This window comes from Cynocephalus volans, chromosome 8 (assembly GCF_027409185.1).
Source record: "Cynocephalus volans isolate mCynVol1 chromosome 8, mCynVol1.pri, whole genome shotgun sequence".
NCBI classification, from domain to species: domain Eukaryota; kingdom Metazoa; phylum Chordata; class Mammalia; order Dermoptera; family Cynocephalidae; genus Cynocephalus; species Cynocephalus volans.
In genome coordinates, this window is record NC_084467.1 from 28,319,619 (window position 1) to 28,440,587 (window position 120,969).

At 44.0% G+C, this 120,969-nt stretch overlaps 3 protein-coding genes, 1 non-coding gene and 1 pseudogene across 5 annotated transcripts; 3 read left to right on the forward strand and 2 right to left on the reverse strand.

Moving 5' to 3' along the window:
- Positions 1-585: 585 nt before the first annotated feature.
- Positions 586-86,227, reverse strand: KIAA0319L (KIAA0319 like). Of its 2 annotated transcripts, none has more exons than XM_063104340.1 (21): positions 86,051-86,227; positions 83,257-83,426; positions 56,142-56,671; positions 36,724-36,970; positions 34,140-34,241; positions 31,120-31,217; positions 27,289-27,376; positions 25,888-25,980; positions 23,935-24,067; positions 20,677-20,905; positions 19,281-19,404; positions 18,538-18,670; positions 16,295-16,443; positions 15,072-15,223; positions 14,573-14,711; positions 12,925-13,084; positions 8,794-8,936; positions 7,837-7,959; positions 7,174-7,264; positions 6,020-6,111; positions 586-1,905 (listed from the first exon to the last, which is right to left on the reverse strand). In XM_063104340.1, the coding sequence occupies exons 2-21, from the start codon at positions 83,396-83,398 to the stop codon at positions 1,718-1,720; spliced, it is 3,156 nt and encodes a 1,051-aa protein (XP_062960410.1). In that variant the 5' UTR covers positions 83,399-83,426; positions 86,051-86,227; the 3' UTR covers positions 586-1,717. The 2 variants fall into 2 exon arrangements, with proteins under 2 accessions (XP_062960410.1, XP_062960411.1); XM_063104341.1 differs by lacking the exon at positions 86,051-86,227 and adding an exon at positions 83,716-83,789.
- Positions 29,682-29,787, reverse strand: LOC134385304 (U6 spliceosomal RNA). Its single transcript, XR_010024296.1, has one exon. It is a non-coding gene; the product is annotated as a U6 spliceosomal RNA (small nuclear RNA).
- LOC134382953 (ribosomal biogenesis factor-like) lies at positions 79,230-79,563 on the forward strand (annotated as a pseudogene).
- Positions 86,228-86,640: 413 nt separating the features above from the next.
- On the forward strand, positions 86,641-95,569 carry NCDN (neurochondrin). Its single transcript, XM_063104769.1, has 7 exons — positions 86,641-87,057; positions 87,915-88,055; positions 89,138-90,106; positions 91,162-91,403; positions 91,959-92,183; positions 92,599-92,741; positions 94,087-95,569. The coding sequence occupies exons 1-7, from the start codon at positions 87,025-87,027 to the stop codon at positions 94,521-94,523; spliced, it is 2,190 nt and encodes a 729-aa protein (XP_062960839.1). The 5' UTR covers positions 86,641-87,024; the 3' UTR covers positions 94,524-95,569.
- Positions 95,570-101,506: 5,937 nt separating this feature from the next.
- TFAP2E (transcription factor AP-2 epsilon) lies at positions 101,507-117,622 on the forward strand. The gene is made up of 7 exons (XM_063106697.1): positions 101,507-101,533; positions 101,846-102,328; positions 102,884-102,935; positions 112,565-112,787; positions 114,210-114,328; positions 114,920-115,061; positions 117,340-117,622. Exons 1-7 carry the CDS (start codon positions 101,507-101,509, stop codon positions 117,620-117,622), a joined length of 1,329 nt encoding a protein of 442 aa, XP_062962767.1.
- The last annotated feature ends 3,347 nt before the right edge of the window (positions 117,623-120,969 follow it).

Sequence of the window (120,969 nt, forward strand, 5' to 3'; positions counted from 1 at the left end):
GGAATCCAAGACTGTAGGCCAGCCCCCTTCTACTCCACATGCCCGACAAAGTGCTCCACTAACAACATACAGTGAATGCTGCTGAGGCCATGTGGCCAACCCTTACTGATCTTGATCCCCAAAGGGACGAGGAGTGGCCATAAATTCTGAAGGCCACACCCTGGATTTTAGTACACTCTGTCCCCCAGCTTGGCCACAGGGGGACATGAATCATTTTTGTGTTAACAAAAGGTATGGGAAGAAAGGACATAAACTCCTCTCCCTTAAAGCCAAAGGGCAGGGCTGGCCAGTTAGCTCAGTTGGTTAGAGCACGGTGCTGATGACACCAAGATCCAGGGTTCCATCTCTGCACGGGCCAGCCACCAAAAAAAACAGAAGCCAAAGGGCAGCAGTGGCAGTGGGGTCACAGAGGTAGTACACTGCACCCACCGGTAGCAGACAGGGTCCCAGTACCATTGGCCGTATGTGCTGATGCCAGGCCTGAGACTTCCCTGCCAGAGGCCATGACCTCACAGCGCTGTACAGGTGGCGGGCCTGTGGCCCACGTGAGAGATGCGGCATGAAGCAGCACAGCTGGCAGACAAGCACAGTTAAATAGCAGGTTTAATCATCTCACAACAGACAGTAGTGCAGTAGTAGAAACTGTAAGTTTCTTTTTAAAAAGTCATTCCCCCAAAGCTCCCATTCCTCAACACCTAGACCCCATGGCTGAGGAACCAGTGACAGGGCCAGAGGGATTCAGGAAGTCTCTGTTCCAAGGAGCTGAAAGTCAGTACACGTCAAGGTTGCCTTGTAAGCAGCCAAGAGCCCTATGAGGAGTTAATGCACACACGCTCACTCTCGCTCACATGTGCAAGGGACAGATGAGCGGCAGAGAGGGACCACAATGGGGCAGTCGCAAACACTCTCTGTCATGCCTCAACATTCTAGTCTGTTCATGGTCATCTCCTCTGGGAACAGAGTGGTGGCCTGAGCCCTGAAGCAGCAAGTCCTGGTCAGAGGAAGAGGAAGGGAGGCTGTCTGTGTCCAGCCTGGCTGCTCCGACAGCCCCAGCAGCCATCCCTGAAACAGCCAGCCCTCCCCTAATCTCAGGCCAGACAGGAGAGGGAGAAGGGAGGGGGGCTCCAGTGCTAAGGGGGGCCAGACATCGTTTCTGCACTACCTTCCCAGCATCCATGGCGAGGGGAGGGGAGGCCACTTCTTCTTGGCCTACCAAGAAGGCACACTCTACCCCAGAGAAGAGAACAAAGAACACGGCCACAGTCAGGCTCTTTGGAGCTAGGAGGCTGGTGGTGCTTCCTTCCATGCCCAGGTGTGTGTGCGGGGTTGGGGGAAAGCACAGCAGGCCTTGCCACACAGCACTCTGGGAGCAGCGACACTGTTAATAGGAGCCAGAGAGGAGGCCAGGAGTTGGCTGTGTCCACCCTTGGGGCAGGGGAGTGTGTGAAAAAGGAGGCCCTGAGGTGAGGGTACATATTTTGGGGGCCTACCAGACAGGGTTAAAGAAGAAACCTCTTCATTCACAGCTTCGTTCAGGGGTTCCTGGAGAATGATTGGATTCAAGTACCAGCAGTTCTGGTTGGGGTGTTGGGGTGGAGTTACCAGCGGATGCCGGGAGAGCAGCTGCCCGCAGACTTGGGAGGTAGGAGAACCAGCTTGGCATTGCTCTGGGCCCTGACACTGCCAACCCCTTATCCTGAGGAGACAGACCAGAGGGCTACAAGATCTCCTCCCGTGGGCTCCTGGCCTTGAGTGGGGTCTGCCCATTGGGCATGGAGCCATTCTGCCCATGCAGGAGCTTGCCCTTCTCTCGGTCTGGCCACGTGAAGATGGCGTCATCGCTGTCCAGCTCTGACTCGGAGTGCATTAGGCTGCTGCTCAGCATGGGGCCTTTCAGTTTGATGCCTGCAAGAAGACAAGGAGCCCAAGTGTCAGGAGACAAACGTTCCCAGGCTTGAACCACACTCTGTGCCCTCAACAAGGGGTGGGGAAGGTCATGGTCCCTCTCCAGGCTGGCAAGGGCAGCAGGGAAGGAGGCCTTCTTAGTCCTTCTCCCAGTCCTGGCTGGCTAGAACAGTCCACTGAGGGGAGTCACAGAGAGGGACAGACTGGAGAGCAGACTTGGGTATGTTCACTTATGAAAACCTGTCAAGCTGTACTTACGGTTTTCTGTACAGATTAGGTTGAACTACATAAAACTGCCACTGTTATAGGTCAAAGAAGTCAAACATCAGTAATTTCATATGGTTCAACCTAATATACTTCAATAGAAGGCTTTGAAAAAAATCAATAGACTAGTAAAACAAAAAACAAAACAAAACCCAAAACCACAGCTGCTGAAGGTAAACCTAGTCTCCTGAGGGCAGGCACCCCAGGCTCCACCTGGGGCCTTTGGTGTCCACGAGCTCCCTGCTCATACAGGCTGCTCTATCTCCACGGCCACTTCTGGCCCTGAGACTCACCTGGCTCCCAGCATGCACTGCCTGTTTAGGCTCACTTCCACACACATTGTCTTTCTCCGCCACATGCCCACTCAATCTACTCTTCCAAGCTAAATATCTTCAGTGCCACACATTATGCAAAATGGTCTTGAGTCCCATTCTCCTCAGCTCGCTAGTGACTCTGCCTTGGGTGGGACCTGCTAAGCCACAGAGCCCAGGACAAGAGCCAGTGCTGCTGGCCTTGTCAGCCCATGCCAATGCTAGCAGACTCTCTCAGCTAGACACTGGCCATGACAGAAAGGCCCTGCAGACCCTCACCTGGTCTCACACTCCTGGTTCTGGCTACCTAGATGCCACTGGTCCATCCTGTGGCTCTGGCTCCCCTTTCTCAGTCTGCCAGACTGAGATCAGGTCCCATCCAACCTCACCTCTTCAGCTCAGTGCTTCCTGGTGCTATCACCTGTTTCTCCTCTCCACCTTCCTCAGAAGAAGCATCTTAACTCCATGGCTCCCTTTCTCTCCTTTGTCCCCTACTCCCTCCTTCCTCCTCAGGAACCCCAGCTCTACAACAACCCCCCGTCTTCTGCATCTCTGCCTACAGATCTGCTCATGAATTCCCCACCTGAGGACACCCTTGCCCTCCAACCTCCATCCTGCCTCTCTTCCAGTTTTCACTGCTCAACTTCTAAAAGGGCCTTGTATAGGGCCTCCATCCGCTCACCACCTGTCTTTCTACATCACCTGCACTTCCCCTTCTGCCATCCCTCAGCACTCTACTCCAGCTCTTAGGTGACCAGTACCTTCCCCAGTGTCATTGTCAATTCTGAGTCTCTGGCCTCTGCAGCAGCAAACGCTGATGGCCACTCCCTAATGACTCCCCTCCTCCCGTCCCACACATTCTGCCCTAAGGGATGTGACCCACTTTCGTGCTGCTGATCCTCACCAGCAGGTAGAAGATTCCTATTTCTACACTTTCATTTCTGACTGTTCTGCTGAGTTCAATTTAATTCATCTTCTCTTACCCAAACAGTCATTGCACCAGATGTCCTGGTTCTGTCAACAGCGCTATCATTCTCTGTCTCCCGGGCTGGAAGTCAGCCTCAACCTTGCCTGTCCCTGTGTCCCACTGACACCACGCTGTTTGAACCATCACCATCTCTTCCAAGGAACAAAACTCTCCTTGCTGTCCTCCCTCCCTGTAATCTCTCCCCTTCAAGAGATTATATGCTGTCACCAGACTAATTTTCCTAAACCAGCACTTTTAAGATGTCACTTCTCATCACCATCAGGACAAAGGCTTAACTCCTTAGGTTAGGCAGATGTTCAAAACTTCCCACAATTTGGTTGTCTTCAGTCTTCCTGTCTCATTTCCTCAATTCCATTCGCAACTGTCCTAAACCAAACACTTGATCTTCTCCAACATTTCTTCTCCAGCCTTTCCCATCTTGGGGAATACCACCACCCAATCCACAGACGCTCGAGCAGAAGCCTGGGAACTGTGCTCCACCTCTGTCTCTCTCACACCCCTCAGCCAGCATCCCAGAAGCTCATCAAGTCTTTATCCACATGTGTCTGCAATCTAGCTGCCCCTCTTTATCCCACCATCTCTCTATCAAAAGGACATTCTATCTAATCTCCTTTCACCCATTCATGCCCCCTCCAATTCCCTCACATGCCAGCCACAGTTGTCTTTTTAATATGTATATTAAATAATATTGTTCATCCCCTTACCAAACTATCAGTGGCTCCCCACTGCCCTCAGAAGGAACCCACAGCAAAGTCCTTGCCTGCCCACCTGGCCTCAGGCCACTCACCCCTTGCTCCTGTCCAGCTGTCGCCTTCCTCCACTTCATCACACGCCCTCTGCTCCTTCCAGCAGCAGGGACTTCACCACCTTGTCCCTCTGTCTGGAATGCCATTTCCTGCAGTCTTCACCTGGCTAACTCCTACTCATCCTTCGGGTCTCAGCTTAAGTGTTATTCTTTACAAAGACCTTTTGTGATCACATTTTATGTATTTGTGAGTTTGTTTGTTTAATGTCCATCTGACACATGCTACACAAAAGCAGTCTGGATGTTTGGTTCACCACGATACAACCAGCATCAGCATGGGGCCTGGCCCGCAGTGGTCTCAGCCCACATTCAGAGCTGAGTAGGATACAGTCCTTGCCCTTGAGGACTGCACTGACTGGTAAGGGGACAGACAGATACATAACAAATTAGAATACATGTGGCAGAAAGACGAGCACAGCTTCAGGAGGTTAAGGGAGGGATGAGAAAGAACTTTCTGGACAGAGATATGAACTAGCAGAACATGTTCAAAAAAGGGAGGGATCAGCACGGAGGAAGATCCCAGAAAAGCAAACTGACATAAGCTTGCAAAGGCCATGTCTCTCAGACCAAAAGTTCTAGCTTTCTGTGCTAGGAATAGCAAGTCACTGAAGGACTTCAAGGAGTGGCAAAGCCTGGTTAGAGTAATATGACAAAGCCAGGATTGGCTGCTGTGTGCAGGGCTGATTGGGCGTGTTTTGTCTTCTAGGCCTTCATTCTTAGTGTTCCCAGGCAGAATGCTATGCCTCACTTCTCGGGTTTCCTGGGGCTCATTTCAAGCCCCACCCAACAGGATTTACTAATCGAGCTGCTTGGGTGCAGAGCCCAGACTGCCTGTGAGCGTGTACTCTCTTCTCATGTGTTCTTGTCCCTCACTAGGCTGTCATTCTCTGAGGGCAGAGCTGTGTCTTAGGACTCATTACACCCCCTAAAGCCTCTCCCTAATACAAAGCTTTAAGGATGAAAGGTGTTTAATAAATACCTCATATAAAAATAGTTATATTTGCAGAGTGTTTAGGAACATTTTTATATAACATCCAGCTCTCATGAACAGACGATACCTGTCCTGTGGCCTCCATGATGAGCAGAAACCTCACCAGGTGACTGAGGCCAGCCAAGGAAGGGAGGCCCCCTACCTGCCCTAACTCTCCCAGCGCCATCACTCAAAGCTACCTTAGTGTTTGTGCAGTAGGAAATTCTTCCAGTGGGAGGCACCTGGCAGATAAGCCCAAGGCACCTGGAGCCAGCAGGGAAGCTGCCCTCCTGTCTGCCTTGAGACAATGATGGAGGCTGTGGATTTGCCAAATAATGGAGAGGGGAAGATGGAAGAGGAAGGCTGGCCGAGAAGGAGGTAAGCTGGCAGGTAGGTGCTGGCTTTGATCTCATCTCTGCTTGCAAAGGGCATACTGGTCAGTAATAAGAGACCAACATCCCTGACCCTGACCACATGGGGAAGCTTGGAAAGCTGAACTCCAGGCAATAAACCTGAGGGGCATGAGAAGACGAAGGAAAGCTAGAGGCCTGGCCCCTCTGCAAAGTAAAAGGAGTACTGAGAAGTGAACCCTAGAGTCAGCTTGTCCAGGATGTAGCTCCTGATAGCTCAGGGCAAATTCCACCCTCAGTCTTCATCAGACACGGGAACAAAATATTTCTAGCATGAATGGCTGTTAGCACCACATTTAGGAGTGATGGTGGCTCTCACAGAGAGAGTGCACAGACCTAGAGGCCCCCAGCTCCCAGGCCCCCTACCTGCTCGGGAGGTTGGCTTCAGCTCCAGGCTTTCCTGATCTGTGGCATCCAGGATCTTGTACTTGCTTTTCCTCTTGGGTTTTCCTTTTTGCCTAAAAAACACGATCCTCTCCTTTATTCAGGAAAGAAGTTCTGTATGAGGCTCAGGAAGAGAGCCAGATGTGCATGCAGGGCCCTGTCTTGGGGGGCTGCCTAATGGGAGGAGTGTCTCTCCTCACTTCTCAGCCACGGAAGGTGGCACCTGTGATTTGTTCCTCACCGATTCTGGGAAAAGGCAAGGGAGTTATAACCATCTTATCATGGACCACCACTCCACAGCAGCAACGAATGAATAATTGGTTAAAAATGTAAAGAAAACAAAACCCTCTGCTTGAGGGGCATGGGAGGAGGGAAGCATTACACCACCACAGTTGTTAATGGTAGTTATCTTAGGTCGGTGGGAGCTTTAAAAAATTCCTTTAATTTTCTAAAGGTTTTATTGTAGGTTGAATCTCAGCTCTGTCACTTATTAACTGTATCCTCAAAGAAGTGATACAATTTTCCTGAGCCTAAGTTTCATTATCTGTAAGACAGGAAAATGTCCTGATGTGTATTAAAGAAGATATTACCTGCAAAATGTTAAGGCACAGAGTAAACACAGAAATCATACTTATTATTAATAACAAAAACATATCATAGATGTAACCATTTATTATAAGTGTAGATAGGAAGACTCAAATGAAAAACCAAGAGCATTTAATCATCACTAACCTAAGTCTACAATTGTGTGAACCCATGTATACAAGTGAATCCCAACTAGAAAGGAAGGCAGATTTAAGAACTCACGTGTTAAGTGGTGAGGCTGAGCTGTGGAGTATTAAAGTACATACACCTTAGACTCGTGATCCAGGCCACACCCCAGGCCCACCCACCTACCTCCTTACCTGCCCCAGCCATGTTCCGAGGTTCCAAATCACTGCAGTGACAGCCATTTGACTGCAGGAGTGTGCTCCTGCCCTCAGGAGCGTTTGAGAGAGAGAAGCCTTTCTGCAAACGCCATGGGTAGGCCAAACCACTCACTTTAAATGACTGGAGACCCAGCACAGTCCTTCCATGTGGAAGGTGCTAAATACAATGAGAAGCCCAAGTGAACTTCAAAGGAAAATCCATCTTACCTCTTACAACAACAGACCACAGTCCATGACAGGATTCCCAAGGCAACAACAATGACAAAGGTAGCAATGATAACATATAAGACGCTCCACTCTGCCAAGAAAATCAAAACAGTGAGGGCTGTGCAGAAAGAAGCTAGAGAACAGTACGGGCTACCCTGGCTCGGGCAGGAGGTGGCTTCACTCTGTAGACATGAATGCTCCAGGGCCCCCAGGGACCTCAGGTCCAGTGAGACCCTGGAGTTAAGGGCAGTTGAAGCTTTAAACCTTTTGAAACGTCCCTGCTTTCTGGTCCCTGCTCCAAGCAAGCCCTGAGACCCCGTAGTAGTGGGGCAGGCTGAAAAGAGCTATAAGAGAGGGAAACGAGGGCTTCCATTAGGCTGTAGCATACAGGCCCTCAAAAAACACAGGAAGCCCTGCAGCTGATCACATTTAGTTGCAGTTTGCAGTTGGTCTGATTCAAGCTTGGGTCTCCTTACACGACTGCTTTAGAGTTTTCCTCTAACTTGAGCAAGTGTGGAGGAAGGAAGTAAAAGTCCTCTGCAAACAGAAAATACACAAATCCTTGCCTGCTCATCTGCCTCAGAAACACCAACACCCACCCACTCAGTGCAGAGCCACATTCAGTGCCAAGCCACCTGGCACAGTGCCGCACAGGAAACTCACCACAGTTGCTGTCTCCATCCCTCAGCTGCACCTTGATGAAATTCTCCATCCAAAAAGGGTCACAGATACAACGTTTGGTGAATGAATCACAGTGGCCATGGTCAGAACAGTTCAACTGACACGCTGAAGGTGGCGGGAAAGGGAAAAAGTCAACAAGAGTCAGAGCCAGGGGGACAAGCAGCATGCAGCCCAGTGAGGGAACTAAGGCACCCCTGCTTAATGCTGTGCAGTGAAATGACCCAAGAGCTTTGACAGCTCGGGCACGTTGCCAAAATATCACTGTTGGATAAAACTGGTGCAGTTAGAAAGGCTGCTAGAAAGACAGTTCCAGTCTGTCCTCCCTTGTTGTTTCTCTATAGCAACAATTCTTAATCTTTTATGTGCCATACACCCCCTTCTCAGAATAATGTAACTGCAATAATAAAATATATACAGTATTAGTATTACAGAGGAAAGCAATTACATTGGACATGTTTTTGAAATATTTAAGAACACAGATTTTTGAAATAATATTATGTATGTGTCTTTATTAATACATTAAGTAACAAGATCTAGAAGTGGGTCTAACGGCCATTGTAATTTTGAAGGATGATGATTAAAAATGATATTTTGTCATGTAATGTGATACAAAATTACTTGTGATTTCTATTGCCTCAAAGTGACAGGTTCTGTTAATACTACCGAAGTTTGTTGCTCACCTTCATAATTGAAGGAGATAATGAACTTCAGTCAGGGATTAAGGAAATTAAAGATGTAATTTTTTCCCATTCAAGCTCACAGCCCCCCTGAATACTATTCCAGGTCCCCAGGTTAAGAAGCCCTGTGATGAATTGGGACTCTTTCAAGATAATGGGAATGCAGGAAAATGATTATGTCCATGTTCCCAGAGAAAAGGAGATACAGGCGAGCTGCAGGCACTGAGCAGGCTCTTGCTCCCAACTTCCCAGAATCACTCACTGACAGTACTGATTTCCAGGGCTCCAAAAATCAGAAAGTCTGCCTTTTGTTTCCGCAGCTCACTCTTGAGCATTGCTGCCACCTCATGGCCTTTGAAGATCTGGTGGGGAGGCTCGTTTTGAATAAAAAATACCATCTTGGTGCTGCAGAGACATGCAACAGTAGGAATGAGCTGAAGCTATCCATGACAACAACAGCAGTAGCTACCATTTGCTAAGTACATTCTGTTTGTGCCAGTCACTGTGCTGAGTGTTACATGTATTCTGTCACAGCAAGCCAGTGAGAAAGGTGTTATCAGTGTCATCTCCATTTTACAAAGGCCAACACTGGGGCTCAGAGGGGTTAAGTAACTTGCCCAAGGTCACACAGTTAATTATGACATAGCCAGATCCCAACCCTGTTACGTCTGACTCCAACGCCTATTCTTTTAAAAATGTCTTATGCTGCTGCCCCAGCTAACAAGAGGACCCATTCCAAACAGCTAACTGGAGGATGAGAAAACTAATAGGTATTAGATTAAGGCTACATCCCTGTGGTCAGCATTTTCACAGCAAGATGGTAGTGCTGCTGAGTTTGTGCCTGGGTTAGTTGCAAGACAAACCACAATGCTTCGTAGAATGTAAATTGTCAGACAGCATCAAAGATTATCCACAGGTCAAAACAGAGCCAAAATGCTTGTTACTATGACAGCAAAAAGACCCTACATGACAGTGTGGCTTATGTGAAATCCTATTACTCCATGTCCAGAATCTGTTTGCTTTCTGATTGTCAATTTCTGTCCAAGAAAGACCATGATTGAACTCACATTTGGAAAGCATATAATCTGTTCTCTGTGCCTGAGCCTTAACTTTTGGTAGCCTGCTTCTTGAGCTCCATATTAGTTTCATAAACTGAACTTTGCCAATCAGTGGGTCACACTGGGTTCACAGGTGTGCCCAAGATGTTGAATCCCTCAGCATGCAGGGTGGCTGGGAAGGACCTGAGTATCCCAGAGGCCCTGGACCAGCTGCTTCCAGTATAAGTAGCCTTGTCTATTTATCCCAAGGCACCATATAAATAGTATAATTTTCTATGTGTGGCATGACATAACAATTTGTGAGGGTTGGCCAGATAGCTTATTGGTTAGAGTGTGGTGTTGTAACACCAAGGTCAAGGGTTTGGATCCCCATACTGGCCAGCCACCAAAAAAAAAAAAATCTGTGTGGCACTATCATAGATTTCTAAAAGTTTGCTAGACAGTGAGGCTAACAAGGGCATTATAAAGTCCAGAATCAAGAAACAAATCTTTAACATAAAAGATTTGTGGTCTATTTCCTGTTATTTTCTCCCAGTTACCTAATCCATTCTTACAGTTTTAATTTCTATCTATATAACAATAACGCTCAGATTTTTTTCTCTTCTCCCCATGTTTCTCTTGAGAGACCAATCTATATCTGCAAATGCTTGTGAGAATATCCACCCCAGATCTTCCATAGACACCTCAAATCCAACATGTCTCAAAATAAACTCACAGTAATAACCATTAATTGAACATTATGTGTTAGGGATTATGCAAACATTATCTTATGTAATCCTCAATAACAATTAAAAAAATAGGTACTAGCATTTTCACAGGAGGTAAAACAGGTTCAGAGAGGTGAAGTAACTTGCTTACTGTCACAGAGCTAACACTAGTGGTGCAGGCTCAGAAGCCAGGTCTGTCTAGTGTAAGACCCATGCTTTTTCCCACTGCAATATACTATCTTCTTCCAATCACATGCCCCTCCAGAATTACTCAACTAAGTCAAAGCAGTCCAACCCAGAAACCCAGAAAAATCCAGATGCTTCTCTCTTCCTCATGCCTCTTATGCAGTGATAGCAAGTCTGACCAAACCTGCCAACAACACTCTTACCAGCACTCTTTGCTAACATCTTTCTGCTGCTTCTACCCAACCAATTCCCACCAACTTGGATCAATCCAAGCAGCCATTCGCCCTGTTTCTACTCCCAGGGTACTAAGCATAGCTTAGAATACAAAACAAAAAAACAGTCCCAATCATGGTATCTCTGATTCAGTAAACCCTTATTGTGTATCAAATTCACCTAAGGAGATTTTAAATTTTAGGTGTCCAGGCCCCACTCCAGACCACTGAATCATAACCTCAGGGGTTGAGGCTGGGTAACGAAGTTCAGAAAGGCTCCAGGTAGTGGTATTGTGCAGCTAGAGCAGGAACCATGCTCTCACCTCGTGACTCCAGCCTTGGCCGAGATCCAAGCATTGCTCAAAGCCAGCCTCCTTTCCTGGGGCTGCTCCCACCCTTTGCCACTTTCCTCAGGTTTTGCCCCTCACTCCTACCTCCTCGAAGTGGAGGGCCTCACGTCCAGGCTCACAGACAAAGCACAGGATGCTGGTACCGACACTTCAGATTTCATCCTCTTACCTCTAAATCTACCCAAAACAGCATATCTCCTTCCTCTCCTCCTGTCTCCAGAGAAAAGGATGCTCCTACTATACCCATGGCCAGTCCCCAAGACCTGCCCCCATTTATTACCTACCCACTCCCTTTTCCTCTGCACTTTACCCTCAGTCTATACAAATGTGCAAGTATTCTCTGCCTTTAAAAGGTGTTCTTTCAATCCTATCTCCCATATTATTTTCAGCACCAGCTTCTTCAAAGAGGTGTTATTCTTACCCTCTCTGCATCCTCAAACCATGAAATCTGTCATCTGCCTCCAACTTCCAATGCTTTCACTATAGTTCTGATGATCTACTAGTGATAAACCCAAAGGCCTCTTTTGTGTGCTCACACCTCTGTCCCTGTAGCGTCTAAATCCTCTGGCAGCCCCCACTGCCAGATCATCCCTTAACTTCCTGTAGACCACTCCCACCTGTTTTCCTCCCACCTCTCTCACTGCTGTTTCTTAGTTTCCTTTGCAACTTCTTGTTTCTCTGCCTCCTCCTTAAATATTGGAGTCCCACAGAGTTCTGTCCTCACCTCTCTTGACTCTTCTCCAGTGTGACTCATCCATAGTCATGGCTTTGACTTCTGCCTGTTTGTTGGTGACTCCCTATCTGTGGCTCTTCCTTCCACCCCAAGTTCCAGCCTAGACTTGCAACTATCTGATGGAACATCTCCCCACATAAACCATAAGACACCCCAAATTCAATAGTTGAAGCTGGTTTCTTTTGCCTCCCTAATCTCAATGAACGGCTGCACCATCTATCCAGGCATCCAAAACACCAGCCTCACCAGCAATGCCTCACTCACCTTCCTTCCCAAAGGGCCACATCCTGTTGATTTACTTCTGAATTTCTTTCAAATCTTTTCCTCTTCTGCTGCTGCCTGAATTCAGGTTTTATCACCTTTTTACTGGACAAATCCAGAAGCTTCCTGATTGGTCTCTCAGCCTTTGGTCTCTCCCTATTTTAGTCTAGCCTCCATACTACTTACCTCTATTTTTTTAAAAAAAAAATCTAACTATGGAATTTCCTTGCTTTAAAAACCAACCAAACAAAAACTTCACACCCATAAAACAAACTAACTTAGGTCCTCCTACCCAAACTATTAAAACTAAACTCCTTGGCTTGAATATAACTGTTCTCGGTCTCCACAGCCAGCTTGATCTACCACATTCTGGGGCCCATAACCTCTGCACCAAATGACTTCTGCAAGAAGAAACCCTGCACTTTCACCTGACAGGGCCACTGCTCATGTTGTTCCCCTGTTCTGAATGTCCTCCTCGTCCTCCTATGCAAGTTTTCCTGCTTTCGGAAAATCTTTGGATGTTTCTCTACCCCAGCCCTCCTGAAAGAATGAACTGCCCTGCCTCTGTGTTTCCACAATGTCACACTTTGTGTCAAATCCACCCTGCACTAATGTTACATGCTTTCTTGGTTATCTCCCCTATTAGGGTATGGCCTTCAAAGATAATGTACCTCCTCTGACCTTGTACCCCAGTGCCCTGCTGCAGTGCCCAGTGTGGAGCACATGACCTGTACTATAAGAGTTCATTACAGAAACAGACACTGTGAGTGGCTCCTAGTTAGAGCACCCACCCTTCCCTATCTATCCACACTATTTCTCAGCTCAGTCAAGAAGCCCAGGGGGCCCCTGGTCTTTCCTTTTCTCCCCCCATTCATCACCCAGCTACCTCTGCTCCGTGTACGGCTGAATCTTTTGCACAATGATGTCGGAATCCAGCACCCCCAGGAGGACCCCAATCTGGCGGATGAACATCCCCTTCAGCCTCTCAGTTAGCTGACTGACGTTGACATCCAAGATGATCTCCACCAGGTTGTTTTTCCTGGGATCTGGAAAGCATGTGGATCAGTCATGGCTTTAGAAGCAGGTGAGTTAACACAGACCTGCCACTGACTGTGCTTGGCAAAAAAGTAGTCAGAGCATTCAGACCTCCTTCAGATGGAAAGAAACAATACTGAATTCCTGATACAGCAATTTGGGGCTGGCTTGGAAAGTTTCCACAGCATGCCTGGTTTCTATACCAACCTGAGAATCCCCACACCTGTGCTAGGATAAGGCTGAAACAGTGAGGCAACAGAGGCTTAGTGAAGGGAGTGGGGAAGAGAGAAACACTTGAGTGTTTGTTTTAAAAGCCTCTGCCCAGTTGGCATTGCTGAGCTCTCCAGGCCAAGTGGGGGTATCAAGCAATCTTTCCTGACTCAGATCCAATTTCCAGTGACTTGCTGTACTTTGTCTACAACACTGAGAGGAAAAATGTCCATCTCAACAATCTTCTCAGTAATGGGAAAGCACCTGTCCCTACAGCTTTAAACACAGTAAACACAAAGAAGATCCAGGCAGCCAAGAAACATCAAAGCTGCACTATCATTTTACAATTGTGAGACTATTGTGCTTTCCTTTTGAATATGTCCTAAAAAATATTCTTCATTTGGAAGTTAAAGCTGATGTTCAGAATAACTTATTCACATACTTGGGTGCACCATTTGCCTGTTCTGATATATAATTTACATATTTAGTAGACTGTCTGTGATCTGACTTTAAACACAGAAGACACTTTATAGTGTCTCAGCTGTTGTCCTCCCTAGAGGCAGGACAAGGCCTAGAAGACCTCCCCAAATCCCTTCCCATCTAAGACATCCACGCATGAGCCTGGCCTAGACAATACAGAGTAGGTTTAAAGTTAATATCTTCTCAACAGAAGCTCAGGAATTTATAAAACTCTATCCCACCTCGATACTCAGTTCCTCCCTATTACCAAATTAGCCTCAAAGCAAAACAAAAACATGGCTTTATTTAAGAAATAAATTTTATTTCTGCAAATATGAAAAGTGTAAAGGACCCTACTTACTTTACCTTCCCTTCGTTGTCAGATAAAGCCTGAGGCTCAGCTTATAAAAATAAGTTGTTTTCTGCATCTGGGTGCAAAGGAGATGTCATGACTCAAGCTATTCCTCTGCTTAGATTCCCAAAGCACCCTGGGCCCTCTCTCATCAGTCACATGTAGAGGAGGAACTGCTGGACTAAGGACACAAAGGCCTGGCTCTGACACAACTGCTGTGTGACACTGAGCAAGCCCTGCCCTCTCTGAGTTTCAGTTTCTCCATCTGAGATAAGTAGGGAGAGGTCTATAATCCTGCGTGGGTAAGAGGGGTATTGTTGGAACAGATTTCTCAGCTTGGGGTTTTTTAGGTTTTTTTAAAAAGCTGGACATGCCATCTGGCTCTGTCATCCAGGCTGTGGGGGAAGGGGTCTCAGGATAGGGACCATGATTGGCTGATGCAGCAATTCCACTCTATCTCATCACTAAATGAACTCACCAGGTTTCACCTCCACAGTGGTCCGGTCTGTGTCACTCTCACCCTTTGCATCAGTCACTTTCAGGTGAAATGTGTAGGTTCCCTCGACCAGATTGGAAAGAAAGAGGATAGGATGATGGTCAGAATGATTTAACACCTCCTGTAGGATTAAACAACATGGCTCTGTTGGAGAACAAAATACCACTCCTTGGAGTCTGCTGCTGCTTCTGCCATAACTAAGCCCCTCTGGGCTGGACTGTTTCAACCTTGGCAGCTCCTGATCGTAATAGCATTGCAGCCTGTGGCTGCCAGGATCAGGGAGAGAAACCCATTCTGTGCCACACTAGCTTGCAGAATGACCCCAAGCAAGTCATTTAACCTCCCTAAATTTCAGAGAAGAATTCAGATTTGATACAAGGGGCCACTGGGTTAAATCAGATACTGGACTGTTTGATTCCTGATCCTCTCTCCATGTCACCATTTAAACCTTGTGCAGCTCTCCTGCTCCTGGCACACTTACCCCTGCTGCCGGACTCCCCTCATCTCGAGTCCAGAGGTAGCTGACTATTGCCTTGTCATCTGAGGACTTGGAGCCATCCAACTCTGCTGTGTTCATGGGCAAGGTAATCACCACATTCCCAGTTATCTTGGCTATAGGTGGTTTGTTAATTTCTAACCAAAGAGAAATCATTGAAATAATATGACATTTTTGGAAAAGAAAGAATGCTTCTTCGTGATGCTTATGGGGAAATTAAGCATCAAGAGCATCTTAAATGGATAACTGTCTTAAGTGCCTGTCCATGCCAGCAACCAACAGTACAGACATAAAGCCACCAGTGCTGGACATCTGAGGCGCCAGTCCTACCCAGAGAAATGTTCTCCTGACAACATACAACAGAGGGGACAAGCATGCTTTCCTCTTGTATTCTCACAGTAGCCTTCCCAAAAGGAATACTTTGGAGGTAAATGATGATAGAAAACAAAGGCCCAAAGTGGCTTAAAGCCTTGGAATATAGGTTTCATTCAGCTGATATCTCAAATTCTCCTTTAAAATATCTTGAAACATTATTCTTTGAATATCTTTTTTGGTTCCTTCCTTGGCCCTTAACAAGAGAAAAAGGAGAAAGACCTCTCTTATCCTGGCCCCACCTGAAGCTTTGTTTACTTGAACATATATTCAGTATTTACTCAGCTCAGTATACTATATCTGGAGGTCCCCTGCATATCTGATGGTTTGTCCCACTATCAGCTTATGGCCGGCCCTCTCCTAAGGCCCTCAATGGTCACTATGCCTGCAAACCAGGGCAAGGCCAATCAACTGCTTCCAGCTGGCCCCAGCCTGCAGGCTCACAGGGCAGGCACAGGCAGCTGCAGTGCGGCACAGTCATTCTAAAGTCTGACAGCAGGTGTCACTGTAGCTAGCGGGAGAGTCAGAAATCTCAGGCAGCACAGGGGCAAAATAAAAACGCAAAGAAAAAAACCTCTAATTCTTTCCCTATTCAGTTGTGAAAGTAAGAAAGAAAAGCTGGGTTGGGGGAGAAGGAGGGATGGAAGTTAAATTCACCTTACAGTCACTTTCACTTAAAGGTTGTTTTAGAAAAGCAAATAACAGCTGCCCTTACCCCAACCTTCTTCCCCACCTCTTGTCGTCTCTAGTCAATTTCTGCAGCCAAACAAGATATGATGGATTCCTCAGCTATCTAACCCAAAGAGGCTGCTACACAAACCAAGGCAGGGAGGTACCTTCTTTGACAATGACATTCACAGAGCTCTGGCTTTGTAAGTTCCTCTCATCTTTGACAGTCAAGGTGAACACATAGGTCCCCACTTGCAGCCCGGTCACAGTAACAATGCTGCTGTTAGCATTGTCGAGCTGCACGCCATCAGGTCCGCTGGATTAGGAGAGAAACCAGAGGGTAAAGTTGTACCCACCCTGACTCAGAAGGAGAAGATGATCACTGCCTCAGCTACAACATGAACTATTGTTTCCCAGATCTTGACAGGACATGTTTAAAAATATTCCATTTCGGGCCGGCCCGTGGCTTACTCGGGAGAGTGCAGTGCTGATAACACCAAGGCCACGGGTTCGGATCCCATATAGGGATGGCTGGTTCGCTCACTGACTGAGTGTGGTGCTGACAACACCAACCCAAGGGTTGAGATCCCCTTACTGGTCACCTTTAAAAAAAAAAAAAAATTCCATTTGGACAAAGTGTCATTTGGCCCCAAAATACAGGATACCTGCTGGTCAAAAAATCCATTCACCAGCTTTCAAACACATCTAGCCTTATCCTTTATATGAGCTTCTAGAACACTTGAACTCTTTACAGTTCCAGTTTGTAAAAGGAAGAAAGTTCTCTGAGCAGCTCTCTGATCAAAAGAATGACTTAAGAGTGATGTTTCTGAGGGCCGACCCTGTGGCGCACTCGGGAGAGTGTGGGGCTGGGAGCGCTGCTGCGCTCCCACCACGGGTTCGGCTCCTATATAGGGATGGCCGGTGCGCTCACTGGCTGAGCGCCATGTGGCCAGTCACAAAAAAAAAAAAAAGAGTGATGTTTCTGAAAAGCATTTCTAGTCCAGCAGTTGATTCAGCTCTTGCCAGCAAAGCAGCAAAATGCATTTCTTAATCACGTGATCAAATCCCTCCTGATGAAAAGTCAAGGAAAGGAAATGGGCCAAGGCTGCAGGGGAACTCTCAGAACAAAACCATTTTTTCTCAGCAGCTCTATAAGCAAAGCTCCCTCCAGCTCTTGGACAGAGGCCATCAAGGACCCAGGACACCTTGCATCTTTTCTGTTCCTGTTGTGGCCTCAGAGGGCAGCCTGAGCAGGGAAGTGAGCTCTGTGCCAACATCCAGGCACAAGGCTACACACAACCAGAGAGCCCTTCTGCTCAAGGATCAAAATGCTCCAGAGTTTGCCTTAAAATTGCAGGACAACCAGAGAAATCTACAGATGTCCTGATATTGCTTTGTTTTTCTTTTTAAAATTATAACCTCTGACCCTAGTGGCTCCTTCTGCAGCAGATTCTCCTCCAAGAAGTTATTGTAAGCATTATCTCTGATGTAAACTTACACTAATAAAACTCAGCTAAAAGGTTTATCAGCTGTATCTTCAATAAACAATTAAAATTAAAACACACTGGGCTGAGGAAGATTATGTTTTCCAAAAGACATAAACAAGAGCTGAGGGAAATAATTTCTAGAATCCAACTCAGCAATTTTAAGTCAAGTAGTTTCTTTAGTCAAATTAAATCCCCTTTCCACCCATCTCTAATACCATAGCAAAAAAACAAAAACCAAAAATCCCAGTCTGTCCTATGGTTGCTACCTTTGGAAACTGAGAATGCTTTTAACTCTTCCTTGGAAATCTTTTGCTTCCTGTGGGATTCTGCATATAATTTGAGTTCCATTTGTTATGGTTTAAAGGAGCTGAAAGAAACTGTGAGAACCAGGAATGGTTCAGTTAGGTAATTTCAGTTTAATTAGTATTATTTTGGTTACTGCCTTTGGCCTCTGGCTAACTTAATTGGTAAATGGTGTCTTCAAGAAAACAATAACAGAGTAATGCTTTCATTTTGTAGGAGAAATTTCAATTCCTCTTAATAGCTGCTCTGCCTCATCCCCCCCTGCCAGTCTTACCCAGTTAATTTTGAGCAACAGTATTTTTCTGCTCCATTACCCCTTCCATCCTGCCTCTCATGTGTAATTAAACTATGCATTTCAGCAGATGAATTGTACCTGCAAAAGCACCAGGACCACACAGCACTACCTGGGTACTAGCTGATGGTAAGCATTCTTTCTTTCTTACAAAAATTATTTATAATATCATTTTTTTAGAGTTGAAGTATGGGATTGCAAACATTTCTCTCTCAGTCACCCCCCTGGATAAGCCAATAGTTGCAAGTCAACACTTAAAAGCAAAAAAAACCTGGCTCTTCCAAGGTCTAGAGGATTTGCATAAACATGGGTTTGTGTCAATACTCACTGTGTTTTTTCCCAGAGATATGAGATAATTTTCTGATCATCTGAGCTTTTGCTGCCATCCAGGGTTGTACTGTCCACAGGAAGGGTCAGCTCTTTATCTGGGCCTGCATCCGCCTGAGGAGGCTTGTTGTTTTCTGGAAAACAGAGATCTGGAAGTCAAAAGCAGCCAGTCCAGGTGGGAAAGGTTGAGGAACCAATTGGGACATATGTTCTGGATGCCATGGGAACTCTGCCTCTCAGCCTACAGAACTATCAGATACTGTGGGAGATACGGACACCATCAGGGTGCTCACAGTGAAGAATATAATAAGACTGAAACTATCACACAATTCTGAAAGAAACAAAGTAGGAGGTAACAAAGTTATAATACCATGCTAAATTTGAAATCTAATGCTATAGGAATTCAAATGAAAGGGTCTGAATGATAAGATAGGGCTTCCCTGAGGAAGTGATTTTTAAGCTGACCCTTAAAGGACGTGGTAGGATTTCAGATGACATAGACTCTCATCCCCTCAAAGGCGCAATAACTAGCAAAAGGAAGGGCACAAGCTGAGGCTGGTAAAAATACTCTATCTCTAGCTATGAGGAAAGCACCAGGGAAATGGACAACAGAACTTGCCAGAAACTCTATGGATTGGTGCCGTCTGCTTCTACCCTCATACAGCTCAGAACCCAACCCTCCTCTCCCCCAAGGTGAAAGGGACCAGCTAATAGAAGAGCCTGAAACACAAGGTTGGAACTTACCAGGCTGCACAATAACAGTCACTTGAGCAGTGGCCTGTTGTCCTATTGTGTCAGTCACTGTGAGTTGGTAAGTGTAGTCTCCTTCTTGCATTGCAGAGAGCTGCAGGATTGGTGTTCTAACACCCTACACATAAATACAGAAGTGGAAAATCAAACTCCCAGAATCACCACATCACACAGTAATTCCTACTTTGGTAGAAATGGTTTACCCAGTTTTCTAAACCTAAGTTGGTATCGGGCTGTTACCTCTCAGTTCAGCATAATTAGTGAATGCTGAATCAGACATTATGAGACATCTTACTAAAAGGTTCCCCCTGCAAGGGGACAACCTGACATAGCAGCAGTTTCAAATAAAGCCGGAGCTCTCACAATAGAGGAGTATGCAAAAATGCGCAGAGATTGCCAAAGCCAGTCTATATGACCCAAACCAGAAGAACACAATGAACATATAATAAAATGACAGTTTTTAAAACACTGTTTAAGAAGATCCTCTTTCTACTGAGGCTACACAGCAAAGTTGTCTCAATAAAACATGGCAGCAACTCAGGATGCTGAATAATGCCCTGCTGTCCCCTTATAGGTTTGTACAGATTCTGCAACAACAGAGAAACCTAACATAGTACTTAAATTAATGACAGGTAAAATGTGGCCTTTAAGTCATGCCTCAAATCAAGAAACATAGAATCTTGAGTATCAGAAGGAACATGATAAATAATTTAGGGCAAACTTCCAATGCAGGAACTTCCTGTAGAACAGTGGGCAAAAACTGGCAGCCTGTGGGCTGAATCCAGCTTGCATTTTGTTTTAAAAGTTGGAAATTTTCACAAAAAGGTCTCAATTTCTGTCCTCTCTTGAAAAGCTGGACTGTCAAGCAATGTCAAGACCATACTTCCACATGGCAACAACCAGCTGGACCTGAAGAGCAGATGACCCCTTGAGTCAGAGCTTTAGCTCTCAAGTTCACCACAGCCCCCATCCAGTTTTATTTTACTTACATCACCTGCCTGGTGACAGCTCTAGTCTCTTAAATATCTCCAGAGAGAAGATAGTCTACCAGCTGGTCAGACAATCCACTCCAATTTGTAACAGAGCTCACTAAGATTTGAACCCTTGTGGCATCTACATAGTTTGACTCTCTGGAGTCATCCAGAATAAGTTTCCTATCTAGCCTTTTCCTCTCATGCTAAATGTTTAAGATAAAGATTTTTGCTAACATGTTAATCAAAGGCTCCTAAACCTTTCTGGATTTGTTTTTGAGTTTCTTAAATCTAAACGTTCTATGCATAAAGCTGACTTTGGTAATTAAAATGGAGCAGAAATAAGGCGTGGATGGGTGACCCAGTCCAGCAGCTCTATTTCTCCTGGGCAAAAAAAGACAGGAACCATTCCCTCTCACCTGCATCTCCACCACTTTCCCTTTGCTGCTAGGGCTGAGTGACCACTCATAGCTGGTGATGCCATGATCATCGGTGCTCTGGTTCCCGAAGAGGGTGATGGAGTTTTGGGGCAGAGTGATCACTTGGTTGGGGCCTGCGTTGGCCACAGGGGGGTAATCCACAGCTTTGTTCACTGTCAGGCTTGCAGTGGTGGAGTTGGTAGCTCCATCAGAGTCCACTACAGTCAAGCTATCAGTGCAGAGAGAGGAGTATAATCAGAGATGGGTTAAGGAAAGAGGAACATACAGTAGAGGACTGAAAATCAAGGCTAAGAAATACCAGCGTGACAGGGTCACCTATTCTTCCCCATTCCTCTTGGAAAGGAAGAGAGTAACACTAGACACTAACATTGAGGGTTTACTATGTGCTAGGCACTGTTCCAAGTGGTTTATATCTCACTAAATATTCATAATAGCTCTATAAAGTATTATCATCACTTTATTCCTTAAGAGACTGAGGCAAAGAGAGGTAAAGTAACTTTCCCAAGGTCATACAGCTTGAAAGTGGTAGAGTCAGGATCTAAATCCAGGCAATTGTCTCTAGCACCAATTAGCTCTGCTGCCTGTACGCATCTGTATGCTGAGACCTTTATAAGCACTGTCTGATACGGCCCTCACAACAACCGTATAAAGTAAGTATCATCAACTCCACTCTCCAGCAGGCTTTGACAGACTGAGTAACCTGCCCAGGCTGAGCCAAGATGCAAGCCCAGTTCTCTGATTACAAAGCTCAGAAACCAAGTCTTAGGAAGAGATCATCCTTGGCCACTATTCCTGTGGAGTCAAAAGATACATATTAAATAGAGCAAGCTCTGTCTGCAGCAGGCTGCCCACCCATCATCCTGTTTCAGCTGTGTACATATCACAGGAATGGACATCCTGGCCAGACAGCCTCTGGGATGGACCAGGAGGACTGGCTCCGGTAAGGCAGAAGCTTGAGATGGAAATGAATTCTCCTACGCAACAGTCCCACAGTTTGTGCCAGTGAGAAACAGGATTTGCAAGATAAAAAAATGTTCATTTATAAGAGCAGGCTTTTACCTAAATGATGCCTTCCAGCTGAACAGCCTAAAGCTTCTCATTGCACCTCAAAATGTGAACATAAGCAAGCAAGGAGGTTTGGGCTCCTTCCATTTTGCTGACAGAAAAAGGAAAAGCATAGAAAAGACATGTAGTTTGTTTAAATCTCACCACCAGCCACAGACACAGCAAAATATGTGTGGGGCTTTACTTCACCATTTCACCTTTTACCTATGGTCTGAAGGGGATTTGTGCGGTTTTTTGTGGTATTTTTTCCTTTAGAAAAAGAGCACAAAAACAGACACACACATACAAATCAGCAAATACCTGAAAAAGAAAAATTCATAGAAGTTTTACCTCTTTTCCCTGTTTCCCTGTTGTTTTTATGGGTTTATTATTTTAAAAAATATATCCCACTTATGTCTTATGTCAGAAGAAAAGCAATTTACAGACAGATGGCAAAATGGCAGCTGCCCATTACTCTGACTTTCACCTCACACAGTCCCCAGCTTGCCTGCAGGAATCCTGGAACCAAACGATAGCTCACTACAGGGCTGGGGAAAGAGGCTACTGCCATGTAAAAGCAGGAGAAAGGAAAAGGTGAATGAATCACAATCAGATTGGACATTAATGCCAATCAAATCCAATCCTATCATTTCATAAGCTTTTTTTAAAAATTGAGGGCTAGGAAGAAAGAATCACTCCCAATACCCCATCTACCCCAAAAACTTTAGGCTAATACTGTGGTTAAAAGCTCAAGTAGGGAGTCAGACTGCTTGTGTGACCTTGGGTAAATTACTTAACCTCTTTGTGCCAGAATTTCTTAATCTGCAAAATGAGAATAACCATAATACCTGTAATAAGGATTAAACAAGAAACTGCAAGCAAAGAATAGTAGCTAGCACAAAGTAAATGTTCAGGTAACATTAACTATTATTGTTACCATTTTTTAAAAGGATCAACCTGGCCCAGGCTAAATTCTATAAATGAAAAAATTCCTATATTTTTTCTAAGATAGAAACCAACTCAAATGTCCATTTAATCCAGTGAGAAAGCTCCGATCTTTCAGAGCTACTTTTCATTCACCTGAAGTCTTGAGTCAGAGTGCTGCTGCTATGTCAGAACTTGCATATTGATTTTTATGGTAGGTGTTATGCTAGGACACTCATCTCTGTGTCCCTGGTGTCTAAAACTTGATTAAACTCAGATCCATGAGAAAACAGACACTCATGAATAAGCTGCCAAACTACGGTAGGTGCCATATAAAGGCACTGAGTGCAACAGGGAAAGAGGAGAGTCATATTCTCTCCTCTCTGAAGAGATCTCAGAGAGCCTAATGGAAAATGGAGCAGGTCCTTAAGGATGGACAGAACTTCAGCAGATTGAGAAGGGCATTCATAGAAGCATAAACAAAACATATATGGATCAAGTCAAGCAGTGGAGTAGAATGAGCCCTGACTTGAGGGTTACAAAATCTGCATTTTAGATCCAACTGTATGACTTCAGAGATGTTACTAAATACAAGGAGCCTCATTTTTCTCAGCTGTAAATGAGGATATTATCATCTACATACAGTGTTTGTATGATTCTTACATACAAGTGCTTTGTAATGTACAAGGAATTATGCAAATGTAAGGAAAATTATTCTAGAGTCAGCCTCAAAATTTTATTAATCACATTCTAGAATGTCAACACTAGTTCCCAAAAAGGGCTTTCTTTGAATCAAATTCTCCAAAAGCCCCAATAGAGAAAGATCCTACAAATCATATTCAAAAAAACCACTAGTCAAAAGTAAATAGTTTGAGGTATCACAAGTTGAGGAAGAAATTCCCAAAGGAAAGAGACAAGATGGGAGTAGGTTCCTTCTAGATTTTGCCTGAGAAAAGCCAAAGGAAGATGAGCCCTTTCACTTAATGTCAGAAATCCTAAAAAAATTTTGGAGATCTGCCAGATAAGGCTTTGAAAAGGATTAACTGCGGTAGACCTTGATTTACTTAGCAAAGACATTTGCCCTAAAAAGTTAACATTGTTGTGATCACAATCACCATAGGGCTCAGAGAACCAATGGAACCAAAGGCTATATTATCAACCAACTCCACGGTGAATTTGATATTTGTCAGAGTTACTCCTACAAGAATGTAAAACCCATGAGAGAAAAAAAATGGCCTACAGTAAACTTGAAGCTAAATCCTAAATTACCTGAAAGTGTAGTTCCCAGGGACAAGTTTACTTAGTTTTAATATGGCTGTATCTTCAGAAATCTTCTCTTCTCTCAGAGGCCCCTTAAGTTCCTCCCAATGGTACTGGACGATTTTATCATCATCAGTGCTTTCTTGACCATAAAGAAACATCAGTTACAACATGAGAACACTGGGTCTCAGCACTTATCCAGTTTACACAAACCGGGGCAACTACCTAGAGATTTGAAGCTAGGAAAACTTCATGAAATTACAGACTATCTCTCCAGAGTGTTTCTTCTCTAAGAATATTGGGTCATTCTGCCTCTCTATGAATATTCCACTGCATAGTTTTCCAAGGACTCTAACACAGGCAACATCTGGTTAAAATGCTATTGTATGAAAAAAGGAAAATCAAAAATTCTTAAACACATGAAAAGATACTCAACCTCGCTTAAAGGAAATTCAAATTAAAATTACACTTGACATGCCATTTTTTAACCTATCAGATTGATAAAGACCAAAGTTTCATAACACATTACGTGGGTAAAAATGAGAAAGAGGCCCACACCACTTATTAGTCATGGTGGAGGCATAAATTGACACAACCTCTATAATGAGTAATTTGGCAATATTTATCTTTGCCCCTGCAATTCTTCTTATAGGAATTTATCCTACAGATAACACTTGCGGATGCATTAAACATCTTGTTTACAAGATTATTCATGATAACATTGTAATTACCAAAGAATGAAAGCAATCTAAATAGTCATTAATAGAGATTGATTGAAAACAAGTATATATTAATACAATGAAATTATACATCTATAGAATGGAATGCTATGTAATCATTAAAAAAAAAGAACAAGCATTTCATGTACTGATTCAGAAAAATCTCCAACATATAGAAACAAGTATTGTACATAATAGTGCACATAATGTATTATCATTTGTGTAAACAAGGGAGATAAAGACTATCTATGTATTTTTTACCTATGTAAAAAACATCTCTGGAGGGATACATAAAATAATACCATTGGCTGTCTGGAGGAAAACTGGATAGTTGGGGAAAAGGGATGATATGATTCTTTTCCCTGTATACCTTTATGTATTCAAATCTATAAAATATAAACAATACCATGTGAACCCTTTCTGCCACTCTCTATCACAAGTGATTCTTCCTGTTCTCTCTTCCTTCTTGCCCTGCTATTCTCCTAGCCTCCTCTTCTTGCCAGAACCATTGACATGAAATGCTCAACCTCACTAGAGAGTCCTATCATAAAGCAGTGACTGCCTCTGCCAAAACCCACTGTTAGTGCTAAGACAGTCAGGGTAATGGGGTCTCAAAGGATTTCAAAAGAAACCAAGCAAATACTGGAAAGAAGACAGGCATGAAACCTCCTGCATATACACAGCCAGGATCAAGGGCAAAGACCCAGAAATCCTCTCATGTCACTTATCAGGTGACACAACTCTGAAGAGTAAAATGTTAATGAGCCCAGGTAGGGGTGTGGAGTGCATTCTGTGAATCTCTCCAAGAAGAGGCTGGCAAGAATCTTGTTGGCAGTGATGGCTGCATGAGAGCTCCTCAGTCAGGCTCTCAGTTACTTATCTTGCTAAGATAGGAAGAAACTGTTTCCTTAACCAAGAAAGGCAACTCCATCTAAGCAAATCTGAAAACCAGTGAGTTTCAACTAAAATAATGTCAATGCTAAACACATGCATAATCCCACTTTCTTACCACCTCAGAGCAGAAATATTACTTCAAACTAGCCACATGAGGATTTTTAATAGGGCCTGTGTGGTTTGTTACTTCCTTATCAGTTGTTTCAGATGGTTGGTCTTCTTATAACATGGTCAAATGACTGCCTACACAGAAGGCAGACTTAGCTGGCTCCAAATTTTCTACCAGAGTTTTCTACCCAAGTACACAGCAAATGCTCTTCTAAAACATCATGCTTAGACAAGTACTCACGGCTGCCATCAATGACTGTAGAAGTGGTTGGCAGAGAGATCTCCTGGAACTGAGGTGACACAATAGCAACAGGAGGCCGATTCTTGCGGGGCTCTGCAAGGAAGTGGTCAGGAAGAAATTGGGTGAGGGGCTTTAAAAATTATAGGAAGAGCAGGCTATATCTCAGTGGATTATAAATCAGTCTCATTACATAATTGATGGATGAAGCCACATGGGAAAGTCACATGACCAGGTTGTCAATCTAACACAGACACCAGGGAATTTAAATGCCTCTTCCAAACCTGACCATTCCTAAGACCACGCCCTGTACATTCTTTCAACGCTCATGTGCTATTTAGTTCATGAAAAGTACTATGGCAACAAGTGACTGCTTTCAGGCAAGCCTGACTAGAGGTGGACAACAAGCAAGCTTTGTGCAAAAAGGCCTTGGCAAGCAAACCATCCCTTCGCACAGACTGTGCTGAAAAGATGACAGGTGGTTTCTCAACCATCCCTGAGCTGAATGTGTGAGAAGTGACTCTAGCTGACTGATGGGAAGGTCACAAACCACTCTGGTCCACCTGAGTCACTGTGAGCTAGAAACCCAACGACCTTTTCTTTGAGAAATGATCAAATGGTCTTCATGTTGATCACATTTTAAGATGACAAAGGCATTACCTTGGCTACAAATTCAAGGAATAAAAAGAAAATCTACAAGGATACTTCAAAAAGTTCGTGGAAAGACAGAATTGAAATAATATGAATCTGTCCACGAACTTTTTGAAGCAGCCTCATATTACCAACAAATACAGAAAACACTATTAAGAATTTGTGCCCGTATATCTGCCACTCTCCAACTTCTCCCCCAATTTCTCTGAAAATGCAAAACAAGATACCTTGCTATTGCACTGTGATCTACCAACAGTGGCTCATTTAAAAAGAAAAACAGAATTTGGTTCCCAAGGTGGAAGAGACTGGTAGGGTTTAAACCTGGAACTCTGTGGACAAAGGCACATATCTCTGGAAAGAGATCAGAAAGAGCCTATCACTTCCGGTTCTCTTTCTACATGCTTCTTCTAGGCTCCTGGCTTTCTTGTGTCTCGATTACTACACATGGTCCTCTCAGCATGGCCCACTTGGAGAAGCTCTCTGGTACAGAGGCCATTGCATGGGCCAAATTGCACTGTGGCTCATGTGACTCATGTTTCCCCTGCCCAGCCTGGTGTTCCAACTAGAACACTGTTGGAACAAAGGGGGTATTTTGCTACTAAAACCTTTTACTATATTGAACTAGGAATTGCCCAATAAATATATTACCAAAAAAAAAGAATGGGAATTAAAAACTCCAAAGTCAAATCTCCCTCTCCTTGGAAGTCCTGCAGAGGGAGCAATGGAGACACAGCCTCGGCTGGAAACACATACCTGGCTTTACTGTCACATTCACGTAGCCTTCCCCATGGGCATTTTGACCATCTACAATCACTTTGAATTCATACAAGCCTGGAGTGAGCTGCAGAAGTGAGAAAAGATCTTTTAGACAACCACAAAGAGCAGCAAGTATATTTAAGATACATATCTGAACTTTACCATGCTGGATCTTGCATTCTTTTCTTGCCCTGTTTCCAAAATGAAAAAAGCAAACTAACTAAAGAGATGAAACAATGAGTTAAACTAAACCATAGCTTTTAATGTGAATATTATGACTAGCTGACTCTAGAACAACAGAAGGGATTTCAATATCTCTGTACTCCCATTTTCTTTTCAGAAGAATATTAAGGGCCCAACCATCCTACTTTACAGAGTTATGAAACTAAAATAATCTCTTCAAAGAAAAACATTTGTAAAGATACCAAATAATTCCCAAATATCTGAGTATTTTTCCCTCCTGATTTCCACTAACTATATACACACAATATAGAAGGGAAAGAAAACCAAAAATTGCCCACTACCTCACTATTCTAACACACCAACTCATATTTCTCTATTTCCTTCCAATCTTTGACCATATACAAAAAATAGTTTTGTATAGTTCATTCATTCAACAAACATTTATTGAGAACCAGTCATGTACCAGTCATTGTCCTAGGCTTGGGGTTTGGAGATGAATTAGATAAGATCCCTACCTTCAATGAGCTCATATTTCAATGGTATTCAGGGTCTAGCTAAAATCAAGGTGTCAAACTTTTTATCATCCCTTCTTCCATTCATTTAGTACGAACACTTTCCTCATTATGATATAGTCATTTTAATATTCAGCTTAATGACTATGGAATAGTACATGAATGAATGTGTTATAATTCACAAAAGTATTCCACATTGTGGGATACTTCGGTTGTTTCCAAATTTTTACTATTATGATCAATGCTGTAATGAACATCTTCCAGGCAAACGGTGGGGGTGGGGTGGGGGTTGCTTTTTTCTGAATTATCTTTTTTGGGTAAATACTAATTGACTGCTAGTAGCATTTTTTACGTCTTTGTCCTTATAATGCTCTCCTTCCTTGGCTTTCACTTCTCTGCCCACTTCTCTTTCCCTTCAGCTTCCTCTACCTGCCATCCCTTACGTGACACTGCTCCCCAGGATTCTAAGCTCAGCCTGCTTATCTCTCCACCCTATATACTCTCCCTGGTTGATCTCATCTATTACTATGGCTTCAATTATCATCTGTTAGAGGTTGATGTGCAAATTTTTCTCTCTAGCCCAGACTTGTCTCCTAATCTCTACCCCTTTACCCACAGCTACTACTAACTGAACAACTCCACTCAAATGTCTCACAGGGACCTCAAACTCATTCTGTCCAAAAAGGAATTAACCACCTGCAAACCTCCCCCAAACATGCTCTTCCTTCTATGCTCCTCATCTCAGTGAACGTCCACTCAGGTGCCCAAGCCAAAAATCTAGAATTATCCTAGACTTCTCTTCCCCAACATCCCCACCCAGTTCATCCATCATCAAATGTTCTCCAGTTGACCTCCATATTATTTCTCAAACCCACTGACTTGTCTTCACCCACACTGCCATCACTTAGTTTTTAACCACTCATCATGCACAGTTACTAAAAGCATGGGCTTTAGAGATGGAAAGCTCCAGGACAAATCTACTGTTTAATAGCTTTATGAACTTGGGCCAAACCACTTCATTTTTCCAATGACTAAAAAGTTTTGTAATTTGTCTTTTTATTTTTATTTATTTATTTTTTATAAAATCTTTTATTTATTTATTTGTTTTTTAGTTTTATTTTGTCAATAAACAATGTGGTTGATTCTTGTAGCCCATTACCGAAACCTCCCTCCCTCCTCCCTCCGAACAAACTTCTTTCTGTTTGCTTGTAGTATCAACTTCAAGGAATTGTAATTGTCCTGTCTTCTTCCCTCCCCCACCCCAGGTTGTTTGTGTATTTATTTATTTATTTTTAGCTCCCACAAATAAGTGAGAACGTGATATTTCTCTTTCTGTGCCTGACTAGTTTCACTTAATATAATTCTCTCTAGGGCCGGCCCCGTGGCTTACTCAGGAGAGTGCAGCGATGGGAGCACCAAGGCCATGGGTTTGGATCCTATATAGGGATGGCCAGTGCACTCACTGGCTAAGTGTGGTGCAGACCACATCGTGCCGAGGCTTGCGATCCCCTTACTGGTCAAAAATAAATAAATAAATATAATTCTCTCTAGGTCCATCCATGTTGTTGCAAATAGCAGTATTTCATTCTTTTTTATAGCAGAGTAGTATTCCATTGTGTAGATATACCATATTTTCCATATCCACTCATCTGATGATGGACATTTGGGCTGGTTCCAACTCTTAGCTACTGTAAAAAAAATATGGAACGCTTCACGAATTGCATGTCATCCTTGCGCAGGGGCCATGCTAATCTTCTCTGTATCATTCCAATTTTAGTATATGTGCTGCTGAAGTGAGAACAAGTTTTGTAATTTGTAAAAGAGAGATTAATACCTGCATCTTGGGGCTGTCATGAAGATTAAAAGAAATAATTATATAAAACAATTAGCACCATGTTTGGTACATTTTATGAGTTCAACAGGTGGTTTTTAATTTTTTTTTAGTTTTTTTTTTTTACTCAGGCTATTGTCACTTCACACTTAAATTTTTCAACAGATTCCTCACTCGTCTTCCTACTTTGAATCTTATCTCTTCCGATCTGCAGTCAGGGTGATCTTTCTAAACTAAAAATCTGAACAATGTCTTTCTCCTGCTTAAAACCTTTCAAAAGTTTCCTATTCCCTCTGAATAAGAGTCAAAGTCCTTAATCTGGCATACAAGGCTCTGCTCCTCTGGCCCCTGCCTCTCTCTGACTTACTTGTGCCATTGCCTTTCTCAAACCTTAGGGTCCAGTCAGGCTATAATTCCTTTTTTTTTTTTTTTTTTTAAAGATGATCGGTAAGGGAATTTTAACCCTTGACTTGGTGTTGGCAGCACCATGCTCACCCAGTGAGCTAACCGGCCATCCCTATATGGGATCCGAACCTGTAGCCTTGGTGTTATCAGCACCACACTCTCCCGAGTGAACCATGGGCCGGCCCAATAATTCCCTTTTCCCCACATTTTCTCTATCATTTTTGGCCCAGTGGACATGTTGCTTCTTCTACTTGGGGTATTATCCCTCTACTCTTTACCCAGTAAATCAGTCACCTTTCATGACTCAACTAGGCAAACCCTTAGAAATCTACTCTAATGACCCCCTGCACTGACCTAGTGTATCACCTGTTATAATTACCTGCTTCCTTTCGTATCACCAACAACAATCTATTGTTCTTGAACATTAAGATTATGATTAATTCACTGGTAATCCCCAATGCCTGCCACATAATAAGTGTACAATAAATAATTGTTGAGTGAGTGAATGAATGAGATGGCTAGGCCAAAGAATACAAACATTTCCATGGCTCTTAATGACTACACTGAATCCCAAAAGGACTGAGCCAATACACACAGTCATGTGGCCACAAATAACCTAGCTCATCTCCCAAATTCTAAAATCCTTATGTTACTCTTTAAAGCTGTTTCGTGTATCTTTTCAGCTATTACTACCATGCTGGTACAGTCTTCTCACCATAAATGAAAATTTGAGAATCATACACTAACAAATACTGGATGTCAGCCAGGCTTTTGGAGGATTCACTTCTGAAAGACTGTTCCCAACTTAAATGTAGACAGAAAACTCTGTATTATACATTTTAGAAAAAAGTCAACTTCCTCTATCTTAGCCCTGCAAGTGAAAGGAGGCACATTCACCTTGGATAGTTTGAGGATCTGGGAATGTTTCCCTTCCATTTCTCCACTATAGTCTTTAGGATGAGTAATCAGCTGCCAGTCGTAGGTGTAGGTTTCTCCTATAGAAGGGCAGTTACAAAAATCATGAAAACACACACCTACACACAAAGAGGACAGCCACATAGCCTGCCAATAACAAATCTCTTCTAAATCTTGACAAGGCCTTAGTTTTCAAAATTTCACCCCAAAGCCTGTAGGCAAAACAAACCATCCGCTGAAAGAAAGGGTGGATTCTGCTGGGTCAGCTACAGTTATGGCTTCTTCCACTCTCTCCCAGCAATGCTCATTCCTGTCCCATACCCACCCTCCCCAGCACTAAATCTCCCTAAAAATACCAGGTTGCTCTTGGTGTGCCATCTCACTGAAAATACATGCCTTACCAACCACTACAGATGAACTCATTGGGAACAAAGGCCATTTTCTTGCAAAACTTCCCTTGCAACAAAGAACAGCAATGACTTCTAAATAACATGGTTCAAAAATAGCTTTTTACAGAGTGCTAACAATGCTCGTCTCACTGAGGTCATCACACCCTGGTGAGTTAAAAGAGCTACTTCATTCCCGCTGAGCTAAATAACACACTGCAGAAGATGGTAGGGGATGGCCCATTTAAAATAGGCCCTACAGAAATTAATTAAGATCAAATGAAGCATTAAATGGTCCTCATTTGCAGCTCAGACTGTATAACTGGGTAGGGCAAGGGTAGAATCCTATTATCTAAATGGAATCCTTCCGCAATAAAAGTGGTCTTAAAAATTTTTTTGGAAGAAAATGAATCTCGAGCTAGGGAAGAGTGGGATTTGGTAGGAAAGTTTAGTTTAAGTTACTACTCAAAACTAAAAAAGAAAAAGAAAAAAAAAAAGAAACCTCAAATGCTTAGCAGAAAATGATCGTCTTTTTCTTATTTCATGAGTTCAAATGCTGAAGTTAGCACACAGAACCTAATTCCAAGATATCCTTCATCTGAAGACCAGATTTTATTTTATAAGCCTGGAACACAGGATCTTCCTTCCTTCCTCCAGCCAAAAGTAGTATTGTTTTGGTCAGTCGTCAGCCCCAGCAGCTCTCGCAAATGTGTAATGTAGAGGTTGGGTTAGGAGAGGAACAGGAAAGAAGCAGAGGAAGGACCTGTGCTAAGAGACATTTCCTCCAATCACTGTTGGAAATTTTTTCCACACAGAAAACAGATACACTAGTTTGGGAACTGGTAATTTTATAATATGTAAGGCTAGCAACACGAATTTCAGAAAAGGACAATATTCCTAAAAGCTCAAGGGATGAGCTTATGTCATACAGGCAGAAATTTGCCCAAGAGTAGGAACAACTGAGTGTAGGTCTGTTAGACAGAATACTGGTTGTAATGACTTAGGACAGTGGTTTTGAAACCGGACCTCCAAACCCTAGGAGGGACCCTAATGGGCTGCCATGGGTGGGGCTGGGGGATGAAGAACATGCAGAGTTGGTCCTGCCTCATGGCCGCCAACCTTTGAAAAGTTTGAAACCATCCATCTTGTGTATCTGATAAAGGCTGAAAAACCTGGGGAGAAGCGAGTTGAAAAGAATCTGTTTCTGAACTGATGTGCTTTGCAATACTAATCTATAAGGTGATCGTAACTCACAGAAATGTATATGCAAAAAGAAAAAAGAAATATATGTGCAAATATGGATTAGAAAAGAAAATACAGGGCCGAGCCCGTGGCGCACCCGGGAGAGCGCGGCGCTGGGAGCGCAGCGACGCTCCCACCGCGGGTTCGGATCCTATATGGGAATGGCCGCTGCACTCACTAGCTGAGTGCCGGTCATGAAAAAGACAAAAAAAAAAAAAAAAAAAAAAAAGAAAAGAAAATACATTAGAGCCAAGCGTATCTTTCACAAAACAGTGGAAATGATCACAGCTTAAGGCAGTTCTTTCCTAACCTCCATCTTCAAAGGCCACCAAGTCCATTCACCCTAACTTACCATCAGAGGAAGAAAGGAAAAAGCTTCTCCAGGGCAAAGTGGAATTAACTAAGAGTGAGACCTCAATTTGAGAGCAGAAATATAGAATAGAGATGGCATTTTGGTTCTGGAAAAGTACTTTTTGTATAAATGCACTATTTGGTATTAGACCCAGAAATTTGGAATACTGTATTGGAAACATGTGTACCTAAAAGGGAAGGACATCCTGAATAGGGAAGGACATTCTACTTGACTAACCTATTAAGGAGAATAACATAAACCCAACACAATCAATTTTCATCAAAGTATGCTTCACTCATGTCATAAATAGTCAAGTGAATACGTGTGTGCTTATAAGTCAAACTTTGGTATACTAATATATACTTCAAAGGTGAAAGGGATGCTCATATTAGAATAGTTTTCTTAAATAATGAGTTAATCATCCCCTAATTTATATATTTTATAAATATCGATTTTGTATATCACATTGGGCTTGCCTTTTTTTTTCTTAAGTGACAAAATCTATATTAGCAGTAGTTTTGAATAACTTCTCTTTAAGTTCTGTATCTGCTATTTACTAGTTGTATGGCCGAAATAAATAAGTTAATCTGAGTCTCAGTTTCTTCTCCTTTAAATGGTATAATACAACCTAATAAATAAGATCTATGTTAATGAGCATCAGCTGTATGCCAGGCACTGAACTAGGTGACTTATATACTATCTCATTTTTCCCTTTAAAGGAACCTTATGAAGTAGGAATTATTACCACCATTTTACTGAGACAGAAGTGGAAACTTGGAGAAGTTAAGTCATTTGCTTAAAATCATTCAGCTAATGACTGGGTGGACTGGGATTTGAACCCAGGTTTGACATCAGAGAAAGCCTATGATCTCAAACCCTATACTATATTGCCTTTCATATTACATAAATATTTGTGCACATACACGCTATATCCTATCCTCAGAGGACTGAGTAAAAAGTAAATGGGTTATGTGGATATCACTGCAAATTAAAACATTATCCAAATATAAGGGGATTTTTACCTTCAGGTGGTTCTGGGAGAACATATGCGTTTAACTGAACTTCATTCTTAGGCAGGGTTATCTGGACACTCTCTCCAGCAGATACCACCAGTTCTTTTATAACTGGAAACAAAGTAAATATACAAGAGATAAGAACTAGGTCCAGACTGTCCCACCTCTCTCCTTCCGTTGTGAACAAACTCCTTTTGTGAATGATATTCAGCTACTGACTTCATTTCCTAATTATTTTTCTACTCTCTAATCTCCTGAAATTTGATTTTGCCCCAATTTTCCAGTGAAAAGACTCTTTCAAAGACATCTACAAACTGCTTATCAAATCTAACAACTGTGTCTTAATCCTCATCCTTCACCTCAGTGACATCTACACTGCTGACTGCCTCCATCCAAAAACTCTTGCTTACCACGACTCCGTATTACTCTACTTTTCCTGCTTTCTCTCCACTGTGTTTTAATTATGGTCTGCAAATGTCAGTCACAAGGCCTGCCTTACTTTCTTTCCATTCCAATTGCTACAACCACAGACTCATTGTTCACACTAGATTATTCCAAGAATCTTAACTGGTCTTCCCTCTGATAGTTCTTCCCACTCCAATCCATTCTGTCTTCCTAAAATACCCACCACTAGGGCCGGCCCGTGGCTCACTCGGGAGAGTGCGGTGCTGATAACACCAAGGCCCCGGGTTCGGATCCCATATACGGATGGCCGGTTCGCTCACTGGCTGAGCGTGGTGCTCACAACACCAAGTCAAGGGTTAAGATCCCCTTACCGGTCATCTTTTTAAAAAAAAAAAAAAAAAAAAAAAAAATACCCACCACTATTAGTCTTTTTAAAATACTTACCCACCATGCTACTCTCCTATTTAAGACCCCCAGCTCCCACACCATGTTTAAGGCCAAATTCCTAAACCTGGCATTAGGAAACTATCTTCTGATCTCACTGTCTCCCCCTTCCTACCTAATTCTGCCTCTAGTTATACTTATACTAATTTTCCCTCTGTGCTCTGCAGAAACCATGGTCTACTCTCGGGAACTTTGCTGAAGCTACTTCCTTCCGTTGGGGTGTTTGCCTTTCTTTATTCTAAATACACGACTTTGTTTCTAGCTTAAACCCTGTCTCCTCTCCAAAAAATCTTCCCAGACCATTTCAGTTCAAATGGATCTACTTTAGCGTTTTTGGAACACTCAACTCAGCAAACAGCTATATACTGTTTTCATACTATTCACGAGCTATCTCATATATGTCAGGGTTTCTCAATCTCAGCACTTTTGCCATTTTAGACCAGATAATTCTTTGTTGTTGGGGGGATTGTCCTAAGCACTGTAAAATGTTTAGCAGTATCCCTGGCCTCTACCCACAAGATGTCAGTAGCACTACCACCACCCAGCTATAACAACCAAAAACATTTGCAGACCACTGAGAACCACTGATTATATAAATCTTATTTCTCTGACAGTAATTTTTCATTTGGTATGAGACCTCAAAACTAGGAGAGCTTAAAGCAAATAACAGGCTGGCCCTCTCATATTTCTGGGAGGTGAGAAAGGCTTCCTAGACAAATGTGAAACTTGAGATCTATCTGCTTCTGCTTGAGAACATTGCACCTGGGGAGAATTGAAACCATCCTTTATGGAAAGCTTCAGAATTTGGATGCTCCAGGAGGTGAAATAAGAACTCTCTGAAGTGACTTCAAAAAAAGAAAGAAAGAAAAAAACCATTATACTGAGAGAAAGTGTAATGGACAAAAAAATGGGTGTTCAATACAGTACAATCCAAACCCCTCACTTTTACACCTAAACTTACAGGCATTCTGCCTGAATACAAAAATGATTTTAGTGCCTCAGGATTGAAACCCTAAAATTTCACATTATATTACCATCAAAGGAGATCCTATGAAATTAAAAACTGCCAAAAATTTGTTTTCACTGGCTTTGCTTCACTCTCTTGACTTTTTCAGGGAATAAAGATCACCTTAGTTACCTTGATTAACCATTTCCTTCTAATACCTTAGAAAAGTACCAGTGAAGCACAGACTTAAGACACAACACTCTATGTGTGTATAAATCTCCTTCTTGTGGGTTGCTTTAAAAATAAAGATGCTGTAAAAAGCAGAGAGACAAATTCTGACCCAGAACCAGCCTTTCAGAGGGCAAACAGGTAAATCATCAATCCAACTCTTTCTTCCCAGCAGCCTCTGTTTACTTAATCCCTTGAACATTACTTAATTGAATCTTTGTTGTTGATGTTGGCAGCTGGCCAGTAGGGGGATCTGAACCCTTGACCTTGGTATTATTACACTGTGGTCTAACCAACTGAGTAGCCTACCAAGACCTTAACTGAATCTTGTGCCTTTAAGTCACAGTAGAATCTACCCCTGGAAAAATGAGCCTTATAAACTTCCACAGGCTCGAGGCCTGCTTGGAAAGGTATCGGGAGCCCCAAGCCCTATGATGATAGGATTATTTTTTCTCTAACATACAGTATTCAAGTCATGCCTCCCTCTCTTCTGTCCTCTAAAAGCAAACACTTTGATCAAATGCTCCACTTCCCCATCCTGTCTCCAGGGGCAGGGGCAAAGGGCCTCACCTGGGTATGGTGCTGAGGTGCTCTGGAAAGAGGCCCGGGGGCTGGGGGTAGCATAACTGTAGGAGGGAGCCACAGGCAGAGGGGTAGCAACCTGAATTTTCTCAAGACTTTTTACTTGCTGAGTGCTGGGCAGAGTACCGGGATCCTCTGATGCTTCAGGTTGGATCGATACATTCTTTGGCCAATCAGGAATCTCTGCAGTCATGCCTGTGGTTAAGGGACTGGAGACTGTAACTGCCTTGTCGACCTAAAGAAATGCAAAAATTCATCTGAGTAGGCAAAAGTTACACAGATTTTCAGGTTATGTCTCATGAAATACCACATTAAATGTTTTCTTGAGAAATATAAAAATGTCAAAAATATTAAAGTAGTCACATAACCCAAAGAAAAATGGTGCTAAAAATGATATAAATCTTCTATTTTTTCTATGTAAATGGTTTTTTTAAACAAAATAGTAATAACCATATTATGTACACTTTTATCTTCTTTTCCTACTTAATATTTATATTCAATATTCCTACAAATACTTATTGAGCACCTACTATGCAACAGGCCTTGTGGATCCAAAACATAAATGAAACTAATCATTGTGCTCAACAGGTGGGGGAGAAAGAACTGAAAACATCATAAGCCAAAACAGCAAATATACTTATAAAAGTTACAAGGAATGACAGAAACACAACCTGAGGGTACTTAACTTTCTCCCTAGGAGAGAGAGAGGGTGTGGAGAAGGATGATTTTAAAAAAAGAAAAAGGCTTCCTGGAGGAGGAGAGTCCTAAGCTGAGTTTTAAAGGGCAAACAGTTGTTTACTACACAAAAGGCTGAGGGGAGAGAAAGAATAGGCAAACAAAATGAAATAAACTTCGTGTGTGTTGAGAACTGAGAACCATAAGCCAGGTGAGAGGTAGGAAGTGGTCTAAGATGACCTGGAAAGACAGGCAAGGACCAAACGGAAGAAGGCATTATATGCTACTTTAAGGAACTAGGTAACAGTGAGCAATTAAAGGGTTGTATGAAGGAAGTGACAAGGTCAGGCTTTGTAGCGCATGGGTTTGAAGAAGTAAGTCAACAGCAAGATACCACTTAGAAGGGTACTACGTTCATCCACATGAGAATGACAAGTAGCTAAACAGGGGTGGTGGTATGGACATTTTAAAATCTACTTAGTTGAAGTGTAATTCACATAAAATTAACTGCACACATTTCAAGTATATAAGGTCGATGTTTTGATAAATATATATAGCCATATAACACAATTAAAACAGAACATTTCTATCGGCCCCAAAAGTTCATTCTTGCCCCTTTGCAATAAATTCCTGTCTCCACCTCCAGGCTCAGGCAACCACTAATTTGTTTTCTATCATGGTTGATTAGTTTAGGCCTTCTTATATTTCATATAAAAGGAATCATATACATACTATTTTTTGTTTCTGGCTGCTTTCACTAAACATAACGTTTTCATGATTTATCCATGGTATTGTTTCAGTAGAATATTCTTTTTTATTGCTGAGTAATATTCCATTACAGAGACATACCAAAATTTGTTTTCCATTCATCTACTGATGAAGATTAAAATTGTTTTCAGTTCTCAGCTATTATAAATAAAGCTATAAGTGAATAAAAAATGTTTCTGTAAACATGTTTTAATTTATCCTGGGTAAATACTTAAGAGAATTGCTTGTTATATGTAAGTGCATGTTTAACTTCATAAGAAACTGTGAACTGTTACCCAATGTGGCTGTATCACTTTGCATTCTTACCAGCAATGTATGAGAATTCCACAGTTGCTCCACAACTTCACCAACACTTGGTATTCCTGATTTTTTTTTTTTTTTTTTTTTTTTTGGTCATTCTAGAGGTTCTGAAGTGGTATCTCACTGATTTAATTTGCATGCTCCTCAGGACTAATAATATTAAACATATTTTCATGTGTGTATTGGCCAGTCGTTTTTTCTTTGGTGATGTTTACTCAAATCTCTGTTTATTTTTTTTACAACGTTATTAAAGTATAATTGACATACATTGACCATATTTAAAGCATACAGGGCTGGCTGGTCGGCTCAGTTGGTTAGAGCGCAACCTTGTAACACCAAGGTCATGGGTTTGGATCGCCATACCAGCCAGTTGCAAAAAATAAATAAATAAAGCATACAATCTGATAAATTTTGACATATGCATATACCTATGAAAGCATCACCACAATCAAGATAATGAACATATTCATCACTTCCAAAGATTCCTCATGCTCCTTTGTAATCCCTTCTCCTCCCCACCCATATTTCCTAAGCAACCATTCTCTGCTTCTTGTCATTATAGATTACTTTGCATTTTCTAGATTTTTATGTAAATGGAACCACACAATATGTAATCTTTTTGGGGTCTGGCTTATTTCATTCAGCAAAATTGTTTTGTTATTCATCCATGTTGTATCAATAATTCATTCCTTATTATTGCTGAGTAGTGTTCTGCTATATGAATATACCACAACTTGTTTATTCTCTCACTTATAGATGGACATTTAGGTTGATTCCAGTTTTTGGCTATTACAAATTGAGCTGCTATCACCATTCTTCTACAAGTCTTTGTATGGACGTGTACTTTCATTTTTCTTAGGTAAATACTTGTGAGTAGAATGCCTGGTCATACGGAAGGTGTTATTTTAACTTTTTTATAAAACCGCCACACAGTTTTCCAAAATTGTTGTGACATTATATATCTACTACCTCACCAGAATTTGGTGTGGAAGTCTTTTTAGTTTTAGCCATTCTAGAAGCACATAGTGGCATCTAACTAGGGTTTTAATTTGCATTTTCTTGATGATTAATGATGTCAAACATCTTTCCATGCATTTGTTGGACATCTGTATAACTTCTTTGGTGGACTATCAGTTCAAATCTTTTGCTCATTTTTTAAAATGAGTTATTAGTTTTTTAATTGAGTTGCAAGAGCTCTTTATATACTCCATACACAAGTCCTTTGTCAGATATATAATTTGCAAATATGTTTTCCCAGTCTGTAGCTTGCTTTTTCATTTTCTTAGTGTTATCTTTAGATTAGCAAACATTTATAAATTTGATGAGCTCCAATTTATGATTTTTTTCTTCATGGTTCATGCTTTTAGTGACTGAGTTTTATAGTTTTAGCTCTTCAGTTTAGGTCTATGATCCATTTTGAGTGAATCTGTCTGTACTGTGAGAAGTAAAGGTCAAGGTTCACGTTTCTACATATCACTGTCCAATTGTTCTACCATCACTTGTTGAAAAGATTATCCCTTCCTCAATGAATTGCCTTGGCAAACCAAATTGATCATATATGTGTGGATCTATTTCTAGACTGTTTCATTCATTTAGTTGATTTTTATACCAATACCACTGCCTTGATTACTGCGGCTTTCTAAGTCTCCAAAGTGGATAGTTGAAGTCCTCCATCTTTGTTGGTTTTTTTCCAAAATCATTTTGACCATTCTGGAATTTATAAACATGGTTTGTTAGTTTCCTAAAGCTGCCACAACAAATTACCATGAACTTTGTGGCTTAAAACAACAGAAATTTATTCTCTCACAGTTCTGGAGGCTAAAAGTCTGAAATCAAGGTATTGGCAAGGCCACACCCCCTCTGAAGGCTCCAGGGGAGAATCCTTCTTTGCTTCTTCCAGCTCCCAGAGACTCGCAGCATTCCTTGACTTGTGGCAACATAACTCTGATCTCTGCTTCCATCTTTACATGGCCCATTATCACTGTAATTTCTTTGCTTTGGTGGATTCCTTCCTAACTTCTCAACCTTCAACTCTGTCCTCTGACACTTCACGTACTTAAGATTTCAGGTTTCTGCTGCCTGTTTCCTCATGGTTAAGAAATGCACTCAGTTAAAAAAAAAAAACAGCAATTCACAGAGCTCACCTGGTGTAGGTTTTGTTTTTCAAAGATAGAACTCTGCACACCGCCTCTCCGATCTGTGTCTGCTTTTTCACCAGGCCTCCTGGAGTACCCCCATGTGGGTTTAGAGGTTCAGCCAGGGGTTTCAGCAGAGTCTACAGTCAGGTTATGGGGTTTGTCCTTTTTTCTTACTTTCAAGGCTCTCCTACTAAATTTCCCGATACCTTTTCTATCATGAACTCTGTTCTTTGCCACCATAAGAAAGTAAGCCTAAGGTTTTCCACTGCTACTTTCCTCTGCTGTGGGGGTTGGTGAATGCGCTCTGGCAAAAATATTAAAAAGCTGCAAATTCACAATTCTTATCACTTCCAGTTGCTGTTTTTTCAAAAGCAGACTCTCCTCTGCTTCTTTCTGCTTTTGGGTTCTTTCCAGTCCTTTAAATACATTTTTTTTTAAAAAACAGATTTTATAATTATTATCTGTGGGAAGGTTCAGAAGACCACTTCACTCTGCCACCATTACTGGAAATTCCCCCTGTGGGATGAATTTTAAAATATTAAGGAACTAATATTTGTGAAACAGAAATAGACCAAGGGTTTGGGGAAAAGAGTTTGAGATAATAGCCATGTCTCTAGCCTGAGTAGGAAACTGACTATAGTAATGTCAAAAATTAAGACAGACTACAGAAGAGCAACTTTTAAGGAAATTACAGGCAAGTTATGTTTTAGACATACTGAATTTAAAGTATCTCTGAAAAATTCAAGTAGAGACTCAGACTTGGGAAAAAAGTCCCAAGGATAGTAGCTGAAGCCGTAGGAGTGGATGAACTACAATAAGAAGAGCATGTAAGTAAAGGAAACAGAAGTTCAAAAATAGAACACTTGGAAATACCAAGGCTTAACATACGAGCAGATGAAAGGACCCACAAAATTGACTAAAAAGGAATGTTCAGAAAGAAGAAAAAGAACCAGGAGCTGGCCAATTAGCTTAGTTGGTTTGAGCATGGAGTTATAACACCAAGGTCAAGAGTTTGGATTCCTGTACCTGCCAGGTGCCAAAAAAAAAAAAAAAAAAAAAAAAGAATGTGTTTTAATAACACAGAAGGGACTACTGCAACTAGTATAAAATAATGCAGAGAGGTCTAACCAGAAAAAACTGAAAAGAAGACACTGCAATTGGCAATTGTGAAGTTACCAGTGACCCAGGTAAGAATAGCCTCAGTGGAAATCAAATTCCACAGGGCTACGGATTAAATACAAGTGAATGAAGGAGAAAAAACAAGTGTAGACTACCATTGATATTTTTAAATAAAAGGAAGAGAAAGCAATGGAATAGTAACTAAAGATGCAAAGAGACAAGATCAAGGACATATTTGGAAGTACTGAGTTTGAACAATAAGCATCAGATTCTCAGACTGAAAATACAGTGATAGAGTTTAGGGTATTGTACAAATATTTGGGAGGGTATCTGAACCAAATCTGTGGAAGTGAACATCAGAGACTTCCTAGAAGAAGTGAAGCCTGTGATGAGTCTTGAAGAATAAGTAGTAGTTAGGCAGGTGAATGCCAGACGGTTAAAACAAAACAAAACAAAACAAAACAAAAACACGCAGGAATTCTGCTTCCAGTCAAGATGGAGTAACAGATTTATCCTCCTGCCTAAAATGATTTTTCAAAAAACAGACAAAATACACGAAACAATGGCATTCAAGACACCAGACATCAGGTAGTGAAAAACAACAATCCGTAAGAGATAAAAAACAAATAAGGTGAGGCCTATAATTGCCCCAGCTTACTGTCTGGAGAAAGTTTCTAGGCCACAGCACAGGAAGGGAAAATCCAGGCAGAGAACAGCAGTCTGAGCTGAAGATATGTATCTAGGAGTCTAGGAGAGAGCTGCACAGAGAGTTCTCAGAAGATCTGCAGAAGAACCCTTCAAGTAATTAAGTATGGATCATCTCATGTATGTGAGAAAATTACCCAACATCAGTGAAAGAACTACCTAAAAAAATTACAGGGAACAGTAGTCAAGTTCAAGTGGGCCAGGAATAGCACCTATTCTTAAAAAGCCAGAATAGGAAAATTCACAGGGCATGAGGTAGAGTACTAACAAAGGCCTTAGGGCCAGCCTGTGGCTCACTTGGGAGAGTGTGGTGCTGATAACACCAAAGCCACGGGTTCAGATCCGTATATATGGATGGCTGGTTAGCTCAGTTGGGACAGCGTGGTGCTGACAACACCAAGACAAGAGTTAAAATCCCCTTACCGGTCATCTTTAAAAAATAAAAATAAAAAATAAATAAAGGTCTTACTTGAGTGTATGGAAAAATTAACCCCAGACTACACACAGCTCTGGACTCACATGACAAGGCTTAAAAGCAAGACTCAAAAGGATCAAATTGCTTTCAAATAATTTGACCACATCCTAGAACAAAGCTCAAGAATACCTATAGTGATACAAAAATATCTAGCACCTGACTACGTAAAATTTACAACTGGGTCTGGTACCCAATCAAAAATAATCAGACATGCAAAGAAGCAAGAAAATAAATCTTGTAATAAGGAAAAATATCAATCAATTAAAACTCATCTAGAAATAAAGAGATGACAGACTGGTAGACAAGGATATTAAAATAATTATTGTGATTGTATTCCATATGTACAGAAAGCTATAGGAAATACTGAATATATTAAGTAGAAACACGGAAGACATAAAAAAGACCCAAATCAAACTTCTGGAAATGACTACTACAATATCTGAGATTAGACAATGCAGAAGAAGACTAGTAAACTTGGAGAATTTCAACAGAAACTCTATAAAATGGAATACACAGAAAAAGACAGACTAAAAGAAATGAACACAGCATCAACAAACTGCAAAAGAAATTCAAGTGACCAAACATGCCTATAGTAGGCATTCTCAAAGGGCAGAGGGGGCAAAAAAATGTTTGAAGAAATAATGGTCAATACTTTTCTAAATTTGATGAAAACTATAAACCTACATTCTAACCCAGATTAGAGAATTTCAACAAGCCCCAAGCATATGAAACATAAAGAAAACTACACTGAGGAATAATAAAATCCAATAGCTCAAAACTATTCCTTATAAGCCACAATGGAAAAACCTCCTAACTCACAGGGCATCAGGCAGAATACTAACAAAGGTTACTTACAAAGATTTCTTATAAGCAGCCAGAGAAAAAAAGATACATTACATATAAAAGAACAAAGATAAAAATTACAGGAGATTTCTCAGTGGAAACAATGCAAGCTAGAAGACTTGGCACAATATCTTTAAAGTAACGACAGCAAAAAAGAAACCTGACAACTTAGATTTATTTGAACAGTGAAAATATTTTTCAAAAATGAAGGTAAAATAATATCATTTCAGGGCCGGCCTGTGGCTCACTCGGGAGAGTGCGGTGCTGATAGCACCAAGGCCCCAGGTTCGGATCCCATATAGGGATGGCCAGTTCGCTCACTGGCTGAGCGTGGTGCTGACAACACCAAGTCAAGGGTTAAGATCCCCTTACCGGTCATCTTTAAAAAAAATAATAATAATAATAACAATAATAATATCATTTCTTGATAAGCTAAAGATTGTGTACTATAAACTCTATAGCAACCACTAAAACTATACAACAAAGAATTTTAACTATGTATTAAATTTTTTATCATTGCTATAACAAATTACCACAAACTTAGTGCCTTAAACAACACAAACTTATTGTCTTAAAGTACTACAGTATAGGAATACAACACAGATCTCACTGGGCTAAAATCAAGGGCTTGGCAGGGCTGTGTTCCTTTCTGGAGGTATTAGGGAATAATCTATTTCCCTCATGTTTCCTGTGCCTAATCAGCAAAGCAAGTATTGCTACATCTCTGTGTCTTTCTTCCATAGTTACATCCTCCTTTTCCACTTTCAAGGATCCTAGTGTTTACATTGAGACTACCCAGAAAATGCAGAATAATCTTCCAATTTTAAGGCCAGTTGATTAGCAATCTTAATTCCATCTGCAACTTTAATTCCTCTTTGTCATGTAACATAACAAATTCACAGGTTCCTGGGATTAGAATGTTGACATCCTTAGGGGCCATTATTTTGCCTATCACAACTAATAAGTCAATAAAGTCAGGAAAATGGAATTTTAAAATATTCAATTATTTCAAAGAAAGGCATAAAAATAGGGAAAAAAAGGATAAAGAACACATGGAACAAACAGAAAACAAATACTAAGCTGGTAGATTTGAATCCAATCACATCAATAATCACATTAAATATAAGTGATCTAACTCCAATTAATCAGCAGAGATTGTCAGAATGGATAAAAAGCAACCCAGCTATAAGAAGCCTACAAGAAATTCACTTTACTTTTTTAATTTTTACTTTTTTTTTTTGAGGCTGGCCAGTATAGGGATCCAAACCTGTGACCTTGGTGTTGTAAGGTTGAAGAAATGCACTTTAAACATTAAGATACAAATAGGTTCAAAGTAAAAGAATGGTAAAAGATATATTATGCTAACACCAATCAAAGGAAAGCTTAAGTGGCTATATAAATAGCAGACAAAAGAGAATTCAGCACAAAGAATAGTACCAGAGATAGGAGGATTATTTCACAATGATAAAGGGGCCAATCATCAAGAGGACATAATAGTCCTAAACATTTACACATCTAATAATAAACTTCAAAATACATAAAGCAAAAGCTGACCAAACAATGAGGATAAACAGACATATCTATAACTATTGTGTGATATTTCATCACCTCACTCTAATAACTAAAGGAAGAAGGAGACAAAATAAGTAAGGATACAAAAGACTTGAACAACAATAATCAGTTTGACCTAACTGACACTCAGCTAACAACAGCAGAATACATATTCTTTTCAAGTTCATATCCATATCCATTTACAAGGATAGACCATATTCTGAGCTATAAAACTGGTCTCAATAAATTTATTTTTTTGTTTTTGGTGGCTGGCTTATACAGGGATCCAAACCTTTGACGTTGGTGTTACAAGGCTGCACTCTCACCAACTGAGCCAACCAGCCTGCTCTCAGTAAATTTAAAAGGATTCAAGTCATATACAATGTTCTCAGGCTATAATAGAATTAAATTACCAATCCATAATATAACAATATCTAGAAAATTCCCCCACATGTTTGAAACTACGTAATACTCCTAAATAACCCAAGGGTCAAAGGGGTAGTCAAAAACAAAATTAAAAAGTATTTTGAGGGCCGACCCTGTGGCACACTTGGGAGAGTGCGGCGCTTGGAGCGCAGTAGCGCTCCCGCCGCAGGTTCGGATCCTATATAGGGATGGCCGGTGCACTCACTGGCTGAGCACGGTGTGGCCGGTCGCAAAAAAAAAAAAAGTATTTTGAACTGAATAAAACCGTAAACAAAATCAAAATTTGGGGATGCAGCAAAAGCAGTACTCAGAAGGAAATTTTTTATTTTTTATTTTTTAAAATTTTTAAAAATTTTATTACGTCGATATACATTGTGGCTGATTATTGTTGCCCATCACCAAAACCTCCCTCCCTCCTCCCTCCCCCCCAACAATGTCCTTTCTGTTTGTTTGCAAAGTACGGGGGGGGGGGGGGGGGGTGTTATATTGATTTTTAGCTCCCACCAATAAGTGAGAACTTGTGGTATTTCTCTTTCTGTGCCTGACTTGTTTCACTTAATATAATTCTCTCAAGGTCCATCCATGTTGTTGCAAATGGCAGTATTTCATTCATTTTTATAGCTGAGTAGTATTCCATTGTGTAGATGTACCACATTTTCCGTATCCACTCATCTGATGATGGACACTAAATGCCTCCATTAAAAAAGAAGGAAGTCTCAGGCTGGCTAGTTATCTCACTTGGTTAGAGCATGGTGGTGATAACACCAAGGTCAAAAGTTCAAACCCTTGCACTGGGCAACCACCAAAAAAAAAAAAAAAAAACCAAAAAGAAGGAAGTCTCAAATCAATGACCTCAAATTACATCTTAAGAAACTAGAAAAAGAGGAGAAAATTAAACCCAAATTAAGCCACAGAAATGTAATAATAAAGATTAAAGAAGGAATCAACAAAATAGAAGAGAAAAACAATCACGAAAAATGAATGAAACCAAACATAGTTCTTTGAGAAAAACCTAACCAGTCTGATCAGCAGAAGAGAGAGCAAGAGCTAGCACCAGAGTGACAGCGAGAGAAACAAATTACCAATATCAGAAATGAGGGAGATGACATAATTAGAGATTCTACAGGTATCAGAAGGGCAATTAGTGAATATTATAAATTTTGATAAAGAAGAACAAAGTTGTAAGATCTACATTATCTGATTTAAAGACATTATAATGCTGCAGTTATCAAGATAATGTAGTGCTAATGTCAATATAGATAGATGAATGGAGCCAAATATAGTCCAGAAATAGAGCCATAAAACTTTGATTATTTGATTTTCAGTAAATGTGAAAAGGCAATTCAGTGGAGAAAGGATGAAAAAATATGGTGCTTGTATGCAGGATATATAAGAAAAGAAACAACTCACTTTTTTTAAATGGAGAAAAATATAAACATTTTACAAAAAAATCTGGATGGTAAATAAGCACATGAAAAATGTTCAACATCATTAGTCATTTGGAAAATGCAAATCAAAATCACTATGAGATACTATTACATACCAATTACAATGTATAAAATTAAAAAGATTCACCATACCAAGTGTTAGCAAGGATGTAGAGCAACTAGAACTTTCATACATTACTGATGGGAATGTAAAATGGTACAACCACTTTGGAAAACAGTTGTGCAGTTTCTTAAAAAGTTAAGTATACACCTATGACATAACCCCGCTATTTCACTCCATTTAAGAGAAATTAAAGCAAATGCCCAAACAAAAGACATGTACGCAAATGTTCCCAGCAGCTTTATCTGTAATACCCAAAATCTGGAAACAGCTCCAAATCCATTAACAGGTGAAACAAATTATGATCCATCTATACAATGGAATACTATTCAGCAATTAAAAGGAACCAACTACTGGCATGTGCTACAACATGGATGAACATAAAAACACTATGCTAAGTGAAAGAATCCAGGTACAAATGACTACATATTGCATGATTCCATTTATATGCAAAGTCCAGAAAAGACAAATATATAGACAGCAGATCAATGGATGCTTAGAGCTGGGGGTGGAAATAGGGATGGCACACAGGAACTTTTGGGCAAATGAGCACAAGGGAAGTTCTTTGGGTGATAGAAATGTTATCAAACTGGATTGTGGTGATGTACAACTCTATACACTTACTAAAATCATTGAATTGTTACGCTTAAGAGGAATGAATTTTATGCTATATAAACTATACCTTAATAAAGCTGTTAAAAAGAAATGTGTACATAATATATGAATCTATTTATTTAAAAATTCCAGTAAATTCTATAATGACTAAAAGTAGGTCAGTTGTTAGGGATAAAGGAGGGGGTGAGAGGGAAGGATTACAAAAAGGCAGGAGAAAATTTGGGGTTGATGAATATGTTCATTATCTTTTTTATGGTGATGGCTTTATGAGCATATACATATAATAAGTGTACAACCAAATTGTACACTTTAAACATGTGCAGTTTATAATATGGCAATTATACTTTTAAAAAAGCTGTTTTTTTTAAAAGTATGGTGTCCACAGAAGAGCCAGCATTTAGTGTGACTGGAGTGGGAAATAGAAGGGAGTAACAAAAGAGCCATTCATGTATCCAAAAATGTATTTTTAATGGTTAAACAATGTCCATTTTTCTCTTATTAGACAGACAGCTTCCACTTTTTCCGTTAAATAAATAGCATCTCATCATGGTATGCAAGCTCTTCATTTAGGAATTATTGCTTTAACTCTTTACAATAGCCAAGAGTTGGAACCAGCCCAAATGTCCATCATCAGATGAGTGGATACGGAAAATGTGGTATACCTACACAATGGAATACTACTCAGCTATAAAAACGAATGAAATACTGCCATTTGCAACGACATGGATGGACCTTGAGAGAATTATATTAAGTGAAACAAGTCAGGCACAGAAAGAGAAATACCACATGTTCTCACTTATTGGTGGGAGCTAAAAATAAACAAATAAATTCACACACACACAAAAAAAACTGGGGGGGGGAAGAAAACATAACAACTACAATTCCTTGAAGTTGATACGACAAGAGAACAGAAAGGACATTGTTGGGTGGGAGGGGGGAGAGGGAGGAGGGAGGGGGGTTCGGTAATGGGCCACAATAATCAACCACATTAAAAAAAAATTTTTTTTAATTTTTTTAAAGGAATTATTGCTTTAGAATAGATTCCCAGAAATAGGAGTATGAATATTTTTAAGTTAGGCACAAAGATTTCTATTTTTAAAGAAACAGCTTGTTTATTATTTATTTATTTATGCGTTTATTTTTAAGGAAACAGGAAAAGGAGACATGAAACAAATTATCTTACTTCAGAAACTATTAAGTAATACTGAAAATTTTAGGGGATGATATAGGGTTGGATGGAATTTCCTTGGGCAATTTTTTCTAGCACTTGACAAAAATCATAAAAACTAACCCAATTCTTAAACTTTGTGTATGTCATATAATCATGCCACATACCTGTTTCTTCTTCAAAGAAGCCTTATTCAGAATGATGAAAGGTTTCAATTCACAGTCTCTTCCTTCCTCTCTCCATTTTTCTTCTCTCCCTCCTTCTCCCTTCCTAGCTTGCCCCCACTCTGGGGCTACCCCCTCTAAATCAAGCAAGCCAGCCCCAGTGATCAATGTCCTAATTCAAGATGATAAAGCAAAACCATCCATCACTATCTATTCCATTTTGAGTAGGAGCCTGCAGGGCACATACAGCATGTTCACACTTATCCAGGTCACATCACAGTCCAGGTAGAGGCCCTCCTCGGTAAGACACATGTTATCCTGGTGTCTACTTAATGTTAAAGAACAATTCACAAAAAGTCAGCTTTCAACACACTTTGATTTAAGACACAATTGCATTAAAATAAAACAAAAATGCAACCATTGTCACTAATAAAAAGCCTACCAGAGGAAAGACAACGTCTCCCTGAAGCAGCAAAGCCAGTGGGGTTTAAAGACACACCCCACCCCAATTCTCAGCAATAAAGCTGAGGCTGGAGAATATAGCAGGGTTTATCTTCATAGCGGTTACTGACAAAGTATGTCTTCTCAGAGAAACTAAGACCATCCATGAAGGGGGAAAGGGAGAGGGATGACAGCCTGTGGAATTAACTAAGAGACTGCTAGTTTTGAGACTTTTTCCCCCTGGCTCAAGATATGCCAGTTAGCAAGGATCTGTTAATGGACTCACACCAAAACCCTCACCAACTCTTGCTTCATAAATGCTATGGTCTGGGGCTCGTTTGGTTAGAGTGTGGTGCTGATAACACCAAGATCCAGGATTCAGATTCCTGTACCAGCCAGACTCCAGAATATAAAAATAAAAATAAAATAAATGCTATGGTCTGAATGTCTGTGTCCCCCCCCAAAAAAATTCATGTTGAAATTCTTACCCCCCAAGGTGACAGTATTAGGAGGTAAGGACTTTGGGAGGTAATTAGATCATGAGGGAGGAGCCCTATTGAATGGGATCAGCGCTCTCTATAAAACAGGCCAGAGGCAGCGTGTTTGCCTATTCTACCATGCAAGGACACAGCTAGAAGGCACTATCTATAAAGAACGGGCCCCTGCACCAGACACCAAATCTGCCAGCACCTTCATCTTGCATTTCCCAGCCTCAGAACTATAAGAAATAAGTTTCTATTGTTTATAAGACACCCAGTTTATGGTATTTTGTTATAGCAGCCTAAATGGACTTAGACAATAAGTTAGCTTACACAGTAGCCAACAAACACAATTTCAAACTCATTGCATGTAGTAAAGACCAGCTAAGAAAACTAAAGAACCAGAACTCTTAAGGAGATTAGAAGAGAAAGTGGGCAGTTACAAGGGAAAAAAGTAAGAAGACGGTGTTGTGGTTCAATACTTTTGAAAAAGGAATATTACAATTGCAGGGATTTCTGTCATGTTCACATGCAACAAGGGGACAAGCTGCCCAGTTTTTCTCTTGCTGCAATAAGCCGCTCATGTAAGATCGGAGTGGGGCTGGGGAGTGCTTAGTGAATATATGCACAAAGACAGTACTGGAAAAGCCTAGGTCACTGAGGCACTGAGGGGTGTGAAACCCAAAAAATTATCAAAGCAAGAGGTTTGGAAGAGGGCCTGGGGCTAAAATATTTTTGGCAAAGGTTTTCAGCATATCACATAACTGAGAATGAGAATCTGGGAAAACTAGGCCCTAACAGATTCCAAATTTGTCAGGAAATAGTAACAGCCAGAAGAATTAATGACCACTGGCAAACATTACACAAGCCTAAATTTAGGATTTAAAGGAAACATTTAAAACAAAAAGAAAAAAGCAAGCAAGCAAAAAACCCTGAAAAACCACCCCAAAAAACAAAAACAAAAACATAAAAGGAAACAGAACTGCTTGGGTTTTGTCCTTGGTTATGTAAGGTTCTTCTCTGTCTCTGCCCACACCCCAAGCCTCTATCTTCTGATAAGAGGTAAGCTCAGGCCTTACACGGAGGCAGCACAAGAGTTCTCCTCAGTGAAAAACGGCAGCAGAGAGGTGTCCAAGTGCTTGGCTCACAGAAAGCCATTGGCTTGCTAGGGGTTGAAATGCTGTGATTACTGACTGGTAACTAGCAGATGATGATAGCAGAGAGAGGAACACCTCAGTTTTCCTAAAGCCAAACCTTCAGTGTGGGGATACCTAGGTGGACCTTCATTTCCTGGGCTCAAAGAAAGCACTCCTTCCTCTTTCACAAAGCAGGATTGGCAGCAATTAATTGCCAGTGGCTAAACTGCTCGTACTGTTCACATCCTGGGACCAATCAAAACGCTTCTGTGCTTCCCCTGCCAACACCTCAGAGATTCACGGCGCAGAAAGGGTGCAGTACTTAAACCAAGCAGAATAAACTCCTCTTCCTTTAAGTTGAAATACAGGAATAAATTGATAATACTCCTTTCCTTTTTTGGAATTGCAAAATGTCCACAATACCTGCTCTTGGATATGATATGTTTCCAAAAGAATGAAAAATGCATACTGACAACCTAATGCTTTTGCAGCTCTACAGGCATTTCGTGCAAGACGAGAACAATTTATGATACAATTTCTCCCAACTTTGGATGCAGAGTTGCTTGACCTACCTTAGTGAAAACAGTACAAAGTAGAAACTAGTGCTGCTAGCCAGTTATCCTTAATTAGGAGAAGATCTGTAATGCATACATTTCCCTTTCCTTTCTCTACTGCATTAAGCACAAGTTTGAACTCCAAGTTCTCTTCCAAAAGAAATGTCTAATACTCTGGTTTCTCTTCAGATCGCATAAATCTTTCGCCTTTTACCAAAAGAAATGTCTATCAGTTAACTATCCTGAATGCACAAGGTGAACTTACTACCCTTCCAGAGCTATCCATGGCCTTCGGGTAAGAATTAAACTCCTAAGCACAGCATGTAAGGTCAAATATAACTTTTCTGGATCTGAAGACTTCACTTGGCCCCATTTTTCTGCAATATTTGCAGTTCTCAATATGTGATGTCAAACTATGTAATGCCTCTCTGCAATACCACCTGCAGAAAGGCCCACTCCCACTCCTGAGGTTCACAGTTCAAGTTCAATATTCCTCCCCACAATGTCTACCCATTCTCCACGTTAGACCACAAAGCTCTTGAAATCCTGTTCCTAACAGCAATTTACTGCCACTGCCCACTGCTAGTCAACAAGAAGAAAAATAACTCTCTGGCCAACACAACCTCAGGATCTTCCTTCCAGTATACACCTGAATTCTGTAAGGCTTGAGTTTGAGTTTTAACCACCTTCTGGGAGACTGTCAGGTCTAAATCTACCATTTTATAATTTCATTGGTCATACTTATCCTGAAATTTACTGGAGCTATTTTATTTGCTCCTTCTTCCCAATGCCCTTTGCAAACTTTTCTCAAAGGAACCATTACACTTCTCAGAGGCTCGTAAAAACATCTTCTCCTTTGTCATCTTGCCGCACTACACCTCAACTCTCATCATAGCTGCCACCTCCCAACTTACTCATCACTCCTCCTACTTACTGATTGGCTTTGACATCTGGCTCTCAAAATTCCTCCTCATCCCAAGTCCTGCCTGAAGAGTAAGAGGGTTAAGAAGGCAGACTCTGGACAGAGTCAGACTGCCTGGGTTCAAGTTTTGGTTCTACCACAGACTAGCTGTGTGCCTGGCCATGTTCTTTAACTTTTCTTTTCCTGAGTTCCTCATTTATAAAATGGGGATAATAATATTACTTCACAGGATTTATTGTATGGATTAAGAGTCAATACATGTAACGGGCTCAGAATGATACCTGGCATATAGAAAGTGCTCAGCAACCATTAGCTACTGCTGCTACTATCATTAGCATCATCATCACCACCACCATCATCATCATCATCAAAGACTATCTCAATGACCCCATGGATGACCATTTAACATGTCCTTTGAGCTTGCTGGGTTCTTTGGGCTCCTTGTCTTCAATAAACTACTTCTCTACCCTATCCCAGCAACTGTCTTCCATAGTTGCACCCATATCCCATACTCCGACCACTTCCTCCTGTCCTTCCAGGACTCACATTTACCTGTTCCCCTACATCTGCTTCTCACCACGGAAACCTCTAAATGTCAAACTTCTCTATCTTACCTCTGTCAGCCCTGTCTTATCTTTGCCTCTTTTCATATCTTCTTATACTTCCTCCTTTACTCACTCTCTTGACAACAACCTCAATCGCCATGCCACAATTTCATTTTGTACAAACTACCTAGCAAAGTTCCTATCTTGGGTGAATCAAACTATCAGGCTCTTCTTGACAGGGTTGCTTAGAGCTACCAACAAGAATCACACAATGTAAAGATCAGTACCACTGTAATAAATTCATGGTCTCTATCTTCAAGGCTACCCACTAATCCCCCCTATTTCCTTACCTAGTTTGCCATCTCCTATCCTTCAAAATGGTTATGTCAAACTTTTACCACTCTCTCCAAACCTCTGATTTTCCTGCCTATTATCCTTATCTACCCCTAACCCACCAACCTGTTTCTACTCTCCATAAATCATCTATTACACTTCAGAAAAAAAGGAACAAGATCACAGCTACCATGCATCCCACACAATATTTCCTCCCTACCACAATGAAGAAGGTATCCTGCTTAAGGCTAATCTGTGCTTTGTGCTTTGTATTCTAACTCCCCTGCCCTATAAGGCAGTGGTTCTCAAAGTGCGGTCCCTGGACCAGCAGCATTGGTATTCTCCCCAGAAAAGTACAAATTTCTGTAGTGTAGGAAATGCAAATTCCAGGCCCCACTTTAGCCCTAATGAAACACTGGATTTGGGGCCCAGCAATCTGTTTTTAACAAGACCTCCAAATGAGTCTGATGCATGCTAAAGTTTGAAACCCACAGCTCTAAGAGATTATTTGTTGTTTATCCCTTTATCTGTATATTTAACCTCCTTCTTTAGTGCAGTGTTTCTTTTACCTGAAGAGCCTCCTATTTTATCAGGCCATATACATTCTTGCCCTTTTCTAGTCTATTCACTACACAGCAACCTATCTGATTATGTCATTCCTTGCTTAAAATTCTTTCCTGACTTTCCACTGATCCTAGATAAAGACCAATATCTCACAAAGGCCTTCACAGCTCTGCACACCTCTCGAGCCTCTTCTTTTACCACCAGCTCTCTTTCTGTTTGCCCATCAAGATCAGTGTCCCAATTTCTTGATCTGGCCATGCTCTAGGGCACCTAGCAAACTTTGAAATTGTTATTTCTTCTGCCTGAAATACTCTTTCCCTGTTTCTTTTCCTAACTCCTACTTCAAATCTTTGCTTAAACTTTCTTTCCTTAGGGTAACCTAACCTGACACCTTGGTCTCTATTAGGTTCCCATTAGATGCTCTCACAGCACCCCTTACTCATCTTCTCATAACCTACATGAAGCTTATAATTATCTAATGATTAGAAATGTAATATCTGTTTTTCTTGCCAGGGTATAAGCTCTATTATGGCAGAAGTCATGTTTATCTTATTTAATATAATATTCTGAATGCCCAGCTTAATCTAGTATGTTGTACACAGTAAACGCACAATAAATACTTGCTGACTGACTGAGCCTCTTAACATATACTGGGGCTCTGCGCAGAATGCTTTTTTACTACCTTTAATCCCCTACTGAAATCCTACACAACTTTCAAGAAATGTTGAACATCTCTGTCAAGTCTTATCTGCATTTACACACCACCTGCCTGCTCAAGTGAATCACTTCCTCTTTGTGTTCTTACTGTATTGTGTATATAAATCTGTTAATGCAATAATTACAGTATTGAAAATACCTAGCTTCATGCCTCAGACTCCACCAGATGATGACTCCCTGAGGTCATGGACGATATCTTGTTCACTTTTGAAAACTACCTGACATTGATAGTAGGTTTCCATAAATGTTTATGGGTATATTAAACCCAAGATTGTTCTCTAATATTACAGTGAAAGGTCTTTTTCTTTATACTAAATCTGGCTTCCAATTCTAGCTATGCTATTTATTAGCTGCATGATCATGGGCAAATTGTTTAACCTCTTTGGGCCTCAGTTTCCTCACTAATAAAACAAGGCTAGTAATACCTACTTGGAAATATTGCTACGAAATTTAAATAAAATGACACAGTACAACGATTAGCACACACAGTGCTTGGCATGTAGCAGCCTCCCCACTCTGGCTTCAACTTGATAGAGACAACTAGGACAAAACAAATACAAAAATAAGTCACAGCAATCAAGAGAGACTGAGCATAGAGTGAGTCATTCCTTTTAATCATTTGCCCAGGAAGATCAACAATGAAGAAACATAATAAGCAGAATAAACTCTACTGGTGGTATCTCCCTTGGCGTACCCAACTGGGTAAGAATTCACCCAGAGACCTCTTGGCTAACGGTCACATCTAGCTCCCAGCAGGTCAAATCTTAATCTGTGGTAGCAGGCATGGTTAATTCAGATTGGAGTATAAACTATCTCATAAGGAATGTGTTTACAGGTAGGAGATGGAGGAGGAGAACTTAACTGCAACTACATCAATCAACTGTTTTGCAGAAAACTGTCTGCAAAAAACACTGCAGAGCCCTTGGTGGAGATTAACACCCACACAACTGCACTTACCTGCAGCCAAGAACCAGCTTGGACTAGATAATGAGCAGCTTTCTGCTTTTACCAAAACAATGGTCAGATCTGCATGTGGTGAACATCAAGGTCAAATTACCCTTGTACATCTGGCAGCACCAACTAAGATGACACCAAGCAACTCTATACATATACTCCTCAGCATATGAGTACCACCCACAGAATCAGCTTCATCGCTCATGTGTGCCAAATGTAAGAGCAGATTTAATAGTTTCTCTGATCCTTATTCATAACATGCTTACCTTTGCAGAGTCACTGGCAGTCAGATCACCCAGTTCCTTGGAGTCATTCACTTTAGAATGCTGTGTTACTATAGGTGCAACTACTTCTTCACTGAGATGTTCTCTTTTCTGAAGTTTCCTGATTACTCTCTGCTCATCACTGGAAGATACAGCAGGTGTGACTGGAGCTCTGGGTGGGTTCTGTCTCCTCCATAATGCCCTACTCCAACCTAGCCCCAGAATATGTGGTACTTTATCTTCAGGTGGAAAACTCAAATCATCTGCAGTTTGAAATTTTTTTAAAAACACCAGCATGGAGTTGGAAGAGTCTGTCTTAACAGCCCGGCAGCTCTGGGGCCTGCTGCAGTCTGCCTGAATGCACATCCCTTCTAGCCACCAAAAGCCATGGCAAGCAGCATCCTGGCAGCAGGCAGCCCAACATGACTGGAGAGAGGGAGTTCCTTCAAGAAGCCAGAGGTGATTTCCTCCCCCAGATCTCAGGCCAACTCCAAATTCTGTCTTCCCCTGCTGGCACCTGCTCTCACTGGCATCTAAAAACAAAGAATGAAAACATTTTAAGAGACAATAAGAACAGGGACTACTGCTCTGTAAAGAGCCCTGAACAAAAACATTTGAGGCTATTTTGAAGAAAGCTTCCTAAGAGGGTGAAAAACTGTCCAGTGAGTGAACAGAGGAAGAAAAAGAGAGTTTTTTGGCTCAGGATACTTTAGCTTATGGAAATACTGGTCCACATTCATAAATGGTTCCCTTCTCAGTGAGTTCCTGCCACACAGATCTTTTACGCAGAATTCCAGTTCATGAAACAGAAAAAAAACAAAACAAAACATAACCAAAAAAACAGCTATTTTTGGAAGTACATGTAGGGATGAGGGGAAAAGTCCCAGCGTTTGACCTCCTACTCACCAAGGCATTTCTCAGGGACAATGTGAGGACTATGGGACCAGAAGTACAGGTAGCTGAACAAGCTGGAATATTTCTCCCACTGAACTGTCAGCAACACAAACTGAGTACTCCTGACTTTATGCAGGTTGCAGGTACATCCATTTGCCACAGTCAGGTGGTTTTTCCTATCATGGTGTCAGCCGGAATAGTAGTCAAGATTAGAAAAAAAATTATAATCACAAGAAGGATTCTGCAAGAATAAAATTCCTAATGACAAGCCATGTCATGAAAAGAAGAAAAAGAACAGACGTACAACAGGGATCTACTGTATGTAACCTAGATAACATGGTCCAAAATTCTGGCTAATGTTGCTTATGGATAAACTTTGGGCTGCTGAATTATTTCAGGCATGGCATTGATTTTCCTGAAATATTACCTCACTTCTGTTTTCTTAGATGAAGTAAAGTCAAAACATGTTCTAAATGAAAGTTTCTATGGGAGTTCATTCTAAAGTCTCACTTATATAGGTGTCTATAACAGGCTGTGGTCAGAGTCATATAGGAATAGAACCAGGGTGAGGCAAGAAGGTGCCTTAGGCACAAAATTTAAGGATGTTCGCACTCTCAGAGTCACATGAGTGCAGGATTGGCACACAACCTCGAGAGTGACTGCCTTTTAAAATTTCATGCTCTGGACACCTCTCTTTCCTCAGCTCAATCCTAGTCCTGGGGTGATAACATAATATCTATATTAATATTACTAAGAGAAAACATGCAATAGAACCAAAGCATTGAAGAGATGGATAACCATATCTGCATGTACACACAACTGAAAAAGGGCTCTAATTAAACTAACAACCTGATAATCAGCCAAAGCCAACTTGACCCCCATGAAACACTTACTACATGTCCAACAGACTAACTGTGGACACTAATCAACTGGGAGATAAAAGGGAAATAAAGGCAGGCATCTGGACTATTGAGTCAGGACCACTATGGAAGTCAGCCTGCCATTGTTCTTTAAAAGAAAAGAGAAATACATTGGCACCAACCTAACACCAGACAGGGCAGTTCAGAAGGCCACAGAAAAGAGAACTTCCTTAAGAAAAGATGAAGAAATAGCAACTATGTAAAAAATGAAGCTACCAAGAGCTACAGAAATACCCTTCATTTCCTTATCCACCTTCCCATACAGTCACCAATAGTATGAACTTTGGTAACAGCTATCTGAGTATACAGACTTTGTTGAGATCAATAAATTATTATATCAGTAACTACTATCAGTTCTTTATATCAACTTTCCCTCATTGTTCTCATAACAATTCTCTCTTATTTACCATAGCGAAGAGGTCAACACAGATAAAAACAGCTCACATTTTTTTGTAAGACACTATTTTATTTAATTTTTTAAAATGCAGTGTGACTTCCACTTCTGCCCTTGGAGGAATCGCTATAGGACTTGTCCTCCCACCATGAGCAACTAAACTACTAGACAAAATATATGAAGCAACTGTTTTTAGACACTGGATAACAAGCAGCATAGGATTATAATCCCTGAGAAAAAGGAAACAAACCAGGTGAGCTCTGCAGTCACCCTGGCTTTCCACTGGAGGCATGCTCCAGACTATGGCACGAGCAAAGAGAATGCAAGCAGAACAGGGTGGTCTTGCTGAGGTGAGGAGACAGTTATGGGTAGCTGTGATAGCTAGAATTTTTGAACAAAGTACCAGAAAGGAAGAAGCTACACCAAGAAAGAGCTCCAAAAATCTGATTAGTGGTTCCCTTCAGTTTTTGGCTGAATACTAATTTACAAAAGTGTAAGTTGAAACTGTATGAGGGAAATTAGAAAATATCTTGAACTGAATGAAAATGAAAATTACAATATATCAAAATTTGTGAGATGTAATTAAAGCAATGTTTAGAGGGACATTCATAATTTTAAATGCTTATTTCAGAAACGAAGAAAAGTCTAAAATCAGTTATTTAAAGAGACACAGGGAAAATGCCATGTGATGACAGAGACAGAGATTAAAGTGATATAGCTGCAAGGCAAGAGGATTGTCAGTGACCAACAGAAGCTAGGGAGAGGCAAGAAAGGGTTCTACTCAGACTCTCAGAAGGAACCAACCCTGCTAACACCTTGACTTTGGATTTCTAATTTCCAGAACTACTGGCTTACACAGGATTCTCTGCCCTTGCCTGGGAGAACAGTTCAATAGAAAGGTAGCAACAAAACTACCAAGAGCCCAGATCCAGGGATCACTGACATTTGGGAATGTGGATGTGGCCTTTACCCAGATTGCATGGAGACACCTGGGTGCCACTAAACAGGCCCTATACAGGGATGTGATGCTGGAAAACTATGGGAAACTGGTGTCTGTGGGCTTCTTTCTTTCAAACCAAAACTAATTCCATAACTAGAGCAATGAGCAGAGCCCTGGATGGAGGTATGAGAAGTTCCATCAGATACCTATGCAGTCCAGGAGTAGTGGTTCAAAACAAAGATGTCAGCCCTGAGGCAAAATACTTCTTAAGGATCTGTTCTAGAAGAGCAAACAAAAAGTATCATGATGGAAAGGGGCCTGGATTGAGAGAGCAGAAGCTCCACACAGAAGCACCACAATAAATGCAAGGAATGTGGGAAAGTCTTCAAATATAATTCCTCTTTTATTACCCACCAGAGAAAGCACACTGATGAGAAACCTCATAATGTAAAAGAATATGGGATAGCCTTTATGAGTAGGCTCCCACTTTCATCCCTTTAAATCATAAAATTCACATAGGCAAGCACCTTCATAAATGTGGGAAATTCTTCGAGAAGCACTCAACATTGATTAATCATCAGAGAATTCAGTCTAGAGAGAAACCTGTACATACAATGAATGTGAAAAAGCTTTCAGAAAGAACTCTATCCTTTCAAGTCATCAGAGAATTCATGAGTTAGAAACTCTACAAATGCAATGACTGTGGGAAAGCCTTTGTTCAGAAGGCAGTCCTTACTCATCAATAGAGAATACACAGTGGAGAGAAAGTGATTACATGTAAGGAATGAGGGAAAGCTTTTGGAGATAACTCAACTGTATTGGAACATCAGAAAGTCCATCCTGGTGAAAAACCGCATCAGGGTAATAAATGTGGAAAAGCCTTTAGGAAGAGCTCAACTCTAATTAGTCATCAAAGAATGCATAGAGAGGGCCGGCCCGTGGCTCACTCGGGAGAGTGCGGTGCTGATAACACCAAGGCCCCGGGTTCGGATCCCATATATGGATGGCCGGTTCGCTCACTGGCTGAGTGTGGTGCTGACCACACCAAGTCAAGGGTTAAGATCCCCTTACCGGTCATCTTTTAAAAAAAAAAAAGAAAAAAAAAAAAGAATGCATAGAGGAGATAAACCCGATCACTGTAGTAAATGTGGAAAATCTTTCTTCCTTTGCTGGACATCAGAAAACTTATAGTGGAAATAAACCCTATCAGTGTAATGACTGTGGGAAAAAGCCTTTACAAAGAGTTCAACCCTTACTGGACATCAGAGAGTTTATGCTAGAGAAAAATGCTATCACTGTAAGAAATGGAAAGTCTTCAGGCACAGCTCCGACCTTGTTGAGCATCAGAGAATCCAGACCTAATGAATGTAATGAATGTGGGAAGGCTTTCTCCCAAAGTTTGGCCCTTAAACAAGACAATTCATAACAAAGAAAGAGTTATCAAATGTAGCTAGTGTGGTAAATCACGCAAAAGTAGTTTATTCCTTCTGACCATCAGAGGAGATATTCGGGCCAGACCCATGGCTCACTCAGGTGAGTGCGGCGCTGGTAGCGCCGAAGCCACGGGTTCGGATCCTATATAGGGATGGCCAGTGCACTCACTGGCTAAGCGAAGTGTGGACAACACCAAGCCGAGGGTTGCGATCCCCTTACCAGTCCAAAAAAAAAAAAAAGAGGAGATATTCAATAAATAACACATTTAACACGAGTATTCTGTGCACATCTATCCTGGAAACCTTCTCACTTGTGAGGATGTTCATTGTATTATGGTTTGTACTAGTGAAATATTTGAAGAACCTAAATCTCCGTCAATATGGAAATAGTTACTATAGAATACCATGGAGTAATTGAAAAAGAATGAAGTAGAATTCTATGAGTTCTTGTGTACTTGTATACAGCCATAGAAATATCCCCACAATACCTTGTTCAGTTAAAAAAGAAAGTTGCCAAAAATCTATATATTATGGTCTATTTATATATATATATATATATATATATATATATTTTTTTTTTTTTTTTTTTTTAAAGATGACCGGTAAGGGGATCTTAACCCTTGACTTGGTGTTGTCAGCACCACGCTCAGCCAGTGAGCGAACCGGCCATCCGTATATGGGATCCGAACCCGGGGCCTCGGTGCTATCAGCACCGCACTCTCCCGAGTGAGCCACGGGCCGGCCCTATTTATATATTTTTATATGAAGCTATTTTTGTTTGTAAACGTATATTATATGCATTCAAAAATCTCTGAAAAAATAAAGGCCAAATTTTAACAGAAAAAAAAGTCAATAAACAATGCTTCCACCATAAAAGCTTGAAAAAGAAAAGTAAATTAAACCCCAAAATAAGTAGAGAAAGGAAATAATAAAGATAAGAGTAATCAATGAAACAGAAAACAAAGAAGCAAAAAGCAACAGAGAAAATCAATGAAACAAAAATCTGGTTGTTTGCAGGATCAATAAAACTGATAAAGCTCTAGTCAGACTGATCACAGAAAAAAAAGGGAACAGTCATACATTACCAACATCCAGGATGAAAGAAGGGATTTACTACAGACTCAATAAACCAGGGCTGCAAATTATGGCCCAGTAGCCTCTGTGGGCTATTGTTTTGTTTTTTTATGGTGGCCAGTACGGGGATCCAAATTTGAGAGCTGGTGTTTATAAGGCTGTGCTCTAACCAAATAAGCTAACTAGCCAGTCAAGCCACTGACTGTTTTTGTAAATAAAGTTTTATTGCAACAGAGTCACACTCATTTATGTACTGTCTTTGGTTCTACCACAGCCAAGTTGCAACAGAGACCTTAAGGCACACAAAGCCTAAAATATTTATTATGTAGCCCTTTAAGAAAAAGTTGGCCAATCTCTAGTCTAGGAGAATGTACTTTTGTTTGACTTACTATTTGCTTTTGAGTAGAGCCTAAATTTAGATGTTAACTAAAAGAAGATTGATAAGCTGCTAATGATTTTGATTTTCTTAGAAATACAAATTATTTCTGTCCAGCATAAAAGATAAACTCAAAGATTTTGGTTTTATTGTCCTGTAAGACATTAATGCTTCGTATGTAACTTACAAACTTATTTCATCATTCTTTTCCTGACTGACCACATAAATCTATGTTCCTCAAGAGCAGCTTTACCATCTGCTGATTCCCTCATTCATGAGTTAAATGAATCTCTGACACACACTCACTTTATATTTGTGAAAGTGATGGCTTTAACCTTTTGAAATTTATTTACTCTGAAACATACAAGAGGTTCACATTCACTTACAAAGGCCACAAAACACAGAATTACCAAATTTCAGGGACGGAAGAGGATTTTTAAAAGACATTTAGTTTAATTCCCATCTGGAGCTAAAATCTTCTCCAACACAACTCCCAAGTATTTTTCAGCCTTTTTAATTACCTTCTGCAACTGAGAATTCATTAGCAAGGCAGGCCATTCTACTTTGTATATTCTATGATACTAGTCCTTCCCAGGGGAATGGTTAAGTAAATTATGGCATATAAAGTTGATGGTTATCACACATGTTTAGAAGGTCATTAGGGAGAGCATGAAGCTGATAACACCAAGGTCAAAGGTTTGAATCCTTGTACATGCCAGTCACAAAAAAATAAATAAAAAGGTCATTAAAATGACCACACGGCAAGATGGAAAATTGTTTACAATGTAATGCTAAGAGTAAAAAGCTAAATATGAAAGTACATACATGGTCTGGTTAACTGCCAAAATGTCCATAATGGGCAAGAGAAGGAAACAAGCACATAAGAATCCAAATAGCACCTTTATTTGTTAGAAAGTACAATAGGTGCTAAGGATAAAAAAAATGAACAGGACAGATCAGACCTCAGAGTCTAAAGAAGAAGAAAGAAAAAATATTTAACTTCAATTTAGCATGATAAACACTGTAACATGAAAAACAGAAGGTCCATTTAGGGCACATGGAAGAGCCAACCTAATCAGGTGAGGGGAGTCAGGGTCAAATTCTCTGAGGAAGTGACACCTAGACTGGAACCTAAGGGATGAGAAGGAAATAAAGCAAAGAAGGTAGGGAGGTGGAAACTAGATGCTCAAATGAAGGCCCAGAGGCTTAGAAAGAACATGGAAAGAATTAAAAGTGATTCTAAGGGCTGAGAGTGTGGTGCTGATAACACCAAGGCCACGAGTTTGGATCCCTATATAGAGATGGCCAGTTAGCTCACTTGGGAGAGCGTGGTGCTGACAACACCAAGTCAAGGATTAAGATCCCCTTACCAGTCATCTTAAAAAATAAATAAATAAATAAATAAATACAAGTGATTCCGTATGGTGAAATATAGTTGATTCCCTATACAATTTCCTCTGCCACGGCTTCAATAACTACTTGCACTTCCACAGCTTTCAAATGTAGATTCATATTTCCAGCTCAGACTGCTTCTCTGTTGCCTTTCAGTGACAATACAAAATGTGCTAGTTCTTTATCTGTCTGTTAAAAACCATCCAAACAGTATACTTTGATTGTGTGGACCTTGGGTGACCCTCCTGAACCTCAGGCAGTTGCTTTCAAAGTTCTGTGTGACATGATCCTACCTCTCTCTCCAGACTCATCTCTTGTCACTCTTCAGACCTCAGTCTATGTGTTCAAGCCATACTGGCCTTCTTTCCATTTTTGAAAAGAATTTTGCTCTCTTCTCCCACAGGATAACTAAAACTATGAGCATGGATGAAATTATTCAGGAAAGGAGAAGAGATGTTTAGGATTCGTCTTCATATCCCTCATTATCCAGCTCAGAGTCTATAGTCCATCACTTCAACCTCTCCAGTCTGATATTCTTAACTCCTTTACCCTTGCTGCCTAGGAAAATGGCAATCATGGATGAGTCTAACCATCCTGAGAACAACTGGAAAAAAATCCCCCAACCACACAGATCGATCCCACTGTAGATAAATGGTCTCCATTCTCACCAGCATTGGGCTTCCTGGTCATCCTGTGTGTACCTACCTTCATTTACTTCATTTCCCACAGTAGCCACTTCAAATAGCCACTCTTTTCAAAATTCAGATCCTTACTTCCCACCTAGCTATTATCCTTATCTCCTTATTCATTTATCCATTCAACAAATATCACTAAACACCTGTTTCATGGAAGGCATTACTTTGATGGAGCTTATAATTTAGATGGAGAGCCAGAGATTAAACAAACACATTAATAAACATAGAAGACTGCAAACTACTATAAGTGCTCTGTAGAAAAGAAATTCAGCCTTTATAAAATAAAGGTAGCTAGACTTGGAATTTATTGAATAGATATACTAGCACTATGTGACATGATATCAAAAATATTCACTGTATATTACTTGAAACCGAAAAATAGTGGAAACAATCCATCAATTGAGAACTGATTAAATAAATTATGGATGATCCATGCAGCTGCTAGGATGAATAAGGCCACTCTATATAGTTCTGATATGAAATGATATCCAGGATACATTACGTGGAAAAAGAAAGGTGTAGAATAGTATATATAGTATGCTACAATTTGTATTGGAAGGAAAAGAATATAGTGCATATGTATATATACGCATAGGCTATTTTTGGAAGAATATTCAAGAAATTGGCATAGGTGCCTTTAGGAAAGGAAACTAGGTGGATGAAAGACTTAAAGTAGGAGGTTTGTTTGTTCACTAAATACCCCTTTATGCCTTTTAAATTTGTACAATGTACATGTATTATTTTTTGAAAAATAAAGTTTAAAAATTTAAACAAACAAAAATTTCAATGGCTTCTCAGGGCTCTAAGAATGATGATCAAAATCCTTAACATAACCTAAAAAGATATTGCATGGTCTAGACCCTGCATACCTTTCTGGTCCCACCTTTTATCACAGTCTCCCTCCTCATGTATCTATGGTCCAACCCACCAACCTTCTTCCATTCCTTAAATGGACCATTCTCCCACCCCTCAATGGGCCTTTGCACATGCTGCCCCCTCTACCATGACTCCCTTCTCCACCTAGGTGACTCCTCATATGAGGTGTCAACTCAACCATCATTTCCTCAGAGAAGCCTTCCCTTGCTCACTGTCTTTTCCCCCTATTGCACTGTAAGCTCCAGGACCATGCCTGGTTGGTTTGTTTATTTTTCCTTTCACTACTGTATCTCCAATTTGAGCATAGGACTTGGTATGTTACACTGCAGGTGCTCAAAAAATCTTTTTAAATAAATGAATAAGTAAATACATGTGTGCATATGCATGAATAAAGTATTGAAAGAATGAATAAACAAATGAACTGTCAGGAAACTAGATGGCCAGGTATCGAGTGGATCATATTGAAGACATCCAGGTTAATGACAGGACCTTGAAAGGAGATGAGGCCCATATGCCATAATAAATGAGGGGGATGAATGACTTGGTTGACAGATGAGTAATGGTAAGGGGTAGAAAGTGCTATAAACCTCAAAGAGCAGAAGTTTTTACATGAAAGTGGAGAAGTAATATTCAAGAAGTGACAGTGAGGAGTGATAAGGAAATCAACCTTAACTCAGAGGTACATGGGATATGGGAAAATGAATAGCCATTGCCTGCAGGCTAGAGGGAAAACAGTGTTTTTCTCCAAGACAAAACCAATATCAGACCTTTCTATCTAATGTCTTAACTAACAAATTTGAGTTCAGATAGGGTTTATTAATATGTTCTTGTCACAGTTTAATTAAAGTTGGGAAGGGAGAAATGGTAAGTGCAAGTGAGTCAAAAAGCACAAAGTTATACAGGAATGTCAAACCAGACTCACAGATCATCATGGTTAAGGCACCTTACAGCAAGAAAAAGAAGAGGATGAAAAAATATGAGTAGCTGATGACAGGATGGCTGCCTATTCATCCTTGGTAAAAAATAGCAAAAGCTTTGAGGCAAATCATGGGGAATATCTTAACAATGGAATCTGGAGGAAACAGATTTTAGACTCAAAGGAATGGTCAAAGGGACTTATGGAGATTACAAGGTCAAAGGGGAGATGACAAAAAGTTCTATTCCCTGATTGCTGCTAGCAGCTTTGGTAAGATCCAGACCTTTGAAAGAGGAAGAGAGGAAAGCAGGGGGACAAAGCTATAAGACTGGGTTGTCCTACAAAGGCCTTCCTTTGCTTCCATGGCTCCCTGAAGAATGTCACATAAGCTTTACAACTATCTGGGTATAAAGGGGAAATGTTTCATAACACAAACACCATCCATGCTTTGTGAAGTGACCTGGAAGCCTCTGTTAGAGACCTAATCCCATTACTCTGGGCCAGAGTGAACATGTTCAGTGAAAAAAGGAAGAACGTGGGGAGTCATACACAATGTTCCAGACTCTTCCTACTTTGCTGTACTTCTTGATTGCTGTATTATTAAAATTATTACTAAAGCTTAGTAACGGGTAAGATCTCTGATTCATATGAGTCTTTTCTGACAAATGGATCCTTTGTCTTTTCTCAAGGGAATAGAGCTTGGGAGAGGACAGATGCACTTATGTCTTTGACAGTGACTAGGAATAAAAGAAATGTGAGGCCTGGGGGAGGTTAGCTGGCTACAGTGCTGCTAAGAAAATTAATCCCAATGGTTCCCTCCCAACAAGGGGAAGAGGTATTCTAATCTCAAAATTCACATGTTTAGTTAGTGGACTTTGATTATTTATTTTATTAAATATTATTTAGTGTTGCTCTATTATGTGCCCAGTAATAAAAATATGAAAAGAAAAATAGTTCTTTTTCATCCATTAACTGGGTCATAGTTCATTCCCTAATATGATTAAAAGATAGCTAGCCATCTTGAACAGTTAAAAGACATTGGATTCGAGTTTCAGCTCTGGGTCCACCATCTACTGGAAATTTAACCTTTAAAGAATAATTTAACCTCTCCAAAATTCAATTTTCACCGTTTTCATTGTTGCTACTCTTGGGAAAAAGAGTTCATGAGAGGAGGAAGTAGGAAAGCATTGGTAGAATCAATATTGGATTATAGAAGTAAGTTGAATAAAAGGTAAGATGAAAATAAACTCCAATTTTAGATCAGTTCCTCTCTCTGCCCACGCTGCCATAGCCTGGCTCTGTTCCCAGGGCCCAAACAAAAGCAATATTAAATCCTTACGAAAATGGGCTTACAGTTGGTAGAACTTTAGACTGAAAACCCTTTAGGAAAGTCTGGAACTCACTGTTTGTAGGCACATGCAGAAAACTTAACCAGGGTGAGAACAGTGGGGCAAAGCCAATCCCTTTCTTTCTAAAACCATGGCAAAGCAGAGAAGACAGGGCTTCCATATGTATTAGCTATAGGATCCCCCAAACAGGAGACTATGGAACAGCAATGCCCACTTACATCACTATTTCTCAAAAGACAGAATTCTAATAAATCTGGCACAAAATCTAGACCAGGTTTCATAATTCCAAACACAGTGGAAAAGTCTATAGAATATATGAATTATTGCCAGAAGGAAATTCATTAAATACTTTTGGAAAGCTGTGAACAACTCTGGAAATATTTAGAGACAGTGCTGTTGCCTCTGGCATTTGTAAATCTCAGGTAACAAGCTTGACTTCTTGAGCAAACTTAGAAACTGCACTAACTGACAACTGTACTAGCTAACAACCGCATTGGCTGTCAAACAGGTAGCAGAGACAGAATGCCTGCTATCTCAGAAGCCATACTGACGTGGCCAGAAAGTTACACTCTAACCAAATTCATCAGATTGTATCCCAATGGTGGTAGAGAGCAGAGAAATGAGAGTAAAGAGAATGACCCAAGTATTATTTAAAAAAAAAAAAAAAAAAAAAAAAAGAGCAGTTGATAAATTCTTCTCTTGGGTGGGAGTTTCTCTGCAAAAAACAACACAGTCATCCCTTGGTACCCAGGGGAATTTTGGTCCCAGGACCCCTGCAGATACTGAAATCCACGATGCTCAAGTCCCTTATATAAAATGGTGTAGTATCTGCACATCCTCCAGTATAATTTAAATAATCTGTTGACTACTTATAATACCTAATACAATGTAAATGCTATATAAATAATTAGACTGTATTGCTTAGGGAATAATGACAAGAAAAAAAGTCTGTACATATTCAATACTGAGCAACCATCCTTTTTTTTTCCCTCTGAATATTTTCGATCGGCAGTTGGTTGAATCTTGGGTTGGTTAAATGGCTGATTAGGAGTTGGTTGATCTGGTACCTGCAGATACAGTGGGATGACTGTACATGTTAGGGTATTTTATAAGCAACATTTGCACTTAACTTTAACATTCATTGAAGCTGAAATTCTTTTCTTAAAATCTCACAATTTTATAATATGATCAAGAATTCATTCAAAGCTTTCCTTTGATAATTATACCTGTAATGAACTATTATCAAGCAAAAAGGCAGAAGCCTTAAATTTGCTGATGTTGATAGTGATTGAACTATGGTTCTACACCATCTGTCTTCCTGCAGCTATCATCACAAGTATGCATTCTTTCAGAAGCAGTGGGTCTCGGCCAAGATGGCTGCCATATGACAATGTGATAAGCAGGCACATTATCAATCCCCAAAACAACTTACAGGAACCATTCAAAAACAAACCACCTTAGGGGGCACTCTCCACCTTTCTTTCGACTGTCAGCATGTCTGTCACCTGCACACCCACTAATAAACAAATATAAAAATGGTTACTCTCCACAACAGTTCTCCCCTGTGAGGCTTAGCATATTCAGAAAGCAAGGCACAGGAGGTAACTAAATCCTATGAAGGGCACAATCAGGTATTATGAAGTTTGGAAAAAGCCAGGGTAATAACCATTACCTCTCTCCTCATTTTCAAAAGGGCCAACACTTTTTTCAACTGCAAACAGGTTAGACTGAAAGGTGGCAGTTGCCTTACAAAGCAGTCCTTTGAAAATAATTACTATTCATTGCCTTTGCTGTGTGCCTAGCTTTGTTAAGAGCACAGTTTGTTAAATGTTATGGTGTAGGTGATGTGCTGAAATTAAACTAACTTCTAAACAAGAATTAATAGGCTTTCTGTCCATATTCTGACTCCTTTCCCTTGACTGCAGTGTCTCCATTTTTCCCAAAGACCGTTCTGATCAAAGACAGACTCCCCATGGAACTAGCTGCCCAACAGATATTATCTCAGCTACTGTTCACATTAACTCTTGATTATCTGCTAAATAGATAGAAAACAAGCTTCCAAGGACTCAACCACAAAACCTGAGTCTTGTAGCACTCTGCAAGTTAAGAATGTTCAGAAAAGCAAGTCCTCTCCTATAAGAGTGTCACTAAAGAAGCCTCAAAGGTACTGCAATGTGGTAAACTGCTGAAGAGAAAAACAACATAACATCTCCCTAGAAGAGAGCAATACTTATGGACAAAGGGGAGGGGGAGATCATTTTAATCTGTCTACTTAAGGCAGAATAACTATACTCTACAAGTCTAAGGAAATACAAAAATCACCCTCATTTAACCTATGTTTAATGAAAAAATACGTCCAGTCCCCAAGGTAATGCTCATACAAAACTCTCGGAAAATTGAGTTAAAATTTGTTTTCAAAGAAAATCCCATATCAAGATCAATAGCCCTACTTCATAACCGCCCTCACTCTATCTTTTGGCTCCCAACCCAAAAATCTGTGGTTAAGGCTTTGGCTCCTGAAATAAGGCTGCTTGCATTTGAATCTCAATCCAATCACTTCCTGTGTCACCTTGAGTCCAGTTTTCTTAGTTTCTTCAGGTGTAAAATAGGAATGATGATAACAGTACCTAATTAACAGGGTTATTAAAGATATTAAAGGAGATAGTCTATGCAAAGTACTTAACATATGCTTGGCATATAAGTAAAATCTCAGTAAATATTAGCTGCCATTATTTTTGTTGTTGTTGTTATACTTCATTTTAGCTCACCACTTTTTCCAGGAAGACTTCCCTGATGAAAACTTTACCCCAAGATGCCTCTCTGCTGTGCATCCTACTTATACCTCTATCATAGCGTTTCTCTCACTGGATCATATTTGTTTACCTACCTCACACATTCTGCCCTCTTTAAGTGCTGGGGTTGTAGCTTTGTATTTGTAGGCCCAGCAAGATGGCTGACACACAGTATGTATTCAAAGAATTTTTTGTTAATTTTAAAAGTTCACCCAATATTTAGTACATATTTATGGTATTTTTTTCCCTTTCACTCCTGTTATTTTTTTTTAAACTAACAAAATTGAGCAAAAGATGTCAGCTCCAATATGGAATTAGTCATTTGAATCGGATCCTTAATGTTAATTAATTTCCATGGCTGAAACAAGGATGAGGCAGGAGAGAAAAGCAAAGTTCCCAGTTCACTAAGAAATTAGAAAGAACTTTTCAAATTAAACTAGGGAGAGCACTGAATGAGAAGTATGGTGAGAGATGTGCAAAGAGAGAAAAAGAAAAAGAAAAGCTGACTGGATGAAGAAGAGATAAGTGAACCAGCTAGGAAACAGCCTCACCTGCCTAAACCCTGAACTAGAAGATCCTTTCAAAACACAAAGCAATCTTTCCTCATGAAGGGAACAACCAAATTTCAGTTCCCTGAGCTATCTATTTCAGACCACTCCACTTCACTCAAAGACAAGACAGGCTTTCACCATGGAAATTTCTGAACAAAGCATCAGTGGAGAACAGATTCCCAGTTTACCTAGGCAAATAGCCATCCATCACTGGTGACATGTAGATCCATTCACCTTCCCTCTCCTGAGTAATGATGAGAAGGAAAAGAGAAAACACCTCAAAGTTCTGGTCACTAGGTGAAAACACAGAAACCACTCTATCACAATTCTAGTACCTTTTGCTTCTATCTGATACTTATAAATATATCAAAAGTTTGCATTAAGTAAGTATAGTTGTTATCATATTTCAAAAGACCCATCTGGCAAGGTTTAGCCCAAAGCCATTTTTTACAACCAAGTATTAATCAAATCACTGGTGTAGCTGAAAATAGCTCTCCTACCATAAAGTCACCTGTTCAGAAATGATCCAGTCATCAAGGGCTTTATAATACTTAAAGGCAGAATTAAAGCAAATGATTAAACCATGCACTTTAAAAAAAGAAAACAAAACTGTAACTATGGGGTTACATTGCTGCATATGATGTACTCAGAATCTCCTGCTTCACTTTTTCTCCCACCACCTATGACTAAAAGACTGGAGAATGCTGTCAGTAAGGAGAGCACGCCTCCAAGACACAGTGTGATGGAGCCCACACCTCTCTATGAAATACTGTCTTTGTACTTCAAAAAGCACAGGTATCAACGGGTAACAGATAAACTTTGGCCTATACATAAAAGTGGTTCTAAAAAGAAAGAAATTTTTTTCTAAAAAGAAAAGCACCTAGATATGATGTCATGAATCTAGCAATTTCTTGTATAGCCCACTTGTAGATGTTATTGTTAAGAACCTGCAGTTGATTGCCGTCTCTGACTGCAGTTATTACAGGCTGATAGATTATTTGCATTTACCACAATCATATCAGCCTCCTTTGGAAACCCACACAAAGAACTTTGAATCACAGCACTGTTTTGTTTTTTGGAAAGGTTCTTTTTTCTTTCTTTCTTTCTTTCTTTTTTTCTTTTTGTTGGCTTGTTTTGTTGTTTCTAAAGAGAAGGTCATTTAGAGAGCAACAGCAGAGATATGTAAATTAAATAAAATAGCAGTAAGCTTGGGAAGAAATGATATAGCCAGCCATGAAGTATTATTTCAGCAGATATAGTTAATAGAGGGAAAGTTTATGTCAATTTATCCATTGAAAGTCTCTCTTTTTGGAGCATTATGTAAGTGTCATAAAAATTTTTTTTAAATTAAAAAAAAAACCTGCAGTGGGCTGAACTGGGACATGTGAGGACTCAATACAACCAAGCTTCAGATACTTAAATATCTCAAACCACTTTTTGCTTATAGCAAATAAAATGCAGAGCTACAGATGCTTTCTCATCTGTGTGTAAATGAAAGCAAAACTGTGTAAGTAATTAGTATTCTTAGAATTTTTTGAGAGTCAGTTTATTTAAATGAAATCAAAGCCAATCTGTATCTGTACAGAAATAATTTTCTTAAGAGCTCTTATTCTCTAGACTTTACAGAGCTGGACGTCCTCTTTCCTCTATCCCTCCCTCTGAGATAACAAAGAGAAAAGAGCTCTGCAGGTTAAAAACCACTTCAAGTGAATCTGGGAGAAGGAGTTACAAAGGGATTGGAATATCCCATGCCTCACCAGCCTGCTATAAAACAGGCTTCAGCTCTTCTCTGCCCCCTTCTTTGTGCTCACACAGCACATCTTGAAATTTATCAAGTGTCTTTATGTTTCCACATCTACATGTGCCTCCACAGTGTGAACGCTGATAACAGGAACTGGGTTTTATTTAGCCTGGTGCAGTATCTGTTGACCTGAAATGTATGTATCTATAGTATGTACATAACACCTAGATATTAATTATCATTAATAATTTGAATTAAGCATCCTAGAGAAGATATTAAAAGTGAAGTTAACATATTTCAAGGCACTGAATGCTAGACAACACATATAAAGAAAAAGGAATCACAAATACTAGAAAAGTATAACATAATTCATCACCGTAATGCGGCACTGACATTCAGATAATTTGGTATTAGTTGGTTTATCTACTGAGATGTGGCCTTTAATAGACTTCATTTTTATGACATGTATTTACATGTATCTTTCTCTTACACTTCCATTTTTTTCTTTTTTCTTTTTTTTTTTTTTTTGAAGATGACTGGTAGGGGGATCTTAACCCTTGACTTGGTGTTGTCAGCACCACGCTCTCCCAAGTGAGCTAACCAGCCATCCCTATACAGGGATCCGAACCCACAGCCTTGGTGTTATCAGCACCACACTCTCCCAAGTGAGCCACGGGCTGGCTCTTATACACCTCCATTTTCAAGTAGATTGTAATTCACACATTCTACTGACAGAAATAAAAATTTGGGCAATTGGTCAACAGTCCTGACTACCAAATTACCTAGTATGGACTCTCTAAACCTCGGAGAAACTAGCCTTTCCTTATCCTCATCTGTAAAACGGCAACATTTCTCTTCTGCTTCAAAAGAGACATTAATTCTAGGCAAGGTAATAAGAACACCCAAATGTACCTCAGTGTCTCTCTCAACACACACACACACACACCCCACAGGCACACAGGAAAACCCCTAGAAATGCATCACACACAAAGGGCCTCCACTCTTTACCATTTCCTCCCCACTGACAGAGGCAGCCATGCTGCCAAGGCAGCAACCCCCACATGAAATATGAAAGAGTGGAGGCGAAACAGCTCAATCAAAACAGCTCAGGAAAAGAAAGGAGGACATGCTTGTCAGAGAAAGTTTCCAGGGATAGGCCAGAAAACTTTTGTTTATGCCTTGACCGTCCTGGGCAAATAACTCTGCTTGAGGTCTGCTTACGTGAGCGTACAGGCCAAGCCCTCCCTTTAACCTTTCACAGAAGGGGTAATATGAAAATGTGCCCCATTACTTGAAAAGTGCACTGTGAGAAATGTTAGAGTGCAGCTTATAAGCATACCCTGGGGAGCACAGCTGAGAGCAATTTTGAAAACCAGGCAGTTAGAAGCTGGTGAAGGAGAATGCACAGGTAGAAGAGAGCTTGGCACTGCTTCTGCACACAGGGCTGTTTTGCTTCAGGCCAGATGCCACAGACTGACCCAGCAGGATGCAGATTACTCAGCTTTTTGAAATGGAATATGGCTCTTCAGTTGCTTCATTTATTCTGATTATGACTCCTTCACTCTAGCCAGCCCACTTCCATAAGCCTCCAGCTGACTCAGGTTGCCCTCAGTTAAGGACAACAAACACAGAACTGTATCAAAAAATAAAAATAAAAAACAGAGGAGCCATTTCTTAACAGGCATGATAGCAATCCTCTTAAAACTGTAAACCTGAATTTGATACTAAGGCTACAGAAGTGAAACTAAATCAAATTAAACCCCTCCATCTCCCAGGTCTGGTAATATTAGTCATTCCCCTTATTACCTAAAAGAGAGAGAATTCATGAGCACACATTTATTTCAAACTCAAATGTGCTGCTGGATTAGAATCAAAGCATAATGTTAAGCCAGTTGGAAGAAAGAGAGCATTCCTAAAAATCCTGTCATCTGCTGAGCGAGTTTAAAAAGGGGAGCTGGGGAGAGATACACTGGGTACCCATCTTTAGAGGCAGAATCTACAATGGGTAGAGTTCCGGATAGGCCGTGGCCACCATTTCTCTCTGCTTCTGTTTCTCCCTGGACAGCATCTGTGATGGTTAACTCACCACTCAGGGATGTTCATAATACCTTCTTATCTTAGAGTATTTCACAGTTTCCTTTTGTGGCTGACCAGGGACGTTCAGGATTTATATAATTTGGTGCCTGCCTGATGCTATGCATTGGAATTGTTTCAACTGCAGTCCTGAGTAACAAACCTGATGCCTTGGAACCCTAGGGAGGCCTCAGACTCTTTGGAGGAAATCTTGATACCAGTAACATCATCCCTCTCAAAGAGAATTTCTGTTCCCCAAGAATGGAAAAGGTATCAATAGATGGTAAGCTCCATGGGGGCAGAGACCATATCTGTCTTGCTCACCACTGTATTTCTAATGCCTAGGATAGTAGGTATCCAATAAATATGTACTGAAGGAAGGAAGAGAATAACTCTGCATGCTATTCTGACACAGAATCCAAAAGTGCCACTCAATCAGCCCCAATCAAAATACCGACCTGATCAAAAGACACAGCCAACCTGGCTTGACACAAGGCTTTGCAAAGTGTGGGCACATCATCAGTGTTGGAGGAAGTGAACTAGGGCAGAGGGCGAGGTGGTGTCATGGCAGCACAACAGAGTCCTCTTCCAGAGGAAAATTTTCCATAGCTGGAGGAGGAAACAAGTGGCCCCTCATGCTCTTTAGTGACATGTTACAGATCATGGAAAACGCATCATTCAGTTCATTCTGTCCTGGGCTTCAATCAACCTCAAGCCTATAAAGCTATATGAATGGAGGCCTACTTTCCCTGACAATAGGCTGGCTGCCTAAATTATACTTACTAATGTGGGGACTGAGATATCACTGGACAGAGGTTTAAGAAGCTAGCAGAGAACTCAAACCTGGTGTCCGCTGGGTCATCCTGGGGTTAGACAAGAATTTAACCAACCTGGACATTATGTTATCATAGTATAATAACCACGGCTAACATTTGCTGAATTTTAGTTATGTACCTAGGAGTAGGCTCAGCACTTTGCATGAATATTTTATTTAATTCTCACAACAATCCTATGAGGGGTATTATCATTACCATTTTATAGATGAACAACCTGATGAAAGGTGGGCTTCAGTAACATCCTCCAGTACTTAATAAAATCAGAACTCAGAGTCAGGCTTGCCCGATGCTCCATGCTCTTGGCCACTTTGTCTCCTAACTCTTGCTCAAATGATGAACAGTCAGGTGGTCAAAACCAATTCTTATAACTTCTCTCTCAAACGTATCCAGTACTGTCTGGAATCAAAAGTGGCTATAGGGTCTTAACCACATAGGCTGACCTTTTGTATGAAAGCTCTTGGATTAAGGATCAGAACAAAAGTTCAAAAGGCAGACCCTAAAACCAAGAGTTATCCATTTGAACCCAACCTCTTCAATACTGTTCACTGGACAACAGATGTCCAAACACTAAGCACACACAGTTTTTGACCATGTTCTTGCCAATTCCACACAATGCATTGAATTAGAAGCTGTTCCAATTATTGAGATTTTTATAAAATCTCCAAAATGAGCCAAAAGGCTATGCTTTGGCTCTGTAATTGTTATTTTGTTTTTATAAACTCCTCTGCTGTCTTATTATTTCCTCCCTTGAGGAATTCCTGAGGAGAGTCAATTTAAGACAGCTTTTAAATTGAGTTGGATTTGTTGTTCAATTATGCCATTTTCTCATCCCTCTTTAGTTTGTCACAGAAGTTAGGAAGTAAGTTTATGTTTGAATAGTTTTTCTTTTTTTCTTTTCTTTTTTTTTTTTGGCAGCTGCCACAACAGGGATCAAACCCTGGACCTTGGTGTTATCAGCACTGTGCTCTAACCAACTAAGCTAACTGGCCAGCCTGCATAGTTTTTCTAAAGGGCAAAAAGAACCCACAAAATTACATTTTTCAAGATAAAGAAAAAGAAGATAATTATCTTTTACTGAAGAGTGTTTAAACTAATGAGAATTATTTCATTTCATTGGGAGAAAGGCTAACCTCAGGGGATTTCGATCAGTCTTTCTCATGTCAATTAAATCGTGATATAACAAGATACCATAGACTTGCTCAATGCTACCTGAATTTTAGAATCAAAAAGCCTGCATGATTTGTGTTAACGGCCAGAAAACTTTACCTTCCCCCAGCTGCCATGTACTCAAGTCGTTATCCTACAATCTGAGGAGACAGATTTAGGATTAATAATTTATTATCTTCCTGTAATGCAGTGTAGTTAAGAATATAGGACAGTTTGGCAGAAGAAAGTTCCTGCTGAAGGCTCATTGCTGTAAGATATATTCCATTAGTCATCTACCTCAAATTAGGTGCCCAACAGATATAAGAAGAGCAGGGATAGAATGCCACCTAAAAAGTCTCCTGAAAAAGCTTTTCCCCTGAAGATAAAACCAATGCATGTCCAAAAAATATCATTTTCTTAAGGAAAAAAACACCACTTGGTCTGATTGCTACAACAGAGGCTACAGCCCTCAGAGTACAACCAAACAGTAAGGACAAAGGAAGAAATTGAGAAAGGGCCCATAGGTGCCTCCAGTCTGCCAGGGACACTTACCTGGGTTCATGAATGCAAGCAGGTATGAGAACAAAAAGAGAATGGCAACTAGTGGGGAAGAGACATCTTGCTAAGGCAGGAACTGTCTTTGTCCCATTTGTAGTCTCTTTGGGGGATGATGGTGATAATTAATCTCTCCCATCCAAAGTGTGGGAATAATTAAAATATAAAACATGGCAGTTAGGGAGAGATAGAGATCAAAATATCATCGTTATAATCAGTGATAAGGGTGACTGGAGAACACAGCTGAGATGTATAATCACAAACAGCCTTTCCTATACTTTCCTATACTGAATTAAATTTACCTGATTGTACAAATGCAGGCTGTCCAGGCATGGACAGACCAGCCAGAGCATGGCAGGGACAGAATACATGCAAATCCTGCAGACTGACCTTTCCACACAATAGAATTCTTTTCCATCAACTGGAAAAATCACTTTGACACTCACAGAGTGATTTAGAGGAAAGGCGGAGAAAAGAGTGAAAGTTACCTTCTAAATACTGTTCCCTTCTGGGAAGTGAAGTACCCACTTAAGGGACCAAGATTGAAAAACAGAGCAGGAAAGAATAATTCTCCCTTACATGTATATTCCAAGACAGTGATTTCCAACATTATCTTAGGGTCATCCAGCAAACTTTTATTGCTGCCTACTATGTGCTAAATGCTAGGGATTAACTGTGAGTAACACAGTTTCATGGAGCAGACAGACCATAAACAAGTGATCACAGTAGACTTCTGCTCCCAGCCATTACAGAGCAGCTGCTACCACACTCGCTATCCTACCATTAACAACTGTAAATATTAAAACTCTTCGTATATGTTCTTTAGTTGATCCCTCTAAAATTTTGTTTTTGGCAATTCATATATATAAGATATTAGTACCATGTTACTTGTTATAATGTATAAATAAATATATATTGGTGCTATGGTCTGAATGTCCGTCCACTTCAAAGTTCACCTGGAAGCTTGATCTGCAATGTGGTAGTGTTGAGAAGTAGGGCCTTTGGGAGGTGACTGGATCATGAAAACTACGCCCTCATGAATGGATTAATCCATTCAAGGAGTAACGGGCTAATGGATAAATGGGTTATCACAGGAGGGGCACTGGTGGCTTTATAATCGAAGCTTCTTAGCATGGCATACAAGATCCTTTGTAACCTGGCTACCACCTACCTCTTCAGGAGCTGCCATTTTAGCTTTGCTCTTTATACCCTATCAGTGCTAAACTGCTTATAGAGTTTCTTCTATATACCAGGCTGTTTCATACTTTTGTGCCTTTGCTCTTGCAGTCCCACTGCCTGGGAATATTCTTTGAATCCTTCAAATTCAACCTTCAAAACTCTGTTCAGGCATCAGCCTCTATAGAAAGAAATCTTTGGATCTCCCCCTTCAGCTCTAAGCTAAAGGCTTCTCTAGTTCCAGGAGCACCCCACGCACGGCATTCCTCTACCTTTTTACTTACCACATCATAGGATGTATACATCTATTCCCCCCATCAAACTGAAAGTTCTTCCAGGGCAGGCATTTTGTTGTACTCATTTTTATTACCCTAGTGCCTACGTAGGACCAGACTCCCTGCAAGTTCTCAAAAAATGGTTCTGAATTGAATACTTTTTCTCTGTACTCAAAATACTTATTAACTGTATAATCTCCTTCCCAGAAGCAGGGGAATGTCAGTAAAAGTTTTCATAGCCACCTGCTAGCTTTAGCCCTAAGTTAACTTCAAGGACTCTCCTTATCTTAGATTTCCAAGGCCAGTTAGGTCCTTGCATCCCCCACAAACATGCACACAAATTCTTCAGATGTACACGTCCTTTCTTTAGATATATTAATATATTTGTTAAGATTTTAGTCAAATCTTGCTGATCTCAAAGGTATTATGTCTCCTTAAGGTGTCTTTATATATCTTTGCTTTGATTGTTTTGATTTTACAAGTTCTCTTAGGACTGGCAAGTTAGCTCACTTGGGAGAGCATGGTGCTGACAACACCAAGGTCAAGTGTTTGGACCCCTGTACTGGCCAGCTGCCAAAAAATAACAAACAAACAAACATAAATAAATAAACAAACAAATAAATATGTAGGTGCAGATGGCGTTATCTGGAGCTTGAGTAGCTGCACACAGGTATAAAAGGTCTGACAATGGCCAAGGACAAAATAAGAGGGCAGAAGTCCCAGGAATGTATTTCAAATAGCCAGCCAAAAAAATTTTAAGGCTAAAAACAAAGCAAAACCAGTTACCACTAATGTTAAGAAGATTAACATTGTGAATAATGAAAAAGTTAGCACAGTGAATAAAGCTTTTGTAAATATACAAAAGGAATTTGCACACTTCTCAAAAGGTCTTTCTCTTGAACCTCTGTAGAACGAGCTGCTTCCTCAGTAACATCATGAAAATGAACCAGTTAATGTTGACGAAGCTACAAGATTAATGGCTCAGTTGTAATACAGTTGTGATGCATCAAATTCCCCCAAAAGACCAATAAATTAAATGTTTTATACAAAAATAAATAGTTTAATTCTCAAAGGACAACTAAGTCTCTTATCGCTAATTTATTCAGGCAACAAATATTTTTATGGTACACCTACTATGTGTCAAACCTTTGGTGCTTGCTAGGAATATCTGGAATAAGTAAAAGAGGCAAGATCCCTGCTCTCAAGAAGCTAAACAATCTACTGCAGGAAAATTCTTGGGGTCACCTCATATTGGTCTACAGGTCCAGTAACTATCTTTGAAATTACTTAACAGTAAAATTAAACAGAAAAACAGCAATTCAATAGCTCACAAGGAAAATACAGAGCATCTTTTATCAGAGAAATTATAATCACTGCTTTGTAGCAGTGGGCTTCAGCACTGAGTCCAAAAGCAGAAATATAAGAGAAGCCTACTATGTGTAAGTCACTGGGTGCCTGGAGCCTTCCAAAGATAGAGTAGACTACTAAGTAGTAAACAGGAAAGGAAGACAACTGGAAAACTGCTTTATTTCAGTTAGTTTTTCAGAAATAATCCATATAATCCATGAGCTAAATGATAACAGAAAACAATCAAAAATGTATTTCAAAAGAGAAAAACTTCAGAGCTTGGGTAAAAATTGGATAAACTCACAAGTAGATATATACTGACTCAGGCTACCACCAAATAGGTTTATGCTATTATTTTGCTGCTGCTTTTCGGGTAGGTTATTTTCCCCCTTATAAAAAAAAGTTAAACAAATATACTGAAAAACAATCTGGAAAACACAGAAAAGTATAAAGAAATAATAATTCCACTACTCAGAAATACATATAAACATTTAGTCATATACAGATTGAGTATTCCTTATTCAAACTGCTTGGGACCAGAAGTGTTTCAGATTTCAGATTTTCTTCAGATTTTGGAATATATGCGTTATATACTTACCAGTTCATCATCCCTAATCTGAAAATCCAAACTCTGAAATGTTACAATGAGCATTTCCTTTGGCCATCATGTTGGTGCTCAAAAGTGTTTTGGATTTTGAAGCATTTCAGATTTTGGGTTTTCAGATTAGGGATGCGCAACCTATATTTTGTTGCACTCAACCTGTATCTTGTTGCAGATTATTTTCTTTTTTGTTGCTGTTGTTTTTGGTTTTTTGCAGCTGGCCAACACAGGGATCTAAACCCTTAACCTTGGTGTTATCAGCACCACACTCCCACAAGCGTTTTCTATTATATAAAATTTTTTTTCTTTTCACAAAATTGGCACCATAGTGAATATGCAGTTGTGTATCTTGCTTTTCCCATTTAAGATTAGGAGCACTTTCACATGTACTTATTCTTCTAAAATATGAAATTTGAGATTGGATAGCATTCTACCATGTGGATATGCAAAAATGTCACCACCCTCCTACTGTTAGGCAGGTTATAGCAATGTTTTGCAGCACAGAATAAATGAGTGTTGATAATTACTCTTATTCACCACTACCTAAATGTATCCTTGAGATATTTTTAAAAGGGGAATGAAGTCAAAGGATATGAACTTTTTTAGAGCTCTTCATATTAATGCCAAAGAGTTCTTTTTTAAAAAAACTGAAGTGAAAGAGACCAATAAATCAACATATATAACAACATGTCTGTCATGTGTTGCTTGTACATTCCCTCAGTTTGAACATACATGGCTCTCAATCTTTCATTTCCATGGTAAAGCTCCAAACTTTCCTAAAGTGGAACTGGTACAATCTAATCCCCACCAGAACCACTCCTAACTATACCACCTTCCCTTAATACTCAGTCTGCTCCTTGGGGTGCTGTTTTTAAGCACCAGGTTCAAGGGGTACTAAAGACTTGCCCAATTAGCCAACATGTTTAACCAAGTGCTAGATTTGTCTTTGGTCCTCCAAAAGATCATCTGTGGTTGGAAGGCTGACTAGCAGAAGAAATAGAGCATGAGCTCTACAGTAGACAAACTTGGGTTTAAAATCCTGGCTCTGTCATGTTCTTACTGTGCGACCTTGCTCAAATCATTTTGCCTCTGCTGGGCCCTGTTTCCTTTTCTATAAAATCAGAACAAGACTACTATTTTAAGGTTATCATGAATTAAATGATAAGATAGGAGAGATCTTCAAAAAGTTCACAGAAAGATTTGTATCATCTTTTTATTTCTTTTTTCTTAAGGATGACCAGTAAGGGGATCTTAAACCTTGACTTGGTGTTGTCAGCACCACGCTCTCCCAAGTGAGCTAACTGGCCATCCCTATATAGGGATCCGAACCCGCAGCCTTGGTGCTATCAGCACCACACTCTCCCAAGTGAGCCATGGGCTGACCCTATGATTTGTATTATTTTTTTAATTCCATTTTTCCATGAACTTTTTGAAATACCCTCATATGTGATGTTTATAATCAGGAGTCTGGTGTGTGAGTAGGTGCACTTCAAAAAATACAATTTTCCTATTCTGATGGTGCTAAATCAGTTATTTAATTTGAATGATCTCACATAAAATGTTGGCCTGACAGCTGTTGCAGCAAAGCATCATCTCGGGTGAAAAAACATTTAGGTCAGCTTTCTGTCAACTGCAATTTCTACCACTATAATTATGCAATCATCAGCCAACACCGCAAGACAACAAAAACCCCAAACCCCAAAGCTGTGTTACTAAGATTGCTAAATACGGTAATTACTTATTTCTCAAGATCATGGCCACAAATTCCTTTAGGAAAGTAACAGAAATATTTGTAATTATAAGAACAAAAGTCTAATTAGTTATCCCAGACAGTGATGTCTATAGCAGAAGGCTTTGGGTCATTGTGCAGAATATTCTGTTAGCATACTCAGAAGTCTTTCTCAAATTGCTATTTTTTCATACTCCATACTCTGAAAGGAACAATATCAACAAAAGGACTGAAAGAAAAAAGGAAAGAAAGAAAGGGTTTCTCCTTTGAAATTTAGCATTCTTGGCACTGATTCCTGGCAAGAGACTCTATCCTGGTGAAATAATCTCTAGGAGGGAAGCATATTGTATAAAATCTATCAACATAGCCCCTTTCTATGGAAAAAGGAACACAGTTTTTCTGTAAGTGTAGATTTGCTTAGGAAAGGAAAGGAAGTAAATTTTATCATTTAAATTTATTATTATTATTATTATTTAAATTTATTATCATTTTCTAAGCACCATTGTTCAAAATGCTGTATCACATGCTTTAATTACATCATCTCTCAAATCAAACTATGAGGTAGATCTTATCCTTCTTCAAAGACATTAGGGAACCTGCCCAAGGTTTTATCATCATTAAGTGGAAATATCCAGCTTCAGGACCCAGATCTGTCCACCTCTGAAACCTCACTATGAGGTAGATCTTATCCTTCTTCAAAGACATTAGGGAACCTGCCCAAGGTTTTATCATCATTAAGTAGAAATATCCAGCTTCAGGACCCAGATCTGTCCACCTCTGAAACCTCTTTCTTTTCAATACATCTTTATCAAATCTAAAAATTATTGTTCCAATTCTCCGTTATGAGAAAGAATCCAATTTAAATATTGGTTCCAAAAGAAAACAAATAAGCACAACAAAATAACTATCCACCGAAAGAAGGACCTTTTCTGTTAATTAGCAGATCACTTTTCTACATCTTAATAATCTTTAAAATGAACTGAGGGACTCATACAAAGTGCCCTTTATTAATCTTAAATCTATAAAGAAAACGGTACCTGTTGACAACCACAGAACACTGAAGCAGAAGCAAGTATAAAACAGGTACAGGCTTCTCAACCACTTCACTGATGTCTGCCAACAATACTCTGATAAAATCCAGGAAGCAGGACTTGGCTTGACTCCCAGCCTCTTCTCCATGGCCTTCCCGACAGGAGGAACCAGTACACTAGAAAGACAGAAAGAAAAGAAATTATATGCCAAGTAATTAATAATTGATTCTTAGAAATGTGGAATGCTAGAGAATATGACAGATTAGGGGGAAGAGAAATTTCAAGTTTGTCTTTCACCATTCATCCCTGCCTATAAATTGTAAACCTGAGCTTTGACATAGCCTATAATTACCAAGATAACAACATAGCAAGGGATATGAAATAAATCCACTGGAATTAGAAAAATCCACTATTTTCTAATCTAACAGTACGTCACCTGTGTGGTAGAATGGAAAGAGCACCTACCTGAAAACAAACAGATCTGAGTTTCAGTTGCAGTTCTGCTACCAACAGCTTTGTGACTTGACCAAAGACACCTTCTGATCCATGAGAAGAATTTGAACTGTGGAGGTAAACTAAACTGAGGGTCTTGTCTGGCCCAGTGTTTTTAAAATTTTGAAATGCAATTGCCTTTGGGTAGGGCATGTGCTCTCCAGTTTGCTACTGTCCCCACCACTATTATCTCCTGATCCCTAAGAGTCATTTGCAATTCCTGGCTTAAATTTACATATACATTCAACAAATGTTTATATCAGGAACTGTGCTGGCTACATTCAACAAATGTTTATATCAGGAACTGTGCTGGCTAAATCCAGAATCTAGGGGTTGGATGATTTACGTCCTTCCAGCAGAAAAATAGATTTTCCGTAAGTTTCTTCCCTTTTACACAACTTTGCTGTATTATATAAATTACTATATAAGTCTCGGCAACATTTTGACGGTTGACTGAGATCTGAAGAGCAACTCAAAAATCTTTTGTCCTAAATATGCACCTGTCATTCACATCTGGCAAATGGCAGAGGCTGATAACCCCTAACCCCCACCCCCAACCAGCATACAGGGAGATCATCGTTGCCTGGGTTGGATATCAATGCTGACTAATACCAGGAAACAGACACACATACAGCTACAAAACTGAGGTGTAGTCCAGGCTTTCACTGAGCCATAAGCATCTGATGGACTTCATCTTTATCATTCACTTTCATCCATTTCTATTTCTAATTGCACTGTAGTTATATTTTAGGGAGCAGGAGGCAGAAAGGAGGTGTGTGGGTCAGAGACATGTTCAAGAGATATGGAAATGGAGCCTAAGTTAGAAAATATATCCAGCAAGTGTGTGTGTGTGTGTGTGTGTGTGTGTGTGTGTGTGTGTGTGTGTGTGTGTGTGTGTGTGTGTGTCTTACCCAACACATTTCTGCCTACCACAAAAGGATTTAAAACTCAAGGTGACTCAACATCTGTCATCAATAGCCTGACAGGTGGGTGGGAGAAGCAGAAAAGAAATGAATAGGTTTTCAAAACAGGAGTAATAAACACCATTGGACCAGCAAGCTGATTAGAAGTGCAGTGTCTTACAAATCCTGCATAAGTGAAAGGGAGAGCTAATTTCATTTGAACTCCCAACCAGTCATTTCTCTGTAACCTACAATTGCTTAAGGGCACAAATCACTGCTAGGGTCGTTACAGGCTTACTGACCAAAGGCAGGAACAACACATAACCAAGCTCTAAATGGTTTGTTACCGAATCAAAGGATAACAACCCAGGGAGAGAACACACACCCCCACAATACTTGACAAATGAAAATCTAGAAAAGCTGGCAATAGTTCTGGCATTTAGGGCGTTACAAGTACACCCGAAATAAAAGCACTCTGTTGCAGCAGCTGTTCAGACAGAGCAGGGGGTAATGTTTACTTAATACTTCAGGTTGATGGGGGATGTATCATAGTTCAGTCTGTCAACTACATACGTGGAACTCCACTTATGTACACAGTGATAAGATATGCTTTAACAGAGCATATCTGAAACAGCTTATTCAGATGATATGAGTAATCAAGAATAAAGCTTTTTCAAAAAGGAAAAGAAAGAGTCTCGAGTATTTGGGAAAGTTACAGAACAGACTGCCACGAATAGCTTGCTTATATTTGCAGACACTGTTTTCCAAACAGCTGGAAAAATGAACAGACTGTTCTGGAAGGTCGTCTTTCCAATTTGTTCCATAAGAAAGCACAAGGAAAGTCGACTAAAGCTCTTCACTAACACATCTACTGTCGCTTGGGCATAACCACCAAGAGGTGGGAGAATGCAAAGCTTTTCCGGAATCCCGCCTGAGGGTTTCCTATTTTGACTTCCTTCATCTCACCTTTGTGCTCACTGCAGCCACCACAGGATCCTCTGTGGGGCATAATTTTCAAAACTCCTGAATGAGACAGGTGTCGCATCATAATTTACACATCGTGTTCAACCCGCCCCCTAACTATTCTGCATCAACTTTCTATCTCAGGGGGGAGACCAAACACCAGAGACAGCAGCTAAGGGCGAGGCTGCAGAGGTCGAGGGCGGAAAAAGGATAGCGCCCCGAGCCCTATCTGTCTGTCAGGGAATGGAGAGAGCTGCATGACCAGGCCTGGCCCAGAAGAAGTGGGGTTCAGCCTGGGACCTGAGCTCCGCACCTGCGAGACCAGAAGCGCCACCTCCGGGTCCCAACACCCGGCCAGCGGACCCCCAGGCATCGCCCGTCCCGTTTGCCCCTCCCGAGCTCAAGGTACTCGGCCTGGCAGCCAGACGCCCCCGGCCACCTACCGGGGCTCAGGGCCACAGAGCGGGGCCCCGGCTCTCGGCGGCCTCCGCCTCTTCCCGGTCCATGGGCTCGGGGGCCCCAACCTTCGCTCCCCTCACCGGGAGGAGGAGGAGGAAGAGAAAGGTAGTGCGGGGTCCCCACCCGGGTAGCTCCCTCTCGCCTCAGCCTCCCAGGACAGCGACGGCGGCCGGAAACACCGCCTCCGCCCCCCTCCCGGCCTCAACCCGGAAACACACTCTGCATGCCAACCAGGCCTTCCCGCCCCCCCACCCCGGAAGCTCAATTCCAGCCGCGAGCCCAAGGGGGAGGAGGGGCAGTGCTGGGGGGTAAACTACGCACAAGCGAGGGATTCTGGAACCCCAGTCTCTCGCCTCCCGCTCTCCAGAGGCAGTCTGCACCTCGCCTGCTTTGCACGAGCCCCCGGCCCCAAACTCTGGCAATACCCACAAGCAAGATGGCGGCAGCGGTGGCACCCCTACAGCGAAGCGCCCAGCCGCGCCATTGGCCAGAGCCCGGAGTGACGCCGCCGCGGATTGGTGGAGAGCGCTGCGGGGGTGGGGGTGGAGCTGCCGCAGCCTGGAGCCCGGAGTGGGCAACGCGGCGTGAGCAGCGGCCCCAGGCTCCCGGAGCATCGCTCTCGGAGAAGACTTCGCTGCTCGGGGCCGCAGCCTGGTGAGCTCAGCCCCCTTCAGGCCCTCCCCTGCATCCCAGCCGGGGCCTCTCCGAGCCGGCGCTGATCGATGCCGACACACCCCGGGGACCCTATCGCGAATCCATCGCGCCATATCGCGACATCATCGTGCCCTGTCGAGACTCCATTTTGTCACAGCCTTTTTCGATATATATCTTTTTAAAAAATTTGCTCTGTCATCTTTGGGGGCTGTCCCCCATGTCGTGATTTTACCGTGATCTCTCCGTGACATCACCGCGTCATCGTGAAGTGTGATCTCATCGCCGCTCTGTCGTGACTTCATCAATGTCGTGTTGTGACCTGGCTGCGGCGGGACAGGTGGTGACCGCCAGGAACCCTCCTCCCCTTTTCATCTCCCCGTCTCTGCAGCCCCGCTTCGATTATCCGGCTTCTGGATTCTCCGTTGTCCTGGGAGCTACCCTGGACCCCTTCTTGCTTCTCCAGCCCTTGCCGGCATCCACAGGCTGGTAGCGGGACAGGGAGGGCGAGGAGAGGGAGTGCAAGGGGTTAATTCTGCTGCTGCCGCCGCTGCTGCTGCAGGCTCTGCCCGAGGGAGGGAAAGGAGAGGAGGCAAGGAGCCTGCGGGGGCGACTGAGAGCCCTGGCTGGAGGGGTGGGGTCCCCAGAGGGGCGTCCAAGCGTTCCCTGGTGAGCACCTTGTATTTCACTTTTGCCGAAGCTTATCTCCTGCCTCCTCTGAAGAAGGGAGGGAAAAGGAAGCCTAGGATGCCTTTTTCCCCCGTGTTAGCCTGAGTCCGGATAATCGAACTTCACCCTGTATGTCTCCATTTCTCCCTGTCTGTCCTCACCACTTACTCCCTGTGTGCCTCGGTGGAGGGAAGTAAAACTCGGCTTTCAGTGACAGGGCAGCTGAGCAGTGTGGCCGGCCCCCTCCCACCCCCAGGAGATGGGTGAGGAGAGCTGTCCAGCTAAGCAGCAGGATTCATGGTCCTTCTTTCCCACTTTCTGGAGGTGACCTTGGACCAGGGTCCCTTCTTCATCCCTAAGGATTTGCAGGTTCAGCCCCTTAAAGGGGCTTCCCCAAGGGAGGCCAGTCCTGAGGAACCCACCCTTCCAAATCCTACCCTTCCTCTTTGCTAATCCCTCCCTCCATCCTCCACTCCCACCCCCACCCCTCCTCTGCAGAGGGATGCTCAGTCCCTCTTGTGTTCACAGTTGGACAAGGCGGGCATCATGGCCTCGGATTGTGAGCCAGCTCTGAACCAGGCAGAGGGCCGAAACCCCACCCTGGAGCGCTACCTGGGAGCCCTCCGTGAGGCCAAGAATGACAGCGAGCAGTTTGCAGCCCTGCTGCTAGTAAGGAACTGGCTGGAAATTGGGAGATGGGAAGGGCTGGGTGGTTAGACCCCCAAGGAATGGGGTCAGTGAGTCCCCAAGGATATGTAGGTGGTGCTGGCAACCCTGGAGGCACCAAAGAAGGCCCAAGACTCTGACCCCTACCTTTGTATTCTTTTTTGCTCCCCTGAGAATAGGGGTGAATAAGGCTGCGGCACTAGGGGCCTTGGAGGAAACTACCTGGGTCTGCTTTCTGGGGTGTCCCAGAGCAGATGGGAGCTGACTCAGGGTAACAGCAGCAGGTACTAACTAGTGCAGACTACTTGAGGGCTGGGAATGATTGTGCTGGGCTGGAGAGAGTAGCAGGACTGGAAGTAACTGGGGTGGGGTCCTATGGGATGGCCAGGATGGCTGTAGGTAGGTAAAGGTTAGGGAGCTGGTTCAGGGCTTAGCCCTATTGGAGGAGCCCGAGCTGGGGACAGCAGAGCAGGAGCTGCAGTGCTAGGAAGGGGGGGTTGGTGTGTGGGGGGTGAAGGAAGGAGGGAGTACAGCCGCTGCTTGTTTGCCATGGCAACAGGGAGAAGACTCTGGAGTCAAGGGCTCACACTGCAGCAGAGGAGGTGTTTAGGTGAAATGTAAGGGGAAATGTTTTGACAGGCAGAGCAGTGAGACACAGGAGCCATTTCCCCCGAGAAGGTGGCAGAAATGGATCAGAGACTTCTCTGAAGGGAACAATTAGCAAAGGACCCTAAATCTATGGGAGATTTTAAACATGAGTTTCAAGCCCCTTTCAACCCAGGTTATGGGCATTTAGATTAGATATCCGGAAGAACTTCTCAACTGGCTGAGTGATGAAATGCCCAAGTGAGTGGTTAAGGAGGACTGGACCTCCCTTCCATGGGATAATCATAGATGAGAGGGGTCCCAGAGGTCACACTTGTCTGTCTCCAAGGAGAAAGAAGGAGCTGGATGAAATGGCCCCAGCGCAAGTCCTGTTGCATAACCTAATGCTGCTAGTCCTTCATGCCCCAGGGTGCAGGGAAGGGACAGTCTTTGACACCTCTTCCTTTCATCTTGTTGATAGCACGTACCCCCCCCCATAGGTGACCAAGGCAGTCAAAGCAGGTGACATAGATGCCAAAACTCGGCGGCGGATCTTCGATGCCGTCGGCTTCACCTTTCCCAATCGTCTTTTGACCACCAAGGAGGCACCGGATGGCTGCCCTGACCATGTTCTCCGGGCCCTGGGCGTGGCTCTGCTGGCCTGCTTCTGCAGTGACCCTGAACTGGCTGCCCATCCCCAGGTCCTGAACAAGATCCCCATCCTTAACACCTTCCTCACAGCCCGGGGGGACCCAGACGATGCTGCGCGCCGCTCCATGATTGATGACACCTACCAGTGCCTGACAGCTGTAGCAGGCACAACCCGTGGGCCCCGGCACCTGATTGCAGGTGGCACTGTGTCTGCCCTGTGTCAGGCATACTTGGGGCATGGCTATGGCTTTGACCAGGCCCTGGCACTCCTAGTGGGGTTGCTGGCCGCTGCCGAGGCACAGTGCTGGAAGGAGGCGGAGCCTGACCTGCTGGCTGTATTGCGGGGCCTCAGCGAGGATTTCCAGAAAGCAGAGGATGCCAGCAAGTTTGAGCTCTGCCAGCTGCTGCCCCTCTTTCTGCCCCCAACAACCGTGCCCCCTGAATGCCTTCGGGATCTACAGGCTGGGCTGGCACGCATCCTGGGAAGCAAGCTGAGCTCCTGGCAGCGCAACCCTGCACTGAAGCTGGCAGCCCGCCTGGCGCACGCCTGTGGCTCCGACTGGATCCCAGCAGGCAGCTCTGGGAGCAAGTTCCTGGCCCTGCTGGTGAATTTGGCATGTGTGGAGGTGCGGCTGGCACTGGAGGAGACTGGCACAGAGGTGAAAGAGGATGTGGTGACCGCCTGCTATGCCCTCATGGAGTTGGGTATCCAGGAGTGCACCCGCTGTGAGCAGTCCCTGCTTAAGGAGCCACAGAAGGTGCAGCTTGTTAGCATCATGAAGGAGGCCATCGGGGCTGTCATCCACTACCTGCAGCAGGTAATGGTGTAGGAGCCCACAGAGGGAGCCCAGTGTGGGGGAACCCGTGCAGGAGCCAGAAGGCCGGGGGAAGAGCAGTGCTGCGTGTACACGCGGGCTGTTACTGCGGCAGTCACTCCAGGGAGTAGTGTGTGGCCGAGCCTCCCTCCTGCTCCCTCCCTCCCTGAGCCTCCACACAAGCACCACACCACACACCATATGTGCACTCACATTACAGTATACACACACACAACACAGTAACCTCCCACTCACATACCGCTCCCCCAATACACACATACTACACACTGCACACCTCTCCTTGGTGCACACACACACGATTGAAGCAGTTTGTTCTGCTCACTCTATAGCATTGTTTTACATACACATACACACACACACACACACAAACTTGTAATGGTGCAGGAAAAAGGAGCAGGGCTGCCTGGCTCCTGGCTTCTGTAGAGATTTGGCTAAATCTATTTGACTGCCTCCACCCTAGCTCTCCTCTTCTTTCCCTGTCCGAGAGTCCAGCTGTCTGTCCCACAGGGATCCAGTCATGATGCTGTCTTTTTGATGGCCTTCACTAGCCACTGAAATCACCAGCCGCATATCCCACACTTCATGCTAAACTCTCCTCTCGTTTTCCGATTTAGCTCTAAAGGGGGCATCCCGCACTCCCACCACTGAGGGTATTTACACAGTGGCCGGGAAGCCTGTCCTCCCACCCCAGCTCAGAACTGCTGTAGGGGAGCATTTACTTAGCTTTAGACCTGTGAGTTTCCTTCTAGCCTCAAGATACTTCAGAGGTGAGGAGACAGGGTTGCAACTGGAGTCTCAGCAAGTGCGGGGGCACGTCAGCAGACATGCACTGAGGACTTGCTCTGTGCCAGGCTCCTGTTGGGTATGTCCCTGCCATGTGCTAGGTGCTAGGCACATGGAGTAGAATAAGGCTTAGTGCCTGCCTTTGAAGTGCTACAGGCCGGAATTCTTTTGTAGTCGTGTTACTTCTGGGCTGGCTGGCAGGCAAGGCAGGGTCTCTGGTCCTGCTCCATCTCAAGGGGGTCCTGCGGCAACAGGTGGGGCCGGAGAAGCAGAAGGAGCCCTTCGTGTTTGCCTCAGTGCGGATCCTGGGTGCCTGGCTGGCCGAGGAGACTTCGTCCCTGCGTAAGGAGGTGTGCCAGCTGCTGCCCTTCCTCGTCCGCTATGCCAAGACCCTCTACGAGGAGGCCGAGGAGGCCAATGACCTTTCCCAGCAGGTGGCCACCCTGGCCATCTCCCCTACCACCCCAGGGCCCACCTGGCCAGGGGATGCACTCCGGTGAGTTTGTAATTACAGTCTGTCCAGCCAGACCATTCTTAATTAAAGTGTAACACAGGAACACCCCCTCCCCCACAAGGGGGCTATGCCACAGGATTCCTGACTGAGCCATGAGATTTCACTTAGGATTATTTCTGTTTTGGAGGGCTTGTTTCCACAGGACTCCTGGGCTGCCAAGTGTTGCTTGCCAACCCCAGATTTCTCAATAAAAAGAGAACTTGTGCTTACTGAGCATCTACTATGAGCCAGGTATTTTGCTATACCCTTCACCAAACCTATCTCATTTGGTCCACATGGCAAATCTGACATAAGTCTCATCCATGTGTTAAAGATGAGAAAACTGAGTCCCAAAGAGGTTAAAGTAACTTGCCCACAGTCACACTATGTGGTAGAGCCTAAGTTTGATCCTGTGCCTGTGTGACTCCAAAGCGTGTGCTTTTTGTGTGGCACCTATGAGGACATGTCCTTCTCCTCTCCTACTTCCATTTCTCAAAATGGAAATCTGTGCCTTATTACTCCCAACCCTACACCCGTTTGTCCCCTCTACATCCCCAGGCTCCTTCTGCCTGGCTGGTGCCACCTGACTGTCGAAGATGGGCCCCGGGAGATCCTGATCAAGGAGGGGGCCCCTTCACTTCTGTGCAAGTATTTCCTGCAGCAGTGGGAGCTCACATCCCCTGGCCATGACACCTCAGTGCTGCCCGACAGCGTGGAGATTGGCCTGCAGACCTGCTGCCACATCTTCCTCAACCTTGTGGTCACCGCACCAGGACTGATCAAGTGAGGGGCTCAGGAGAGGTGGGGAGGAGGTTGGAGGAAGCAAAGGGGGCTGCCCAATCACCTCGTATCTCCATCTCTTACTTCGCTTCCCTGTGCATGTGGGTTTCTGTTAGTGTTAGAATAAAAGTGTCTCAGTGGACAAAGCCAGCCCCATACCAGCATTTGATGTACCTGGAACTCCCCACACCCTGTATCCTCTCTGGGCATGTCTACCTGTTCCAGCCATAACGCAAACTCTGCTCCCCGGATGCCATGGTTGAGGCCCAAAGTTAACTCTTCACCCTGCTGCCTAATTTCTTGCCAACCAGTAGCCCAGTGAAGTTGGGAGCCCCTAGATCCCAGGTTTTCCAAAAGGTTTGATCTGACTCTACTAATGTCCTGCCTGCCCCCATCCTTCTCTCCTGTTCCTCCCCAGGCGTGACGCCTGCTTCACGTCTCTTATGAACACCCTGATGACATCGCTGCCTGCGCTAGTGCAGCAACAGGGGAGGCTGCTGCTGGCTGCCAATGTGGCCACCCTGGGCCTCCTCATGGCCCGGCTCCTTAGCACCTCTCCAGGTAAGCCCTGGGGACCTGGTCCTGACGGGTGAGGGCAGAAGACCTGGTGGACCTGCTGTGTTATGGGCTTGTCACCATTTTCAGAAAATGTTTTGCAGAATTTTCCAATCAAGAGGAAATCTCTATAGTATTTCTCCATCCCCGCCCCCCACTTCCCCAAATGATGGCATTCTCTTTCTTCTGAAGACTTTTAAGGCAAGGTTGGTGGGTGTTAAGTACAAGACCACTCAGAGGTACAGGTTTAGGCATCTGGAATCCCCAGCAGCCCAAAGAATCTGAATCCTGTGTTTTCAAGGTGAAGCCGCCCCACTCAGGCCTTGAGTCAGAAACCTGACTTCCCTCTATTGAGGTTTTCCTCTGCTCAGCACCTTACCCCCTCAGTGACAGGCTTCAGCACTCACTGCCCCTCTGCACACATCTTCCTCCCAACCCTGCCTCATTCTGGCTGTGTGCAGGGGTAGGGGTGTCCCCTCCAACCCCTGGCAGCCCTCTGTGTCTTCCACTGTGGCTGTGGGTGTTTGCTTGGGTCCCTCTGTCCCTGTCTGTTCCCTGTGCCCCATCTGTCAGGTTGGAGGAGCTGAGCAGATGCCCGGGAACAGAGTGTAATGTGCCCATACCCTCAGCTGCCTTTGTGTTCCTGGTGTGGGGATCTCAGCAGGGTACCCAGAAGTGGGAAGGGGAGCATGTCCTTGTAGACCAGGAGCCCACCCTGCACTCTCAGTCCCAGGCTGCATCACCACATCCCCGGGTAGAGCCACCGTGTCATGGTCCCAGGGTTGGCTCACCCACAATGCCACCAGGTTAGACTAACAGACTCCTGGAGAGCACCTGCAGTTCAGCAGTGAACCCCTGCATGTCAGGTAGGCAAAAGCCTGGTCACCTGCGCATGTTCCCCTCTGGCGCCCTCTTCCGGCCCAGAAATCAAACCAGTATGACCTCTGCAGCCTGATGTCCAGCTCTAGATCTCACAGCCACCCTGGTCACTACCACATGAGAACCCTGAGGAGGGTTCTCTCTCGCATGTGACCCTGTGGCTCACTCCTACCTCCTGTACATATAGAGGTCTTGATGGTTGAGTGTACCGAGATTATTACATTTACTTATCACAAGAAATTTCTAAGATTAGCACTATTGGCCCCATTTTAGGAGTGGAGAAACCGAGACCCAGAAAAGTTAATTACCCAAGGTCACACAGTAAGTGTCAAAGGTAGGGTTTGAACCCAGGCAGTCTGATTCCAGCCTACACTTCGGCTCCCTGAGTGTGTCCACCCAGGAGGGGAAAGTGAGGGTCTGGCACAGCAGCTGGCCCATCTGGCTCATGCCCCACTCCCTCCATGCCTTCCAGCTCTTCAGGGAACACCAGCCTCCCGAGGTTTCTTCGGAGCTGCCATCCTCTTCTTATCACAGTCCCACGTGGCACGGGCCACCCCTGGTTCAGACCAGGCAGTGCTGGCCCTGTCCCCTGACTACGAGGGCATCTGGGCCGACCTGCAGGAGCTCTGGTTCCTGGGCATGCAGGCCTTCACAGGCTGTGTGCCGCTACTGCCCTGGCTGGCCCCCGCTGCCTTGCGCTCCCGCTGGCCACAGGAGCTGCTCCAGCTGCTAGGCAGCGTCAGTCCCAACTCTGTCAAGCCTGAGATGGTGGCCGCCTATCAGGGTGTCCTGGTGGAGTTGGCACGGGCCAACCGGCTGTGCCGGGAGGCCATGAGGCTGCAGGCGGGTGAGGAGACGGCCAGCCACTACCGTATGGCCGCCTTGGAGCAGTGCCTGTCAGAGCCCTGAGGGGTGTCCACTGGGGATAGACCAGGGGGCAGGCAGCGAGGGAGGGAGGGAGGAGGCATCTTCCCCGAAGCCCCCAAACTGCACCCCCCTCCCCAGACTTCCCCCACCAAACACCCCAGCTTTCTGGCTTTTCCAAGGGCAAGGGCATGGTGCCCACCCCTCAAATGTAAGGACCTGCGTTCCGCCCCCGAGGCCCCCACAGTGGGCAGGATCGGCTTGGAAATCAACGTGGTTGTCCCCACCGGGCCGGGGAAGGTTGGAGCAGCCCCCAGGGAGGTGGGCACTAGGTGTCATTGTGCCCAATGTCTGGCTCCCCCACAGGAGGGAGGCCCTGGGTTAGGAAAGAGTTGGCAGGAGCTGACTGCCTCAGCCCATGTGCCCTGCCGGCCAGGGCATGGGCTTCCTTAGGCTGTGGTGCCCCCTCTGGCCCGCGCAGGTCCACGTCCTTTAAATTGACTCTTTGGCTCTTGCCATTGGCCCCCTTGGGCAGAGAGCAGGATCAGGCCATTGATATCACAGTTCTTCCTATCAGCTTCAGTGACCCAGGATCTGAACTGCCCTCATCCTTCCAGGGCAGCCTGGAGCAGACAGGTCTGGTGGGGGATGAGGAATCCTCTGTCCTGAGCTTCCTTGAGGGGACCAAGGAGTCCATGGGCCCAGGTCTCTAAGCTTTTGTGTCATGTTGCAGCAGAGTGATGATGGGGGTTGGGGGTTATTTATTTTGCCTGTTCTTATCCCTGCTTGGACACCTGAGCATCTGATCCCTGTCCCCGTGGTGCCATCCGGCCTGGCTGGAGCCAGGAACAGGAAGGACATTTCCCCAGAAATACGCATGTTTCCCCAGTGATTGCACCCCATTGCCACCGTGGTGCCTGGCTTTAACTCCCACCCCTGCTATAACTCTTCTCTGCAGAGACGCGACTGGCGGCTCCAGCAGGGACTACCTTTCTTATGAACCCAGGGGGACCCCCACACACACCTGATCCCTTGCTTCCCTCCCTCAGTGCGTTCTGTGATCGCCAAGTTCAAAGCTGTGCACATGTGGACACTCAATAAATGTTCATTGGTGACAAGAAGCCTCCTGTGTGATCTGCTCTGCACCTGCTCTCTCCTTTCCAGGCTCCATCCACTCACAACCATCATTTGCTGAACACATGCCCTGCTAAGCACACTTCACAATTGTTATTCAGCCCTCCCAAGAATCCTATGAAGAAGACACCATAATTCCAGTTTTACAGATGAAGAAAAGCAGGTGTAGCAGCTAGTTAAGTGCCAGAGCCAGGACTCCCTATGAGCCATCCAACTCCCCAGCCTACATCATTCAATGGCACAGCAGGCTCCCCAAACTCAGATGACATGGCCAGGCCTGGTGGGGGCTCTGGTCCTCTTGGGTACAAATGGAGCCCCATCCCCCCCATGTCAGCAGGTTGTTGCCAAATGGTACTGTCATATGCTCCAATTTTTAAAGAATTCAGAAATCCCGATGTTTATGTGAAATCCAACTTTAGAACGTTGGTAACTAACTTTTTAGAAATTAGATCACTACTGACCCGACAAAACCTACGCAGGCCAAATGTGGCTTTCAGGCTACCAGCTGTTGACCTCTGTTCTATGCCAAGTGAGAAAGGGAAGGACTGAGCACTTCAGCAAGAGACTGGAGCCAAGCACCCAGGCCTGAGCCAAAGCTATCAGGCTGAAGCCAGACCAGCCCCAGGCACACACCCTCTGCAGCCTCCTCCACCTGGGCCCTCAAACCTACAAGCATTCACTGGGCACATTTTATGTGCCTACCTGTGGTTGGCTATGCATAGACACAGAGGAATATTCATTCATTTATTGAATTACTGAAAGCCATCTTCTTAACATGGATTCTCGGGTAAATATGAAAAGACATAGATCCTGCACTCAAGCAGCTTAAAATTTAGAGGGGAGGCAGACAAGGCAACATAATGATGTAAGCAATGGCTTCTATGGAGGTCCGAACAAAGTGTGGCTGGAGTATGAGAGGCCGTCAGCCTGGCTGAACAAGTCTGGGAAAACTCAGCAAGCATTTGCTCTGAGACCTGAGGGTGAGGAGGGGCTTGCAGGTAGAGAAGCAGAGGAACAACAGGTATAAATGCTTGCAAGCTTGAGAATTGCAAGTCCTTTATTATTGCCACAGTGTAAAGTGGGGAGCGGTGGAGGATGAGGTTGAACCAGTAGGCAGTGCAGATCCTATGAGTCCCAGTGTGTGTGCTCAGAAGCTTAGATATGGGATCACACCGAGAGATCAGACTGCAGATTTTAAAGCAGATTGAATGTGATCCAGTTTGCATTTTAATTTTAAAAAGATGATTGGCCGTAAGAGGGACAACTGAGGCAGGTATCTCAGGTGGTAAGTCTGAAGTAAGCCAGAGGCAATGAGGATGGAGAAGATTTAGGTAGGAATTAGTTAATAGGACTTGGTGAATAATTGAAAGTGAAGAAGGATAAGGAAAGGGGGGGGTGGCATGGGGAGCAGCCAAGGATTACACCCAGATTCCTGATTTGGGCCATTGAGTGGATAATGGGGCCATTCACTGTTAGTGTGATCACTGGGAGAGAAGTAGGTTCGTGGAAAATAAAAGTTCAGTTTGGTAAATGGTGAATTTGTGCTGCTTGTGGAATATCCAAGGGGTGGTTGCTGTCCATGGTCTGGAGCTCAGAGAGAAGTCTGGGTGAGTGACGGTTTTGGGAATTGTCCATATAGAGGGTCCTTAAAGTCATGGGAGTGACTGAGATCATCTGGGGAAATGAAAAATGGGCCCCAGACAAGAGACAACCACCCGTGGTCCTGCTGTCAAGGTGCTCTCCCTTGTACAGTAGGGGAGCCAAATCCTGCAAAACTTCATAATACCAGGCAGATTGAGTTCTGTACTTTAATGAAGTATGGTCAGAGTTCTGGGCTCCAAAATGGGGATTGGGAGGAGGCTCAGCTTCCTGACACCAAGTTTGCTCCAGGTAATTCAGCTGAAAGGGAAAAAGGGAGATCTGCAGTGCGGTTGTGAGATATAACCACCAGGTGGCACCACGGCATCTCCTTGTGCCAGATTTCCCCACTGCAACACTCTTAGCCAGGCCCATCGCAGGAGGCTGGAAGGAGGAGGACGGTGGCTATTTCGGCAATAAAGGAGGTACACTTGAGTTTTTCTTAACATAAATATAAAGTCCAAATGCAAGCTCACTTTTTGAAAAGAGAAGGAAAAAGTTGAGCCTGGGAGAAGAGCGATATGCCAAGTATGCCAAACAGGAGTCCATGTATGTTTGAGCATGTACACCTACCTGATCTGTCCTGTGTTCCCATGGATGTCTCTGTGCATGTTGTGGGTCCAGGCATGTCTGCATGTGTATCTCTGTGTGTAACCCAGGCCTCCACCTGTTTGCATGTGCCCCAGAGAGTGGGCAGCCAGAAATCCCCACCTTCATACCTCAGAGAGTGAAGAATCCGTCAGCCCTGAAAGAGAAGAGCTCCAGAGTCTGAAACTCATTTATTAGATATCTCCTCAGATCATACCTGCTTTCTATGTCCACATAAAGCCTTCCTAAAGAATCCCTTAATAGGCTGATGAATTCATAAAGTCATCCATTCATTCATTCATCATTTACTTGATAAGCATTCATTGACCACCTCCCATGCACCAAGTGCAGTGCTGGACACATTTTCTGCTTCTCCTTTAATCTTGTGAAATAGTTCAAGAGGCAGAAAAGGAAAGTTAGTCACAACTGCAAAGGGTCTGGAATGCTGGTTATAGTGTTTGAACATTTTTTCCTAAAGGTGGGGTCATGGGGAGCCCCATGAGAGTTTTCAGTAGGGAGTTAACATGGTCCAGTCATTTTTGGTGCTGAATGGAGTTGGAATTAAATCAGAAGAGATATGAATGAGGTCAGAAGACCAGCCAAGGGTTCGTTGCAATGGCCTGGACAGTTCTCAAACATTAGTATGCTTCTGAGTCACCTCAAGGATTTATTAAAACACAGATTGCTGGGCTCCACCCCCAGAGTTACTGATTCAACAGATCTGGGGTAGATTCCAAGAATTGGCACCTCTAACAATTTCCCAGATGTTGTTCGTGATGCTGGTCCAGGGAACCACACTTTGAGAACTACTGGTATATGAGAAAGAATAAGGTAGTTAAAAACGCTGGGATACCTGCCTCAAGTCTCCTCCACATATGTTCCATGGGTAGATGTTTAAGGGTTAGAAATGGCAACACTCCATGAGGATTAGCTGGTGGGGGTAAGGAAAAAATCCAAGACTCTTCTGGGATGACTCGCAAGTTTTGAACTCGAAGGATGGCGCTGTCATTTACAGAACTATAGAACATAGGAGGAGAAGGAGGTTGGGGTTGGTGGTGGGGGTGGAGGAGATGCTGAGTTCAGTTTTGGACTTGGGAAGTTTGAGGTGGCTGCAACGAGATGTCTGGAGGAAATATCCAGCTGTCAGTTGTGTTTATGGGTCTGGATCTCTAGTGAGGTCCAGGGTTGGGAGAGAACAGTGCACAGGTAGTCATTAATGACTTGAAAGGGGATGAACTCACTCATGAAGAGTGTAGATAGAAAAAAAAGGCAGAAGCTTCTACTCTAAGGATGAATAACTGTCATTAAAGATGCGGGTAAAAAGAGAGGAGACAGAAAAAGAAGACAGAAATGATCAGAGTAGGAGGAGAACGGAGCAAGAAGGAGGGTGTCTTAAGCTGCAAGGACATATGGTGAGGAAACCCAAGGAAGCCCCCAGACAGGCAGCCAAGCCTGCTGGAGAGAGAAGGGGCATACCCAGAGCTGGGCATGGGCATCATCTGCCTTGCTGCTCCTGGACTTTTAGGCCATGCATTGCACATATCCTGGAGCTTGACTGCTGACGTCCTGTGGCTGATGTTGAGGGTGGGAGGAAGAGGGATATTGCCACAGACTTGCATACCCACAAATATATAGATACACATACAAACATACTCCTGACCTCTGATCTGCCCTGGGCAGGTAGGTTGTAGAGCTTCCCAATTCTGCTCCATCCACTACCCTAGGTGGTGTTTCCAACCTCTGAAACGTTCTTGGTGATGAATCCTTGGCTGCTAGCCTCTTCCTTTCCTCACAGCCCCCCAGGTTGAGATGACCCAGAACTGACCTTTGCACCTATCATGTGCCTTCTGGGATACCCACGAAGTGTCTTCTGGGTTACCCACCTGGAACCATATGTTCCATGGGTTAATGGTGTCACCTTCATCTCCCTTTCTCTTCTAGTCTACCTCAATATTTTTACCTTTACCTTCTTATCTACTACTTCCCTAAAAAGTGACTTAAGAGAACAACTAGTCTTTTCTGCCTTCCCCTACTTTTCTGTTATTGTTGAAGAAACCAAGATTGGAGAGGAAAATGGACTCTCCCAGGATCACGCAGTCACTCGGAGTCAGGACTAAATTCTAGGCCCATGAGTCTAAGGCAATACAGAATAGTGATTCTGAGCACAGAGAGGGGCTAGAGGCAGACTACCCCAGCTATGCACTTCACTAGCTCCTTGGCCTTGGGCAAGTCATTGAACCTCTCTGCACTCATTCCTCCCCTGAAAAGGGGGTGATAAGGGTATCTATCTCACAAGGTCATTATGAGGGTTAAATAACTCAATATTCATAAAGTACTTAGCACAGAGGCTTATTACACATTCTGTAATAAGTGTTTACTGTGATTATTCCTACTATGCTCTGCATATCTTCTTGCTTTTTTAAACATCTTCCTTCTGCTTTCTTAATTCCCTTTCTCCTTAGCATTCCTCTCATTTGCCTTTCGTTAATCCTTGTCTTGCTTTTCAGGAGGGGAGGGTTGGGTTTTGGAGAAAGAAAGAAGGAGTGACTTGTAGAGACTGGAACATGCTTGACAGCCAGCCAGTGCCTGCCATGGTAACACATAAACACATAGCCCGTGCGTGTTAGTGTAACAATTGCACCCCATCCACGTGAGTCAGTTACACAGATTCACTCAACAGTCTCTAGGTGTCCCAGGCTCACATTTAATCAGCCCAGGCCCCTATGACCTCAGAAACATCAAGGCCCCTTCTCAGGTGGCATTCATGTCCAAACCTACCCCAGGCAACTCTCTCTCTCTGGCCAGTTTGTGTCTCTGACTTCCTCAAATCCTGGCTTGACATTGAAGGTTACCAACCCAGGAAGCCTGAATTAAGTGAACACCGTCAAAGGGGTTTTGATCTAGAACCATTCAGAAGAGACTGACAGACCCCTGATATACATATACACGGGCACACTGACACACGTGTGCACATTAGCCAATTGGCTTGAGCTTGCAGCTCACAAACTTCTACATTCATGGTTGCCCACCTCATCAAAAGTCTGGTGAGGTGGTTAGAGAAAGGACTGATACCCATTTTACAGACGAGGAAGCTGAGGCCAGCAAAGAGCAGCACTTTGCTCAAAGGCAGACTCGATAAGAGCCCAGCAAATGTAGAGCCCCTGCGTCCCAGCCTTGAATCCTCTGTTTCACTGCAGCTGCGAGCCCAGAAGGCGGGTCAGATCAGCAGGGGTTGAATTCACGCCCCCCATCCCACCCCACTCGTTCTGCCAAAGCCACGCCTCCGCTTTGGCGGCCGCTGGGGAAAAGGGAGCGAGCGGCCTTAGCTTGTCTCTTTAATGCGCGCCCCCGGAGGCCCGGCGCGCCCCCGCCACTATAACTGGAGTGCATGGAGCAGGCTGCGCTCAGAGGGAGAAGGGCGGGCGCTGGGCACCCGCTGACCGACTTTTCCAAGTGCGATCAGCGCCCGTCCGTGCCGCCTCCATGGACTCACCCGGGGGTGCCTACTGCTGAGGACCCTACGCCCGCTAGGCTCCGGGCTGGTCGGCACCAGCTGCTGCACCGTGACCCCGCGGGCTCTGCCGGCTCCCCGCGCCTCTTGCCGCAGCGCTCGCCGTCGGGCGAGGACTCCGCCGCCGCCACGCCTCGCGCCCCGCGCTACCCGCCCCATGCTGGTGCACACTTACTCCGCCGTGGTGAGCAGTCTCGGGAGACGGGGCACGGGGGCATACTCGGCCAGGGGATCGGGGAGCCTGAAGGCTGGACTTTCCAAACCTCCTGCCTCCGTGCCAACGAAATCTCGGAGGGACCGGGCCACAGGGACTCAGTCAGCTGGGAACGCGGCGCTCAGGAGACCTGTGTCCCCAGCCTGAGTCGAGATAGACCTCAGTCCCCGGGGAAGCGGGAGGCATGGCAGCCGGACCCTCGCAAGCTAAGGGGTTATCCTTTGGGGCTGGGGTTCTTTCAGCTGCCAGTGGGTTGCCTAACGCGCCCCTCTCCTTCCCCAGGAGCGCCCCGACGGGCTGGGCGCAGCGGCTGGCGGGGCCCGCCTGACGTCTCTGCCCCAGGCGGCCTACGGGCCGGCTCCGCCGCTCTGCCACACTCCCGCCGCCGCAGCTGCCGCCGACTTCCAGCCGCCCTACTTCCCGCCGCCCTACCCTCAGCCGCCATTGCCCTACGGCCAGGCGCCAGACCCTGCTGCCGCCTTTCCCCACCTGGCCGGGGACCCGTACGGCGGCCTAGTATCCCTGGCACAGCCGCAGCCTCCGCAGGCCGCCTGGGCCGCGCCCCGCGCCGCCGCCCGCGCCCACGACGAGCCGCCGGGCCCGCTGGCGCCGCCCTCCCGTGCCCTGGGCCTCGACCCACGCCGCGACTACGCCGCCGCGGTGCCCCGGCTCCTGCACGGCCTGGCAGACGGCGCGCACGGCCTGGCAGACGCGCCCCTCGGCCTTCCGGGGCTGGTGGCGCCGCCCAGCCTGGAGGACCTGCAGGTGAGGCCCGAGAGGTCCGGGACGGGCAGGGACCGGCCGCGGTGATTTAGCACCGTGGATGGAGGCAAAAGGAGATAAATGCGGGAATCCAACTTTTCTGCCAGCCCGCCACTTCTCACTCATGACTCTGAGGATGCGTCCGGCCTCCCAGGTTAGACGCTGCCTGGTCGTTAGGGCGCAGTGCCTGGATGGCGGCAACCCTCGGCAGGGACCGAGTCACTTCTCTGCCTCTCGGCTGGGCCGTTGAGCCTCTTAGGGCAGCCACGCCCTGTCCCAGTCTGCTGGGGCAGCCTGCGGCTGGGGCGAAGACAGGCGCAGTAGTGGCCTGTCTAAGGTTCAAAATCCTCTTTTTGCACGGCACGGTGAGGTACCTAAGGCTCCAGCTCAGTCGCAGGTGGTGCCGAGGCACGGCGATTCCTAGTCCCGCCCGTCACCGCCCCAGGCGACGGTAGTGCGCGCTGGGCGGAGCAGACAGGGACCCCGGGTAGCAGTGGATTGAAAACCGACAGACGACTAGGTCCACACGCGCCCTGACCGCCTCCTTCTAATTTGCAGGTCATGGATGAGCCGGGAATGAGCCTCCTGGACCAGTCCGTGATCAAGAAAGGTAAGGAACAGCAAGCGTCTGCCAGGGCAGAGCCCGGCGAGGTGGTGCAGGCCCGGGGCGCACAGACCCATTTTCTTCAACGCGGCCCCTTCCTCCTGGGCGTCGCCAGGCTCGGTGGCCACCGGACACTCTTCCCGGCCCAGGAGAGGGGCAGCAGAAGCTGCGGGCCTGGCTAGAGAGTGGGCAGCGGCGCAGGCTTGGTGAGTTGGCCCCAGAGCCTGTGGCCTGGAGTGGGCCTGACCCCGGTCTGCGCTCACGCGGCTGCCGCGCGTGGGTGGGGGGGGGAAGGGCCCTGTCATCTCCCCGCCAAGGGGGGGACGCTCGTGTAGATCTGGAGTTAATTTGCAGAACGAGTTAAACCACTTCCCTGTTTCCTAAGAGGTGGGAATGGGAGTGCTGTTCCCACGGATTTCGGTAAATGATTTCCACTTTACAGAATCTTAGCATTTTGGAGCCTGGCAGGCACTTTCCGCCCTTTCCTTCCCAGCAGGGCCTTAGGGGCCTTGCGTTTCCCTGGGGAATTTTCTTCCCGCGGGAGACTCCTGGTGGCATTTAGGATTAGGGGAGCTGGTGTGTGAATATTGTATGTTAGGCTGTGTGCATGCGGGTCACAGCCTGCCTTCTACTGGGTGTCAGTGTCTACATGAGTTCAGAGTCCGGTCTACATGGTCTTTTCCTAGGTGTTATTGTATTTCTTGGCATGTAAGTGTGTCTCTTTTGTTGTGAGTGAATTTGTGGTGCTTGTCCGTGTATGTTAGGTACATTTCTCTGCATCTGGGAGTCTCTATATGTGTTACAGAGTGTCTGTTGTGTCCTGGAATTTGTTCTTTGGTATATGCAGATTTCTAAGCATGTGAGGGTCCCTCCTTGTGTATTGTGGGAGTATCTGTGTGTCTCTTTGCATTAGTAAAAGCCAGAAGCGTGAGACCCTTCCTATAGTGGATTTTTGGGCATGAGGACTGAGTTTTGGCCATTCCAGGGAAAGGTCAGAGAGAGAGAAAGAGACAGAGACTGACTCGGAGGGGCCCAGGCTTTGGGTGGATGCCGGAAGGAATTCCGAGGCGCACAAGAGCTGGAGATGCTCAGGGCAGGTGTGCTCCCGTGGTATATGGCTCGAGTTGTTTTTCACACCAGTGAATTCAAGCCTGGGATCTGCTTACCCTCCACACATTCTCAAAGGAGGCTAGGATGGATGTGGGGACTGGACTTCCAGGAGCTGGGGCTGGGTATCCAGGGCTGGGAGTGGGTTACAGACCTCCCAGAACATGGTGGGGGTAGGAGGGTTCCAGGAATTGAGGCTGTGTCACCTGGAGCTGGGGGTGTGGAGAGGACACTGGGAACCTGGCTGCACTCTGGACCTAGCACTTCGCTGGCAGGCGCTTCCTTTGCTTAGTGGACAGCGTCTTTCTTGAACCCCACACAAGGAAGAGCCTGGTCTGCAATTGGCAAACGCCTGCTGCTGGGCTTTGTCCACCAGAGATATGGCTATCTCCTGCCTGGGCTCAAGGGGTCGGGGGCCTAGGTTCACTGACTCCCTGAGGGAGGTCTGCATTTTGAGCTTGGGGACCTCTGCCCTGGGGAAGACTAGAAGGATCAGCTTTTGCTCTGAGCACCTTAACCCCAAACCCCAGACCAGAGCCAGAACAGGAGACAGGATTGGAGGAGGGACTGGAATTGCTCCAGAGTTGGTTTCTCTCAAAGGACATCAGTTTCCAAAACTCTAAAATACTAACTCTTCGCCGGAATCCACGAAGGCAGTCCCAAGAACACGAGTGTGGCCCGGAATGTCCCGGGTGCTGCACGCTGGCTTCCCGGGGCGGGTGGGCGCTGCGGCGGGCGGGGAGCGGCAGCGTGGACACGAGCGTGCACACCAGCGGGACCCTAGGGCCAGCCGGTTGGTGGCCGAGCGGAGCGCCGTGGAGCTCCAGCGACATGAGTGGGAGATTGCACCCTGGACGCCCACCCCAGTCATCGAGTTACAGCCCGAGGCGCTGCAGCAAAATGGGAAGGGGCAAGAGCCGGGGGCTCGGTGCGGAAGGAAGCGCCTGGTTCCAGAGCCGCGGTCTCGGCAGTCCGCGGCCAGGGCGGGCCTCTGGGGAGGACAGAGGGTCAGTGCGGGCGCTTCGGGCTTCGCAACCGCGCAGGCAGAGCTGGGTCCGCTGGTCGCGACCTAGGGGAAGCGTGCGCGGGTGACCCAGGGGAGCCGCTGTGGTTAGGCAGGCGGCCCGGCTGGAGCCCTGCTGCCTAGAGACGACGTCCCCACCCTCGCGCAGCCGGCAGTTTTCACCTGGGCCTCCGCGGTCACTGCGGGACTCCCCGCCTCGCTGCCAGCCTCTTGGGTCGCCAGCCGGGCGGTGGATTAGCTCCGGCCTTCATCCTCAGGCCCTTCCGACGGCATCCGGAGCCCTCGTCGTGTACCGAAGACCTCCGATGCCCGCCCGGTGCGGTGCGAGGCCCCCCGCATGGCGCCCGGGCCCTGGAACTTTAGAAGCCGCTCTTAGCCAGCTGATTGCTCCAGCTCCGGCCGTGGCGGGAGGCGCGGCTGCGTCGCGGGCGGGAGGTTGGGGTCCTGGGTGCGAGACGGAGACAGCCCCAGCCCGACACCCGAAGCAGCATTGCTACCGCGGGGAGGCGTGGGCCTCGACTTCTCCTCTTCAGCTGGGGAGAGGAGCCTGGAAGCTCTCAGGGCCCAGAACTGGGTTATAAAATCTTCGCGGACTCCAGGCACTCGTCCCGGAGGGGAGGGAAGACAAAGCCCCCGCCCCAGCACACACTTCCAGGTCGCCCACCCCTTGCAGGGGTCAGGGCATGGCAGACTGGGCTGAGGCCAACCGCAGGGGAAGTGGGGAGCCCTCTGTTTTCTGCCCTCATTTGTCACCTCCGGTTCTGCAACCTGTCCCAGAGACACAGAAAGCAAGCGGGACTGGTGGGGGAGACGGAGCTGGACAGGAGTATCATCCAGGCAAGAAGGTAGTGAGTCGGTCTGTACAGGACGCAGAAGGAGCTCAGGGTTGGAGCGGTGAGTGCCTGAGGGTGGCAGGCTTTCTAGAGGGGAGACATTTGAGCCGAGCTCTGGAGGGGCTCCGTGGGTGAGTTGAATGAATGGCTGGTGGGTTTTGAAGTCTGAGTGCATGGGGGGGAGGGGAGATAGAAAGAGCAGAGCTATTTTCACCACACTAGGCACAGCATGTGCAAATGCCCTCCCTGTGGGAAAGACAGGCAGGTTTAAAAGGCTAAAAACTTGCGTGGGTTTTAGGTTTTGCCATTACAGCTGGAGGGAGTGATTTAAGGATGAGACTTGAGATATTTCCCTCTGGAGGAAAGTGGGTGTTGCCTATTTGGGGATGGGGAATCCTCTCCACAGGCTCCACTGTCCAATCTCAGGGGGTCTCCCTGACAGGGGCTGATGTAAATAAATAGTCACCCTCTCTTCTGTTCTTCTTGGCTCTGAGGAAGAGGTGGGGAGAGTCTGGGCTTCCAAGTGAATCTCCAAGCAGTCCAGGACTGGAGTGAGATGAGTGACCTACACAATCTAAAGAGGCGCCTAAAAACTCAGTAATCAAGATTAATAATATGTTAATGCAGCATTTTTTTAAAAAAAATGCAAAAAGCCATGATAAATTATCAAAAAGTTACATAAAGACAGAATCTGACCCTGCACTTCAACAATCCTTCCTCACTTGCCTCCCAGGCTACTGTCTGCCCCAGAAAGCAATTAAAAGAGCAGTGCCTAATGCAGACAGTTTGGGATTTACCTGCGGACAGTAGGAGCTGTGGAACAGCGTGGAGCAGGAGAGTGAGAGATAGGAGCTATGTTGAAAAGAAATCCTCTGCCAGCTGATGAAAAGGAAACTTAACCAGCAAGTCCCACTGGGGTAGATGAAGAGCCCAAAGAGGACTAGGGGAAAGGTCACTACCCCTCCTATTGCCTTCCTCCTGACACCTCCTCCCACCACGCTTTGGGCCAGTGGTACCCTAAGTATGATCTAAGAAACCACATGCATCAGAATCCCCTGGGGGTGCTTGTTTAAAATGCAGATTTCCTGGAAACCATCCTACGTCTACTGAATGAGAATCCCTGGAAGTAACTTGCATTAATTTTATTTTATTTTTATCGCTTCTCGACCTTTTGGCCAAGATCAAGTGTATTTTATTTTATTTTTATTGTACATGTTTGTAGGCTACAGTCTGTCGTTCCATGGAACTTGCGTTTTAAAACTGATTTATTGAGGTAAAATTTACATACCTAAAGTCCACCCATTCTAAGAACACAATTTGATGGGTTTTAGTATGTGTATGGAGTTGTGTAACCATTACCACAATCCATTTTGAGACATTCTAATCGTCCCCAAAAGTTCCTTCATTCCTACTTGTAGTTAATCCCCACTCTTACCCCAAGCCGTAGGCAACCACTGATCTGCTTTCTGTCCACACCTTTGCATATTCTGGACATGTTATACAAATAGAATATATAAATATGAAGACTTTTGCATCTAGCTTCTTTTATTTAACATACTGTTTGGCTTTTTTGTTTCTTTTTTAATGATGACCGGTAAGGGGATCTTAACCCTTGACTTGGTGTCAGTACCACGCTCAACCACTGAGTTATGCGGCCATCCCAATACAGGATGCGAACCTGTGGCCTTGGTGTTATCAGCCCCGCACTCTCCCGGGTGAGCCATGGGCCAGCCCTAGCATACTATTTTTGAGGCTCATCCCTATTGTGGCATATATCAGTATGTTTCTTTTTTTTTTTTTTTTTTTCTTCTTTTTTTTTTAAAGATGACCTGTAAGGTGATCTTAATCCTTGGCTTGGTGTTGTCAGCACCACGCTCAGCCAGTGAGCGAACTGGCCATCCCTACATAGGGATCCAAACCCATGGCCTTGGTGTTATCAGCACCGCACTCTCCTGAGTGAGCCACGGGCTGGCCCAGTAGTTTGTTTCTTTTTATACCTAAGTAGTATTCCATTGTGTGGATGTAACATTTTGTTTATCTATTGGTCAACTGATGAGTACCCATGTTGTTTCCATTTTTGGTTGTTATGAATAATGTTGCTATGAACATTCATATACATGCCTTCGTATAGACGTATGTTTTTATTGCTCTTGAGTAAATTCCTAGGAGTAGAGTTACTGGATTGTATAGTAAGTTTATGTTTAATTTTTAAGAAACTGCCAAGCTGTTTTCAGAAGTGGCTGTACTCTTTTACATTCCCTTCAGCAATGTGTGGGGGTTCCAGTTTCTTCACATCCTCACCCACACTTGGTACTGTCTTTTTGATTATGACCAGCTGGTTTTAATTTGTATTTCCCTAATGACTAACGACGTTGAGCACTTTTTCATGTGCTTATTAGCCATTCATCTATCATTTTTAATGAAATGTCTATATTTTGACCATTTTCTAATTGGCTTGCTGTTGAGTTGTAAGAGTTTTTTTTATATATTTGGATACAATACACATCCCTTATCAGGTATATGATCTGTAAATATTTTCTTCCAGTCTGTGATTTATCTTTTCATTTTCTTAAAAGTGTCTTTTGGACCGGCCCATGACTCACTCGGGACAGTGCGGTGCTGATAACACCAAGGCCCCGGGTTCGGATCCCATATATGGATGGCCGGTTAGCTCACTGGGTGAGCGTGGTGCTGACAACACCAAGCCAAGGGTTAAGATCCTCTTACCGGTCATCTTTAAAAAAAAAAAAAAAAGTGTCTTTCAAGGTGCAAAAGTTTTAAATTTTGATGAAGTCCAGCTTATCATTATTTTATTTTACGGATCATGCTTCTGTTGTTGTATCTAGGAACTCTTTACCCACCCCAGGGTCATGAAGATTTTTCTCCTATGTTTTCTTCTAGAAGGAAGTGGGTTTTTTGTTTGTTTTGTTTCATTGGCAGCTGGCTGGTAGGGGGATACAAAAGGAAATGTGATTTCAACAAGATTTCTGGGAGAATCTGTTGCACTCTCCCCAGATTCAGTAGTCAGACACATACCTGTGGATAGTGTGGAGATGTATATGTGTGCCTTGTCTGACAGGTTGAATAACTGAGCCTTGTGTCTGCAGGAGTGTGTATGTGAATGGCTTCTGTGTATATGACTTCTTCTTCTCAGCTTCAGGAGTCACCAGGGTGGGGCCTGTCCTGTGGGTGTGGGAGACAAACACCAGTGTCTCTGCTTTGCCATCTGTGTTAGTTTAATCCACCTCCATGACTCCCCTTCCCCAGCCCACCTGCATCCCTAACCTTGGACTCCATCCCTCTTGCCATTTTTGAGGAAAGAGGCTCTGTTGAAAAAGGGACAGAAGGGACGAGCAGCAAGGTCTATCATTCATATATACACAGAAACATCCACGTCATGTCATTACACTCAGCTGCACCTAAGTTTGCATAAATCAGGCATCAGCAGGAGAAAGCACTTGCAGATATCCATATACATGCCGCTATATTCCCACACACTCAAGGAGGGCAGAGACACTGGATGTATAGATGCGGCTCAACATGCACAATCTCACCCTCATTGCTGTATCTATGGTGAGGGCATACCGTTTTTGTGTACAGTCACTTTTTTGACACAGGTCTAGTTTGCACATGCACAAACAGCCTCATGCACGCTTGGTCTCTCTCCCCTCTCACAGGGCCTAGCCTGGCTTCAGGGGACCCCAGATTTTCATAGCAGTTGGATGGAGAAGGCTGCTAGAGGAGAGAAGAATTTCCTGGTCCTCTGATACCTCCTTCTGGCTAGGGGTGATGGAAGGGAGGAGAATCACTTTGCCCTTCTTTTTCTTTTTTATTTATCAATTTGTGGTTTTACTTTTTATTGTTTTATTTGTTATTTATTATTTTATTTATTTTTTTAAAGTCAAGCTTGTGATATAATTTACATACAGTACAGTTCACCCTTTTTATTTATTTTTGGAGGCAGCTGGCTGGTGTGGGGATCCAAACCTGTGACCTTGGTGTTATGAGGCTATGTTCTAACCGAGTTAACCAGCCAGCCTAGTTCACCCTTTTTAGATATACATTTCTATGAATTTTGACAAATGTATACATAGTCATGTAACCACTAAAACAATCAAGATATGGAATAGTTCCATCACCCCAAAAAGTCCCCTTTGGGCAGAGGGACACAGCTGAAGAGAGAACCTGGGGGTAGAGCACACAGGTGCACAGGCATGGGAGACACCAGGGTGGGGGGGAGGGCACAGAGGGCTCCTACTGCACGTCCATTGTCACTGTGTCTGTTGAATCAGGACATCCTTGCTCCTCATCTGGTGTGGGGCCACAGTTAGGGTAAGCGAGTGAGGCAGGGTCGTGCAAGATCAGGATCAGAGCCTGCCTTTATTTAAAATTTTGATATTTTTTCATCATGAACTTTTGACATTGTTTATCTTTAAAAGGTTTGCATTAAAATACCACAGATCTTGATTACTGAGTGTTTTTGTACACTCCTTGCGAGTGCCTCACTTGCCTTACCCTAGTTCTGGCCCTGCCCTGGGCACAGGGAACTTGTCTGGGGTGCATGTGGGCGTGCTGCTCATTCTTTCCATATCCCCTCAACTCTCCACTTTTCCCACTCACCCCTTCCAAGACCTTCCCCCCTCCCCCATATCTGAAGGGGGACCCAGGGAGGAAGGGCAGGTTTATTATCAGTTGACATCTGGGCTGTGGTTCATCACCCTTTTTCCCACATTGGGTTCCCAGGGACCTTGCTTCACTCATTTATGACATTCACTGATGGCAACCTGTGCCAAAACCCTACCTTTGATGCACTCCTAGTTGATGGGAAGATAGCCATGGAAACAGACAAGGAAGGTTCTGGGAGGTAAGGAGTCAGGGTGGGGTGAGAGGGAGCTGGGGTGGAGGGGCCCGGAAAACTCTCTGCAGAAGAAGATATCTAAACTGAGGCTTGGGAAGGAAGGGACATGCTCAGGAGAGCAAGGAAGGGCCTATGAGACAGATACCCTGGGTGTCCATATCCCAGGTGGTGCTTCCCACAAGTTCCTTTTGGCCTGTGTGTGTGTGTGCGTGTGCGTGTGTGCGTGTGCGTGTGTGTGTGTGTGTGTGTCTGTCTGTCTGTCTGTCTGTCTGTCTAGCCAGTATGGGGATCCAAAACCATGACTTTGGTGTTATAAGGCTGCGTTCTAACCAACTGAGCTAACTAGCCAGCCCCAGCTCTCATTATATTTCTCTTGGTCAGTGGGGGTCTAGAGACTAAAGGACAAACGGAGACCGGGCAAGAGGAGGAGGCAGGAGGCAGAACAAGAAGGAGGGTGAAAGAGGACATTATAACCGGATGGTTAAGGATGTGAACTCTGGAGTCGGGTCAGAGTTCAAAAAACATTTCTGCTCCATTTTAACCTCTTTGAACTTTCTGTTTCTCCATTTTGAAATGGTCATATGGGCAATAGCATCTTCTCCATAGAGCTGCTCTCAGAAAGCATGTGGTATCAGGTCTTGGCACACAGGTGCTCAGCAAATACTTGCCGAATGGCTGGAAGGCTGCGCGCTGCCTTTGAGACCACAGTCCTGGGTTTGCTACTGGTTCTCAGTCTACGGGCTGTGTGATCTCAGGCACACTGCTTCACCTCTCTGGGCTTCAGTCTCCTCATCTGTAAAGTGGGAATAAGTGTAGCCCCCTCATGGGTTGCTCTGGGGATTCAGTGAGGGTATCTATGTGAGCACATAGCATAGTGAGTGCTCAGTAATTGTTAGCCCCAGACTCCCCGCTTGACCCTGCCCTCACACAAGGCCTTGTCTGCCAAGGCTCTCACTTCCTTGAAATAAGAGAAGGCCCAGGAGTTCCTCTGAAGAGCAAGAACCTCAATATTCTCCCTTCCCCCTGAGGCTGAGCAGGAGGATGGAGGTTAGACTGCAGGGAGAACTTTCTTTTAGAGCCAAGAATATCTAAGTGAGTTTTAGAAAATTAACTTCTCAGATTCCCTTCCCTGACTTTCACAGCTAATTAGTAGATAATTAGGGAGTATTTGGGGGAGGGGGCTATAGGGCATATCTCCCTGTTCCTTATCTCCTTGAACATCCCAGAATGAATTGGCAGGAAGGGGGCCTGGACTGAAGGCCTAATAGTGCAATAACCTCTCTGTCCCCAGGATGTGGGAGTCCAAAGCCCCCAGGCCCCTCACTGACCTTAGGGGTTGGGAGGACAGGGAGGACTAACGTGGGGATCATAAGTGGGAACGGGGAGAGTTGGAGGCCCCTTGTGATTGGGATCTGGCTGGGCCCTGCCACAGTGACCCAGAAATCCTGCCTAAGCTCAGACCCCATCTCCTCATACCCACCTCCCTCTCTGATGGCACTTGCCAAAACACCAAGTCTCTGCTGAAGCTGTTTGAGTTTTGGGAAGGCACTAGCCTGGCTCAGTGAGGGGGACACAGGTTCAAGAGCCAGACAGCTCTGGGTTCAGTTTCCATACCTGTATGCCAAGTGAACTTGGGTAAGTCACATAAACCTTTTTAAAGCAGGGAAAGTAGCACCACCTCCAAAAGGTGTTGGGACATTTCAGTGCACACAGTTGGTCGGCACATCACCAACGTGCCCCATCCACCGCTGACTGGTCCCGTGCCCTGTGGTCACTGGCTCAGTGTTCCTTCCTCCCTGCTCTTGCTCCACAGTCCCCATCCCCTCCAAAGCCAGCAGCCTCTCAGCCCTGTCTTTGGCCAAAGACAGCCTCATTGGCGGCATCACCAACCCCAGTGAAGTCTTTTGCTCCGTGCCCGGCCGGCTCTCACTGCTCAGCTCGACGTCCAAGTACAAGGTGACGGTGGGGGAGGTACAGCGACGACTCTCGCCTCCCGAGTGCCTCAACGCCTCTCTACTGGGGGGCGTCCTCCGCAGGTAGGAAGGCCAGCCCACAACTGCACAGCACCCAGCCCCATATCCCTGGTCTCTTCAGACCTTCTCAGGGCATCAGAGAGGAGCCAGGCTCACCCCAGGCCACAGCGTCATCTCTGCCTCAGTCTCCCTGGGGGAGAAGGGCCCAAGGATTCTAGATTGTGCATGCTCTGGGGGCAGGCCCAGGTCCCCAGCATTTCCCAGCGTCTGTCTGTAGGCTTGGGGCTGGGGCAGAGGCAGAGAGATAAGCCTGGGCACAGAGAAGGGATGGAGAACTCACCCCCGTTGGGCAGAATGGACAAAGCTGGGTCTGGGGAAGAGAGAGCGCCATCTCACCCACTCCCCTAGCAAAGGGACCCCCAGGACCCATGGCCCATTCGCCATGGCAGCATAGGCTTTGCTGGTGTGTGTGGCATGGGGAGCAAGGCAGTTCCTGGTTTGATTTCCTAGTCACTTGTCTGTCTGTCTCTGTGTATGTGCTTGTGCTGGGAAGGATGTCTCTGCTTCAGGGCTATGAGTTTTGATGAGCCTGAGAATAGTGTGCATGTGTGTAGCAGGGGATGGCCAAGAGTATATGTTTTCATGTGTGTGAGTGTCATGTGTTACTTTTAGTGGGATGTGTGGGCTAGAGTGTGTCCTACTGTGTGTATGTGTGTGTGTGTAATTGCATGTGCATCTGGAGTTAGTCATATATATATTTACACATCTATACCTCTGTGTAGGGGTTGCATTTGTGTGGTTATAGGGGGTTTCTCCTTATTTTGGGTCTCTTTGAGCAATGTGGAGGGACATGGCTAAGTCTCTAAGTGGTTGAACTTATGTTCCTGGGATCCTGACTTGGTATAATCATGTGTCTCTATCTGTGTCTCTGGGTGTCCCTGGGCGTCTGAGTCTGTACATATGTTTGTCTCCATTGGTGTGTGTCTCTCTACTCTTGGCCCTGAGAGTGTATTCATCTGTCTGTCCATGTGTGTGTCTATGAGTCCCCGGATGGCTGTGTGTGTACCTGTGTCTCCCTGGGTATGTCTGGGTATGTCTGTGTCCCTGTGTGTCTCTGCATATAGGTCTATGCATCTCTGGGCAGCTGTGTATGGCCCAGCTAGGGTGCTATGGTGGGGAAAAGACCCAAGATCCTAGCCTATCCTTCCCCACTCTGGGCTGCCCCTGCTGTTGAGAGAGGACTGGGAAGAAATGAGGGGCTCCTGGAGTTGGGTGCTAGGCCCCCACTCCTGTCTTGGCTGCAAAACTAGTGAGGTTAGGAAGAGGTTGGGACCTTGCTAAAAGAGACTCCAGAGCATTCCTAGGGCCAGACCCAAGCCTCAGCAGGGGTTGGTGGGGCAACAAGCCCCTTTTGGGGTCACTTATCCTACACGCTTCTCTCTTGTCTTCATAGTTGTGTGTGTGTCTCTCTCTGTGCATGTCAAGGGCTAAGTCCAAAAACGGGGGTCGGTGCCTGCGGGAACGGCTAGAGAAGATTGGGCTCAACCTGCCAGCTGGCCGTCGCAAGGCCGCCAATGTGACACTGCTGACTTCACTGGTGGAGGGTAAGTGAGGTCTGAAGGTGGGCATGAGCATGTGTGCGAGGGGATGTGTGTCATCTGGTGTGACTGTCTCTAATGCAGGAGGGTGTGTTTTGTCATGTGTGTGCATATTCATGAAAGAGTTGCACTGTGTGTGTACTCTCTGTGTGTCATGTATAAGTAACGTGTATGTGTTCTGTGTGTGTAGTCTTTGTGTGTGTTTGCATGCACACATGTACACATGCAGTAGAGAGCTCCTTGCAATGTGTGCGTGTGTGTGTGAGCACATACACACAGGGAGTGGCTAGTGTTTAGATGTGGTAAAGGGATGAAGGGGATGAGAACCCCCTTCCCTGGAGGTTGGTGACTCTGGGGTCTGGCTCTGGGCTACTTGGTGGGCCCAGCTCCCATCTCTGAGCTCAGAGCCCCTCCCTGGTGGCCTTAAGGGAGGGCAGTGGAATTGAGGCTGGAGCTGGACTGGGGAGGGAAATCAGAGTGGGGCATCTACAGAAGCAGAATGGGGCAGGATGCACTTTGGCCAGGGGTGGGATGTTAAAGGTTGTGCTCCAGGCTCAGAGGTACACCTGGCAGTAGTGACAGCTCCCCTCCCTCCAGGAGAGGCCGTGCACCTGGCCCGAGACTTCGGCTATGTCTGTGAGACGGAGTTCCCAGCCAAGGCAGCTGCCGAGTACCTGTGCCGACAGCATACTGATCCCGGGGAACTGCACAGCCGCAAGAGCATGCTGCTGGCTGCCAAGTGAGTGAGGGCACCGTGCACAGGTGGTCATGGGTGCATGCACAGGCACAGATACCACCCATAAGCACACATGTGTACATGTGGCACATGTGCCACCACACATGGTCACAGCTGGCTCCCTGCTTAGGCTCACACAGGCACACATGTGCATGCCACACAGACACATGTGGGTGTATTTGGGCATCATGTTCATCACATGCAAACACACATGAACACTCCCCACAATCACCAGGAGCACACAAGGACACCACATGTGAACATATCTGGGTCGTATGCATCAGTAAAAAGTGTCACATACAGGCTCGCACAGGCCCATGTACAGGAACTTCACTCACATACACCGCCCCATGGCACCACCAGCCCCAGCCCCAGCCCCCTGCCTGAGCCTTGCCCATCAGCCCCTCTGCTCCAGTTAACTCCATCAGGCCCCCAGGTCACACCTGACCCCTCTGCAAGTCCCACTGGTGCCTCGCTGGCCACCATTCACATGTGTCTCCTCAACTCAGTCTCATCTCATGCCTGGACCTTCACTCCAGAGCCCCAATGTTCCCTCAGCCTCCCTGCACATGTCTTGCTCCCCTGCCCAAGAACCTTCAATGGCTTCCACTGTTAATGCATTGATTGTCAAACAAGGTTCTGGGGGGACAGCTCAGGGCCTGTTTAACAAACCAGTATTCCATTAAGATTTAGTTTTTCAGAAAGGGTCTCTGCCTTAGTCTGTCTGGGCTACTTTAACAAAATACCATAAACTGGGTGGCTAATAAGCAACATCAATTTATTTCTCACAGTTCCGGAGGCCAGGAAGTCCAAGATCAAAGCAGATTCAGTGTTGGGGAAGGGCCTGCTTTCTGGTTCATAGACAGTACCTTGCTGCTGCGACCTCACATGGTGGAAGAGATGAGGCGTCTCTCTCTGATCTCTTTTATAAGGGCACTAATCCCATTTATGAGGTCTCTACCCCATGACTAATCACCTTCTAAAGGCTCCACCTCCTAATACCATCACCTGGGGGTGGGTAGGATTTCAAGATATGAATTTGGGGGGACACAACCCCCCATATTAACAACATGGCAGTTTCACTGCAAGAAAAGACAGAGAAAGAAAGGGACAGGGGAGAGATCTGAGAACCACCAATCTGTAGGCTAATGTCCAAACTCCTCTGAGGGCCCCACAATCTGGCCTACAGAAACCACCCACTTCAGGTGTCCTGAAGTGGCATTGCCCTCACATCCTCAGGCTTGCCCTTCTCCTGCTTTTTTTTGGTGGGGGGGAGGTGCGGGTGGCTGGTAAGGGGATCTGAACCATTGACCTTGGTGTTATAACACTGCATTCTAACCGACTGAGCTAACAGGCCAGCCCTCTCCTGCTTAGAATACCATTTAGTCCCCCTGCCTAATGCAGTCCTTCAAATCACAACTGCACCCTCCCTCCTTTGAGACTTTCCTCAAGTCCCCTAGGCAAAAGTGGAATCACAGACTCAGCTGACTGCCAAGTGGAGAGACCTTTGAGGCTGCTCATATTGTAGTTGGAGAAACATACTGAGTGGGCCATACCTCATTTATTAATCAGCTCATTATCTAGCACTTCCTGGGTACCAGTCACATGGAAGATGCTGGCTGCATTCTGTGGGACACAAAGATGAGTGCTCCATGTGCACAGGATGCACAAAGGAATGAATAATGGCCACAGACTAGGGCTGGATTCAAATTCCAGCTTGGTCACTTTGGCAGGTCATCTAACCTGGCTGAAACCAGTTTGCTCATCCATATGATGGGGATAATAATAGTATAAATTTGTTGTGAGGACTAAGTGAGATGATGCATGTAGTGTCATTGGCATAGCATCTAGGCCTCAATTAATATTCACTGCCAGCTATTATTTCAATTATGCAAGGCAGATTCTGGATGGTTACCTAATTATCTTAGAGTCGAAGTTCTATGAAGCATTGGGTGCTTGTGGTGGGAGAAATCAAGGAAAGTTTTCTGGATAAGGTAGTAAGTTGTTCGGCTGTACTTTGAATGTAGGCAGGACATCCACAGGGAGAGAGATGGTAGTGTTTTGGCATGTGCTATCTACTAGCTGTGTGATATTGGGCGAGTCAATTAACTTCCCTGAACCTTAGTCTCCTTTCTTGTAAAATGGGTATGATCATCATTTGTAGACTGTTGGAAGGGTCAGCAGTGATGTGGATAATATATATAAAGTGCCCAGCACATCGTAGGTCCTTCTCTAGGCTCAGGCCTGTGTCTTTTAACCTCTGACCCTCCTTCCCCATCAGGCAGATCTGCAAGGAGTTTGCGGACTTGATGGCTCAAGACCGTTCACCGCTGGGCAACAGCCACCCGGCACTCATCCTGGAGCCTGGAGTGCAGAGTTGCCTGACACACTTTAGCCTCATCACTCATGGCTTTGGCGGTCCCGCCATCTGTGCTGCCCTCACTGCCTTCCAGAACTACTTGCTGGAGTCCCTCAAGGGGCTGGACAAGATGTTTCTAAGCAGTGCGGGTAGTGGGCATGGTGAAACCAAGGCTTCAGAGAAGGATGCCAAGCATCGGAAATAACTGCTTCTTCCGTCCCATCCCAAGGGAGCTCCCAAGGCCTGAGATGAGGCCTTAGCTGCTGGGGCATGGGCCTGAAAGGACTAAAAGGTGCAATTAGAGTCAGGCCGGAAAAAGAACATACATCAGAAACCCCAGGGTTAGGGGTCTGGGTTGGAGTAAGGGAGGGTGGCCTCTCTATGGTGGTTTGCTGGTAAGTTAAGGGCCCAGGTGTCTGTCTCATGTGTGCAATTTTCTTACCTTTGATTGCTGAGAAGGGCTTGGACAGGAAATCGGCATGGAAAAATGTGGCTCATGGTGCAGAACCCTTCCCATTAGGGTGCCTGGGCAGCAATGGGTGCTCCTAGAGACCAAGGCCTTCCCGTTTTTTACTGATGGCAAGAGAAAAATTGTTAGCAAATCAAGAGGTGCTACTGAGGAGTTGATATCCCTCATCCCAGAAGCACTTTGCCCAGAAAAGGGGTGCAGGCTGGAGACCCCAGTGGGCTCTTTAGACCCCTCCTAACCTTGGAGAGAAGTAAGCAGAAGGGCCCTCAAAAAACAAAGATGTTCAGATCCCCCTACTGACCAGCTGCCAACAAACAAAGAAGATAAAGCACAAATTGCAGTACTTGAATCCAGGCTGCACCTCAGTCTTGTTGTCTGTCCTATTTATTTATGTATGTTGTAATTAAATTTGAACATTTAAAAATGTCCAGTGCAACTTATTTATCCCAATGAGTTGGGGATTCATTTCACTGTTTTCTGCCCATGCACCAAGATGTCCAGCTGGACCAGAAGGAGAGGGTGTTTTTGCTCAAAAAGGGCTGTGGGTGGGCTGGGAGGGAAGAGCAGTGTGTCAGGTACCCTGAGGTTGCTGCTGGGATTTTGTATTGACTGTTGTTTCTCTTGACCCTGAAGTTGATGTACCTCCCCATCTCTCAGATTGATTTCTCATTGTTGTAATAAAAAGCTTTCACTGGATATGACACCCTCCCTGTCCTTTTTCAGTCCAGGCCTGGATTTGGCTCCTAAGAGGGCAAGGTCACTGGGCAGAGGCAGTGCCTGGGAATTAGTATGGGGGGGAAGGGGCCTCTAAGAGGGAACCCCAAAGAGGGATTGTAGGCACCTCTGTGTGAGAGGGGATACAGATATTGGTGGATCTATCTGGGTTGTCCGTGTGGCTATTAGTTTGTGTGTATGTGTGTCAAGTGAATACTGTGTATGTACTATTGTGACTTGGTGCGCCTGTGGGTGAACGTGTCAGTTCAGCTGTTAGGTTTACGTGATGTTGTTACCTTGACCGTTGGTGGTGGGGCTGTATGTGTCAGTGTGAATGCTGGTGACTGTGTGTGTGCGCGCATGTGTGTGTGTGCATATCAGGCAAATCTAATCCAGCTCTCTTGTCTTGAAGATTTCATTCTTCAGGCATCTTTTCTTTCCTGCATCATTGATCTCTCCCTCTCTACTGGATCGTCTACTAGATCATTCCCCAAAGGACATGTGTTTTACGATCAGTCATCTTACAAAACATAAATTCTTTCTCTGTTTATTTCCTATGCAGTTAAGTTTTTGAATGATTGCTACATCCCTACCTCCACTTCCTCACTTCCTGTTCACTCTTCAACTCACTTCAATCAGGCTTTTGTCACTACCAGTCTACTGAAATCCATTCAGCATGGTCATCAGTGACCACAGCATCAAATCCAAAGACCTTTTGTCTGGATTTAACAGAAGCATTTGACATGGCTGACCACTTGCTCTTTTCTGAAACATTCTTAATCTCTGTAATTCCCAACTTCTCCTGGTTTCTTCTTACTTCACTGTTTCCAATTCTGTCTTCTTTGCTGGATCCTTCTCTACCTGGCCTCTAAGTGTTGGCCTTCCTTGGAGCCTTCTTTTCTCTATCCACACTTTTTTCCTAGATGGTCTTACTCAATCCCATGACTTCAAATATCATCTATAATGCTGCTAACTCCCGAATTTATATCTTCAGCCCAGAGAGCTTCCTAAACTTGAATGTACAACTGTCTGCCTGATGTCTCTGCTGGGATGTCTAACAGGCATCTCGAACTTATGTCCAAAATGGAGTACCTGACTCAAGCACTCAAATCTTGACCTCTCCAGACTGTTCCACCTCAATCCAGAAACTGCGGAGTCATATTTGGTTCTTCCCCGACACTCCATCCCTCAGAGAGTCCTGTTGATTCTGAGTCCATCCTCTTCTTTCTTTGTCCTCTGCCACCACCCAAGTCCTCTGGACTACTGCTATAGTCTCCCAACTGGTCTCCCTGTTTTCTCTGGTATACCTTTGTACTAAGGCCCTGCAACGATCTGGACATTGCCTACTTCTCCAACCTCATCTTAAACTACTCTCTTTGTTACTCATTTTGCTTCACCCACACTGGTTTCTCTTCTGTTCCTCAAACAACCACTTTGTTTTATGCCTTGGGGCCATTGCACTCACTGTTCTTTGCCTGGATGCTTTCTCCCCATGTCTTTGTAGGTGTGCTGCCAGGGACAGATGTTGGGGTGCTTTGCAGAAGTGAAGGGTATGCTAGGGACATGGGGTCTAGGATCATCTCTCAGGATAAGGGTCCAAAGATGTGATTTCTAAGAAGTTTCAGTGCCTCAACCTACTCATATGAAAGGAGGAATGCAGAGAAGGCTAGGAGTATGCTCTGCTTTAACTGAAGCCCAGGACCTGGCAAGAGACATTCTACTACTAAAATTAACTTACCGTGGGAAGTTGACAGGATTAAATTAGAAAACAGACATATACCACTTACACAATGCCCAGCATATATGAAAGTACTTCAAAAAATTCATGGAAAAATAGGATTAAAAGATAATTCAAATCTTTCTGTGAACTTTTTGAAGTACTCCCATAGTAACAGAGTAATAAAAGGGTGTAGATATCCAGAAAGTAAACATGGGCAATAGTAGTTTATGAAGAACTTTTCAGGGCTGGACAACTTTCCCTAAGGAAGAGACCTCATAGTCCTCACCAAGTCCTACTTGTAGAAAATTGTAGCTCAGAGCAACTTGCCCAAGGTCACAGGGCAAGTAAGTAGGACTCACACATACCTGTCTGATCCAACCCTCTCTTTATTTCCACTGCACCATATGGCCCTCTGCAGAGAGGCTCCCAGGCCTGACCCCAGCGAGGGGAAGCAGGTCCTCCTAGGCCCTTGTGCCCCAAGGCTCTGCTACACCAGCATATAGTCAGGATTATAAACAGTGCAGAGGAAGCTGTACAGTGTAGAGACTGCATAAGTGGCAGAAGAAACTTCTAATGAAGTCTCAGCATTTGATTCTTCCCAGTAAGTTGTTTTTGTTTTTTGTTTTTTTTAATAGCAAAACAAATTGTG

Coding starts and splice junctions, on each gene's coding strand:
- KIAA0319L (XM_063104340.1), bottom strand. CDS start 83,398: ATGGAGAAGAGGCTGGGAGTCAAGCCAAGTCCTGCTTCCTGGATTTTA. Junction 36,971..56,141: donor CTGCCAGTGACTCTGCAAAG/GTAAGCATGTTA, acceptor GCATTTCTTTAG/GTCGACAAGGCAGTTACAGT. Junction 7,960..8,793: donor CCTGGAAATCAGTACTGTCA/GTGAGTGATTCT, acceptor CGCCACCTTCAG/CGTGTCAGTTGAACTGTTCT.
- TFAP2E (XM_063106697.1), top strand. CDS start 101,507: ATGCTGGTGCACACTTACTCCGCCGTG. Junction 101,534..101,845: donor TGCACACTTACTCCGCCGTG/GTGAGCAGTCTC, acceptor CTCCTTCCCCAG/GAGCGCCCCGACGGGCTGGG. Junction 102,936..112,564: donor CCAGTCCGTGATCAAGAAAG/GTAAGGAACAGC, acceptor CTTGCTCCACAG/TCCCCATCCCCTCCAAAGCC.
- NCDN (XM_063104769.1), top strand. CDS start 87,025: ATGTCGTGTTGTGACCTGGCTGCGGCGGGACAG. Junction 88,056..89,137: donor AGTTTGCAGCCCTGCTGCTA/GTAAGGAACTGG, acceptor CCCCCCCCATAG/GTGACCAAGGCAGTCAAAGC. Junction 92,742..94,086: donor GCTCCTTAGCACCTCTCCAG/GTAAGCCCTGGG, acceptor CATGCCTTCCAG/CTCTTCAGGGAACACCAGCC.